At 48.8% G+C, this 115,297-nt stretch overlaps 5 protein-coding genes across 12 annotated transcripts; 1 reads left to right on the top strand and 4 right to left on the bottom strand.

Moving 5' to 3' along the window:
* Window positions 1-7,883: 7,883 nt before the first annotated feature.
* Window positions 7,884-12,067, bottom strand: FOXS1 (forkhead box S1). The gene has a single exon (XM_061437212.1). It carries the CDS (start codon window positions 9,135-9,137, stop codon window positions 8,145-8,147), a length of 993 nt encoding a protein of 330 aa, XP_061293196.1. The 5' UTR covers window positions 9,138-12,067; the 3' UTR covers window positions 7,884-8,144.
* On the bottom strand, window positions 7,884-21,967 carry LOC133259566 (interferon regulatory factor 4-like). 4 transcript variants are annotated; one of them, XM_061437210.1, is made up of 8 exons: window positions 21,464-21,959; window positions 15,634-15,823; window positions 15,238-15,338; window positions 14,314-14,410; window positions 14,129-14,194; window positions 12,998-13,369; window positions 12,416-12,534; window positions 7,884-12,182 (listed from the first exon to the last, which is right to left on the bottom strand). In XM_061437210.1, exons 1-8 carry the CDS (start codon window positions 21,890-21,892, stop codon window positions 12,072-12,074), a joined length of 1,485 nt encoding a protein of 494 aa, XP_061293194.1. In that variant the 5' UTR covers window positions 21,893-21,959; the 3' UTR covers window positions 7,884-12,071. The 4 variants fall into 4 exon arrangements, with proteins under 4 accessions (XP_061293194.1, XP_061293193.1, XP_061293191.1 ...); XM_061437209.1 differs by having other exon boundaries at window positions 12,071-12,534; window positions 21,491-21,967; XM_061437207.1 differs by having other exon boundaries at window positions 12,071-12,534; window positions 21,464-21,965.
* Window positions 21,968-25,060: 3,093 nt separating this feature from the next.
* LOC133259568 (dual specificity protein phosphatase 15) lies at window positions 25,061-33,881 on the bottom strand. Its single transcript, XM_061437213.1, has 7 exons — window positions 33,683-33,881; window positions 32,926-32,959; window positions 31,251-31,333; window positions 29,068-29,117; window positions 28,010-28,084; window positions 26,715-26,886; window positions 25,061-25,694 (listed from the first exon to the last, which is right to left on the bottom strand). The coding sequence occupies exons 1-7, from the start codon at window positions 33,701-33,703 to the stop codon at window positions 25,422-25,424; spliced, it is 708 nt and encodes a 235-aa protein (XP_061293197.1). The 5' UTR covers window positions 33,704-33,881; the 3' UTR covers window positions 25,061-25,421.
* An 8,505-nt stretch (window positions 33,882-42,386) lies between these two features.
* Window positions 42,387-92,925, top strand: TTLL9 (tubulin tyrosine ligase like 9). 2 transcript variants are annotated; one of them, XM_061437214.1, is made up of 17 exons: window positions 42,455-42,486; window positions 45,830-45,873; window positions 52,815-52,928; window positions 54,995-55,087; window positions 59,844-59,923; window positions 60,578-60,689; window positions 61,382-61,567; window positions 70,430-70,498; window positions 71,151-71,225; window positions 72,356-72,446; window positions 73,493-73,533; window positions 74,366-74,453; window positions 83,918-83,976; window positions 84,733-84,929; window positions 86,813-86,926; window positions 88,111-88,235; window positions 92,569-92,925. In XM_061437214.1, exons 3-17 carry the CDS (start codon window positions 52,920-52,922, stop codon window positions 92,643-92,645), a joined length of 1,416 nt encoding a protein of 471 aa, XP_061293198.1. In that variant the 5' UTR covers window positions 42,455-42,486; window positions 45,830-45,873; window positions 52,815-52,919; the 3' UTR covers window positions 92,646-92,925. The 2 variants fall into 2 exon arrangements, with proteins under 2 accessions (XP_061293199.1, XP_061293198.1); XM_061437215.1 differs by lacking the exons at window positions 52,815-52,928; window positions 59,844-59,923 and having other exon boundaries at window positions 42,387-42,486.
* PDRG1 (p53 and DNA damage regulated 1) lies at window positions 74,989-101,331 on the bottom strand. Of its 4 annotated transcripts, none has more exons than XR_009740451.1 (6): window positions 101,016-101,331; window positions 99,426-99,501; window positions 98,292-98,366; window positions 96,114-96,194; window positions 84,769-84,840; window positions 74,989-78,281 (listed from the first exon to the last, which is right to left on the bottom strand). XR_009740451.1 is itself a non-coding variant. In XM_061437218.1 (5 exons), exons 1-5 carry the CDS (start codon window positions 101,100-101,102, stop codon window positions 84,833-84,835), a joined length of 327 nt encoding a protein of 108 aa, XP_061293202.1. In that variant the 5' UTR covers window positions 101,103-101,331; the 3' UTR covers window positions 84,768-84,832. The 4 variants fall into 4 exon arrangements, 2 of the variants coding, with proteins under 2 accessions (XP_061293202.1, XP_061293200.1); XR_009740450.1 differs by lacking the exon at window positions 74,989-78,281 and adding an exon at window positions 82,386-83,128; XM_061437218.1 differs by lacking the exon at window positions 74,989-78,281 and having other exon boundaries at window positions 84,768-84,840.
* Window positions 101,332-115,297: the final 13,966 nt, after the last annotated feature.

The following is a 115,297-nucleotide window of genomic DNA, read 5'->3' on the forward strand; positions in this document are numbered from 1 at the left end:
CAGCGACCCCGCATGGTGGGCAGCTGTATTATGTTCATTTCTCTTGATGGAGCAGCCAAGCCTCAGGGAGGCAATGCCAGTTGCTCAGGGTCACACGGCTAGCCCATGGCAGAGCCAGGGTTTGTACCCAGACAGTCTGGGACCAGAGCCCCCACTCTGAACCACTGCACTATCTGCCTCTGCAAAATCTTGGATGGAGACCTTGACCGCTCAGCCTTCCAGCCCCTGTTTCCATGAATGCTGGCCAGGAGGGCAAGGCCAGGTCTTCACCCGACCCTGCCCTGTTCCAGCAGATGGGTGTGGAGTTCCCCTGCCGCAGGTGCCACGTGGGACAGGATCGGGGGGCTCTGGGCTCTGAGCCTGCTGGGCTTGCACTCAGGGCTCGGGGGGGGCACCTGGGGGAACCTGGCTTAGGCTCTTGGTGGGAGATGTGTAATGGGCAGGGACCCTAGGGCTGTGGATCCCTTGCCTGCCTGTCTGCCCGCCACCTGCTAGCTGGGCCAGGCCTGTGGTTTCCTCCGCGTTCTCTCAGCCGTGCTGGCCCCCACCCAGGCTGAGCCTCGGCCACACAGCATGATGATGAGGAATGAGTCACCGCCATAGTGGAGGGGTAAGGAAATGAGGTCCAGCCAGCACTGAGATCCAGGGCTGGGATCCAGCTGGGGAAACCAAGGCCAAAATAGCAGGCTGCTCAGCAGGGACAGGAGAAGCTGGGACTAGAACCCAGGACCCCAACTCCCAGCACAGGCCTCATTTCCCCCTCTATGAAACAAAGGACAAAGGACAAAGTTTCAGAGGACAGCCTCAGCACCACTGTCCTCTGCCACCCCAAGGGCCATGGTGACAATCGAGAGATGGGACAGGGGGGCTCAGTCACCATATTTCACAGGTGAGGAAACAGGTTCAGAGAAACTGATCTGCCTGAGGCCACACAGCGAATGAATGTGTCCTGAGAAGGAAGCCCACCCAGAGCCGTGGAACATGGCTGATCACTGCCTCTCCTGTCTCTATTCCCTCCAGGGAGCACGCCTTACAAAGCTCTTTCTGATTCATCGGGTGCCTCCTTTAGGTTTCCCCTGGTCCCTGGAGGTAAAGGATATGGACTCGACAATATGGAAACAATGAAGGGGGGTGGTTCAGAGAGCTTTTGCTCCCCCAGGGCCACGGAGCACACCCAGGAGAAGGCTGGGGTGGCAGTCCTTGGTGTGGGACTGAATCTCTGCCCGTCTGAGGCTGGGATCCAGCCCCGTGGCCTTCACTAGCGCTCCCATCCCCAGCAGCCTCAGAGCTGCCCTAATGGAGGGAGTGGAGCCAGAGCCAGGCCCAAAGCTCGGGGCTGGGGCTGGGGTTCTGCAAGTCCCGGCAGCAGACCCTGCCCCTTGCTTGGCGTTCCCTGCCCACCCCACTGCCTGTGCTGTGGGCTCCCCCTGCACAGTGACCATCATGATGCTGATGCTATAATCTTCTCTGCAAGGAGCTCTGTTGCCCCATGGGGCCAGGGCCACCAGTTGCTCCTGCACACCATCGTAGGCAAACCCCTCCCCCTACCGTGGACTCTGAAGGGTTAACACCCTCAACAGGACAGCTCCTCCCGACTGGTCCCAGCTCTCTGGTCCCAGAGAGCGGAGCGGAGAGCAGCGTTCTCCAAGACTATTTCCTGCCTCTGGGCCTCGGCCAGGCCCACAGTGACCACCCCCATGGGTCTGAGGCCACATCTGGTTTGGATTACTCCAGGGCTGGTGACGCTGCCTTTTCCTGTCGGCATCCAGTGGCCTTGAATTCCACCAGCCACCTTGGACCCAGCAGGGCAGCTGTGGGAAAAGATTCAGCCAGTGACAGGGTTGCCCCGAGGGTGTGGAGCGGCCAGGGCTGTCCTAAGGGATGTGCCCACCTGGACCAAGCATCCATTCGTGCAGCTGCCCCCGCACCTGTTCCTTCCTTCACTCTAATGGGTGTTATTTACTGAGCACCAGGCACCGTACCAAGTGATTCCCACGTGTGCAGTCACTTCATCCCACCCCGTGAGTGTGTATTCACTTCATCCCACCCTGTGAGTGTGTATTTCAGCAGTTCAAGGATGAGGAAACTGAGGCACAAGGAGCTGACGGACAAGTGCATGGGTTCCCAGCCAGTACATAGTAGGGTGAGGATGCACAGCAGGTGGCCTGACTTCAGACACATCCTATCGCTTCACTGCTATTTCTTGAGACCCTTTTCTGGGCCTGGCCTTAAGCCAGAGCCTGGAGAAGAATTAGTCATGGCCTTGGTCTTTGGGGAGTTCACAGTCTCTGGAACCTGTGGGGTGGGAGGTTGGGGATTGTAGTGAAGCTAGAAGGGCGTGGAAGAAGACACTTGCTTCCAATCTCTCCTCTCCAGTGGGAGTGACAGCCAAGCTGAGAGCAAACACGGAGCAGGCCTTTTCCAGACAGAGTGAGGCGGGTTGTTCCGGGCAGCTCCAAAGACTTGGAACTGAGAACAAGCTAGTCTTGAAGCATCCCAAGGGGCTTTTGCAGACGAGGAAGCAAGAAATAAGTCTGGAGAAGTTAGCAGGAGCCTCAAATGCCAGGCTGAACCCCAGCCATAGGGAACCATGGAAGGGTTTCAAATGAAAGAGAGACAAGATCAGATCTGTGATTTAGAAGGATCGCTGCAGTCCGGGACATCACTGAGTGGGAGAGAGAGACTGGAGGCAGGGAAAGGCCAGAGGGAGGTTGGGGTATGACTGCTTGAGGGGGCTGTAAGGACTGTGGGGATAGGAAGAGGGAGCTGCAGACAGGCAGAATGGGGTTCACGTGGACCTGTGCACCCTCTCTGAGCCTCAGTTTCCTGTCTGTAAAATGGGATGATAGTACCTGCCTCCCAGGGTCAAAGCAAAAGTGACCTGAGATGTACAGATCAAGCACCTGGCCAGGCTGCTGAGTTGACGTGTGTTCCACAACGCTCTCCAGTCCCTACTCTGTTCCGGACACTATTCCAGGTGTAGAGGACAAGCATCCAATAGACAAAAACTCCTGGCCTCATGGAACTTCCTTCTTGGGGGATAGACACTGGGCAGCAATAACGAACTTAAAATGAGTTGGTGGGGTGGATGGGGGACGTGGTGGTCAGGGAGTGAGTCCTGTGGGTGTTCGTGGAAGACTGGGCCAGGCAGAAGGACGAGCAAGTGCAAAGCCTGTTTGGAGTGAGGGTGGGAGAGAGTGCAAGAGGAACCAAAGCCAGATCATACAGGCCTTTGAGAGCTTGGCCTCTGGGTCTGACCAGGAGCCCCTGGAGGATTCTCTGAGATTTAATCCACGGCAAATGGACTTATCCATATATCCCCTCAGCACACGTTTATTGAGGGCCTGTTACATGCCAGTCAGTGGAGAAGTGGATAAAGTGGATAAAGCAGACCCAACCCCTGGCCCCAGAGGCTTATGACATTAAGGCAGAGATGTAGGAAAGAGTGAATACACACAGAGATGCATAATTCCACATTACAATAGGCGCCAGGTGGAGGAAACACATGGGATGCAGAGATGGGGGGAAAAAATCTAGAGACATCCATTCAAATCAAGCGGTGAGGGGAGCCTTCTCCCAGGAAGTGATATTCAACTTGGGCTCTGGCTGCTAAGAAGTCAGCCATGGGGAGTGAGCTCTTCAGGCGGAGGGAACAGCGAGTGCAAAGGCTTAGAGGAGTCAGCTGCCTTAACTCGCTCGGGACAGTCAGCCTCCTCTTGGTCTCCCAGAGAGATCAGGGCACCCTGAGGACTGTGGTCTGGAGGAGGCAGCCTTTCCGGGGGTCAAAGGCAGGGTTCTGGCTTTGGGAACTTTGACTGTGGGACTAAATGAGCCTCTGGTCTGTTTTTAGCCCAGAACCACTTCCTTTAGCCCCACCAGCTACCTCCCTGAGTCACCACCCAGTTACCAGCAGGGTGGGAACGGGGGATTAGGCACCTCAGGGTCTGGACCTTCAGGGACAGTCTTGCCAGTGAAAGGGGCGGAGAGGCCTGGGCCGAGGGTACAGGGCCCTTCGGCGGGGCTCTTTCGTGTTCTGCTAGTTGACGGGCCATGTAATGTGAGTTTCAGGTGTCCAGTTTCATTCATGTTGACTGAATTGTACGCATATTGTGCAAGATGAGATTTTCCCATATACAAGTCCTTGAGAATTGAAATCTTGCTCCATTTTACAGATGAAGAAACTAGTACTCAGAGAGGTGACTCTACTTACTTGTTCAAGGTCACACAGCAAGGAAGTGAAGACGCCAGGAACTGACTCCAAAGCTTCATCTTGTAACCATCTCTCCTCTCCCTACACCTCCCGCCCCCGCCTCCACAGGAGCTAGAGCCTCCCCTGGGGGGTAAACCAGGTTAAGAAGACAAGCCCCAGAACCCACGTATTTATTTTGCTTAAACACATACAATGCTGTTTCCATGGGCCAGACCCTGTTCAAAGCACTTTGCAAATATTAATTCATGTAATCCTAGCAAGAATCCCATGGAGGTTGGCACTGTTAGAATCCACATTTTTCAGATGAGGGAAACCCAGAGAGGGGAAGCAACTTGCTCAAGATCACACAGCTGGGAAAGGAAAACTGGGACCTGAAGCCAGACAGCTGGGGTCCAGAGCCCTTGCTCTTAGCTGCCATGCCTACTGCCTCTGGCTGCCTGGCCTCTTAGGAGTGATGGGAGGGGATGTTTTGGCTGGGGCTTGGATTCTTGGGTTTGTACACTCCCAGTAGGCGGACATGCCAGGCTAGCCGACACAGCCTCCCCCGTCCTCCTCATCACTGTGGTGGTCCCCAGAGGGCCCACGCTCTAAGGGAGAGGGTCTCCCCACCCTGGCCCAGGCGCTGTCTGGGGTGTGGGAAGGAGCCTGGAACTCTGGGCAGTGGAATGCTGTAAACCAGGGAAGGAAGCGGGTGGGTGGAGAGGCGAGGGGGAGATAAGATGTGGAGGGTGGAGAAGCAGCTGAGGAAGGCCCAGCCCTGTGGGTGGGGGCAGCCTCCCTGGAGGCAGAGAGAGCAGAGACCAAAGGACCAGCAGGTGAAGAACTTCCTGACAGCCCTTCAGAGCTGCCAAACTTGGGTGGGAAGAGGCCAGCTCTGAAGTCACCCCACGTGATACGCACTGCCTGGTGTGGAGGGGATTCAGAAATGGGGCGGGAGACGCCCTTTCAGCTCTGATAGTCCAAGAATCTGAGTCTGGAATATTCTGAAGTACCACTGGTTCTACCGTTTTAGATTTGATTTAGCCTGACTCTACAAGGCCACTCAGCACCCTTTTGCACTCTGACCTGCTGAGGAGAAGGAGTGGAGGTTGGGAGCCCCTCCTGGACACAGACCAGCCTCCAGTGTGGAGAATCAGGAGAGGCTCCTGTCCCCCTAAGAGCTATACAGTTAAGGCAGCAGAGGGGTACTCCTGCCCTGCTGTGTGGCCTTGGGCACATCACTTACCTTCTCTGGCCTTGGTCTCTCCATCTGTGCTGAGGTTCTTTCTCTGGGTCGGCCCAGCTTAGGCATTCCAAGTCTCTGCCAAGCATGGTCCTTCCCGTCAGGTGGGGGTGGCTAGACAGGAGCCAGAGGGTGTCTGTTGGTCACGGAAAGTATGTGAGGGCAGGAGGCCCAGTGGGTGGGGTCCCCGGGCTGGGCAGCAGGCAGGCAGAGGGTAACACGAGACCATGGTGTCTGGTCTTCCTGGTCCAGCGCCTCTGGGAGGGCATCCCTTCCAGTTTGTCCCCCAGGTCAGCCCCACCCTGGGATTTGGGTTCAAAGAGTCAGGCTGTGCCTTGCTGACTGCAACCCCCTCACCGGGCAAGAGGAATGAAATCAGGGCCCAGAGAGATGGGCACCGGTCCAGGCTCACATGGCAAGTCCAAGGCAGGCTCTGAGCCCAGGGTCCTGCTTAGGCACTGGGGCTGAGGGGCCCATCTTCACTTCTGGACTCTTTGAGGGGACCTGAGAGGGACATGGAGGGGACTTGCCCAGCTCTGGGTGTGGCTGACCCCTTTGCCTGTTCCCCTACCACAAATTGGGGGCAGGGGTGCAGTTTCTTCTCCCCAAGCCCCCACCCCAGTTAGATGCTAAACCTCCTCCAGGGGTGGGTGGAGCAGGATGCCGAGGCTTGGGCTCTCCTCCCATTGGGCCGGCCTCCCCATCCTCCTACTAGCTCCAGGACACAGGCTGGGAAGGGACTGGGGTCACCAGGTCTCCACAGGAATGCACCACAGGGAACAGCGCCCGGCAGCGGCCTCTTTCTCTGATCCAGCTGAGATAGGACCCCCGCGCCCTGAATCTGTCCCTGTCTCTGAGCATCTCTCTGTCTCCTCTCTCTCACACATACACCCTGAGTCATACTGACCCACACAGGCACACCCCGCGGTGTGAACCTCTTCTCGCCCTGCCCTGCACTCGTGGGGCTCCATCCTGTCCCCTTTCAGCCACAAGGCCGCCCGAACGGGACAGGACGTCCCCCTGCTGCTCCATGGGTTCCAGGCTGGGGCCCAGCACACACGGTGGGGAGGGTCCTCATACTGGCCAGGCATTTTTCCACCCACTTGTGGCCCCACAGAGCCCCCTACCCTGCAGGTCCCCCCTCCACCCCAGCTCTGGAGTCTGTGGGAACCAGACAGCTGGGGCCGTCCAGCCGGGCTCGCTTCCTCCCAGGCCTCAGGGGACTGGCCGAGGGAGGAGGGAGCCACAGAGACTGAAGCCAGCGTGGCCGCCTGCCCGAGAGGGGGGTTTCTGGAGGGAACTGGGCTGCCTGCCTGATGAAGGGGTCTCTAGCCTCTTGGGTATCATTTTGTGGGACCCAAGAGCCTCCAGCAAAGAATCCTTGGCTCCTGTCTTCTCTCCCTACACCCATGATCCAGACGGGGGACTGAGGTCCCGGAAGAAAGGCATCTGCTTCAGCAAGCCTGGTGTTGGAGGGTGTGGGAACAGAGGTTTCAGGTCCTTAAGTCTGTTCCTCTGATGGGGGACATGAATATACCCACTTCTTCTGCTTCCACCCAAGGGGGCAGCTGAAGAAGGTCAAAGGTCAGGGCTCAGTCTTTTCTGAGCTGTACCCTGGATAGCCACCCCCTCCCACCAAGAGGGAAATATTTTCTTAAAGAGACACCAGGAGACTTCAGAGAGCTGTTGGCTCAGGGAGGTCTCCCAGTCACATGGGAAATCCAGACAAGGGAAGTGTGCCTGCCTTTTGAGCCTTGGGCTCCCTGTCTGTGTTAGGGGTGAGGGGTGGCTTTTTAGACCTGGCACGCCAGGCTTCAAAAAATGCCCCCCTCCCCCTGAGGGGGTCACCCTATGTGCCACCCTGCAGCCTCACTCAAACTACAAGTTAGGATTGGTTGTGGGGGGGCGGGGCAGGTAGAACCACACAGACCTGGTTTGGATTTCTTCTCTGCCACTCATTTTCCATTTGGAGCCAGAGCTAGTGAGCCCCGAATTCTTTAAGCCTCAAGTTTCCACCACTGTAAAATGGGGATAACATTCTGTACCACACAGATATATATATATATATATATATATATATGAGAAGATATATATGAGCCCAGGACAGGATAAAGACCACAAATGGTCACAGGTATTGTGGCTGCTCATCATGAGGGAGCCAAGTCACAGACTTTGGGGCTGGAGGGTCAGCCACTCAGTGCCGCCCAGCCCCAACCCTGCTGGGCATCTCTCCTGATTACATCCCTCCTCTCTCTCTCTCCCACTCCCTGCTCCCCTTTCCTCTGCCTTCCTGGGAAACCCCCTGAGAAAGTCCCCAGCAGTAGAGAGCCTCATGTGGGACATTTATATCCGGGGTCCCCTGCCCCTGCCATTCAACCCCACAACCACACCCACTCTACATGGAACCAGGCGTCCTGGTATTCAGCTGCCAACCATCCAGCAGACTGACCCTCATCATCACACTGGCTTTATTGGCCCTGAGAGCCACAGAGTAAATCCCCAGGGGGCCCTGCTTCCCCTCACCCCCAAGTCTGTCCAGAGGCCCTAGGGCTGGCTGAGTGTTCACCGCTGCAATCTTGGCTTCCTGTCCCAGCTGTCGTGAGCTTGCCAGGCCCGCATCCTTTGAGAGCTCCCCAGATCCCAGAGTCAGGCTCAACCTGGAGGGCGTAGTTGGCAGGGGCTATGCAGGGACGGCCTGAGGCCGGCTGGCCTTCACTCAAAGAAGAACATTCCTGGCGTCCGGTACAGGCAGGGGGTCAGCCCCAGTGGGTAGCTGGAGCTTCCCTGGACAGGGAAGCTGCCTGCAACCCAGGGTTCCTTGGGGTCAGCTGGCAGGGGCAGCGGGGCCCGGAGGGAGGCTGGAGGGGTGGATGGTGCAGGGGAGGGGGCTGCTGAGGCCAAGAGGTGCTCCAGTCCTGGGTCAGTCCCCATGCAGAAATTCAGCGCCTGCAGCCGGCACTGGTAGCTGCTCCCGATGGTGGCCTCCGGGGTCAAGATGGGTGCAGGGGCCTTGCTAAACCCCTCAGCCTCAGAGAAGCTGGTGGGAAAGCCAAAAGCAGGGCACGAGGAAGACGAGGTGGCCACAGGGAGCTCCCCTGGGCCTGCAGCCTTGGGAGTGGGCATCTCCTTGGCCTCTGAGGGTGTCTGAGGCCTGGCATCGGTGGTGGCCGGGCACATGCTGGCTGGCAAGGCCCCCACCAGACCCCCATAGCTTAGGCCCTTGGGTTCCAGTGGCTCCGGCGGGAATGGGCACTGTCTGCTAGCTGCGACGTCAGGGGCTCCTGGGTCCTGGCTGGTGGCTCGGAGGGGTCCACGGCGCGCTTTGGTGGGGCCCTTGGTGCCCTCAGCACCTGCCCGTCGGGTGAAGCGCCGGCGGCGGCGCAGAAAGCTGCCATGCTCAAACATGTCATGGCAGTCGGGGTCCAGCGTCCAGTAGCTGCCCTTGCCCGGCTTGCGGTCATCGCGGGGCACCTTGACAAAGCATTCGTTGAGTGACAGGTTGTGGCGGATACTGTTCTGCCATCCCGGCCGGTTGTGGCGGTAGAAGGCGAAGCGGCCCATGATGTAGCGGTAGATGCCGCTGAGTGTGGCCCGCTGCCCTGGAGAGTTCTGGATGGCCATGGCGATCAGGGCGATGTAGCTGTAAGGAGGCTTGGTTGGCTCGGCCGCAGGGGCCAGGGGCCCGGGTGGGGGTGGCTGCTGCATGCTGGCCGGGCTGGCCGGGCTGCCGGAACCACAGAGGCCAGGCACGGTGTCCAGGGCTGGTGTCCGGCACAGCCTGCCCAGGCTGGTTAAAAGGCCCACTGGCCCAGCCTCCCAGCCTGGAAAGGCAAAAAGGGGTGGGCCCGCCAGGCTGCCCTCCCTTCCTCCCGCGTTCCCCTCCCCCCAGGCCCAAGAGGGGCGGGCAGGAGAGGCCAGGATTGGGAAGCTGTGAGCAGCTGCCCAGGGTGAGGAGACATGGGAGGGAAGGGACTGAGACCCTCAGCCCACATGTGCTGCCTGGTGGTGGTGGTTGAGGACGGATGGGATGTGCAACTGGGCGAGACAGAGACAAACAAAAAGAGATCAAGGCAGAGATAGAGAGAATGAAGAAAGGAAGGACAGAGACGAAGAGAGGTGGGGACATAATAGGGAGACAGGAACACACAGGAGACAGAGGCAGAGACAAGAGACAGCAAGTAGACAGCAAAAGGGGAGACACAGAGCCAGCCCCATACACGTGCGCACGTGCACAGAGCACAGAAAAAGAATCACTGAACAAGAGAAAGAAAGAAATCCACAAAGATAGGACGAGGGAGACACACACACACACACACACACTCTCAGGAGAGAGGAGAGGTAGGATCTGTGAGCTCAAGCACAGGGAGCTTTGTGAGAAGAGCCTCAGGGCCTCTTGAATCCCCACCTCTGGTTTCCTCTTTCTCCTTTCCTCCTCTTCCCAGGCCCGTGATTCTCTTTCTCCTCCCCGAAGTGCAGAGCACTCGGGGTCACACTGTTCCCTGCCCTTCTAGCACTGGGGTCTGCAAGACGTGGGCACCTGGGGTGGTCATGAGAGCCAGCCCAAACTCGGCTTGCTGGGCGCTGGCGCCCTCTAGTGACTAGAATGGGGAGGACAGACCTCAGGCCAGAGACATCCCCCTTCCAAGAGGCTCTCAACCAATTCTCTGGCAGAGCCTCAGTTTCCCATCTCTAAAATGGAGCTGATGACTCTGCAGTTGTCCAGGCGGTGGCAAAGCTTACACAGAATCCAGTGCTCTTTTAGAGCCTGGCACCGAGTAAGGGTTTGGGCATGACAAGGACTGTCACCTTGAGCTGAGTTTCTCTGATAGCTGCAGCCTTAGGCTGGGGGTACAGTGAAGCCCAGGACAGTCAAGGCTTGTGAAGGATGAAGCAACCTCCACCGTGCTCTCCCAGCCCCAAGCAACCAAGTCAGCCGGCACCTCCTGTGCGCCACTGACATGCCAGGCCAGCTCCCCTCCCCTCTCGACAATTACTTCTCAGACCAACTCTGCTCCAGAGGCCCTCATAGGTTCTTTTGAGTAGATGAGGAATCTGAGGCTCAGAGAAGTTAAGTGACTTGCCTGACACCTAGTGAGAGACCAAAGCTGTGATTTCAACTCAGAAGTCTGGAACTCCTTAATATACTACTCCTTCTGTGAGGGGCAGGGGTAGAGGACAGTTACCAGGCCACCACTGGAAAACAGGTTTGTGACCCCCAAGGGAATAGGGACCATGGTTTGCTCTATCCCCAGTGTGCAGCATTTGCCTGAAATGGAGTAGGTGCTCAATAAACATTTGTTGAATGAATTTTAAAAACAGTGATTTGACTGACTTCTGTCCTTTGCGGAGTCACACAGTTTCTCCTCTGTAAAAGTGGCTTATTTATATATCACTGAAAAATTTATTACATTGCCATCTGTAGGAGAACTCCTATAAATAAAGTCAGAAATCAGAAAAGGTAAAAGGTCTGATATCTGGGGTAGAAAACAGTGACTTTACTGACAAGGCAGGGTCACTGCCTTCATGGTGGAGGGGGTTCCCTCCCTCCACCATTCTCAAGGACTCCCTACAACTCACATTTTGCAAAAATTGGTGGGGCTTGGGGATGGGATGGACTCCTGGGACCCACTTAGGTTCCTATCCTAGGCCTGCCTCGGTTTCTCCAAAGTCAGTATCTACAGGTGGCGGTCTAGTGGTTAGCATTCAAAGCCCCAGGTTCAGGTCAAGTCCTCTGTTTTGGGAGCCCCGACCCCCACTACTTCTTACCCCCTCCAAAGAAGAGAGACTTGTGGCAGGTGGAAGGAGGGTCTGGAAACTCAGAACCCCTCAGAAGTGGGACAGTTCCGTTACTGGTTGGGCTTCAGTCTAAACCATACCGAGGGTCTAATTATTAGTAAACTCAGCCCCTGCTCCTTTTTTTTGGCCAGGCTGTGGGGCTTGCAAGATCTTAGTTCCCCCACAAGGGATCCCTCCAACCTGGGCCCCCAGCAGTGGAAGTGCAGAGTTCTAACCACTGGAGCACCAGGGAACTCCCAGTAAACTCAGCTTTAAGCAAACTTTATAATGGATCAAGTGCAGTTAGAGTCCACTTTAGGTACTTCCCTGGTGGCTCAGATGGTAAAGCGTCTGCTTACAATGCAGGAGACCCGGGTTCAATCCCTAGGTTGGGAAGATCTCCTGGAGAAGGAAATGGCAACCCACTCCAGTATTCTTGCCTGGAAAATCCCATGGACAGAGGAGCCTGGTAGGCAACAGTCCATGGGGTCCCAAAGAGTTGGACACGACTGAGCGACTTCACTTTCACTTTTCACTTTTAGGTAAACCAGTGTAGGCATGTCCGACTCTTAACAAAAAGATCAAGCCTTGTTTCTGTCCTAATTGTTATTTCTGGAGCCTCAAGATTGAGTTTGATTTCCAAGCCTGATGCCTCAGGTCCAGCTGTCTATCTCTGCGCCTGATTCCCAGGCTCCAGCTTGGTGGCTGAGTGGTTGAAGGTGGTGACCGGCTCCCATTGTCCCAACCTATCTTAAATCCCCTGGCTCAGTTGGTGCAGGACTAGGGTGGGATCTATACCCTGTGGGGAGTTGCTTTAGTGGGTATGGTAGGAGGAAGAAGCCGCTTAGGGCTGACTCAGCTGTGTCAGCAGGTGATTGATGCTGTCAGGGATGCTAGGCTGGGAACCTGCCACCCGGGCACCTGGCCGTGGATCTTCGAGTGCAGGAGGAGCTCCCTGGCGAAGACTGGCTCCACCTGCGGGGTGGGAGTGAGGTGGAGGAATGAGCCAAACTTCTCCTTACCCACCCACTTTGTTGAGGGGCGGGGAGTGACAACCCATTTCCACGTGCATTTTCACACAGGAGGTCTTCCAGATCAGAGGTCATATGGCAGGTCAGGGGTAGAGCTGGGACTGGAGGGAGCAGTGAGAGGCTATTTAGAGGGGCTGGGTGGGGGGTGGTTCTCCGATGGAGCGGAAAGTGACTCACATGGGCCATAATGAGCCGCTCCTCGGGCTGGTCCGGGGGCCCCGGGTACTCCTCACCAAAGCACAGCCGGATCTGGTATTCGGGCTCCGGGCAACCATCTTGTAGGTGGGCTCGCAGTTCTATGGGCACCAAGATGGTGGGGTCTGGGGTCGGGGGATCCCATCTGGTGCCCACTTTGTGCTCATATCCCCTGACCATGTCCTGTAAATCCACATCCCCCACGTGCCCAGGCCCACTTCCACATCCCTATGCCTGTCTCATGTCTCACTTCTAATTCTCAGGCCCTGTGCCTTGTGCCCTAGGCTCACTATCATGCCCACTGCCACTCACCTACGCCTATCTTGTGCCCAGTGCCCCAATGCCCACCTTATGCTTAATGCCCTAAGACAACACGTGCCCAAGTCCTAGGCTTCTGTCCCACACCCAGCGTCCCAAGCCCGCCACAAGCCTACACCTCCACCTCCTACAGGCTCATGTCCGTATTCGTTCCCACTCCCGGTGTTTCTGGGTCATGTCCTTTGTTTCCAGGCCCATCCCAGGCCCAGAATTCTCAAACCCATGGCCCGGTTGTCGCGCTCTTACCCGCGAGGAAGCGGCGCGTGTCGAGCAGCTGGCAGGTGCGCTCGCGCTCCAGTTTGTTGGGCTGCGCGCGGTGCGGGGCAAGCGGGCCGCGCCAGTACACGCGGCCCTGGCAGAGGCGCTTGGCGAAGACGCCCTCGGGCGCCACCCACAGCAGCACGCCGCGCTCCAGGTGGGGCAGCAGGCGCCGCAGCACGTGGGCGCTGGCCGGCGGCTCCGGGAAGCGAACCTGCGCGACCCTCGGCGGCGGCCCCAGGAGTCGCTCGGCGGCCGCGGTGGCCGCGCGCGGGCTCAGGCTGCAGCCCTCAGCCGCCAGCGCTGTGGCTTCGCGCACCAGCTCCGCGCGGTAGAAGAGGCGCACGTGCAGCCAGCAATCTGCGGGAAAGGGAGCGGGCGCTGGCTCCCTCTCCATCCACACAACCGGGCAGGGGACCCAGCGGTCCTCCCGGCCCCCACCTCAGGAATTTTTGACACTCTCTCCCGTTAAGTGATAATAATTCTAGCAGTAGTGGTGGTGGTAGTATATAATTACAGCTTCCAGTATAACTACTTTCAACGGATACATACTTGGAACTACCAGGATGGAACTGGTAGTTGAGCTTCAAAATCAGAGTTTGGAGCCATCAGTACAATGGGGGCATGATACTGCTGCCCTCCTAGCCCCAGTTTTTGGAATTCTAGGAGCTTCTTCCCAGCAAGGATTTTAGTGCTGGAAGAAATAATAATAATAGCAACAACAACAAAACAGCAGGCTCCAGTTAGCAGTATGCTCAGTGGTTAGGGCTGTGGGCTCTGCAGCCAGGCCCTTGGATTCTAATCTCTCACTGCCACTTAGGAACTGTGGCCTCTTAGTAACTTTCCCAAGGTTACTGTGTGGCCTTGGGCAGGGTTCTTAATCTCTGTGTCTGGCTTCTGCATCTGTAAAATGCCAGGAATGGCAGTATCTATCTTACAGGGCTGTGGGGAGACTTAGAAGGATGCCTGGCATAAGCTAAGCCCTCAACAAATGTTCGCTCTTGTTATCTGGAGTCTGCATGGGTGTTTTGGGTGGGAGACAGAGGCTATTTGGCTTCAATCCTAGGCCCTCCTCAGTTCTGCACAGTGGTCAGAGGAGAGGGCCTTCCAGTTCCTTACCAGGGTTGCTGAAATCCTCAGACGGCAAAGGGCTCCAGGGGTGGACGGGATTCTGTGCCTGGTAGCCTGGGGAAGGAGAGGAAGCAATAAGGCATTGTCTCACCCTGGGTGCCTTTACCCCTATATCAAGGTCACAGAAGAGGCCAGGGAGGGGGCAGGGTTGGGTGAGGAGACCCAGTCCTTACTGTGGTCAGCCAAAGGGCTTGGGAGCAGGAAGTCCTGCTGGGCTAGCCTGGAGGGCTGCTCCTTGTCTTTATCCTCTGTGACTAATCCGGATCCATCCTGAGCATTGGGAGGAAGGGTGGTAAGGGTAGGAGATGAGACCTGTGGGCCACAGGAGTTCCCAGACAGTCTGCACTGGGGCAGATGGAGGTCTGGGCAGAATGGAGGGCAGCTGGGGTTAATAGGGGCTTTGAGGTTTCAGAGCTGAAGACTCTTTTTCCCCACAGAGGTAAAGAGAGTTGATGAGGTTTTTGGAGATAATGGGGTCAGAGATGAAATTCATTGTGGTAGGGAGAGAAGTGCTAGGACTGAATTAGGAGATGGAGTGACAGAGATGGGGGGCACAGAGCGATGGATGGAATGGGGCATTGGGGACAGTGGGATGAACCAGGCTAATGGGGTGATGGGATGGAGCAATGGACCATAAGTGAAGGAGGAGATGTGTCGGGTGGAGTAAGACTGATGCAGACAGTGATGGAGACAGAGATGATGGGAGATGATAGAGAGCTAGAAGTGATGAAGGTGAAGGGAATACAAGGGAACTAGATTTGGTGGCATGAGTGGGGACATACTGATAGACCCAGTGATAACAGGGGAGAGGCGGTGAAATGGGAGAAAATAGGATTGATGCACATGAGGGATGGAGGTGAAGGTGATGGAGACAATGGGACAGAGATGGTGGAGTTAAGGAGAATAGAAGGAAGGAACTGAAAGTGATAGCAGAGATGGAGTAGAGGCAGGAAGCAGAGCTGATCGAGGGATGGGGACAACGATGGCCAAGACCTGATGGAGAGGATGAGGTGATGCACTGGAGATTGTAGCGGGGGTGGCACGGGTGCGAGGTGACTGGGTCGGCAAGGCTGCAGGGGCTAGAAGGACACACTGACCTGCTCTTTGGTCCTGCAGGCTGGCTCTGTCACTCCTCCAGGGGGCTTCTGCTGGCTCTGAAGAATGCCCTCCTCTTTACCGGGAGCACAAGCCCTGGTAACTGGATGGCACAAGAAATAGTCTGTGGTTTCCTGGGCCCCAAGGTGAATCCCTTCAACCTTGTCTGAGATGATCCCAGCTCACTGCATGATCTCAGGCAAGGCCCGCCTCTCTCTGGGCCTCAGTTTCCTCCTTTTGGAATGGGGAGGTAAACTGTAAGCATCCTTCTGTGTTTACCAGCCCATGATTTTGAGCTCAGTAAGTTCACTCTTTCCCATTTTACAGATGGGCAAGGTGGAGTCCTTATTGCCTAGAGAGCCATTCTAAGCTTCTACCTCCAGGGGGCAGTATGGTACCTGGGTCGTGGGCACCATCAGACAGGAGCCGGTAGACCTTGTAGGGGTTGGAGATGTCCAGCTGGCTGCGCTCAGGTACTTCACAGAAGTCAGCACTCTTGTTGAGGGCACAGCGGAGCCGTGTCTTCCAGGTAGAGGGATCCTCCTTGTCAATGCCCTCTAGGTACTTGCCCTTGTATATGGCCCAGGCCTGAGGATAAGCAGGGGAATAGGGGAGGAATGACCTGGGAGACAGGGCTGGTGCCATGCAAAGGGATGAGGACTGCCTTGGTCCACCCTTCTGTCTCTTTCTCTGCCCCTAGGCTCCTCTGTTCCTCCCTCCCTCCATCCAACACTTATTTCTTGAGCTCCTGCTCCTTGAGCAAGCTCAAATTATAGACTGAAGGGGGAGCAAGACAGACATCCCTGTTCTCAAGGAATGCAAGTCTAATGGGAGAAGGCAGCTGCAAACAGCTGAAAAGAAATAATTATATTCCAAATTATGGATTGTGAGAAATAAAAAAATAATACAATGAGACAAAAAATGATGGCAGTGATCTGCTAGCTGCTGCTGCTGCTGCTAAGTCGCTTCAGTTGTGTCTGACTCTCTGCCACCCCATAGATGGCTGCCCACCAGGCTCCCCCGTCTCTGGGATTCTCCAGGCAAGAACACTGGAGTGGGTTGCCATTTCCTTCTCCAATGCATGAAAGTGAAAAGTGAAAGTGAAGTTGCTCAGTCGTGTCCGACTCTTAGCGACCCCATGGACTGCAGCCCACCAGGCTCCTCCGTCCATGGGATTTTCCAGGCAAGAGTGCTGGAGTGGGGTGCCATCGCCTTCTCTGGACCTGCTACCTGGAGAGCCATAAATAAAATCTGCACCTACTGCACCATACAAAGTGGACTCCAGATGACCAAAAAAACAAAAGTAAGGTGAAACCATAAACCTAATAGGAGATTATGTAGGAAGAAATCTTCTAGGGGGCAGATAATGTTTCATAAACAAAATTTTGAGGGCATGAACCATAAGGCAAAAAATTTGCAAAGTCTGAATCAGCAGCAAGGGGATAAGATCTAGAACATATGGGAACTCCTGCAAATCAAGAAGAAACAGAGAACAACCCCAAAAGAAAAAAAAATCTTATCAAAGAACACCAATGAGTGGTTTATAGAAGAGGAAACCAGTAGCCCACGAGCATAGGAGAAGATGTTGTGACTCATTAGTGCCACAGAAGTGCAGATAAAAGTATGAGATATCACCTGTAAGCTTACAAAATTTAGCCAGTTGGCTAAGCCAGGAGTTGGTTGGGATGTGGACACTGTTAGTGGAATGGGGGCAGAGTTTCTGGAGGGTACTCAGGTATGCCTAGTCCAGTTAAGTAAAAGCATAGCCTGTGACCAGAAATTTCAATTCTCAAGGAATTCTCACAGAAGCTCATGAGGGGACCAGATTCACTGCAGAGTTATTTGTGGTTCAGAAAGCAAATTTGTGTCCATCCCTGGGGAAGTAGATGGGTGTGTGTGTGTGTGTGTGTGTGTAATAGATACCCACTGTAGAGTCTGTACAACATTTAGGAACAAATTAGATGGACAGAGAACAAGAATGGATCTTCAGAGCTGACCCAAAGCTGACCCAAAGTACTTGAAATCAAAGTAAGATACAGAATGAGACCTACAACACAAGATGATGTACATAAGGACACACACCAAACAGCAATGCCCACTTTGCAAGAACACATATAAATCAAAGATACTCATTAAACACATTAGAATGACTGTTATGGTTGTTGTTTGCTGTTCAGTGGCTCAGTCATGTCTGACTCTTGCGACCCCATGCACTGTAGCCCACCAGGCTCCTCTGTCTATGAGACTCCCCAGGCAAGAATACTAGAGTGGATTGCCATTTCCTTCTCCAGAGGATCTTCCTGACTCAGGGACTGAACCTCTGTCTCCAACTTGGCACTTGGGAAGCCTGGCTGTTATGGTAGAGGGACTAAATAAATAAAAAATAGGAGGGACTGCTTTAGAGAGGGTTATCAGAAAAGGCCTCTTGGAGGAAGCAGCATTTGGGCTGAAGCCTGATTGAAAAGAAGGAAGGAGTCTGACAAAGAACTAGGGGAAGGCTGTTCTAGGTAGAAAGAACAGCGAGGGCAGAGGTCATGGGGGTGAGCTGGATTTCAAGGAAGGCCAGTGTGGAGCAGAGAAGTCAAAGGGGAAGACAAGAGATGTCTTGCTCGAATTGATCACATTCAGGAATCAGTGGTGGACGGGGGTGGGGGGTGATTTAACCGATAAATCGCACTCAGTCATTGCTCTTGGAGATCCCAGGCTTAGTGGGACACCAGACAAAAGCCACACTTCCCATGTTGGTGTCTCTTGCCAGTGGTGAGACCTTTAAGGCTTGATTTTGCGGTCCGTAAACTGTGCTAATAATACCTAATCTCACGTGGTTGTGGCAGGTGTAAGCTGAGTGGTCTGGGTAAGACGCTTAGCACAGCAGCTGGCACACAGTCTGCGCTTGTTTACTGCAGAATGTGTTCATTATATTCATGATGCTCTAACTCAAAGGTAACCTGGGCTGGAGGCTCGGGGAGCTATCACCAAGCTGAGAGAGGGATCTTTGGGAACATTGCTGTGCCCCCCCAAGCACACAGAGTGGTGCTTGGCACACAAGAGATGCTCAGTAAATATTTGTGGGATGGACTGAATTTGGCCTTAAAGGATGAGTAGGAAATTGCCAGGTGAAGTGATATTCCTGGCAGGGTAACAGCTTGAGCAAAAGCGTGGCATGAAGCACGCAAGGGACAGTGAGCAGCCTGGTATGACGAGCTGATGTGTGTATGTGAGGGTGTGTATACAGTTGATTCTCATTACTCATGGTACTTGTGTTTCCTAAAATTTACAGAAACACTGAGTAAGGGAACACTGAACTATCGCTCCTAAAGGAAATACAAGGCTAAGTCCTTGTCCGCCTCTGGTACATCAACTGGTCAATACATCCTGTTTATCAACTAGTCAATACATAACCTTGTTTTATGTGTATTTCTGTTGAAAGACACCTTATTGAATATAAACTGTTGATTCATTAACAGTGAACTTATGGCCAACACCACTATAACTCACATCTGAAAGGAACTTACTTTATACAGGTATTTTCTCCAAAAGGCATATCACAGCCTTCCTGTGCTCAGGAGTCCTAACAAAGCTTCAGCACTGTGTGGGCTTGGGGGTCATTTTAGACAGTGAAATCACCAACAGAAAGCACAAAAAGTATCAAAAATGTGGTACTAAAGATTGTCTGTGAAAGGATACCTGTGAAAGGACAGTAGAAGAGCTGAAACTAGGATTGTCACCTTGTTCAGCTTCTGCTGGAAATGTGCATACTGGTGACCCAGTTTTTTGTTTTTTGTTTTTTTTTCATTCTGTGAATGACTGCAAAAGTACCTTGAATATCAATCGGGGGATTATACATAATTTCAGCAAGTAAGAGAATTTGTCAATATGCTATCTGTGAAGAAAGAGGATCTACTGCATGTGTTGGGGGAAAGAGAAAGAGGAATTAAGGAAGAAGACAGACTGAAGCTGGATTATGAAGGCCAAGCATTATCCTGTGGGCTTTGAGGTACTGGGAGGGCGTGAAGCCAGGGGGTCACATGTGTGTGTCACTAGTGGGTTGAAGGATAGATCAAAGCACCCCCAAAGAGGGACAGGAAGGGCTAGTCCACAGAATCTCCCACTTCTGAACAGCACACAGCTTTAAGGTACAGGCCAGGTAACCACCTGTTCGACACTTAATGAGTTCCTTCTGTGAGCCGGGCACTGCGCTCAGGGTCACAACCCATGGGCAGCTGGAGGAGGCAGAGTCATACAAGGCACTTGTAATTCATAGGGAAAGTTGTTCAATGGAGGAAACAGAAGGGATCAGGGCTGACTTGGGATCAGAGCTTCCTCAAGGCTTTAAACAAATGAATACATCAGGGGAGGCTTGTCTTCAGTAGGGGATGTTTATGCTGAGCATGATGGGAGTTGGCCGGTAAAGGTGGAGAGGGTGTTCCAGGCAGGGGGAACGGAATGTACAAAGGTCTCCCAGTGAGAGACACAGGAACCATTTGGAAAGTGAAAGAACTATCTGGCTGGGTCTGAAGTTGGGGAGGGAGTGGGGAGAGATGGACAGAGGCCAGAGAGGAGCAGTTCGTGCAGGGCTTTGAGGTCCTGGTAAGGAGTTGGGACTTAATTACAGGAGCAACAGGGAGCCATGGAAGGAATCTGAGGAGGGGAGTGCAGAGGCAACATTTACATTTAGAGTGATCCCTCTGGAGGACAGAGGGGAGAGCCAAGGGACGGGAAAGCAGGGCACTCAGTTAGTGTCCTGGTGAGAGATGGTGGGAATGGATCCAAGTAGATGGCTGAAAGAGCGGTTCTGCAGGAAGAGCCAAACACCTTGGTGATGGGTTAGAATGAGATTGGAAGAGAGGGGAGCAGCCAGGGTTCAGGTGCCTGGCTCTGCAGTCTGGGTGGCGGGTGATGCTATCTCCCATTTTGAAAAGCAATTTTGCAGCGGGGAGCTGACAAGTGTGGTACCGAGGAGGTGCTGAGTTTGAGAGATCTGGGAGTGCTAGACTAGCAGGCTTGGGGCTTGGAGGGGAGGCTGGGAAACACTGGGCTCCATCCTGAGGCTGTGTAAGGAGAGTGGGACACCAGGAGGGAGGCCCAGGAGGGAGTGCTGCGAACACCGAAAGAGCAGGAGAGGGGATGGAGGCTGAGAAGCAGGGGCCCGGAAGGCAGGAGGAGAACAGGTCAGGGTTGGAGTGGAGTGGGCACACAGAGATTCTGGGAACCAAGGGAGACTGTTTCAAGGAGGAGAAGGGGGCCACTAGATGCAGACCAACTGAGGCAGGGGAGGGGGTGTCTAAGAAGATGACAGCAATGGCATTCTTAGAGACAATTAGAGACATCAGCAGGAGAAAGAGAAGCCAGACTGTGGGGAGAAGAGGAGCTGAGGGGTTATGAGTGAGGGCGTTGATAATCAGAAGGCCCTTTCTAGATGCTTTACACTCTGTGAAAGTAGAGGGGAGACCAGAGAAGCAGGAGCTGGAGGTAGCTGTGGTGTTTGGGATGGTGGCAGTGGTCTGGGATGTGGCTGTTTGCTTATTGCTCATGGAAGAGATTCGAGTTAAAACCTTGATGGGAAAGAGACAGTTTGGAGGAAGTTAATGGTGACTGAAGAAAGATAAGGCATTCCTGGAGGAGGTCCCTGAGAAGGGCTGGGCTTGGGAAGCACAGAAAATGTCCCGAAGTTGCTGGGGTTAACAGTTTAGGGGTGGGAAGTGGAGGGAATTTCCACCCATGGCAGTGGTATCTAATTTCCCCAGGAAGAGGGTGAAGTACCCTAGCGGGTGAGGATGGTGCAAGTCATGCAGCGCTTGGCTAATGCTCTTTTAAGAGGGTGGGCTTCCCAGGTGGTGCTAGTGGTAGAGAACCCTCCTGTCAATGCAGGAGACATAAGAGACTCCTGCATTGATCCCTGGGTCTGGGAAGATCCCCTGGAGGACGGCATGACAACCCACTCCAGTATTCTTGCCTGGAGAATCCCATGGACAGAGGGGCCTGGTGGGCTACAGTCCATGGGGTGACAACACTGAAGAGCTGGACACACTGAAGCGACATAGCAGGCACCCAGGGGAGGGTCTCCCATATGTAGAAAACATTATCATCAACCTAGAGACAGCCGAGGTTAAGGGCTGAACGAGTGGCCGGAGGTGGCAGCGCATCAGGTCGCTCCAGGCGCTGGGACCGTGTGCATACAGAGCCCTCCGGGAACCAAACCTGGGACCCCCGCCCCCACTCCCTTACCCTGAAGAGCGCAGCGTCCTGCCGCACCTGGTAACCCTGCTTGGCTGCGTGCTTCCAGGGGATGCGGAAGAGGGTCTTGCCTGCGTCCTCCCAGCGCAGCCCCGCATAGCGCCCGCTCTCGATCTGCGCCACCAGCCATTCTCGGAGGCGCAGGGGACCCCCGGCCCCCGCCATGGGTCGCCGGCTGTCGGAGACCTTCCCTTCGTCCCTCCGCCAGGGGTCGCCGGCCATAGGGGAACGCAGTGCTCCGGGGACCAGGTCTGGGGCGTGCGGGTGACCGAATCCCAGGGCGACAGGGGATCGCGCTCCGGGGCCACCTGGACAGCGCGGAGGCGGCGAAAGCGAAAGTCTGTGTGGGAAGTTTCGCTTTCCTTTCTGCTCCCTGGAGGCCCTTTCGCCCCACCCTGTGTCGCCTGGCCTGGAGGGCATCAGTCCTTACACAGCGGGCAGCCTGAAGTACCGTGGGAAGCCAAGACCCACTGGAGGGTAGAGGGTGGAGTAGCCCCGGGTTCTACCGGTCCCTGGAGCCGGACGGGGGCGGGGGGGCTGGAGGGGGGGGTGGGCCGCGGGCACCCAGGGTGTCCCTTGCTCCATCTCTGCACCTGTTTTCCTTTCTTCACAGCCTCCGGGAAACTTAGTCTCTTTCCAGGACCAGGACTGAAGAGGTGGGAAAAGCATAGTGCCTACCAAACTAACTCCTGGCAAAACTGGGAGGCAGAGACTGGTTTAAAATGCACACTTCCAGCCTCCAACCTAGACCTGCAGAATTAGATTTCCTGGGCAAGAAGTCAGGGAACGTGAATTTTAAACAAGTCCCCCATGGGATTCTGATCCAGGTGATCCATGAGCCACCCTTGGAGAAATATTTCCTTAAATACTGGGAGTCCCCTTCTTCTGACCACTCCCCGATATGCTTGCTTGGTCTGGCTTTCCTGCAGTGTCTCAATTGCTCACATGTCTCAACAGCATGTGAGATGTGTAAAATTACTGATTTTGTCATTAGAAGACTGAGGTCACCCAGTTAGTGCCTGGGGGAGCCAGTATCTGAATCCGGGACTCTCTGCCCCCAGAGTCCAGGAGCCTAAACAGTGTCCCACACGGCCTCCCAACAGCTGTACCTGGAGTTTATATAGATTCCTGGTGGGGTCTGTGATACCAACCGCCCACCCCACCCCACCCCCACCAGAAGTATATGCAATTTTTTCATCTCTATATTTTTTCTGGGTGGCGCTAGTAGTAAAGAATTCACCTGCCAGTGCAGGAGATGTAAGAGACAAGGGTTCAATCCCTGGGTCAGGAAGATCCCCTGGAGGAGGGCACAGCAACCCACTCAGTATTCTTGCTTGTAGAATCCCATGGACAGAGCAGCTTGGCAGGCTACAGCCCACAGGGTCACCGAGTCAGACATGACCGAAGTGACTTAGCACGCACGTATCTTTCATTAAACTGTCAAAGGGGGATTGTGATATGAAAAAGGTCAAGGAGCTCAGACTGCTCCACGCTGGCTGTGTACCTGGGTAAACTGAGGCTCTGAGAGGGAGAAACCAGCCCTCCCTGCAGCCAGCACTGAGCAAGATGGGGGCCAGCACTGACCAGAGGCTGGGCACTGTCCCTCGTGTGTACCTGCCAGGGAGCTTTCCTCATGCTCCCCACTCTCTGTCCTCATATGGCAGCAGCCACCCAGTTCTGACCTTTCTACAGTCACAGCCAGGATTCAAACTCGGAACTGCAGGGCTCCAAAGCGGCACAGAGAATTTCAAATGGTTAAATACAAGAGTAATACTTGCATCTAAACAGGAGTCTCGATTGTGTCAGGCAATCTCTTCATTTTTTTCAGGGCAGGGGGCAGAGTCATAGTAACGAGGAGGATGGGGTCCACAGCCTGGATTCCAATCCCAGCCCCCCACCCCCAACTTGCTAGCTGACTATCTTGGGCACCAAGATGGTCAGTTTCTTCATCTGTCAAATAGCAAAGCCTACTTCATAGGGCCACTTGCAGATTCCATGAGATGCAGGTCCAGTGTCCAGCACATTGCCTGACCCACAGAGAGTGCTCAATAAATGAGTGATAATATTATTGAGGTTGTTGAGCCAGAGTGTGGTGAAGGTAATGAGGGGGGTGGGGAGCATCATGAAGGACCTGGAATATCCTATCAAGGGGTTTTGTTTTCTCCTAGAGATGGCAGAGATAATTGTGTGTGCTCAGTTGTTTCAGTGTGTCTGACTCTTTGTGACCCCAAGGACTGCAGCCCACCTGGTTCTTCCTAGCAAGAATTTCCTAGCAAGAATATTGGAGTGGGTTGCCATGCCATCCTCCAGGGGATGTTCCCAACCCAGAGGTCCAACCTGCATCGCCACCCCTGAGCCACCAGGGAACCCCAGAGGGCGATGGGGGCTTTTAAATAGGGTGCGACACCAACAGAATCACGAAGATGTTTTGAACCTGCGGGTGGTGGCACCACTAACCAGCCAGGAGGACCACAGGCTCCCTGCACTCTGGTGAGTCCTACCACCCCGCTCTCCATACACCCTCCTACCTCAGGTCTCTTCAGGTACTGTACCCTCTGCCTGAAATGCTTCCACCAACACAGCAAAGCAGCTGTTTATTTGTTTATCCAGGGTCTTTCCCATCAGAATGTCAGCAACATGAGTGCAGAGGCTTGCTCGCTGCTGTGTCTTCAGTGCCCAGCTCATGGCCTGGCACACAGTAGGTACTCAATGAACTGTTGTTGCATGAATGCCGAGGAGGTGGGGCAGCAAGTGAAGGTTATTTCATCCATCTCCCACACTCAATCCTGGAATCTAGGCCTCCCCCATCACCCCCAGGTCTCGGAGCATCCTAAGAACCCCTGTACAGGTGATTATTAGATTACAGAAATTTCAGATCCCTCTTAACTCTAAGTTAATTTTAGTTTAGGAAAAATAAGCTCAGGTGACCATTGTTCATCCTCAGCCAGTCTGCCACTATCTTGGGCTGCCCTGAGGCCCTCCCTTCTCAGTGCTCCCCTGGCCTTTAAACTCTAAGTGGGAAGGGTCATTCCCAGTAGGCGGGGGTGGATCCTCCTGGCCAGTAACCTTCAAGACCAGAAGGAGTTGCTTTTTAACAACGTCATGGGACACAGACTGTCCAGCGTCACATCCAGCTTCCCCTACTCTGGCTGTCTGTCCTTGGACAAGCTGCCCGACTTCTCTGAACTTGTTTCCTCCCTGAGGATTAAGTGAGCTCATTCAAGTAAAAAATCAGGCATGAGGGAGGTACTACTTCTATACCTTTACTAGCTAGGATTTGTGGATAGGGAAAGGAAGGGAGCTGGGGAGGAAGAGGTGGGGTTCAGGGAGGACAGGGGCTCAGCCAGGGGTCAGGGGCTTCAAAGAGAAAGAGGAATTGGGGGCCTTTTCAGGAGACCAGGGCTCCAGGGAGAGAGAGCTGTGAGGATAAAGGAAGCGGAATTCAGCCCAGCCCACTGCAGTGCTGGGAAGATGGCAGGCTCCTCAGGCCGTAGGGGATGCAAACTTCCTCCCATTCTTGTTTCCTGCAGGCGTCAGGAACAGCGCCCCCTCACCTTAGCTCAAGGACTGAATGACTGGGAGACGAGATCAGACCGGCAGCTTCTGCGTCTCTTTAATATCCTCCAGGCCCATCCAGCCCTCCCCCTCACCCATTCCCACTCCCGCCGCCTTCAATGGGGCGGGGCGGGGGGGAGGCGCCCTCCCCCAGCCCAAGGACTAAGGCACCAGGTGGCTGCAGCAGGCCGGCCCAGACACAGAGCCACACACACAGATGGAGGACACACGGACTGCGGACGCAGACAAGCCAGGAGGGCAGAGGGGCAGGGATCAGGCCGCCGCGCGGCTCCCACGGGCGCTGGGCCCCTCCTGAAGGCCGTGAGAAGCCCGGACGATCCCAGAAGGGGGACCAGTCGGGAGGACGAGGGGCGCCACGGCGGGGGCGGGATCCTCACTTGCTGCCTTTGCGGGACAGACACCGCGGGAGGCAGGAGAAAGTCTGCTTGACGCGCGCCAACAGCGGCAGCGGCCGGTGGGCCTCCCGGGGCGAGCGCGGCACCAGGCGCTGCAAGGTCCCCTCCGAGGCCGTGGAGTTGGGCGCCGGGGAAGCGGCCGCGGTCGCCGAGCCCTGCCGGCAGCGCTTGCACAGCGGCAGCAGCGCGCGCACCTCCTCCTCGTCGCGGAAAGGGCTCTCGCCGAAGCGCTCCTCCAGCTGCCGGCGAAGCTGGGGCGGGAAGAGGGGCGGGGTCGGTCCCCGGCCCCGGGTCCCCTCTCCATCCTTGGACCTTCCGCTCTTTTACTAGCTCCCCACACCTTGCTAAGCCCCTCCCCTTCCTGAGTGTCCTCTTAGCTTCCCTTGGGGTCTCCATCCCCCTCAGTGAGCCCCCTCTCCCTCCGAGTCCCTTCCCTCTCCCTGAATCCCCTTCTTCCCCTTTGACACTCCAACTTCCAGACCTACTGAAGTGACCCCTCCACCTGCACAGTGGGGACCACACTAAGCCCTCCCCAGCCTGCACAACTCGCCTCTTTCCTAATACAGCCTTGCAGACAAGTTTGGGAACCAGCCTGGCTTCCTACACTGGCTGCTTCTCTCTCTCCCTTTCTCATCTCTTGTTCCGGGGAGAGGGGAGGGTTGGCTCAGTCCCTGACATCTCCACGTGTCATCTGCCCAGTGGGCACAGGAGAAGGTATTGCTTTGGCCTCCTCAAGGACCCAGGGGTGGAGTAGGGACTGGACAGGTCTCTCCAAAGGAGCCAGAGGCTCAAATGCCTTCAGGTTCCAGGCAGGCAGAGTGGGCATTGCTGGCACCTGGCCAAATTGAAGGGTCCATAATCTGGCCCGCGGGTATACACATCCTAAGTTAAAAAGGAGAAGGAAACCTCTGGCTGTCCAAACAAAATACACCTAGGGGCTAAGTTAGCTCAAGAGCCACAAGTTCAAGACCTCAGAAAAATCTGCCAGGTCTGAAGCACAGGCAAAATTCTTTCCAGTCAGTGCTCAGCTCAAGTAAGAAGTCTCGCACCCCTGCCCCAGCCCCTGCCCCTGTTGTTGTTCAGTTGCTCAGCTGTGTCAACTCTTTGGAACCCCATGTGTAGCCCGCCGGGCTCCTCTGTCCTTGGGGTTTCCCAGGCAAGAATACTGGAGTGGGTTGCCATATCCTCCTCCAGGGTATATTCCCAGCCCAGGGATTGAAACTGCGTCCCCTGCATTGGCGGATTCTTTACCACAGAGCCGCAGCCCCTACCTTCCGGGAACTGCCCCAGCCAAACTCCTCAAGCTGCTGCCTAAAGCCTGGGTTGGGGTTGGCAATGGGCCGGGTGGCCTTGATGGCTTCAAGCACGTCCCTCCAGCTTAGCCCCGTCACAGTCATCACATACGCCGTCACGATGGTGGTGCTTCGGGAGATGCCTGCAAAGCTGGGACACCATACCCCCAAGACTTCAGGTTAGGCCCAGTCTCCTCTGTGTCCCCCAGGCACCGAATCCACACTCAGCTCTCCCACCTTTGCCTCCTGAGCTCCAACTACAAGGAACCTGCCAAAACCTGTCTTCTCACATCCAAGCCTTTGCCTTTGCTGTACCCTCTGCCTGGCACTCACCAGGCATTCACAACAAAGGCCTGAGTGAAACATCACTTCCCTCAATCATTCAACACATGTTTCCTGATCATCTGTGATTTTTCAGGTACTGGGGATATAGTTGGGAATAAAACAGACATAGTCTCTGCCAGCCTGGGGCTTATAAGACGGTTAGGAGAGACAGACACTAACCAGGGAGACAATTTCAGGTGGTGATAATTGCTTTGAAGATGAGTCCAGGGGCTAGGAAATGGTATAGGAAGAGGGATTCATCTAGTGGAAGGGATATGGAGGATTAGGGAAGGGGTTCCCAAAGAAGTGACAACAAGCTGAATTCTGAAAAATGGGTAAGGATTGTTAAGAATATTCCGGCAGTGTACAAAGACCATGTGAGTGGGATCCAGATGGACTTGAAGAATGGAGAGATGACCAGTGAAGCTGAAGCAAGGAAAGGAGAGAGGGGGAGAGACAGGCTAGAGGAGGTGTCCCTATGGCTCAGGCAGACCTTCCCTGAAGCAAGCGTGGTGAGAAGTCATGGGATGAATGACATCTACAGGGCCAGGAGGTCCTGGGAAAACTCAAAAGGTCCCATCTCCCAGCCTGGGCCTCCTCACTGCCCTATACTATAGCCTCCAAGGCTGGAGGGGAGGAGAAAGAGCCGGAACTACTGGAGGATGCTGAACTACCTGCATGACTTCACCTATTCCTCCCAATAGCCCATCAGGTCAACAGTCTGTCCCCCATTTTACAGATGAGAAAATTGAGTCTCAGGGAGAAACAGCTATCTGGCCACAGCTGGGGAGAGTGTCATCCATCAGGCTGTCAGATGAATGGTGGACTGTCAGGCATGGTGACAGGCTGCAGAAGCCCCATCACAGGCTGCACTCCCCGAAGGATGAGGGTGTGTTCAGGATGGAGGACACTCACTCACTTCCCCTCCCCCCACGCCCTTCCTAACTCACCAGTGTACAAGGCAGTTTCCCCCATTGAGGCGGCAACAGTGGATGAAGTTGATACATTCCTTGAAGTGCTTTTTGCTAGAGAAGAAAGCAAGAAAGTACTGAGTGTTGGGGTCCGGGGGCACAGGTCTCCAAGAAGCTGTCCCCCCCACCCTCCATTTCTGGGATGGCAAGAGACAGACAAAGAGCCTTGGGCCCTCAGGTCAGCTGACACATGAGGTGACTAGGGGCTGATGCTGCAGTTCAGGTGGAGAAGTGTGTGTGCAATAATGGTGGCATTTCAGATGGTGAGAGAAGCCTTAGATGAAATCCCACCACAGAGGCAGGAGCACCTCCTCAACGGGTCCTGTGGATCCTGTTTTCATGGAGGATTCATCTTGATCTTTCAAGGAAATGGGCGGGAGGAGTCCCACCCCTCTGGGGTCTACAATCAAAGCACCTGGGGACAACAGCCAGCAGTGGGGTTGGGAGCAAGATTCCCAAGGGGCAGGAGTGTCTGTCTGGGTCCCCCGCAGGCTGGGGGCCCCTACTACTAATAACACAAACAATCTTTGCTTTTTGAGCCCCCATTACACACCAGGCCCTGTCCTAGAGCCTCAACCTGTACCATCTGATCCTTGAAAGTCTCCTTGATGATGATAGATCCCCACACCCCACACATCCATTTTTCTCTCTCAGAGAGGGGAAGTGATTTGTCCAAGGTCACACAGCAAGTAAACGGCAAAGCCTGGCCTGAACCCAGATTCCTAACTCCAAGGCCAGGAACAGGCTGAGCCTGACCCTTTCCAACCCATGAGGGCATCTGAGCCTGAGGGACAGGGTGCTCTCTCCATTCATAGGTGAGGACACTGAGCTCTTCTGGGAGGTTAAGGCTTGGCCAGCGGCATAGGCAAGGACATGGCTGAGAATCAAAGCAGTCTGGGAGACCACCTGTGCTGGGGTCCCCAGGACAGCTCTGGGGCCTGAGTCTTCTCTGTCTTCTCTCAGGCCACCTCCCACCTCCCCTCCTCCCACCACAGGAGGCAGCTGTCCTGTTTGTCAGCCCGTCCAGAGGAACTTACATGGGTACCTCAGGGGCGTCGGCCACTGAGATGCGAAGGTAGGTTATGTCCTGCAAGCACAAAACACACATGGGCAGTGGGCAGCCCTTGCCTGCACCCCCTGACCCCAGCCTGGGCCTCCCAAGCACCTCGCGACCCTAGGCCAGTTCCTGCTCCTCTCTGGGCCACTGTTGTCTCTGCCCAGAGGATAGACACCTTCTCTGAGAGCCTCTCAGGTCTGACCACCTATGGTTCCAGAACCTTCTGAGGAGATAGTATCTTAACCCCATGGGTGGCTTGGGCATCTGCCAAAAATGGGCCCAGGGACTTTTTATTTAACAGCTGGGAAAGGGTCACTTAAAGTGACTCCCCTCCATGTGAGGATTACAAAATTACACAGTAAGAAGGGCAAAGTAGATTTTATTATCTTGAAAAGAAACAAAAACTATGAAGATAAGCTTTTAGTTCATGAACTGTGGTTATAAACTCTGTGCATGCTAAGTCACTTTAGTTGTGTCCGACTCTTTGTGACCCCATAGACTGTAGCCTACCAGGCTCCTCTGTCTATGGGATTCTCCAGGCAAGAATCCTGGAGTAGTTTGCCATGCCCTCCTCCAGGGCATCTTCCCAATTCTGTACTAATTATTAAAATAATCAAGTATGAATTGTCAGTAATTTCTCCAACAAACGTGCTCTGATATCATACCCAACCTTCACACAAGATCTTAAAGATGAGTTCTGCCCACATTCCAAGAGGCACTTTTCTCAAGAACCTTTCTTCGTCCTTTGATATTCAAATGGCTCTTTTCAAGGGCCTGGCCCACCTCCAGCCAGTGACTAAGGGACCCCCTGGCCAGGTCCTCATCTGTTAGTGGCTTGTGTGAAATTCCAGCCCTTCTCTATAACTCATCTTCCCCAAGGTCACTAGAGCCTGCATCTTTTGCAAGGTTTGCAATTTCAGTTTGCAACACAATTGGCCTTGAACTTCCTGGGCATTATCAAACCCTGACTGGTAAATTTTGTGATGGATGGAGAGGGAGATGCTGGTGAGGAGAGGGGAGGGCTGTGGGAGCAAGGACTCATTTTGCCAGCTATCATTTCATTAGTAAATATAGTCATGCCTAGACAGCTTCCCCAGGCACTGTAGTGACTGCATTCTCCAAATACTCCAAAACAAGCCTCTCCTATAAAGCAAAAGCAGACTCCACTGACCTGGAAATTTCTTCTTCAAATGACACTGAGAACCAAAGATTATCAGAGGTTGCTCTTAGAGACCATCAAATCTGACACAAGGGGAAACTCAGGCCCAGAGACGGGGAGGACCCTGCCCAAGGTCACAGAGCAAATCTGTGACAGAAGCTGGTCTGGATCTCAGGTCTCCAGGGCCCCTTTCCACCCAGTGTTCCTTCCCTTCAGTGGGTGACCCAGACGCTAACAGATAAGAAGGAAGGGGCTCTGTTGATAGGTTGAGAATATGATTAACTTTGTTATTATATCAGCTAAAATTTATTGAGTACTTATTATGTGGCTCTCAACAACCCAGTGGGGGTAGGAACTGTTATAAAATCCCCCTTTTTCAGACAACTGAGGTCTGGAGAGGTGAAGTCCTGGGCCCAAGGTTCCAGAGAGAATGTGGTAAAGATATGAATTCAGACCGCTGGACTCCAGCACATGTGGCCTGGATTTCTGCCTTTCCTACTCTAGGTCATAACCCTTACCCTGTTTTTTCCAGGACTTGATAATACCAGCACCAGCCCTCCCAGTGGAGGCCAGTGTGCAAAACATCTTCACCATCTCGCAGCTCCCTGGGGACAGACAGGGCTGAGGGATCAGAGACCCAGATGGGTAAAATCATAGCCCCAGGTCACAAGTGAGATGCAGAGCCTGGAATCATCTATTCAGCTGGACAATGGGAAGCCCCTGTGAGAACTCAGCTCCTTAGCCAAGGAGCTAAGCTTCCTGGATGTGTGGCCTTTGGCAGGTTACTTTACCACTCTGGTTCTCAGTTGCCAAAGAGGGAGCAAGTAGGGATGCTAGTGGAAAACAGATCAGTTTTTAACCAAATGAGTTAGCATGGCTCAGGAAGGCCCATGTGCCAGAATAGGACCTGGCACGTAGTTGGTACTTGATAAATGGGTGCTGTGGGGGTGTAAAGCACCCCTCCCCCGCTATGCACACAGCCCTGGGGTGGGGGTAAGGCATACCTGCAACAGAGGCTGGGGTGACTCGTGAATGGAGATGATGTGTGTGATCTTATTCCGGCCTAGCTGATCTGTGTCTTTGGCATCTGAAAGAAACAGGATGTCTGAGCCAATCTGGCAGGTGTGATTTATATGTTCCCGATGGTCAAGTGAGGCAGGAGCTCACCGCCCTGCTCTCCTCCTGGTCCCTCCCTCTCCACCTTTGCCCACCCTCCGCCAGCACCCTGCTCCTTCGCCACCTCTTGCCCCTAGCATGACAGGGGCATACCCCTGTCATACCCCTAGGCTTCAGTCTTACCACTGGGGTACCCACAGGTAACAGCTCAGCACCTCCCCAGCCTTGTCCCCCCATTCTTCCCATCGCAAACACCCTTTCCTGGCATATTCTTGACCAGGCAATTCTACTTTTAGGAATCTTGACTACAGAAGAATGAACTCACACGGAAAACTGTGTGGGAGAAGACCATGTTCTCTTCTTATGACCGTGAACACATCAGAAATAGTTAAAAATGGGAACAACCCAAAAAGGGACTGGATAAATAATGGTATATTCATACTTGAATACTCTGCAGCCACTAAATGGATCTCTACGTGCTGACGTGCAAGGAAGTCCACAAAATATTAAATGCAAAACACAGGCTTCAGAATAGCATGCAGAATAGACTTCCATTTTTTGTTTTAAATAGTGTATCTGTATTTATAAAGTTAAATGAAACATGACCCAGGGAGATGCTCCCCACAGCTCTCAGTGACCATCACTAGGGGCTGGATTCCCAGCGTATGAAGATCTTTTATCATCAAAGTAAATAACACTCTATCTCCGCTCCATGCCCACTTCATCATCCACCACATTGACTGTTGACTATGTGCACACTTGGCTGAGCGTGGCACTGTGGGGTCAAGTTCATGACCCCTGCCCTCATCAGCCTACATACTTAAAGAGGATTCAGACCTTACTTACCAAATATTCAGAAGTCGATGTGGTGTGAACTGCTGAGGAAGCTCCCAGGGAGGAAGGGACTAGGATTTAGGAGAGGGGGAGCCCCTAAGCCCAGGGGGGACAGGAGTAGGTGGAGAAAGCTCTGCCCCAGGCAGATGTCCCTCCCTCCCCGAAGCTTTCTCTGACTCCACTGATGGAAGTGACTTCTCCTGCCTTGGGTCTCACCAGCTCCAGACCAGCCTATGTCTTAGCACAGGTCTGGGACAGGCAGAGTGCCGTGGCCTTGGGACAGAGCGGGCAGTGCTCACCAGTGAAGTTTCTGAGGTAGACTCCAGTCTCTAGAGACCTCTCCTCTGAGGAGGAGGTTGTGCAGGGAAGTGTTCCCAGCTTCCCAGCTAGAAGCAACACCTCTAAACAGACCTCAGCCCAGAACCTCAAGACCCAAAAAACCCTTAGAGGCGGGGGTAGGCCTTGTGCTGAGGCAGACGCTGAGGCTCCCAGCAGGTGCAGGCCTGCCCAGCGTCCAGTGTTCTGAGCCCTTTGCACTGGAGCCGCTCCTCCACCCTCGTCCCCCTTAGACCTCATGAGTTCTTCCCTGCTCCCAGCCTGGCATCACTTCCCTGCCCCCAGCCCCATTCCTGAGCATGTCCAGGGTGCGTGGGCCAGAGCATAAATGGTGGACACAGGCCTGGGACAGGGAGCATGCCAGGGCCTTGGGACAGAGTGGGCAGTGCTCACCAATGAAGTTTCCGAGGTAGAGTCCAGGAAGTACCTACAGGAGAGACAGGCAGGGCGTCAAACGGGTAGGGGTGCATGACAGCTCCCCTTAGACTCGTGAAAAGTGTCTGACCCTCAGGACTCAAGGAGCAGAGTCCTCTCTCTTGTGGGCCTGGACTCTCTGTGAGAGGGGTCTAGGGAGGGCGGCAGAGGCAGGCCACCAAGGGATGCCAGCTTGGGTAGGGGGAGAGGAAGAAGGAGCAGGGCACAAAGACCTAGGGAAAGAGAGTGGGAGGAGCACGGGGGAGGGGCGAATGGAGAGGTGGACTTGGCCGGTAGCAGGTAGGTGATGGAGAATTCTGAGGAGGCGGTGGGAAGTAGGGACAGGTGGGGAGTCAGGCAGAGGCATGGGGGTGTGGGAGTCGGGGTGGGGAAGGATGGAGAAACAGCACTAGAGAGTCCAGGGGGACAGAGACAAGGCAGACAGAGACACATGGAGACAGAGAAAGGGACTCAGGGAGAGATAGAGCCTAGGGTTGACAGAGAGCCACAGAAAGACACAGCAAGAAATACAGAGTCACAGAGACACGGAGACACAGTCAGAGAGAGAGAGAGAGAGATACAGCCCCAGAGAGACAGACATTGAAGTCTGCTCGTAGAGACCCGGGGAGACGGAGAAACACACACACACAGCCAGCCAGAGCCAGAAGGTCAGAGGCAGGCGCCCGGCCGGAACTGGGGGCGGCCAGGGGCGGGCTGCGCCATCTCGGCCCCCTACCTTGGTCATACCATTCCCCATGATCCCAGGCACGGGGTTCCGGGAGCACCCCAGCTCGCCACCCGCTGAACGCAAGGGTAACAGCTGCCCTGACGGCCCGGGCCCGGCGCCTGCAGCCTGGCGGGGATCGGGGGGCCCGGCGTCCGCAGCTCGGCCCAGCTCTGCCCAGCCGCCGCCGCCGCCGCCGCCCCCCCCGGCCAGGGAGGGAAATGCTGGAGCCGCCTCGGCCGCCACAGGCTCCTCCTACCCGCTCGGTCACGTGGGCCGCACCCCCCCAACCCGTGGGTCGCGGTGGGGGGCTGGACAAAGCCCCAGTGTGCCGGGCCCGGGGCCCGCGGGACAACGACAGCTTGTTGGGGCCGCGTGGGGCCTCCACCTCCGGAGGTGGGGGGTGGGGGCGCTCCCCCAACCCTGGCACCGTCAGGCTCGGGGAGGGGACGGCGGCGGATGGGGGCGGAGAGAGCCCCCCAGCCGCGGGGCCCAGAGACTCGGATCCCAGTTCCGGCTCGGCCCGGCCCTCCCTGTGGGGCCCTGGGGCAAAACGCCGGGCTTCTTCGGCTTTGTCGGTTTTCTGGTAGAAACGTGACGGGGGCTGGATTTGGATCGCTGCTGCTGCTGCTGCTGCTGAGTCGCTTCAGTCGTGTCCGACTCTGTGCGACCCCATAGACGGCAGCCCACCAGGCTCCCCATCCCTGGGATTCTCCAGGCAAGAACACTGGAGGGGTTGCTATTTCCTTCTAGGGGTCCTCTGATCTTCAGATTCTGTGTGAGGCAAGAAAAGTGGGTAATTCCTTCCTTTTGTACACCCTCCTGCCCCGCCCCCATGCAGGCATCCTACCCGCCAGTCATCCTCCTCCCCGTCTCCTGCAGCTGGTCCGTCCTCCCCTCCTGCACTCCATCCATTCACTGGTCCGTCTGTCCATTCATCCAGTCATCCTCCCGTCTCTTCCTCTCATACACTTGGGCCTCTGAGGAGGGTACCATCTGGGTCAGCTTTCCTGGGACCAGGCATAAGTCTACTTAGGAGCTCCCATAAATCAGAGGTACATGTGAGGAGGGAGATGAGTGAGCCTTATGGTCATCTGGGTCCTTTGAAGTAAAGGAGACTGCAACAGGGTGTAGTTAGAGGCAGGAGTCTGGAAAGGTGGGTATGGAGACCAAGGTTCCAGGCCCTATTCATTCACCTATGACCTGTGCAATGACCCTGGGCAAATCCCCTTGGGCTCCCAGCTACTAACTGTATGTCTCAGTGTGTTACTAAAGCTGGAGAATGCGAAATAATTGAGAGCACACACTTCCTAGGGGACTGAAATAGTAACCGCTAAACCAGCTCTGCTCCTCCAGCAGTCACCTGCCCTTCTCTACCTACAGTAGTAGGTGACTGCAGCAGGAAGGTGGGGACCGAGTCCACGGAACCTGTTTGAAATACAGTGACTGGAGGAAAATAAAAGTGTTTCTTTGGTATTTCTTTCTTCCTCAAATTCGCAGTGTACATAGAACTGCCTGTCTCAGCTGTGTGTCCAGGGTTCTCATAAAAACTAAATTATCCAACAGATAGTTAGTACCGTCTATATTGGAGAAGGCAATGGCAACCCACTCCAGTACTCTTGCCTGGAAAATCCCATGGACGGAGGAGCCTGGTAGGCTGCAGTCCATGGGGTCTCGAAGAGTCGGACATGACTGAGTGACTTCACTTTCACTTTTCACTTTCGTGCACTGGAGAAGGAAATGGCAACCCACTCCAGTGTTCTTGTCTGGAGAATCCCAGGGACAGTGGAGCCTGGTGGGCTGCCATCTATGGGGTCGCACAGAGTCGGACACGACTGAAGCGACTTAGCAGCAGCAGCAGCAACCCTCTATATGGTAGTGACACAGAGGTAGATAAGGTGGTGGTGGTTCCTACCTTTTTAGCTAATGGCCTAGACTGGCATTGCCCAGTATGAATACAATGCAAGCCACATGGGTTATCATAAATTCTCTAGTAGCCACATTAAAAATGTAGAAAGAAGCAGGTTGTTATTAATGGTTTTATTTGACCCAGGATAGCAAAAATATAATAATTTCGATGTGTAGTTAATAGTTAAACATTATTAATGACATGTTTTACATTCTTTTAATTGTATTCAGTCTTCAAAACCCAGTGTGTATTTTAAACTTGGAGCACATCTCAGTTCAGATTAGCCACATGTCAAGTGCTTAATGCCATATGTGGTTGGTAGCTGCATATTGGACATCAGGGCTAAGAAGGAAGGCAAACAAAATAAGCAAATAGACAAACCATTTGCAAACAATGGAAATTTGCTGTGGAAGAAACAAAATGGGGGACAGGAAGAACTCTAAACAGGTGACATTTGAGATAAGACCTGACGTGTAAGAAGGACATGGATGTTTAAAGAGTGGTTTCCAGCAGAAGGAACAGCATAAGCAAAGGCTCTTTGGTGGGAAAGCTTGGCCTTTGGGAAGAGTCAGTAGGACTGGAGGGGAGGAGGCCAGAGGGAGGTGGTAAGTATGAGGCTAAGGAGGAGAGAGTGAAAGAACACGTGTGGCCATGATTGGGTGTTTATAGTTTCCTTCTCAGCATGATGGAAAGCCTGACAGTAAAATTTTAACCTGAGAGGCCATGTCATCTGATTTACATGGATCATCCTGGCCCCTAACTGGAGTGTAGATTAGAGAGGCAAAGAAGGGAGGTTTTCAGGAGAGATGTTGAGAGATACAGTACCCTGGGAGAAGTGGGAGCTGAGAATCTGGAAAGTGTTGAGGCAGTCAAAGAGCAATTTGGAAAAGAATTTTCAGACACAGGGCATTTCAGAATGGAGTGAGTTTATTAAGAACAAACAGCAGAGATAAAATGGACACTGCGAGCTCAGGGGGGCGACCTCCTGACAGACCAGGGAAAGTTGACAGTTTTCATGGGTTAATAGCCAATTTTTATAGTCTCAAGACAAAGAAAATTCCTGCTGGATGGTTGGTGTTAGGTGATTGATTGAGGTGCAATAGGGTGTTTACTGGAATGGGCATCTTTGCTTAATTGGGAGTCAGGAAGCTTGTTAGTGACTATCAGGGGGCTTTGGGCAAGGTTACAAAGGAGTTCAGTCAGCTTCGGAGGTGATCTTGATTCTGGACTCTTTCTGTGGCCTTGGGGCAGGACTCAACAGAAAGAAGGGGACAGATGCAGCACATATGAGTATTTTGGAAGCATAGCTGACTTGCATGTAGACTAGATATGGGGAACAGGAAGGAATTCTAGGATGACCCCTAGTTTTCCTGCCTTGAAAATCACTATCTGTGCCTCAGAAGTAAAAGCATGGCTATTTATCCATTCAACAAATATTATTTATTGGGCCCTAGGTTACACATGTGGAGAAGGCAATGGCACCCCACTCCAGAACTCTTGCCTGGAAAACCCCATGGACAGAGGAGCCTGGTAGGCTGCAGTCCACGGGGTCACTAAGAGTCTGACACGACTGAGCGACTTCACTTTCACTTTTCACTTTCATGTATTGGAGAAGGAAATGGCAACCCACTCCAGTGCTTTTGCCTGGAGAATCCCAGGGACAAGGGAGCCTGGTGGGCTGCTGTCTATGGGGTCATACAGAGTCAGACACGACTGAAATGACTTAGCAACAGTAGCAGTAGCAGGTTACACGTGAAATATTGTGCCAAAGATGTATGATTTGAGTTTCCCAGAATGTCCCACCCCACAGATAGCTTAAAGGAATGCCTAAAAGGGGGCCTGAAGTCCAGTTCCTCTTCATGACCCTGGCCTTAACAGCTGTGTGAACCTGGTCAGGTGACCAAATGCCCCAGAGTCTGTTTTCTCATTCATATGGGATCAATTACCCCATAGCCCTCTGTTCCTCTATTTGAGTTTTTCAAAGCACATGTAGGAAAGAACTCTATCACATTAAAAACCCTGGGAAAATGTAGTTATTAGAGTTAACACATTTAATATCTATGTACTATTCAGCCTTTGAAAGTGTTAGTTGTTACAAAGCCTAATTTGCCTTAAATGAGTCACTAAGTGACAGTTTTCTAAAACCAATAATAATGTGAAAATGCTAAAATGCAGTTCTAACCTTGTCTTTCCTTGCTTAGAACCATTCGGTGGTTCACCATGGTAGGCAAATTAATGGACAAAAATGTCCATTCTCTAATTCCTGAAAATTGGGAACGTGTTATGTTATGAGGGAATTAAGGCTGATGATGGAATTGAATTTGCTATCAGCTGACTGTGAGATGGGGAGATTAGCCTGGATTGTTTGGGTGGGTCCAATGGAGCCACCTTGGATTCACATAAGTGAATCCTTGTAAGTGAAAGAGGGAGGCAGGAGTGTAAGAGTCAGAGGGGTGTGATGACAGTAGCAGAGGTCACAGTGGTATGATTTCTGGCTTCAAATATGGAAGGGGGCCATGAGCCAAGGAAGACAAAACAAAGAAACAGACTCTCTCCTAGAGCTTCCAGAAGGAACTCAAGCCTGCCAACACCTTCATTTTAGCTTAGACTCATTTTAGACTTCTGACCTCAAGAACTATATGCTAATACATTTGTATTGTTTTAAGTCACTCAGTTTACGGTAATTACAGCAGCAGTAGGAACCTAATACACTCAATGTCCTTGGGGAAAAGTCCAACCTGCTTAGCATGGCACACAAAGCCTTGTGGGATCAGGCTTCTGCCACTGTGACTTGGAGCAAATTTCTTAACTTGTACAGGCCTCAGATTTACTGTCTATAAAACAAGGAAGGGGGGGTACTCTTTCTGCCCCCTTCTGATGCCTATGTCAGAAGCTTTCTCTATCTCCTTTATACTTTAATAAAACTTTATTACACAAAAGCTCTGAGCAATCAAGCCTCGTCTCTGGCCCCAGATTGAATTCTTCTCCTCCAGGGGCCAAGAATCCCGGTGTCTTCGCGTGATTCAACAACAACCTTTCAATTCTACATACACCATTCTGGAGCTTGCCTTTCATTATTGTTGTTCTGGCTATACCTCATAGCACTGTGGGATCTTAGTTCTCTGGACCAGAGATTGAACCATGTCCTCTGCATTGGAAGCACAGATTCTTAACCACTGGACCATCAGGAAGTCCGTGATTATCTATTTTATTTAGAGTAGTGTGTATCTGTCAATCCTGAACTCCTAATTTATCCCTCTGCCCCTGCTAACCCCTTTGGTAATCATCAGCCTGTTTTCAGTATCTGAGCCTATTTTTGTTCTGTAAGTAAGTTCATTTGTACCATTATTTTAGATTTTGCATACAAGTGACATCAAACATTTGACTTAATATGACATCATATGTCTGACTTAATATAATAATCTCTAGGTCCATAAAAAAAAAATAAAACAAGGAGGGAAAAAGCCCCTCTAGGTGTGTAGCAAGATTAAAAACGAGGACATATTTAAAGTATCTACTAGAGAGACTGCACACAGCACATCACCATTATTATCATCATTATTGTTGTTATTATTATTATCACAGAACAATTGACAGGGTGTTAGGAGGCCTGGGTTCTACAGCCCTCACTAGGGCTCTGTTTCCACATCTGTGAAAAAGGAAACAAACAAAAACATACAGGTTTGGCCGTCTCATCATCCCTCTCTTTGCTCTTTTCTGGTCACTGATCGGCATTCACTTCCTCAAACGTGTTTTCACTCTCTTCTGATTTTGTACATGCTGTTCCCTTTTCCTGGAATGCCCTTCCCATTTTCTTTACCAGATGAACTCCCATTTCCTCTTGAAAGTCTCTACTGACTCCAGTAGAGTTGGTTAGACCCCACCATTGTGCATTCCCAAAGTATCCTAAATGTCATCTCTCATAGTACTGATTTTCTGTTATTGCTATGGCTTATTTTTCACTTAGAAAAAAAACCTGAAAAACAAATTCAGATAAGAATATTTTGACATATTTGCTTCAACTGGGTTATTAAAAAAATTCCAAATAAACTTGACATAGTTGAAATTTCTTCTTCTCTTTCCTCATCTTTAATTCTTTCCCCACAGACAATACTGTCATGAATTGGGTATACATCTTTCATCTGTGTTTTTAAATTTGTAATACCTATATACTTGTAGTATATAGAGTATACTTTTGTATGTGTTTATATTTAACACAAATCATAGCCTTTAAAAATATTTATCCTTCTACAACTTTCTTTTATTGACTCAAAAATAAGTTTGGGGGATATTTTTATATTGATATAGAGCTGAGTCATTAATTTTTATCACTATATAGTATCTTATTATTAAACTATATCACATTTTATTCATCCATCACCATACTAGTGGATATTTAAATCATTTCTAATATTTCCACTAATACAAAGAACAGCTTATATTATATGCAAAGAACATATTTATCCATACAACCCTTGCACAAGTGTAAGAACTTCTTTAGGGAAGGTTGTCACCTTGCACATTAGCTGCAAAATGAAAGGTAGTTCATAGGTCTTGCAGCTGTATTCAAAGAGCGTATGTTCAGTAGTTGAACTGATGGGTTGTGAAGTGTGTGCCTGTTCAATGTATAAAATATTGCCAAGTTGCCTTCCAAAGTGTGAATGTACCAGCAGCATATAAAGATTCCTGTTTCCCAACATGCTCACAAACATTTCGCATTGATAAATGTTTTAATATTTTTCTGGTTGATGTAGTTAAAACCATATCTCATAATTATTTTTATGTATATATCTCAATTACTTATTAGTGATTTCAGTTTCTTCTACTGCAAATCCCCATTTGTGTATTTTATCCACTTTTCTTTTGCAGATTGTGGGAGAGAGTCTTTTTCTTAACAGTTTGCAAGAGTTCTTTGAATACTATCCCTTTGTTATACAGGTTGAAGATTTTTACTCCTAATCTGTAGCTTGTCTTTTGGTCTGGTTTATAATGTCTTGTGTTATATGTCGGAGAAGGCAATACTCCAGTACTCTAGTACTCTTGCCTGGAAAACCCCACGTACGGAGGAGCCTGGTAGGCTGCAGTCCATGGGGTCACTAAGAGACGGACACGACTGAGCGACTTCACTATCACTTTTCACTTTCCTGCATTGGAGAAGGAAATGGCAACCCACTCCAGTGTTCTTGCCTGGAGAGTCCCAGGGACGGGGAAGCCTGGTGGGCTCTCGTCTATGGGGTCGCACAGAGTCAGAACAACTGAAGCGACTTAGCAGCAACAGCAGTGTTATATGGCAGTTTAAATTTTGAGAAAGTCACAGATCAGTTTTTCCCTTATGAGTTGTGGTTTATTGAAAAAATCATACTCCACAGTTGATCTTTGAATAATATGAATTTGAACTGGGCATGTCCACTTGTTTGCAGATATTTTTCAATAAAAGCATAATACAGTACTATACAATCAGATATTGGTTGAATCCAAGGTTGTGGAACTGTCTACAAGAAGGGCCAAGTGTCATGTTATAGGTGGTTTTTCAATTGCTTAGGGGTTGGTGCCCCTAACTTCTGCATCATTCAAGGGTCAGCTGTAGTCTGAAATATTTGCTTGCCATATTTATTCTTTAATCTACTTGAATCAGGCATCAATTTTTTACTCCTATGGAAAGCCAGTTTCTCAGTGCCATTTATTGAGTTCTCCACCATTTCCCTATGGATTTATGATTCTACCTCTATTGTACATCAGTACAGAAAAACCTGTGTCTGTTTCTAGGATCCCTACTGTATTCCATTAATATTTGCCTCTTTGCACCATATGTGACTTGATAAGCAGAGAAATATCTCCCTTCCCCAACACATAAACTTTGTTGTTTGGGTTTGACAATCGCTCTCAAAAATTCTGATTAGATTTGGGAAAATATATGTCTTTATGATATTGAGTCTTCCCATCCATGTACATGGTATATCCCTCCACGTATTCAGGCCTTCTTTAATGTCCTTCAATAATGTTTTGTAAATTTCTCTATGAGAATTTTGTCTTTATTAGTTTTGTTCACTGTTGTATCCTCAGAGTCAAGAATGAGCCAGGACATAACAGTAGATGTTTAATAAAAATTTGTTGTTTGATGAAATGTCTTTCATATATTTTGTTAGATATATTCCTACATATTTTTAGTGCTATAAAATAACAACAACAAAAATTTGAAAATAGTTTCTAATCAGCTATATAGATATAGGTATATAGATCCCCGGGCAGTGGGAAGTAAGGCAGGGAAGGACATGGAGCCAGTACAGGATGCAGTGAGGAATAAATGGCCCGGTTATAGGCAGGGGAGAGACAAGATCAGGCTTGTGTTTTAAAGAGCTCTTTGCCATCAGTGCAAAGAATGAACTGGAATGGATAGGGCAAAGTGGGCAATCCTAGAGGGTCAGGAGGTTCCTGCAGACGTTGAGGTGAGTCCTGGCATTGAGTTGGTGCCTAAGAATTAGAGTGACTGACTGGCCACGTGAGCAACTGACCAGGTGACTGTGAGGGACCGAGTAAGGAAACTTAGAACCATCTCATTGACCAAAAGCTGACAACTTTTCAGATGCAGGTCTATTAGGTCAACCGAAGTGCAGCCGGAGGAGACACGAGGCGTGAGTGCCCTCGGCTGGCAGCCAGTCTCCGGCTAGGTCGCGGAGGCATAGGGCTGGGGGAGAAAATTTTAGGGACTAGAGGGGTCTGGGCCGCCTTGGCACGCAACGGCTTCTGAGCTGGGGTCTGTGAGTTGCGCGGAAAGGAGTTTCCTAACCTCATCCAATCAGAACGGCAGAGCCCTCCCTCCGTCGCCTTGGCAACGGGACGCTAAGGCTCTAGCCAAAGTGGCGGTGTGGATCGCGCCCTGGGGAATCCTATCATGTCACGACCGAAGGTAGGCATGCCCCTCGATCCAGATGGTTCATCGTCCCTAGAGAGGGAGAGAAATCGCAGAGGGGTGCAGAAGTTGAGGAGTCCTCGTGGAGGGATTCCCGTTAGCAAGGAAGAAAATGACGCGTTCAGAGAAAAAACTACAGGTCCCGGCATCCTGCGCAACGCCGGAGTTTCAGCGCGAGTAAGAAACCTGGTTTGCCAGCCAGAAATTTATGAAACTCTAGGATTCTAAACTATAGTCAGCGATTTCTGTGACTCCGTGGAAAGCTCAGAATTACGGATTTCCTGATCTGGAAAAGCTGTTTAGAGATCTATTTACCCCGTCGGCTGCTTGCAACTCTCTCATCTATCCATCCCACAAACGCTCATTACTGTTTTTTCCGAGGCCAGCCCAATACTGGTCAGTGGAGAGGTGAAACGGACAAGCCCCTGCCCTCTAGGAGTGCACAGACCAACGCCCCCATTTCAAAAGTGGTAGAGATTTCTAATCTGGGAAAGATTAGACCCAGAGAAAAGAATGAACTCAAGAATCCAGCGGTCCCACCCCGGCCTGCTTCTTACCCCGTGTTCCATCTCCGAAGAATGGCACTTCCATTTCTTCCCAGGGTTGGGAAGATGCCCTGGAGAAGGAAATGGCTACCTACGGACTGGAGAATTCCATGGACTGTAAGAGTCGGAAACGATTGAGTGACTTTCACTTTCAGAGCAAAAAAATAAGTGATTATCTTGGGCCCACCCAAATAATCCAGGATAATGTCTCTATTTTCAAGTCAGTGATTCCAAACCTTAATTCCACCTGAAACCTTAATTTCCCTTTGCCATGCAATCCCAAGTGGCACAGTGGTAAAGAATCCCACCTGCCAATGCAGGAGACGTTGGTGATATGGGTTCCATCCTTGGGTCAGGAAGATTCCCTGGAGTAGGACATGGCTACCCACTCCGGTATTCTTGCCTGGGAAGCTCTGTAGACAGAGGAGCCTTGGGTGGCTACCATCCCTGGGGTCCCAAAGAATTGGTCATCACTGAACACACAGGCACCTAACATATTTACAAGTTCTGGGGATTAGGACATGGACATATTTTGAGGGAGCTTTATTCTGTTTACCATCAAATAATTGGAAAGTGAAAATTTACAATGCATCATAAAATCAAATGTCTAAAAATAAATGTAATTAAACATGTTCAAGACTTCTATACTTAAAACTAGAAAACAGTGGAAAGAAGTTGAAAACTTAGATTAATAGAGATAGATCATATTCATGAAATAATGCACTCAATCATTTATGATGTCACTTCTTCCCAAAATGATCTGTACGTTCATTATAATCCCAATAAAAATACCAATATACTCTTTTGATAGAAGTTAGCAAGCGGATCCTAAAATTAATATTGAAGTCCAGAGGACCTTAACTTGTAAAGACAATCTTGAAAAAATTGGACTTACTCTACTTGATTTCAAGATTTACTAGAAAACTATGGTAATTAAGGCAGTGTGGTAGGGACATAAGAGTAGACAAATAAGTCAATAGAATAAAATAGAGTCTAGAGATAGACCCACATATACATAGCCAATTGAATTTTGACAGAAGAGGCAAGACAATTCAGTGAGAAATGGGAAATTTTTTTCAAGCAAAGACTCTGGAGCAACTGTGTAAACATACATAAATGTGAGGATATAAAAGATATTATGAAAAAAAGATTAGAACACTTGACTAGGGAAATTAGAGGGGCTTGATTGAAACAGGATAAAATTACCCTTACTTTTGTGGGGGGCTTACTTCTGCAGGTTTTGTAAAACAGTAACCTCCAGCCCTTTCTACTGTCTTTTTGAGGGGTAGCATTGTGTAGTAGGGGCTTCCCTGATAGCTTAGCTGGTAAAGAATTCACCTTCAATGGAGGAGACCCAGTTCGATTCCTGGGTCAGGAAGATGCCCTGGAGAAGGGATAAGCTACCCACTCTAGTATTCTTGGGTTTCTCTGGTGGCTCAGATGGTAAACAATCTGCCTGGAATGCAGGAGACCTGGGTTCGATCCCTGAGTTGGAAAGATCCCCTGGAGGAGGGCATGGCAACTCACTCCAGTATTCTTTCCTGAAGAATCTCCCATGGACAGAGGAGCCTGGTGGGCTACAGGCCATGGGGTCACAAAGAGTCGGACACAACTGAGCAACTTAGCACAGCACAGCACAGCACAGCACAGCACAGCATTGTGTGGTAGGCAGAATTCTAAGATGGCCCCCAAGATTCTTGGGTGTACACACTTGGTATAATGCCCTCCCCTTAAGTGTCCATGGAGCCTGTGGCTTTACCATGTTATATAAGCCTCCATCATAGCCAACTTGGAGTGGAAGAAGGGTTGGAATCAGAGGGATATGCTTTTGTTGGCCTGGAAGAAAGTAAGCATCCATGTCTTGAACTGCCTGAGGGGGCCACTTCAAAAGGAACTGCAAGCAGCCTCTAGGAGCTGAGAGGAGTCCCAACCAATGACTAGCAAATAAACAGGGACCTCAGTTGTACAGCCCCAAATAACAATTCTGCCAACAATCTGGATGATCTTGGAACAGGACCCCAAGCCCTAGAGGAGAAACATAACCACAGCCATCACCTTGATGGTAGCCTTGTAAGAACTGAGCAAAAGATCCAGCTAAGATGTGCCCAGACTGACTCCTGGTCCAAGGAAGCTGTGGGACATAGATCTGCACTGCTTTAAGCTACTATATTTGTGGTAATTTGTTATGAAGCAATAGAAGACTAATACAGATGGCACTTCTGTCCAAGGTGCATAGGTCATCTTGCATAAGACCAATTTCTGATTCTCCTTTCACATCTGCCTTAAGGATCAGTCATACCAGGACTGAGGATCAAACTGTTTTGGACATAGTTGTAGGAGAATAATACCCCAAATACCCTTTGAAGATTTGGAAAGTCCATTTTGAGTCAAAGCAATTAACATTGCTCTGAGTCATTAACCCAGCTCCTCCTGAATCATGGGTCTAATCAAACATTCAATGTTACAGAAGGTCCAGATCCTACTGAGTTCAGCCCTCATACTGGGGATCATGGTTGGACATTTGAAACACTTAAAACTGGGTATTCACTATATGGTCATATCTGGAGTAAGCCTAGAGTGACGTGGACCCTTGGATCCTTGGGGGTTCATTCTAAGGACCAAGTTTCTGGGTACATGCTAACCAGTGAGAACTTTGCCAGGCTAAACCTTCTTGTCATAGCATCTGTGCAGTGCTGTGTCTGATAGTTTGAACATTTTAATATCTGCAGTAAGTTGAGCTGGAAAAACAGAATGGAAATGCATAAAATTATAACAGTTTCATTTTCTCATTGCAGAATCAAAATTACAAGGGCCATGGACTGCCAAAAGGAAAAGAACGGTGAGTGGTCCCACCCAGTCCAATAAACCCAGAACTAATCACTGCCTTCCTTCCTTCCTTCCCTTTGTCCATCTCTCCCTTCCCCCTTCTTTACTTTGATAATGATAAGGATTATGATAATAAACAATTAGCAAGCACTTGCCAGGCCCTGGGCTTGTTGCTTCACTTGCTTATCTCAATGAATCCTGACCACAATTCTTTGAAGTAGATACTACTGTTCTGTCCATTTTACAGGTGGGGAGACTGAAACTCAGAGAAGCTGTTACTTGCTCAAGACTGTAGGATCTGTTAGTGGCAGAGCTTGTTGGACTCCACAGACCATGTTGTATCTGTGTTCCCTTGCCTCGTTCAACAACCATGTGAAGTGGACTTGATAACTCAAATGACAAATCCATTCTAAACTTCTGCACCACTCTGCAACAGTAACCTGGGTGCAGAACTCAGCACCTTTTTGGATTTCTTAAACAGAATCCACATGCACAAAGCAGGAGTAAGCAATGCAGACTTTACTGAAGATTTTTGTGGGGAGTTAAGGAGGTAGTTACATTGCACACACCATGGCAATTCTTTTAGAATTTTCTTATTTCATTTAGATATTTCTATTTTTTCTAAAGTCCTTCCTGACTACACCATTACTGGGCAGGGCATGCATGGTCTCTGACCTTTATCTCATGCAGCGCCCATCTTCTTTGCTTTCTGTCTATATGTACTGACTCCTTTCCACCAATTTTAAACCTTTCACTCTTGCACACAGATTGATTCCACTATATTCCAGATCCTGGCCCGAAACTTACATGTCTGCTCCCACCTTAACATAACAAAGAGCACTTCTGATAACAGAACCCATCCATCTGTTTTATTCAGTTCAGTCACTCAGTCGTGTCTGACTCTTTCTGACCCCATGGGCTGCAGCATGCCAGGCTTCCCTGTCCATCACCAACTCCCATTGGTGATGTATGTTGCCATGGATTTCACGTATGTTACATTGTTTGATATTGTCCCGTAAGGCCCTGAGATCTGTTTTTCTAAATTTTTTCTTTCTCTAACTCAGATTGAATAATTTCTATTGTTCTGTCTTCAAATTTACTATCTTTCAATTGTTTTCTAGCTTTACTGAGATGTAATTGGCATATAGTATTGTGTAAATTGGGAGAAGGCAATGGCCCCCCACTCCAGTACTCTTGCCTGGAAAATCCCATGGACGGAGGAGCCTGGTAGGCTGCAGTCCATGGGGTCATGAAGAGTCAGACACGACTGAGTGTCTTTACTTTCACTTTTCACTTTCATGCATTGGAGAAGGAAATGGCAACCTACTCCAGTGTTCTTGCCTGGAGAATCCCAGGGACGGGGGAGCCTGGTGGGCTGCCGTCTATGGGGTCTCACAGAGTCGGACACGACTGAAGCGACTTAGCAGCAGCAGCAGCAGCATTGTGTAAATTTAAAGTGTATAATGTGATGATTTGATACACATATATATTGTAAAATGTTTACCACAATAAGGTTAATCAACACATCCTTCACCTCACATAATTACCATTTTGTTGTTGTTGTTATGGTGAGAAGGCTTAAGATCTACTGTTAACAACTTTCCAGCATATCATACAGTAGAGTTACCATGCTATACACTAGATCCTCAGAACTCATTTCTCTTATAACTGGAAATTTGTACCCTTTGACTAACATTACTGTCCTTTCTTCGATAATGTCCAATCGCCTGTTAAATTTATCCTATGAATTTTTAATTTCAGATACTGTAATTTTCAGTTTTAGATTTTTCCATCTTGGTTCCTTTTTAGACTCTCAATATCTTTTCTGCAATAACTCATATATTTACTTATTATATCCATCTTTTCAGATAAATTCTTCAACATATTTATAGTATCTGTGTAAAGTCTTAATCTTATAACTCCAATAATTGGGTCATTTATGAGTTTATCTCAATTGGCTGTTTTTCCTCTTGATTATGCATTACATTTTTCTGCTTTATTATTGCATGTCTTATATTTTTTATATTCCCTTCTGCATATTGTGTGTAAAAAACAGTGAAGACCAAAAAAATTACGCACACCCACTTCCACACCCACATATATTTGTGTACATGTATTTGTGTACAAGCATACATCCTTTTATTATACTTTGCTTTGTTGCACTTTACAGATACTATGTTTTTTTTTTTTTTTTACAAATTGAAGGTTTGTGGCAACCCTACATTGACCAAGTCTAATTGTGCCGTTTTCCAGCAGAGTTTTCTGCTCTTGTTTGTGTCACACTTTGGTAATTCTCAACATTTCAAATTTTTTCATTATTATTATATTTATGATGAGAATCTATGATCAGTGATTTTGATGTTACTACTACACCACACTGAAGACTCAAATGACAGCATTTTTTTAAAAAAATTAAGTTATTTAAAAATTTTTTTATTTACATATTTATTCATTTTATTTTTTGTTGTGCTAGGTCTTCATTGCTGCACATGGGCTTTCTCTAGTTGTGGCCAGTGGGGACTACTCTTCGTTGTGGTGCTCGGGCTTCTCTTGCTGCTGAGCACAGGCTCTAGGCACGTGCGCCTCAGTAGTCGTGGATCAAGGGCTTAGCTGCTCCAAGGCGTGTGGGATCTCCTGAGACCAGGGGTCGAAATCGTGTACTCTGCATTGGTAGGCAGATTCTTAACCACTGGACCACCAGGGAAGTCCCAGAAATAAAATGGGACAATAAATATTTTAAATTAAGATATGTCCATTTTTAAAGAGACACAATGCTATTGCACACTTAACTCCAGTACTTTGGCCACCTCATGCGAAGGGTTGACTCATTGGAAAAGACTCTGATGCTGGGAGGGATTGGGGGCAGGAGGAGAAGGGGACCACAGAGGATGAGATGGCTGGATGGCATCACTGACTCCATGGACGTGAGTCTGGGCGAACTCTGGGAGTTGGTGATGGACAGGGAGGCCTGGCATGCTGCCATTCATGGGGTCGCAAAGAGTCGGACACGACTGAGTGACTGAACTGAACTGAACTGAACAGACTACAGTATAAACATAACTTGTTACATGCACTGGGAGCGTGGGTTGGATCAAAGCTGTAATACACTGACTTCGTCTCGAGCCTGCCTCCTGTGCTGCCATTTTGAGCTTGTTAGTGTCTGACCTGGGAGGAGGTTGGACTGCAGGTGTTTGTTTGATGGTTTTTGTTTACTTTGGGATTCAACTCTGGCAGGGCTGCTAGAATGCAAGCACCATGTGCGGAAGTCTGGGTTTTCTCTCAGCTTTACTGTTTTCTACAGTTAGTGCTCCTTTCTTAAGCAAATTTGCCAGAATCCGGCTTTATTTCATCTGGTTTTGGAAAGGACTCTTCCAGATTTGTATCCACCCTACATGTTGTCTGTGCTGTGCTGTGCTTAGTCACTCAGGCTGACTCTACGTGACCCCCATGGACTGTAGCCTGCCAGTCTCCTCTGTCCATGGGGATTCTCTAGGTAAGAATACTGGAGTGGGTTGTCATGCCCTCCTCCAGGGGATCTTCCTGACCCAGGGATGGAACCCAGGTCTCCTGCATTGCATGTGGATTCTTTACTGTCTGAGCCACCAGGGAAACCCAAGAATACTGGAGTGGGTAGCCTATCTCTTCTCCAGGGGATTTTCTCAACCCAGGAATCGAACTAGGGTCTCCTGCATTGCAGGTGGATTCTTTACCAGCTGAGCTACCACGGAAGCCCACATGTTGTCAAAGCTCAGCCAATTTCTCCTGGCACCGCAAAGTCTATTTTCCACTGCTGGCATCGCTCCCTCACTTGTCCAACCCAGACCCCGAACTGGAATCTGCTGCATCTTCTCTGCTCCTCCATGAAGGCCTTTTTCTCTCTGGAATGAGTTTGTCAAGTTTTCTTTTGTTTATTGCTCTCCATCATGAACAGGGACATCTATTCTATGCATTGTTTTCTCATTGTTACTATAGTATTGAAACTCTTTCACATCCTTTTATATCATAACTAAAAGCAGAAGTCCTTTTATCATAATTTGCATTTCTTGGTTATTGATAAGGTTGAGTATGTTTTAACATGCTTGTTGGTCATTTAAGTTTCCTGTGCTATTAATTTGGGCTTCCCTGGTGGCTCAGCAGTAGAGAATCCATCTGCAATGCAGGAGATGCAGGTGCTATCCCTGGGTCAGGAAACTCCTTTGGAGAAGGAAATGGCAACCCACTTCTGTATTTTTGCCTGGGAAATCCCATGGACAGAGGAACCTAGGGGGACTATAGTTAAGTTTTATATAAACTATGAAGTCTAAGGGATTTCTCTGGTGATCCAGTGGTTAAGAATTTGCCTGCCAATGCAGAGGACACAGGTTCGATCCCTGGTCTAGAAAGATCCTGTATGCCAAGGAGCAACTAAGTCAAAGCTCTACAACAAGAGAAGCCTCTGCAAGGAGAAACCTGTGCTCCACAATATAGAGTAGCCTGCACACAGCAACGAAGACCTAGCACAGCCAAAAATAAATAAATAAATTAATTAATTAAATAAAATTAATTTTTAAAACTAGTTCACCCAATAAAGTATGAGGCTTAAGTCTAGGTTCATATTTTGCTTATGCATATTAAATCGCTCCAGTACCATTTATTGAAAAGGCTATTCTTCCTCCATTGAATTAATTTTGTTCATTTGTCAAAATTTATTTGGGCATATTTGTGTGGGTCTATTTCCTTGTTCTTTTTTCTCTTCTCTAGGTCTCTGTATCTCTTTTTCTACGAATACCACAGTCTTGATTATTATAGCTACATAATGTTTTGAAATTTATTAGACTGATTTACCCCACAGATTGATTATATTCTTTGCAGCCGAAGATGGAGAAGCTCTATACAGTCAGCAAAAACAAGACCAGGAGCTGACTGTGGCTCAGATCATGAACTCCTTATTGCAAAATTCAGACTTAAATTGAAGAAAGTAGGAAAACCACTAGGTCATTCAGGTATGACCTAAATCAAATCCCTTATGATTATACAGTGGAAGTGACAAATATATTCAAGGGATTAGATTTGATAGAGTGCCTGAAGAACTATGGACGGAGGTTTGTGACATTGTTCAGGAGGCAGTGATCAAGACCAAGAAAAAGAATTGCAAAAAGGCAAAATGGTTGCCTTTCATTACTACAAACAAATCTAGTGGAGGTGATGGAATTCCAGCTGAGTTATTTCAAATCCTAAAAATATGATGTTGTTAAAGTGCTGCACTCAATATGCCACAAATTTGGAAATCTCAGCAGTGGCCACAGGATTGGAAAAGGTCAGTTTTCATTCCCATCCCAAAGAAAGGCAATGCCAAAGAATATTCCAATTACCGCACAATTGTACTCATCTCACACGCTAGCAAAACAATGCTCAAAATTCTCCAAGTGGGGCTTCAACAGTACGTGCACCGAGAACTTCCAGATGTTCAAGCTGGATTTAGAAAAGGCAGAGGAACCAACGATCAAATTGCCAACATCCGTTGGATCATCAAAAAAGCAAGAGAGTTCCAGAAAACCATCTACTTCTGCTTTATTGACTATGCCAGAGTCTTTGACTGTGTGGATCACAACAAACCATGAAAAATTCTTAAAGTGATGGGAGTACCAGACCATATTACCTGCCTCCTGAGAAATCTGTATGCAGGTCAAGAAGCAACAGTTAGAACCAGACATGGAACAACAGACAGTTCCAAATCGGGAAAGGAGTTCATCAAGGCTGTATATTATCACTCTCCTTATTTAACTTCTATGCAGAATACATCATGTGAAATGCTGGGCTGGATGAAGCACAAGCTGGAATCAAGATTGCCAGGAGAAATATCAATAACCTCAGATACACAGATGACACCACCCTTATGGGGGAAAGTGAATTAGAGCTAAAAAGCCTCTTGATGAAAGTGAAAGAGGAGAGTGAAAAAGCTGGCTTAAAACTCAACATTCAAAAACTAAGATCATGGCATCCGGTCCCATCACTTCATGGCAAATAGATGGGGAAACAATGGAAAAAGTGACAAGCTTTATTTTCTTGGGTTCCAAAATCACTGTAAATGATGACTGCAGCCATGAAATTAAAAGACGCTTGCTCCTTAGAAGAAAAGCTATGACCAACCTAGACAGCATATTGAAAAGCAGAGACATTACTTTGCTGACAAAGGTCTGTCTAGTCAAGGCTATGGTTTTTCCAGTAGTCATGTATGGATGTGAGAGTTGGACTATAAAGAAAGCTGAGTGCCAAAGAAATGATGCTTTTGAACTGTGATGTTGGTGAAGACTCTTGAGAGTCCCGTGGACTACAAGGAGATCAAACCAGTTCATCCTAAAGGAAATCAGTCCTGAATATTCATTGGAAGGACTGATGCTGGAGCTGAAGTTCCAATACTTTGGCCACCTGATGAGAAGAACTGACTCACTGGAAAAGACCCTGATTCTGGAAAGATTGAAGGCATGAGGAGAAGGGGACAACAGAGAATGAGATGGTTGGAAGGCATCACCAACTCGATGGACATGAGTTTGAGCAGGTTCCAGGACTTGGTGACGGACAGGGAAGCCTGGCGTGCTGCAGTCCATGGAGTCTCAAAGAGTTGGACACGACTGAGCAACTGAACTGAACTGAAATGACCCCACTTTATTCTTCTTTTCAAATTTGTTTTAGATATTCTAGTTCTAATATCTTTGTGTGTTTGTGTGTGCTCAGTTGCTTAGTCATGTCTGACTCTCTGCAACCCCATGGACTGTAGCCTGCCAGGCCGCTCTGTCCATGGAATTTTTCAGACAGGAACACTGGAGTGGGTTGCCATTTCTTTCTCCAAGGGTCTTCCTGACCTAGGGATTGAACCTGCATCTCTTGTGTCTCCTGCATTGGCAGGCGAATTCCTTACCATTGAACCACCAGGGAAGCCCTTCTAATATCTTTGCCTTTCCACATATATTTTAGAATTATCCTGCAAAAAAATCTCACTAGGATTCTGCTCCCAGGAATCATATTAAATCTGCACACCAATTTGGGAAGAATTGACACGTCTACTGAGTCTTCCAATCCATGTACATGGTACGGTTCTCCATTTATTTAGATCTTTGAATTTTTGCTTTTGTAGTTTTCAGTACATAAGTTCTGCACATGTTTTGTTAGATTTGCACCTAAATATGCCTTTTTAAAAAGAACTTGTAAATTGTATTTTTAATTTCAGTGTTCATATGCTCATTGATAATATATAGAAATATAACTAATTTTTGAATATTCATTTTATATCCTGTGAGCTCACTGATCTCACCTATTAGTTCATGAATTGTTTCTTAGATTCCTTGGGAAGTTTTACATAGTCATCTGCAAAAAGGGACAATTTTCTTTCTTCCTTCCTGATCTACATCACTTTTCTTGCCTTCTTGAATTGTCTAGAACTTCTGGCGCTATGTTGAATAAGAGTAGTGAAAGTGCACATCTTTGATTTTTTTCCTGGGTTCCTCATATGTTCTTCAAATGTGTCCTTAGTCACTCACTGAAACATTTTTATGATGCTTGCTTTAGAAAATTTGTCACATAATTCTAACACATCTGCCATTTTGGCATGGGTATTAGCCACATTGAGATTTTCCTGATTCTTGGTGTGACAAGTGATTTCCAATTGAATCTTGAACATTTGGGATATTAAGCTGTAGAACTCTGGATCTTGTTTAAACCTATTTTAGGTGACATTTTCTCACCCTGCTCTGGCCAGGGAAGGGGGTATGGTACCATCTCATTATTGTCATAATAGGGTAGTCTGGTTTCCCCACTTGGCTTCCACTGACACTTGAGGGTAGAGGGGCTCCTTCTTACTGCTGGGTAGAGTGGGAGTTCTGGCTCCACTAGGCCTCTGCTGATCTCACCCTGGCTGGAAGTGCCTTGTTCCTGCTCCCCACCTGACCTACTCAAACACCACTGGAGGTGCAGCCTCATCACCACTGGGTGGTAGTGAAAGTCCTGCTTCTTTACCAGGCCTCTGTTGACAGTCAACCCAAGGGAGAGGGGTGCCTCCTTACTGCCAGGTGGGGATGGAAGTCCAGGTACATGGTCTCCGCTGTCACAGCAGGTGTGGGCGTCTTCCTACCACCTGCTAGTGATGAAAGTCCCGGCTCCATCTTTGACCTTCTCTGACACCAACCTACCCAGGTTGTTGGGGGGGATGTTGGATGCCTTGTTACAACCTGGCGGGAAGTCTAGATTCCCCGTTCAGCCTTTGCTAAGCCACAGAGTTGGCCAGAGTACAGAAGTTATTGTCTAAATCTTCCTTTCCTGGTTGGAGAGAGGGGCTTTTATTGGAGCTTTTTTGTCTGTGCCCATTGGTGTTTCAGACTTGCCAGCTTCTTCCTCTCCACATCTGGGACCTATGAGGCAAAAAGATAACCCAGGGAATTTACCACATGCAATTCTTTGGGTCCTGAGATCCTTAGCCAGTCAGTCTGCCTTCTTCCGTCCACCTTTCAGTGTCTTCTTATGTTTGTTTTATATCTAATGTCCTGGGGTCGTAGTTTTCCTGGTAGGAGGAAGAGGGAAAAGTATACCCATTCCATCTTCTCAGATGAGTAACAGAAAGGGAGATTTGCAAATACTTATCACTTAATATGCTTCCCAGGTGGCACAGTGGCAAAGAATCTGCCTGCCAATGCAAAAGACATAGGAGGCATGGTTCAGTCCCTGCGTTGGGAAGATCCTTTGGAGAAGGAAACAGCCACCCACTCCAGTATTCTTGCCTGGAGAATTCCATGGACAGAGGAGCCTGACGGGCTACAATCAATGGGTCTCGAAGAGTCAGACGTGACTGAGCAACTAAGCACACATATAGCAAACACCATTCGATATAAGAGTTGGCAGTGGCACATGTAAAGCCACCAAACCACAGAAAGCACTGAAGCAAGAGACTGCTATGATTTTTCAATGATTCAAAGATTCTGTAATTCTTAAATTCATTTTTTTAAGTGTTTCATGCTATGATGCTAAATTCTGAAATTTGGTAATTCTGTTTTGGCATTTCCAGGTATGGAATTAACATTTCTTCCTTTTCCTTTTTTCCTATCCCTGGCCCATCTTAGGGAAATAGTTGATTCTGAGCAAATGTTCCTTGCCTTTTCTTGCAGAGAGCAGAGAGCCTCAATCCGGTTCAAGACCACTCTTATGAATACTCTCATGGACGTCCTTCGCCACAGGCCAGGATGGGTGGAAGTAAAGGAGTAAGATCTCCCCCTCCACCAGCCTCATCTCTCCTTCCCTTTGTCTCTCAGGACCTTGTCTCCCTTTGTTTTTCTCCCAGTTCCCCTGGGTGGCCTCTGGGATTTGTTCCAATTTGGCTATGACAGGGGCCAATATTCATTTAGCATCCACAGTGTGTCAAGGGCATTACTGATGCCATCTCTGTCTTATTTAAGCCTCATAACTATCCATAAAGAAGTGATTATGTTCAGAGATATTACGCTAGTCGATTAAGGTCACACAGAAAGTGTCAGTGTGGGGTTCAAACCCAGTGCAATTAGACTATTCCACAGCCAGTGTCCTATTGATCTCTATGCATCCATCACAGACCCACAGGGTGAATTCTCCCATGATAGCAGGTCCTGGCCTCTTACTAATTCTGTGACCCCTAAACCTACATTTCTTCTTCTACATGGAGCCCTCTGGATACTGAGATGAATAAGCATACAACCCCTGGCACCTAGTAGGTGCTAATGTTAGTGAGGGTTAAGGTGTGGACGCATATAGCAGAGACACAAAGTAAAAGAGGCTTTGACTGACTAGAATTTATTTACCCCTCACCCTGAAGTCCAGATGTAGGAGGTTCAGAGACGGTATGGAAATGTGGGACCCATCTGCTTCCGTCTTTCCACTCTGCTATTCTTTGAATGAGGCCTTCAGCCTCATGATCTGAGGTGAGAGGCTCCTGCACATTCCAAGCAGCAGGAGGTAAGAAGGAGACAAGAAAAGGCATGTCCTACTCTTGAAGGATGCAACTCAGAAGCCTCTCACATTTTACTGGCCAGAACTTAGTCATGTGGCCACAACTAGCTGCAAGGGAATCTGGAAGATGCAAGCTTACATTTTCCCAGGTAAATGTTGAGAATCCTATGACTGTAGGAAAAGGAGAGAATACCTATGAGGGCTGAGGGCAACCAGCTGCCTTGCCAGGGTCCTCAATAAATATTTGTTGTATAACAGTAGCTAAGCCTGCTGGACACTCTTCAGCACTTAACATGCACGACCTCTTTAATAACCCCAGAAAATCTTCCAGTAGGTGCTATTATTATCCCTGTTTTCTTGAGGAGAAAAATTGGACAAAAAGAGTTGAAAAAAAAAACCAAACCATGAGGTCATTCATCTTGTAAGGTTTGCATCTAGTCTAACTGTCTGTAGAATCCCAGGCTCATCCTCCCTGTTCTAGCAGCCTCTCGGTAAATGAAGAAACAAATGAGTGAATAGGTGAATCTATGGTTCCTAATTCCTCGTGCTGGAGTCTAGTAGGGGAGACAGACTTTGACTAAATCACCCCACAAAAAATTTAGAAATTGGCTGTTGGTGGCAAGCTGTGGTGTGGGTAATCCAAGATGGCAGAGTCCTCTCTTTGGTGCTTTGGGTGAATATTACAGTGGTGATGATGGTGTCGTGATAGTGATAGTGGTGATGATAGTGATAGTGGTGATGATGGTGTCATGATAGTGATGGTGATGGTGGTGGTGATGGTGATGATGGTGATGATGGTGCTGATGGTGCTGATGGTGTCATGATAGTGATGGTGGTGATGATGGTGTCATGATAGTGATGGTGATGGTGGTGGTGATGGTGATGATAATGATGGTCGTGATGATGGTGATGATGGTGATGATAGTGATTGGTGGTGATGATGGTGATGATAGTGATGGTGGTGATGATGGTGATGACGGTGATGGTGGTGATGGTGGTGGTGATGGTGATGATGGTGATGATAGTGATAGTGGTGATGAGGATGATAATAGTGATGGTGGTGATGATGCTGGTGATGATAACGATGGTGGTGATGATGGTGATGGTGGTGATGGTGGTGGTGATGGTGGTGATGGTGATGGTGGTGATGGTGGTGATGATGGTGATGACGGTGATGATAGTGATAGTGGTGATGAGGATGATAATAGTGACGGTGGTGATGATGGTGGTGATGATAATGATGGTGGTGATGATGGTGATGGTGATGGTGGTGATGGTGATGATAGTGATAGTGGTGATGAGGATGATAATAGTGATGGTGGTGATGATGGTGGTGATGGTGATGATGGTGATGGTGGTGATGATGGTGATGATGGTGATGGTGGTGATGATGGTGATGGTGGTGATGATGGTGGTGATGGTGATGATGGTGATGGTGGTGATGATGGTGATGGTGGTGATGATGGTGGTGATGGTGATGATGGTGTCATGATAGTGATGGTGGTGATGATGGTGGTGATGGTGGTGATGGTGCTGATGGTGCTGATGGTGCTGATGGTGTCATGATAGTGATGGTGGTGATGGTGATGATGGTGATGATGGTGTCATGATAGTGATAGTGGTGATGGTGGTGATGATGGTGATGATGGTGATGATAGTGATTGGTGGTGATGATGGTGATGATAGTGATGGTGGTGATGATGGTGATGACGGTGATGGTGGTGACGGTGGTGGTGATGGTGATGATGGTGATGATAGTGATAGTGGTGATGAGGATGATAATAGTGATGGTGGTGATGATGGTGATGGTGGTGATGATGGTGATGGTGGTGATGATGGTGGTGATGGTGATGATGGTGATGGTGGTGATGGTGGTGATGATGCTGGTGATGGTGATGATGGTGCTGATGGTGTCATGACAGTGATGGTGGTGATGATGGTGGTGATGGTGATGATGGTGATGATGGTGTCATGATAGTGATAGTGGTGATGGTGGTGATGATAGTGATGGTGGTGATGATGGTGATGGTGGTGACGATGGTGGTGATGGTGATGATGGTGATGATAGTGATAGTGGTGATGAGGATGATAATTGTGATGGTGGTGATGATGGTGGTGATGATAATGATGGTGGTGATGGTGGTGATGATGGTGGTGATGGTGATGATGGTGATGGTGGTGATGATGGTGGTGATGGTGATGATGGTGATGGTGGTGATGATGGTGGTGATGGTGATGATAGTGATGGTGATGATGGTGATGATAGTGATGGTTATGATGGTGATAATAGTGATGGTGGTGATGATGGTGCTGATGATGGCAGCTACAGGGATTTTCCAGCTGTGGATTTTCCTTCTTGGTTCTCTCATGTAGCACACTTACCTTGGAATGAACTTTCCTTCCCTGGATTCTGAAGGACTGGGTGCAGTGGAGAATGAGGCAAGGGAAGTGTATAAGAAAAGGCACTGTCCTGACCTTCCACGTGACCTCAGGCTGCCCCCGTCCCTCCTCAGCCTTGTTCCATGGTCAAGTGGGAAAAGGTCTGAGGGTTTGTCTGGTGCTGATGCTATCTATACGAGCCCATGAAACGGGCTGTTTCCTGGCTGATCCCAAATAGCCTCAAGAGTCCTCAAATCAAGGGCCAGAGGCCAGGGTGTTTACACCAGACACGGCTCAGTGAATGTGAGGCCTTGTCCTTAGGACCTAAGCTGGAGTCTGGTATTTCTGGACAGAATGAGGCCCCAGTTCAGACCACAAGGCTGTTAGGTCAGAGTTTGGAACAAACGTGGCCAGAGCTGTCCCTTCCCTTGCTTCCCACAAAGAAAGTGGCCATGATGCCTGGAATAGCAGCAACCATCTTGTGACCCTGAGAGGATGAGCATGAAGACATGTTGAGGATGGTAGAATGGGAAGGTAGGAGGAACCTCAATCCCTCTTGGCCTTGTTGAGCAGTTTAATGACTTCCCGGGGAGTTGAAGAACAACTTGATTATGATAAACATGAAGATGGTATACAAATGAACAAACTTTTAGGATTAGAAAAGAATCTAAAATCCACACCAAGGTATACAAGGCCCTGCTTGTTAGGCCCTATTCCACTTACAGTGTCATCCCTGACCTTTGTCCCTCCACTCTGGCTTTTCTTCATATCCTTGAATGAGCCCTTTCAACATCAGGACCTCAGTTCCTGCTCTTCTATATCCTGGAACCCTCTCCCCACTGCCCTTAATCTGGCTGTCCCTCCTTACTCTTCAGATATAAGTTGACATATCAGCTCCACAGGGTGGCCTCCACCTAACATACGTTCCTCAACTGCCCTGCCTCATGGCCTCCAACTGGATTACTCATGGCATGTTTCATAATTCCTCATTAGAGAGTTGCATATTTGTCTCCTTATTTATTTATCTTCCCTACCACCTGGCCAGGTGTTTTTGTTCCCCCTATATCCTCGCACCCAACATTGTCTCTGACACCAAGACAACCTCAACACTTGTCTGTTACCTGAATGAATGAATAATGCATTATTTATTCATTCATCCATTATTCATTCACCCAAAACAAACGATTGGTAAGAAAAAAAGGGAAGCACGTTGTCAAAGGAAATAGACAAGAGTGGTTCTATCCACAGAGTTTGGACTCTGGAGCATGATGGCCTGAGTTCCAATCCTGCTCTGCCACTTAATAGATTAGTTTCTTAACCTCTCTGTGCCTCAGTTTCTTCATCTTTAAAATGGACATAATAACAGAACCTAATATGTATATATACATTTACTGTGTATATTTGTGTATTCATACATGGCATGTGCCAACAATGCCATGTGCCATGTATGAATACACACATATATCCATAGTAAAACTATAAAGACACTCATAGATATGATTCCAAGTTCGGGCTAATGGCTTCTTTTGAGACAAGAGAATAAGAGGTACAATCAAGCAGGGATATACATGGGGCTCTGGTTATATCTAATTTTTTTACTAAAAAACTTGAAAATAACCATGGTGTTTTATTTCTTGTCACTTATGCCTTTTTCAGGCATCTCCTCTGTGTACCCTGCTCTGCTATGTGAATTCGGTAGCTCCGTCTAGATTCCTGTCCCCCTCTCTGGCATGGTGGTGAGAAATGGGTCAGAATTTGGAGGCAGGCAGGCTTGGGTGTGAGTCCCGAGGCTGCCGTGTCCTTAGTGAGCAAGGCTGTCCCCATCTTAGGGCTCCAGGCATGATCACAGCACTTTGTGGACTGCTTTGAGGAGTCAGTGAAAGGACAGCTTTTTGAACTGGGAAGGGCTTACACATGTGATCTAATTCCACTGCTTGGTAATGTGGATTCAGAGGTGGCTATGTGGATGCTTCTAGGACCCCAGCAGTTAGCACGAGCAGGTGAGGTTGGCAGGTTGTCGTGGACCATGTAGCATAGTGGGGACTGTGATCTGGAGAGGGTGTGCCCTGTCTATGGTGATGAGTGCTGGGGGACAGAGGCATCTGGGATCAGTATGGCCAGATCTGAGATCTGCTGATTGTTCAAAGGAAGCCGGCAGCCTGGATTTTTGTAGGAACATTTCTGTAGTTTTCACTCTCACAGGCCTGTAGTTTTCTCAGGCCTCACCAAGTACATGGTGGGCAGTGGCGGCCCAAAACCTCCTTGAGACTCCCGAAGGGCACACAGCTGCTCACTCCTCAGCTGCACCTCCCCGGGCCCCAGATCCCACCCCAGACCCCCTGCAGTGCTGAGGTCCTCAGTCCTAACTTCTGTCCCACCCCCACCTCCAGCGAAGGGGAGTGGGATTTTTACTGGTGTGATGTCAGCTGGCTTCGGGAGAACTTTGACCATACCTACATGGGCGAGCACGTGCGGATCAGTCACTTCCGGAACCACTACGAGGTGAGCCGGGTGGGCTTGGAGACTGGGCATGGCAGTGAGCAGCGGCTGGCTAGGAACACAGGGACGAGAATGGAGAAGTATAAGGGAATTTGGAGCTGCATGCCAGGTGTGGGGTATGTGCACTAGATCCATGATGAGCTAGTGTGAGGCAGCAGGGATCTCAGACCTGAGGAACAGACTGCCCTGGGGAGGGGCTTGAGGTCATGGGCTAGCTGGCCTCTGGTGCAAAGGAGGAGCAAGCAGGATGCTTGAGGGATTGTGTGATTTCAGGATGAGGCAAGTTGATCTGTTTGGAGTCTAGAGATGGGAAGGAAGAAATGGGAGGAACCAGACCATAAAGATGGGACGGGCAGGAGCTGGGGAACAAAGGTGGGAGATTTGAAAAGGTTAGTTTAGCTTAGCAGTTAGAACAAGAACTTTGGAGTCAGACAGGCCCAGATCAAACCCCGCCTGTGCTGCCTGTTATCTGGATAGCTCTGGGCAACTGACAACCTTTCTGAGCCTCAGTTTCTCTGGCTGCCTAGTTAGGATCATTATAGACTGGCAGACTCTCAAAGTTGCTCTTACTGTTATTCTTACCTTGCAAAGAATGGGTCTGCTGAGGGCCGCAGCTGGTGGGATGCTGGGGTTGGGAGGTGGACAGGGCAGTGAGCACAAGCACCAGTGACCTGCTTGCCAATCTTGCCGCCCAGCTCACCCGCAAGAACTACATGGTGAAGAACCTGAAGCGGTTCCGGAAACAACTGGAGCGTGAGGCAGGAAAGCTGGAGGCAGCCAAGTGCGACTTCTTCCCCAAAACCTTTGAGATGCCCTGCGAGTATCACCTGTTTGTGGAGGAGTTTCGCAAAAACCCAGGCATCACCTGGATCATGAAGCCTGTGAGTGCCAGTGCTGAGGCCTGGGGGTCGGGGCATCCTAGGCACTGGAGCAGGACTCCTTCACTGGCACATGTCTGGACAGGACTCTGCCTGGGAATTCAGCCTTAGATGCACCATCTGATTTTCCCTAAAGGGCTGACAACATCTCCTCTCTGCAGTGTGTGGACTCAGCACCTGTGACTGCTGGTACACAGTATATGCTCAGTAAATGTATAGTAGATGCTCAACAGATGTTCACTAGATAAACAAGTGAGCCTTAGGACCCCAAGGCAGGGAACCCAGAGAAATCGCTTACTGATTTGAATGAAAACAATGGCCAGGCCGTGAGAAGGGCTTTGCTTGCGTTGTCCAGGTTCTCATGATGGCCTTTGGGAGGAGGTATTATCTGCCCTGTTTTAAAGATGAGGAGCCTGAGACCTATTTATTCAGGCATCCCACACATGCTCTTTGAGCACCTGCTATGTGCCAGGCACAGAACTGGATGGTGGGGAGATAGCTCTCAGGTAGAGGACACATGTGTGGTTACAGCTGTGGCAAGTGTTGATCAGGAGAATGGTGCCAGCAGAGGAAACAGCAGGAGGACTTCCTCCAGTCCTTCAGCAGGCTTCTCTGAAGAAGTGAGAGATTGGGCTCTGAGGCCAAACCCTTTGGTTCAAATATTAGCTGTGCCACCTGCTAGCTGTGTGACTTCAGGCAGATTACTTAACTTCTCTGAGTCCTGGTTTCCCCATCTGGAAAGTGAGAATTACTATAGCACCTATTGATTGCATAATGTTGTTGTGTCACTAAATGGGTTAACAAAAGTACAGCACATCTTAGGTCCTCACTGAATGATAGTTGTTGTCGTTGTAAGAATTAGTATTCAAAAATGAAAGGAAACAAATTTAAAAGAAAAAGAATTGAGCTTTAATCTGAAGGATACAGAGGAGTCAGCCTGGAGAAGGGCGGAGGTCGGAGCAGTCCGAGAGGAGGGAACTGCAAGCACAAAGGCCTTGCATCTGGAGGGAGTCCTTGGGGGGATCAAGAAAAAAGAGGAGGGCAAGGGTGCCAGAGCTCCTGTCAGCCCCTCAGCCCTTCCTCATACCAGGGCTGGACTCTCAAAACGATGCCACCATAACCTTGAATGGCATTATCAGAGCTCCCCAATATTTTCTGGATTTGGGAACATGCTGTGCCCCAGAAAGGGAGCTGGGGGTGGGGTAGGGAGGGGGCAGTCTTTCTTGTGGCTGAGGACAGGCTAGTGTTGGCTGATACAGATTTAGCTAATATCACAGGTACACGGCACTAGTGGTAAAGAACCTGCCTGCCAGTGCCGGAGACACAGGTTCAGTCCCTGGGTTGGGAAGATCCCCTGGAGGAGGGCATGGCAACTCACTCCAGTACTCTTGCCTGGAGAATCCCATGGACAGAGGAGCCTGGAGGCTACAGTCCATGGGGTCACAAAGAGCCGGACACGACTGAAGCGACATAGGCACACGCACATGAATGGAGGGGAAACTGACAAAAAACAATGGATGCTCCCAAAGGGGACTGAGCCAGGATTTACTCAGGCCTCTTGATGTGTGGCTGGAAGGCTCATCCCCCTCCCTGGGAGAAGGGAAGGCCAGCGAGAAAGGCTTGGAAGGGTGTTAAGCAGAGAAACACTGCAACCCACTGGGGCGGATCCCAGTTCCCAATATTATCTTCTCAGACACATGGTAATTTGTGCTAATTGGGAACAAGCAACTGCACATTAAGTTGATTCCTTTCCCAGCCCCCGGCCTTTGTTAGCAGCAGACACAACGACAGCTGTAATTAAGAGGAGGAATCTTGGCTTCATGTTTGTGTGTGTGTGTCTCCTCTCTCCTGAATCGCTGAGGCTCCCTGTCTAGGGTGTGGGGCGTGGAGAGTGGGTGCTTCTAGTCAGAAGCCTGGGTTCTAATTCTGAGCCACCACTTATGAGCTGTGTGGCCCTGAGCAGGTGACTCAACCCCCCTAAGTCCATTTCTTCATCTGTAAAATGGCCTTAATGGACATACCTGCCTTACAGGGTCATGAGATAATTGAAGTTACATGGGTTGTATACATGAATTGTATAAGCTGTATAAAGTGCTTCGCACTTAGGTGCCCAATAATTGACCATTTTATTGTTATTTCACAGAGTCCAGGCAACACCATTTCTTCCCCCTGCCCCTGAGGAGCACTGGGTCCATGCTTCCCAAATTTGGATGTGCTCACAAATCCTTGGGGATCTGGTTAAAGTGTAGAACCCCTCTCAGCAGGTCTGGATGAGAGTTCAGAATCTGCATTGTTAACCACTCACGGTGATGCCACTGGGGCTGGTTCACAGACAACACTTTGAGTAATGAGACTGTAGAGAAGTAATTCTCACACGTGAGTATCCTCTGGAGAGTTGATTGAAGCACCCACTCTACTGGATTCAGTTAGGCCTGGTGTGGGGCCTGAGAATCTGCATTCCTAACAAATTCCCAAATGGGGCAGTTAGGACTCGCCAAGGAAATAGAACCATTAGGGTGTGTGTGTGTGTGTGTGTGTGTGTGTGTGTGTGTATGTAAGGAATTAGTTCATGAGATATTGTGGGGGCTGGTAAATCTAAACTGTGGTGACGGAAAGCTCAGGCAGGATTTCTGTTACAGTCCTGCAGCAAAATTGTTCTTTTTCCAGAACCCTCGGGTTTTGCTCTTAAGTTCTCATCTAAATGAGTGAAGCTCACCCACATCATCCAGAATGATATTCTGTACTTAAAGTCTACTGATTGTAGATATTAATCACATCTAAAAAATGTCTTCTTAGCAGCATCTAGACAAACGTTTGACCGAACGACTGGGCAGCGTTGCCCAGCCAAGCTGACACATGAAATTAACCATCGCACTGGGTTATAAGGGTACTACTGGTCTGGGTGCCACACTCTGAGAACCAGTGGGCCAGATCATTAGTTCTGGGATCCTGTTGTTTGGATCCCTTTGGTGTTGAGAAATGTTAAAAAATAGGACATTGCCCTAAATTTGGAAATTAGAGGGAGAAAGCCCCTCGAATCCCTCTGTTCTCACAAGGCCTGCCTTTGTGACCCAGCCAGTTGTCATCCACTCATATACCAGGTTTTTCACATCGTTGCTGTGGCCAGGCCAGGTCGGGCAGCGACCAGCCTGCCTTTCCTTCCAGTGTCTCCTGTGCACGGTTCCCTGGGGCCTGCGAGCCTTCATCTTCCTTTTCAGTGGGGGCAGCGCAGGCTTGGAAGGAGAAGGTTGAACTGAGTCAAAAGGGAGCAGACATCCCCCTCGTGTCACCCTACTACATCCACCTGCCAATGCAGGAGACACAGGAGATATGGGTTCGATCCCTGGGTTGGGAAGATCCCCTGGAGGAGGGCATGGCAACCCACTCCAGTATTCTTACATGGAGAATCCCATGGACAGAGGAGGCTGGTGGGATACAGTCCATGAGGTTGCAAAGAACTGGACACGATTTAGTGCACACTTACAGGGATCTGTCTTCCCATCCCATCAGTCTAGTGTATAAATCACCTCAATCCAAACTTTTTTCCACCTAGGCACTCTCTCTCTCCTACCAGCCCAGGCCCTCTGCATTAACAAGGAAATGAACAGGACCCAGCTCATGGGGACCATGCTTGCTCCTCCAGCCTCCCTTGTGTGGCTGGGAGGGCAGATGCTAGCACTCAGGGCCCTGTCTGTCAGTCTCTCTGTGTGTCCACAAAGAGACTTAGTGGTCTGACACTTTACTAAGGGCTGTGAGCATCTGGGGCGACCACTGGGCTGTTCTGGGCTTTGGGGGCCTCTGTCCAAACTATAGGATGGTAAAAATCGAGTTTTAACATTTTCTTATGTGGGTTTACCCCAACCAGGGCTTCTCACCGTTTTCACTGAACTCTCCCAAGAGTTGGGGTGTTTGGGATGGCAGGTAACAGAAAGCCCCAACTCACAGCAGCTCAGACAAGGAGGCACAGGTTCTGAACTGTTCTCATGCCTCGTGTCTCTTTAGCATCTGGTGAAGTGTGTGGACCCCATCACAGGACAGGGTTTTTAGAAGCCTGGCATAGAGGGTGTCTGACTGTAAAAGAAAGCAACTATGCTGTAAAACAGTCACCAACTGTGTTAGTCTGGGTCCTCTGAAAAATAGACGCCAAGACAAGATTCAACAGGCCAGAGTGTGGCCTGTGGGACAAGGGGGAGGGAGCCGGGAGAGGCTAGGGGTGCTGATACCCCACCACGTCTGACCCCAGTGAGGGAGAGAGTGAAGGAAGGGTGGCTGAGGGGAGCTCAGCGAGGCCTCAAGCCCAATTTGTTGTCAGAAGTCCCTTGTGTCCCAGGAGTGGGCCAGCCTTCGTGTCCCTGCATCCTCATCACTGGCCTGGCCAACAGGGCTGGGCTTCACTGCAGTCCTGCAGTCAGAGTCCTGTGGGCACTTCTCACCGGGCAGCCACAAACTATTAACACATTCCTTATGCTGCAGGAGTATATGTGCTGTCCATTAACAATTAAAGAGAGTCTAGCAGCAGGCCCGATTGTTACCATAATTTCGAGGTTGTAACGAGTATAAACAGTATTTGGAGACAGTTGTAATGCGATATGAAAATAACTGTGATTTCTTTTGAGACCCAAATCACAGGCCTGGCTAACACTGTTAGGATTTCATGCCTGCATTTATAATGGAAGGAAACATGAAAATCTAGTCATGGGTTAATGAAAATAAAGATGAAAAATTTTCCTCATTCAAATTTACAGACCCCAGGGAATTTCTTTTGATGATGGAAGGTCGAATCCAGGGTTGGTTCGTTAGGCTGTTCTACATTATCATCTACTCCCAGTTCAGTGGGCTGACTGCTCCTCTCAGTCACAACAAGGCTGCTGCAGCCCTAACCCACCCCCTCACATCTCCACCTGCCACGGGAATAAGGGAATACCCTGGTTTTGTGGCCTTTAGAAGAAGACACAAATTCCCAGAAGTCACCACGGCAGACTTCCTTCCCCTGGCATCTTGCCAGCTCACACCTGAACCAATCATGTGGCAGAGGCATGGAACCACTCTGAGAGCTCAGACCTCCCCAGAGGGCAGGGCCACAGGGAAGAGGAGACCCAAATGAGGTTCCATTGGCAAGGAAAGAGAATGGTTGCTGGGGAGACCACCAACCACATCTGCAACACCCACTGAATATGACCCCTGATGAATGGCCCCCAGGGGCATAGCAGGGGGAGGAAGGGGGTGAAGGGCTGTGAGCGGCTGCAGATCAGATCAGATCAGATCAGTCGCTCAGTCATGTCTGACTCTTTGCAACCCCATGAATCGCAGCATGCCAGGCCTCCCTGTCCATCACCAACTCCCGGAGTTCACTCAGACTCATGTCCATCGAGTCAGTGATGCCATCCAGCCATCTCATCCTCTGTCGTCCCCTTTTCCTCTTGCCCCCAATCCCTCCCAGCATCACAGTCTTTTCCAGTGAGTCAACTCTTCGCATGAGGTGGCCAAAGTACTGGAGTTTCAGCTTTATCATCATTCCTTCCAAAGAAATCCCAGGGCTGATCTCCTTCAGAATGGACTGGTTGGATCTCCTTGCAGTCCAAGGGACTCTCAAGAGTCTTCTCCAACACCACAGTTCAAAAGCATCAATTCTTCGGCGTTCAGCCTTCTTCACAGTCCAACTCTCACATCCATACATGACCACAGGAAAAACCATAGCCTTGGCTAGACGAACCCTTGTTGGCAAAGTAATGTCTCTGCTTTTGAATATGCTATCTAGGTTGGTCATAACTTTCCTTCCAAGGAGTAAGCGTCTTTTAATTTCATGGCTGCAGTAACCATCTGCAGTGATTTTGGAGCCCAGAAAAATAAAGTCTGACACTGTTTCCACCGTTCCCCATCTATTTCCCATGAAGTGATGGGGCCAGATGCCATGATCTTCGTTTTCTGAATGTTGAGCTTTAAGCCAACTTTTTCACTCTCCACTTTCACCTTCATCAAGAGGCTTTTTAGTTCCTCTTCACTTTCTGCCATAAGGGTGGTGTCATCTGCATATCTTAGGTTATTGATTTTTCTCCCGGCAATCTTGATTCCAGCTTGTGTTTCTTCCAGTCCAGCGTTTCTCATGATGTACTCTGCATATAAGTTAAATAAGCAGGGTGACAATATACAGCCTTGACGTACTCCTTTTCCTATTTGGAACCAGTCTGTTGTTCCGTGTCCAGTTCTAACTGTTGCTTCCTGACCTGCATACAGATTTCTCAAGAGGCAGATCAGGTGGTCTGGTATTCCCATCTCTTTCAGAATTTTCCACAGTTGATTGTGATCCACACAGTCAAAGGCTTTGGCATAATCAATAAAGCAGAAATAGATGTTTTTCTGGAACTCTCTTGCTTTTTCTATGATCCAGCGGATGTTGGCAATTTGATCTCTGGCTCCTCTGCCTTTTCTAAAACCAGCTTGAACATCAGGAAGTTCACGGTTCACATATTGCTGAAGCCTGGCTTGGAGAATTTTGAGCATTACTTTACTAGCGTGTGAGATGAGTGCAATTGTGCAGTAGTTTGAGTATTCTTTGGCATTGCCTTTCTTTGGGATTGGAATGAAAACTGACCTTTTCCAGTCTGTGAGTGGCTACAGGTGATACAAAATCAAACGGGTTCATTTTAGTAATCCACTTGTATTGTTTTCCAATCAAAAACATGAAAGTGAAAGTGAAAGTCATTCAGTCGTGTCCAACTCTTTGTGATCCCCATGGACTGTAGAGTTCATGGAATTCTTCAGGCCAGAATACTGGAGTGGGTAGCCTTTCCCTTCTCCAGGGGATCTTCCCAACCTAGGGATTGAACCCAGGTCTCCCACATTGCAGGTGGATTTTTTACCAACTGAGCCACAAGGGAAGCCCAATCAATAGCATATCTTTAAATAAAAATACCATAAAAATATCTTCTTCCCGATTCATCAGGTAACACTGATGCTCCCAGAAGTGACACCATGTTTATCACCTAATTCTGCATACTCCCTCACATTTTGCAGGAGCTGAGTGAGCACTAGGCTTGTGAAACAGATTTAACAAGCCTGGATTTGTCACCTACAAGCTAGGTAACTTTGAGCAGAGGGCTTGACCTCTCTGTCCCTTGGTTTCCTTGGCTGCAAAATGGGGATATTAATGCCTACATACAAGTTTTTTGAAACGCTTTAATGAGGACTTGAGTGTGAAACCTGTGTGCCTGGTTCATCGCTGAGACATATTAGCTGCTAACATCATTGTTAGGAACTGTTCCCCTAAATTTTGGTTTCTGTTGCTTCATTCCAAAACTCAGAGGCTTGAAACAACAGTCATCTCTGATGTAGCTCACAAGCCTCCAAGCTGGGCTTGTGGCTGCTCCAGCATTTTTCAAGGCAGCTTTACCGAGGGCTGGAGAATTTACTGCCAAGCTGGCTCACTAGCTCAGCTGGCAAGTTGGTACTGGCTGCTGGCCGGGAGCTCAGCCAGGGTTGAGGGCTAGAAGACTCAGTTGCCCTTCACATGGGCCTCTCCATGTGCCCTGAACTTCCTCACAGCATGGTGGCTGGGTTCCCAGGGTGACCATCCTCCAAGAGAAAGCATGTGGAAGCTGTGCTGCGTTTTATGACCTAGTATTGAAACTCACACAGGATCGCTTCTGCTGTACATAAAAATAGCTGAGACAGTCCTATAGGCTCACATAGATTCAAGGAGAAGGGACAGCTATTTCTGCTCTTGATGGAAGGTGCAGGGTAATAAGGTTGTGGAAGACATATGGGACTGGGAATATCATGATTGTTTTTGGAAATAACAGTCTGGCAGGCTAGATATTAGATGATTTCCAGTCTCAACCACCCTGATAAATCACCATGCAGGAAGTTTATTCTCCACTCTTTAGGATTCTTCCCTTAGGAGGATATCTTCTGGAATAGGCATGTCAGTGACAGCTCTGTCCATCTCACACTGTATAAAGAGCTTCTCTTTAACCAGCTGGGCCATGCTCCAAGAAGATGAGAACGAAATGAGAATTTGCACAGGCTGGGTGCATTTATGCTGGAGAAAAACGACTCTGGATCACCTGTTCAATGGCTGCAAATAATTAAAAAGGGCTGTTCTGGGGTCTAGAAGTCAGATTTGTTCTAGGAGGCCCTTGAGGCCAGTACCAGGCAGATAGATTTTAGCCCAACACAGATTAAGCTGTGAAAGTCCATGAGGTCTAGGTTATTGCTATAGCATAAAGCCAAGCATACCTATTACGTACCTGTTGGATGACTGCCTAATACAGCTATCCTGCCATGGAATGGGCTATCTAGGGGCGGGGGAGGGTAGTGAGCTCCCTGGCTTTGTGAATGTGCAAGGTCAGGCAGGTGACCTGTAGAGGGATGTTGCAGAGTGGGCAATGTCTTTGGTGCCTCCTGCTCTGCATGATGTTAAAGATACTCCCAACCCTGAGACTCTGAAGCTTTGAATTATCTATACTGGAATTCAGTAAAGGCAGACTGACTTCAGTATTAGCTGAAGCAAAATCTAATTAGGAAGGCAAATTGATTTCCAAAAAAAGAATTGGATGATATGTTCCCAGGACTGTTAGAAATGGCTTTTTAATTGTCTGCTCCTTTGTATTATTCATGCAATTGTGTGCCTTTGTGAACCAAGTCTCTCACTTTCTTCCCTACTTCCCTCCCTCCCACCCGCCAGACTTAACACCTTCTCTGTCCCAACCCCTTCAAGGCTGCACTGGGCCAATCCTTGGGGACAGCTGCGAGGCCCACAAAGGAGTTGGAGTCAGAGAAATGCTGGGGAAGGGCCCCAGGTCCAGGGGCCCATAGGGAACCACATGGAGCTAAGAGCCAATCTTTCTGCCCTCACCCCCACCTCAGGTAGCCCGGTCACAGGGGAAGGGCATCTTCCTCTTCCGGAGGCTGAAGGACATCATGGACTGGAAGAAGGTGAGCTTACCTCTCCCCCTTCCTCCCCACACCCTCCTTTGCCCCCTTGCAAGGATCAGGGGCCCCTCCTCCTCACACTCAATGCTCGGAGGGCTGGCAAAGGAGCTCTGCCCACAGGCCTGCCCATGGGTGCAGGGTCTCTGGAGCCAAATTGCCTGGGTTCAAATCCTGACCTTACTACTTCTTAGCTGTGTGAGCTTGGGCAAGTTATTTCACTTTTTGGTGCTCCCAGTAAATCAGGATAGTAAAGTACCCGTTGAAGATAGGATGAGTTAGTGTGTCTAAGAGAACAGTATGCTCTTTTCCTGGGCCTCTGACTCATCTGGCTGGGGGAGTTTGACTAATTGTTCCTCCGGCTCCTGGACTAAGCCTGAAGCAGCCCTCTCCCTGCCCCCCAACCCAAGCCTGTCTTGGCGCAGGAATCTGTATAATAGAAATGCTGGCCCACCCTGTCTCCACCGTTCAGCAGCTCTGTGGTCTTGGGGAAAGCGCCGAACCCCTCTGAACCTGAAAGATGGTAATGGTGCAGGCTGCGTGACAGGAGCAGGCTGTCACCACCCGTGCCTATGTGCCAGTGGGCTCGCAGCAGGGGCACAATAAATGAATTGCCCCTCCTCACTGTGTGTCCCTGTTCCTCCCATGAAACTGTCAGGGCACCGCTGGGAAGAAGCTCACCAGCCTGGAGGCCCAGCCGGCCCGAAACACTGTCAACCCCTCTGGAAGCCATGTGAGTATAGGTGTGGGTGGCCCTGGACCCCAGAAAGAGAAGAACTGGCAGTTTTGATGGAGAAGCAAATCTTCAGGGTGGGGGTGATGGTAGATGTAGAAAATTCTGCCCTTGGGCCCAGATGACCTCACCAAGCATGTGACATTTGCCCTGGGGCCTCACAAGGTTACCGTGAAGGGGACAATGGGTGGGAAAGGGCTTTGCAGATGGTGAGGTGAAAAGGCCTGAATTGGGCTGGCTGCAAAGAATCCGCAGGAAGAGAAGGGAGAGGAATGTCCTTGGAGGCCCGGGTGGTACTCCAGCAGCACCATCAATGGGACTTTCTCCAGTGGGGGGAATGGCACACGCTCGTGCTCTCTAATGTCCTGACCACTAGTGACATGTTAATATCCAGACAATGGAAATGAGGCTAGGGCAACTTGAAAGGCTGGACTTTTAATTTATTTCCTCTTTGACTATGATAAAATATACATAAAATTTTTCAGTTTAGCCTTATTTAAGTGTGCAATTCAATGGCATTAAGTACATTCATAGTTTTGTGCAAACTGTGTTCCATTTCTGGAACTTTTTCATCTTCCCCAGCTGAACCTTGTACCCATTAAACACTAACTCCTGCCCCGCTGCCCCCAACCCCTGACAGCCGCCTTCCTACCTTCTGTCTCAGAATTTCACTACTCTCACCTCGTGGAAGTGGAATCAGACAAGATTTGTCCGTTTAGGTCTGGCTTATTTCACTTAGCATGATGCCTCCGAATTTCATCCTTACTGTCACATGTAATATCATTTCCTTTTAATCAATTTAAAATATAAATGTACATAGCCACATGTGACTGGTAGCTGCCTTATTGGACAGCACAGATTTGGATGTTAAATGCCCAGGCTCTGGGCCCAGCCTGTGTGAGACAACTTCCCAGCTGTACCACCCATCAGCTGTGTGACCTTGGGCAAGTCACTCCCCCTCTCTGTGCTTCAGTTTCTCATCTATAAAATGGTGATAACATTAGTACTTTCCTGACAGGGTTGATCTGAGGATCAGATCATATACCCAAAGTAGAGTGCCTAACACAGTGCCTCTTACACAGGAAATGCTCCCCCCCCAAAATGTTAATAACAATTATTGTTACAACTAGGACACAAGAAGTTCTGATGACCAGAAAGATGAAATTCCCGTGGAGAACTATGTAGCTCAGCGTTACATCGAAAATCCCTACTTGATAGGAGGTGAGATGTGCGTCTCTGCTCCCTGCGCTTCTACAGGATGGTTGGTTGGTTAGTCAGTCAACAAGCCTGGATCAGCAGCCAGTCATGGGCTCAGCCTGCTGCCAGGCATGATTGGATGCAAAGATGGAACCCTGTCCTGCAGGGTCTTGACCAAGAGGGGCCAGTGCTCTGAAGGGGCCCCATGGAATAGCATTAATATCACTTGCCCCCTCTCACTTCCTCAGGCATTGTCCTTCCTTGGGGACTTCCGTGGGTCTCTCCTCCGCCCCTCCCTCCCCCAGTGACCCCCATCCTCTTCATGACTTTAATCACCACCCAGATCCCGTGACTCCCAGATTTCTGTCTCCGGCTAAGACCTTGCTCCACACCACAGACCCTGATGTCCCACAGTCTGTGACATGCCCTTGCGAGCATCTCTCTGCAGATCAAACCCAACAAGACTAAAATCCAGCCTTGTCCTCCCCTTACCATCTGGCTTACCCCTCAGCCTCCCTACCTGGGGACAGAACTGTCCTCCCCTCACCAAGCCAGAAGGTGGAGACTATTCTGGAAACGTCCCTCTCTTCTCCTCCCACATATGGTTCTTCATCAAGGCTCCACGCAGCTCTTGAACCTGGCTGGCCGGCTCCATACCCAGTTCTGGCCACTGACCTCTCCTTCCTCGCTGACGCCCATGGCTCTGGTCCCCTTTGCTCTATTCCACACACAGTCGCCAGGGGGGTCAGACACCCCTCAGTGGCTTCCCATGGTTGCTGGAACAAGACCCCAAAACTGCTCAGAAACCGGCCCCTGCTGACCTCACTGACCTTGTCTCCTTGCACTCTGCCCTTGGACCAAGCCCCCTTTGTCCCCTCTGAAACTCTGTTCAGGCAGCGCCTCCCCCCTGAAGGCCCCACCTACTCTGGGCTAGGCAGGCACGTGGCACCTCCTGTGGTTTTATTGGGATTCACATTGGCCTGTCCACTGCCATCTCCCACAAACCTAGCTCGGCACTGGACACACCATCGGTATTTGTTATGCCAATTCATTCTCCCCTTGCTTGACAGGCCGCAAGTTTGACCTGCGTGTCTACGTGCTGGTGATGTCTGTGAGTGACCAAGACAGGTGCTCTCTCCTAGGGGCGGGGGCGGGGCAGCTGGCCCAGGGGACAGGACAGCCATTCTGGGGGCACCCGTGTGAGCTGTCTGGTTTTACCTGCCTGGGAGACCCCAGGGGGTGGTCAACCGATCCAAGCTTCGCCATCTCAGAGGCCGCAGTATCTGGATCATCTCTGCCTTCCTTCTCCGTTCAGTCATCCGTGGTAACCACAGCCAACATTTATTGAGCACCTACTAAGTACCAGGCCCAGTATTTAGCAGATTTTCTTTCTTTCAGTCCTTCTAATTAACCAGGGAGGTAGGTTCTTTTGTTTGCTTCATTTTACAGATAAGGAGATAGATCAGACAGGTTGAGCAACTTGCTCGAGGTCACACAGCTGTGAGTGGCAGAGCAGGGATTCGGATCCTGACAACGGACTCTCTTAACCAAACAGCTGCTGTACTCCCTCCACCCATGCATTCAACACTTAAACCTTCATGGTACAATATGCTGGGCACAGGACATCGGAGCGTCTAAGACAGGCTCGGCCCCTGCCCTCCTGGAGCTCACCGTCTGGCGGGTGTCACTTGTGGTGGTGGAGCAGAGGAAAGGCCCGTTAATTTTGTTCCCTTCTGCATCTCTCCATACCCACTCCTACCCGCTGGAAAGAGGGGGTCGAATCAGAAGGCTGATATTTGGGCAGATTCTTGCAGGATGATGTGGGAAAGAAGGCAGAGCATTTCAGATGGAGGAAACAGCAGGTGCAAAAGCCAGGAGGTGTGAAAGTGCTGGAATTGATCCTCCTTCCCTTTTCTCTCTCTCCATTCCCACCTCCCCCATAGTACATCCCACTGCGGGCCTGGCTGTACCGGGATGGCTTCGCCCGATTCTCCAACACCCGCTTCACACTGAACAGCATCGATGACCAGTGTATCCTAGGATTCCCCCACCCGCCCCCAGCATCTTCCAGGCACCCTGCCCTTCCCGTCCTCTGGCTGGTCCTGAAATAACTTATTCATTCCATAGATGTCAAACTCCCATCAGGGCATAGGAGATACAGCAGTGAAAAAAACAGCCCTGGTCCCTTCCCTCAGGGAACTTACAGTCTTGAGGGGGTGGGAGATCCCCCAGTGACCTGAGGGAAACAGTCCTGCTATGCTCATAGCAACTCACCCCAAGCATCCTTGCTTGATCGTCATTTCACATTGATTTGATTCATAGGATTGGACTTGTTGAGCCCCTTTGGAAAATGTTCACATCCCTTTATGTGCCTAGTCACTGACTCACTCATTCACTCGAATACAGTGCCTTTTCTACCAAATTGGCAGATACGAAACTTTTGATAACATGCTGTATTGGCAAGGCTAGGGGAGTATATACATTGCTGGTGAAGTGTCAACTGTACAACTGCTTAGGCGGCAATCTGGCAAATTTCTATCAAAAAACAAATGCACAGACACAGCAATTCCTTTCTGGGAATTTATCCTCCAGGTACACTCACAATATAGGATAGGAAAAGAGAGATTTAAACATTATCCACTGCATAGCCTTGTTATGAGAGAAAAAAATAATAATGGGAAATAACCGAATGAATGGTTCATTTATACAACAGAATACTATCCAGCTGGTAAAAAGGAACCAGGGGAGGTGACTTATGTATTGATGAAATAATCTCCAAGATGTATTGTTCATTGGAAAAAAACTAAGTGTAGAACTCTGTGGAAAGGACGCTTGCATTCATGTTAAAACGTATGTCTCTGTATATACATTTATCTGTGCATAGACATCTCTGGAAGGATAGACAAGAAACTAGAAACAGAATTTGACTTGGAGGAGAAATGAATGGGAGGGGACAGGGTTGGGGTTAGGGGAAGGAGATATTCCTTATATACATTTTTATACTTTTGACTTTTGAACTATGTGAGTCTATTATCTGGTCAAAATAAAAAGAGCAAACGTTGTTTTTAAGACTTTTAGACATGAGCATCAGAGGAAAAGGGGTAAATGATCTAGAAATAAATATTTAGGAGATAAACCAGCAGGACTAGGTTACCTTCATATGGGAGAGGTGGAAGTAGCAAGTGATGCTGCCAAGCTTCTGGCTTGGGCAATCCAGCTAATGCTTTTAGCCAATTCACATCGCTCTGCCTTAATCTCATCATTCAATTAAGTGTCTGTCCAAGGTAATACATTTGCATTCCCTGAATGTCAGAAGGGCTTAGGCCTTCCTGAGTATTTTCTACAATTTGTTTCCTTCTGTTTAGCCAACGTTAGCATTTCCAGTATATCTTATTTTGTGATTCTAACAAGAATTTGTCATAGGCAACTCATTGAATTTATTTTAGTTTCATTTTTTGCCACCTCATTTCTTATTAAGGTTAGATGAGGGACTTCCCTGGGTAGTCCAGTGGTCAAGACTCCATGCTTCCACTGTGGAGGGCGCGGGTTTGATTCCAGGGAACTAAGATCGCATATGCCATGTGGCCAAGGAAAAAACCTAAAAGTAAATAAAGTTAAACGATACATGTAAAGCATTTAGACAGTGCCTAACCCAGAGTGACTACTCAGTACACATTATTGGTCCTCCTGCCCTCATTTTAAAATGTTTGTTTGCCTCTAGGCACCATAGAGCCTTATTAAATTGAGGACTCTCCACGGCTAGTTTCTGTTTAACAAGGCTTTGCTGTTTTCACTGTGAGTGAATACACATAATTTTCATCCCTTTGTTTAATTGCTTTTAATTTTTAAATATTGAAATATTTAAATTATATAGAAAACTGCAGGAAAGGCTGTAACAGAAATCTATGCATTTACCATCCAGATTTAGCAGTTATTAATATTTTGCCTTATTCGCTTCAGATATTACACACCAACTTTTAAAATAATAAAGCAACTTTGGATTGCAAAATAATAATATTAATATATAAAATTATTTAGCTGACTTTAAATAAATATACATATTATATATATATATAACTTACAATTATTCAAATACATAAATCAGATACACATACTCAAAATGAAAAAATATTCACCTCAACACTAATAGTAAACAAGCAGAAACAGCTTAATCCACCATAGAGGGATGGTGAAATGAATGATAAAGCATTTCCGTGATCCTGTGTAGCTGTTGAATACAGTGAGGTGATTGAAATGTTATGGAAAGGTAACTACAGGAATTCCCTAGTGGTCCAGTGTTTAAGACTTAGTGCTTTCACTGCTGATGACCAGAGTTTGATCCCTGGTAGGGGAACTAATATCCCACAAGCATCCCACAAGCCATGCAGTGCGGCCAGGAGAAAAAAAAGGTGTCTGTGGTAGAATGTGAGGTGGAAACCACATGTGCGTGTAGAATCGGGCTGTGTTTACAATCCCATCTTTTGCTTTTACATTTCCGTTTAGAAGAAAATATGAAAGGAGGTTCACGAATCTATTAACTTTAAAAAATTTAGAAGATTAAAATCAGGTCTGCTGCTGCTGCTGCTGCTAAGTCACTTCAGTGGTGTCCGACTCTGTGTGACCCCATAGACAGCAGCCCACCAGGCTCCCCTGTCCCTGGGATTCAGGTCAAGAAACATTTATTTTTAACTTTAACATTTCTCTATATTATGAACTATTCTTGCAACCGATATGCATTACTTTAATAATAAAGATAATAAAACATTTAAAGGATATAGCCTTCATAATAAAAGTATAGCTCTTTGAAGACAAATCGGAAAATCCAGGAGAAATGTACAAAAAGGAGGAGGGAGGAAGAGAAACCTTTTCTAGTCACACTAGAAATAACCTTTCTGATGTATTTCCTCTGAAATTTTTGTTGTTGCCTACCCTTTTATATATGAGTGATCCTGTTAGGGGAAGCACACTGACTGAAACCGCCCACCCTGGCTAGGCACTATAGTAACCATCTGCATTTTATGACAGGAGGTCCTGGTAAGGAACACAGAACTTATAAGCCACCCCCAACCGGAAGAGTTCAGGAAAGGTCAAAAGGAGACCCCACATGTCCAACCACCTCCCCGAATCCTCACTGGCATCCCTCTTAGCTGAACAAGGTGTTCACCACCAGGAAGGACTCTGAGTCAGAATGATTGGCTAAAGACAACCCATCACCATAAAACCTGAGACTGGGAGCCATGTGGTAGAGCAGTTCTCCTGGGTTCCCTTACCCTACTGTTCTCTGCCCCGGTGCCCTTTCCCAATAAAATCTCTTGCCTTGTCAGCACGTGTCTCCTTGGACGATTCATTTCTGAGTGTTAGACAAGAGCTCAGTTTCAGGCCTTGGGAGGGGTCCCCCTTCCTGCAACAATCCCACTAAATAAGTATAACCTTTTTTTTCATTGAACATTAAATATTTTCCTTATAGACATTTTTTATTAGTTACCAAGTATTCCACTGAGTAAACTCACTGGTTTACTAATCCTATTGTACTTGCTGCAGACATTTGGGAAGTAGTCAGTTTTTTCTCAGAGAAGGCAATGGCAACCCACTCCAGTACTCTTGCCTGGAAAATCCCATGGACAGAGGAGCCTGGTAGGCTGCACTCCACGGGGTCATGAAGAGTCAGACACGACTGAGTGACTTCACTTTCACTTTTCACTTTCATGCATTGGAGAAGGAAATGGCAACCCACTCTAGTGTTCTTGCCTGGAGAGTCCCAGGGACGGGGGAGCCTGGTGGGCTGCCATCCATGGGGTCGCACAGAGTCGGACACGACTGAAGTGACTTAGCAGCAGCAGCAGCAGCAGCAGTTTTTTCCTATAATGACAGACAATGCTGTAAAAAAACATTTTTTTCATAAATCTTTTACTATATTAAAATTTTTTCCTTTATATGGCCTCACAGAGGTGTAACTATTGGGTCAAGGGAATCAGCCAAATTGTTTTCCAGATTTCCCCATATTTTTACCCTCCCACTGACAGGGCCCATTTAGCCCCAGCTCCCCAGCACTGGGGACAATAAAACTGATTACAAAACACGTTTCCTAAACAATTGTCACATCTAAGTGAAGCGTATATGGGCATCATTATACCATTCTTGTGAGTATTCTGTGGGTTTTGAGTTTTTCCAAATAAAAAGGTTTTTAAAAAAATGTAACTCATTTGCTGGGGAAGCAGATTTTTGCCTTAGAATTTGCATCTCTTCCAATTTGCATTTCCCTCCATTTACATTCCTTTAAAATTGTGTATCGTTTACTACTAGAAACTTTGTGCACTTTCCCAGATGGCCTTTTACCAGTTTTATTTTTTTTGCTTGTTTTAATATCCTTTATCTATTTATCTATGAAGGTCATAAAATTTTATTGTTAACAATTTATGTGTGATTTTCACACAGAAAAACATTAGCCTGTCATCTTTCTTACAAATCTTTTCTCTAGTCGTGTTTGCTTGTCATTTTTGGCTTTTCAGTCTGACTGATTTCCTTTTCACATAGTTGACTATATTCACTGACTTCCTCTGTGATTTCTACTGCTGTTTCTAAGCTAAGAAAAGATTTTCCCCTTGAAAGATTTCACAGCTACTCACTCAGCTCTGCTTCTTTATGGATTGCTTCAGTTGTTTGCTTGCTGTTCACCATTTAGCTCGTTGGTTCATTAGAACCTGGTTTCAGGTCCATCGCGGAGAGAGGAGGCTGGGAAATCAGCTGACCCACACTCCTCCTGTAGCCTCTGCTCCGAGAAACTAGGAAAGTCCCTGATTTCTCCTTCCTGAGGGTAGGAGCAGTATGCCGAGAAATGTGAGCACTTCTTCCAACAAAAGGGAGCAATTTCCCCCCCCCTTAAAACCAGTAACTCTCTTTGCCTGAACATCCTCTTTTTCCATTTTTTAAATAATAACTTACTGCGGTATGTTCACATACCACACAGTTCACCCGGTTAAATCATACAATTCAGTACTTCTTAGCATCTTCACACAAGCATCACCACCAACAGTTTTAGAACAGCTTCAGTTCAGTTCAGTTCAGTTCAGCCGCTCAGTCGTGTCCGACTCTTTGCGACCTCATGAATTGCAGCATTCCAGGCCTCCCTGTCCATCACCAACTCCCAGAGTTCACTCAAACTCACATCCATCGAGTCAGTGATGCCATCCAGCCATCTCATCCTCTGTCGTCCCCTTCTCCTCCTGCCCCCAATCCCTCCCAGCATCAGAGTCTTTTCCAATGAGTCAACTCTTCGCATGAGGTGGCCAAAGTACTGGAGTTTCAGCTTTAGCATCATTCCTTCCAAAGAACACCCAGGGCTGATCTCCTCTAGAATGGACTGGTTGGATCTCCTTGCAGTCCAAGGGACTCTCAAGAGTCTTCTCCAACACCACAGTTCAAAAGCATCAATTCTTCGGCGCTCAGCTTTCTTCACAGTCCAACTTTCACATCCATACATGACCACAGGAAAAACCATAGCCTTGACTAGGCAGACCTTTGTTGGCAAAGTAATGTCTCTGCTTTTGAATATGCTATCTAGGTTGGTCATTACTTTCCTTCCAAGGAGTAAGTGTCTTTTAATTTCATGGCTGCAGTCACCATCTACAGTGATATCAGAGCCCCCAAAAATAAAGTATGACACTGTTTCCATTGTTTCCCCATCTATTTCCCATGAAGTGATGGGACCAGATACCATGATCTTTGTTTTCTGAATGTTGAGCTTTAAGCCAACCTTTTCACTCTCCTCTTTGAACAGCTTCACCGTCCCCCAAATCAGCTTTTCTAGGGCTTCCCTGATAGCTCAGCTGATAAAGAATCTGCCTGCAATGAAGGAGACCCTGGTTTGATTCCTGGGTTGGAAAGATCCCTTAGAGAAGGGATAGGCTACCCACTCCAGTATTCTTGGGCTTCCCTTGTGGCTCAGCTGGTAAAGAATCTGCCTGCAATGCGGGAGGCCTGGGTTCAGTCCCTGGGTTGGGACGATCCCCTGGAGAATCGTCTACCCACTTCATTATTCTGTCCTGGAGAATTCCATGGACTGTATAGTCCATGGATCCCAAAGAGTTGGACACGACTGAGTGACTTTCACTCACTCCAAAAAAACCCAGTACTAATTATCTGTCATTTCCCACTTCCCTACAACCCCCTTTCCCAGCCCTATGCAACCACTTTCGTCTCTACACATTTGTCTTTTCCAGACATTTCATGTAAACAGATTCATAAAATATGTGGCCTTTTGTATCTTACTTTTTTTTTTTTTTTGGCTGTGTTGCATGACTTGTGAGATCGTACTTCCCTGACTAGGGATCGAACCGAGCCCCAGGCAGTGGAAGCACAGAGTCCTAACTGCTGGACCTCAATGGAAGTCCTCTTAACTTCTTGTATTAAAGCCTAATGTTTTCAAGGTTCATCATGTTGTACCATGTATCAGTAGTTTTTTTCGTCTTTTTTGTCTCCACATTTTGGCTATTAATAATACTTCTGTGAACATTTCTGCTCAAGTTTTTGTTTGGACATATGTTTTTATTTCTCTTGGGTATACACTAGGTGTTGAGTTGCTAGTCACATGGTAATTCTGTATTTAACCTTTTGAACAACTATTAGACTATTTTCCAAAGTATTGCACAATTTTACATTCCCACCAACATGGTAGGAGGGTTCCAATTGCTCCACATCCTCGCCAACACTTGTTATTATCTGTCCTTTTAAATTATAACCACCTTAGTGGATGTGAAGTGGTTTTGATGTGCATTTCTTTGATGACTAATAATGTTATTCATGAGCTTCTCATGTTATTCATGAGGCCATTTGGGAATCTTTGCAGAAATTTCTACTCAGTTTTGCGCAGTTTCTCATTGGATTGTCCCTGTTATTGTTGAGCTGTAAGTTTCTAGATGTATTTCCAATACTGCTTCCTTATCAGATACATGATTTACAAATATTTTATCCCATTCTGTGGGTTGTCATGTGTCTTTTAAGGACTATTTTTTTAGAGCAGTTTTAAGTTTCACAGCAAAATTGAGAGGAAGGTAGAGATTCCCCATAGACCTCCTGCCCCGACATGTGCACGGCCTCCCCCATTATCAACACCACTCACCAGAGTGCTACATTTGCTACAATTGATGACCCCATGTCCATAGTTTATATTAAAGTTGTACGTTCTGTGGGTTTGGACAAATGTATAATGGTGTGTGTCCATCATTATTGTATCATACAGAGTATTTTTACTACCCTAAAAGTCCTCTGTGCACTTCCTCTTCATTTTCTTTATAGTGTCCTTTGAAACATAAAATTTTCTAATTTTGATAAAGTCCAATTTATCTACTTTTTGTCATCTGTGTTTTTGCTGTCCCATCTAAGAAGCTCTGCCTAACCCAAAGTCACAGTGACTTATTCTTGAATTTTATTCTAAGAATTTTATAATTTTGGCTCTTATATTTAGGTCTGTGGTCTGTTTGGAGTTAATTTTTGCCTGTGATATGGTAACTTCATTCTTTCACACACTGATATCCAGGCATCCTCACCCCATTTGTTGGAAAGATGATGGTTGAAGTGAAATGAAGTGAAAGTTGCTCAGTTGTGTCTGACTCTTTGCAACCCATTGGACTATACAGTCCATGGAATCTTCCACGCCAGAATACTGAAGTGGGTAGCCTTTTCCTTCTCCAGGGGATCATCCCAACCCAGGGATCAAATCCAGGTCTCCCACATTGCAGGCAGATTCTTTACCAGCTGAGCCACAAGGGAAGCCCAAGGATACTGGAGTGGGTAGCCTATCCCTTCTCCAGGGGATCTTCCCAACCCAGGAATCGAACCGGGGTCTTCTGCAATGCAGGAGGATTCTTTACCAACTGAGCTACTAGGGAAACCCAAGATGATGCTTGCCCTCACTTAATTGCCTTGGCTCCCTTTTCGAAAATCAATAGACCAAAAACGTAAGGGTTCTCTTCTTATTTAGTGGTTTATTATGTGCTTATTCTCTTGAAATTAAGGCAGAAGAACTCTCAGACAAGTGTGACCAAAAAGTCTTTGAAGAGTTATAAAGAAGACATTCTAGGAAAATGGTGCTAGGGAGGATACCCACTTCCTCTGGAGAGGCTGCAATCCTGCCGGATGTGCCACAGACACGGAGAAACATAAGTGTTAGGGGAGTCAGACTTGGATCAGTGACCTAGAGGCTCTTACCTCCCCATCTGTGAACGATCCAATGTTTCCGGCCAGGGTTCTCGGCCACCTCAATCAATAGAAATTGATCAGAGGCAAGAAATACAGGAAGGTTTTATCGGGGTCCCTGCAGCAGCAGAGGGGAACAAGAACAAATAACAGGTTCCCTTGCTAGCTGGGCTCACCGAGGTGTGAGGAGTGGGTTATTTCTATGGGGTGAGGATAGGGGTGTGTCCAGGGTCAAGCTGGAAGTTTGGCTTAGGTGGTTTGCCCACCCCTTTGGTGGTGCTGTGTGCAGTGCTCTGCTTTTGCTCCTGACTTCCTGCTTTTGCTCCCTGCCCTTCAGAAGTGGAAATAGGGCTCTTTGGTCTCTTTGTATCTTGTTGTCCAAAATTTTCCCCAGTTGCACATGCACGCAGTTCTTTTTAGTCCCTTATAGTTCCTTTGTATTTTTGCTTGAGGAGGAGATGTTTGTCCAGGTGCAAGCACTGCAGCAAAGGGTCCTGGTCCTAGGACTCCGCCTGTTTTACCAAGTCCAGGAGAAAGTTATGTTTGCTTCTTCGTGAGGTTTTGGGTTCCATCCTACTTAGCTATGTAGGGGAGGGTGGGGTATGCCAAGTGGCTGTCTCCCTGAGCCTTTCTGTGAGATGGGAGAGATTTGGGGAAAAGAGATGATGTGTGTGAACATGCTCTATAAGCTTTGAAATGTTGCTGATGTTACCGGTGGTGATGATACCGGTGATGGTGATGATACCAAAAGGCAGACTCTCAGGTTTGGGACTTCAAAGGTGGCCATCTTGACCCCATCCCAATGCTGGGTCATTTCTCCAATATTCCTACAAAATAGCCACCCAGTCTGAGCCTCTCTAGTGACAGAGAGCTCAGAACGTCCTGAGAAGGCTGTTCTGTATTTGGTGTCTCTACTTGTTAGAAAGGGTTCTCTAGAGTGGGACAATCCTAACTAATCTAATAATATCAGCCATGCCAGGCACTGTAAGAGGTACTTCTACACAGCATCTTATCTGATCTTTCAGATAACCCCGGGAGATCAACATACTACTAGGCACCGGCATTTAATAAGGGGGGAAACAGGCTCAGAGAGGTTAAGTGACTTGCTCAGGAGCCCACAGCCAGTAAAGATAGATGCAGGCATGATTTGGACCCGAGTCCATCTGACTCCAAGACCCACACACCTGAGCTCTGGGCTGTTTGGTAGCCTTTCCTCAGAGATTCCCAAGCAAGGGTCTCCGTTTGGTCCCTGGGGGCTACCCTTCTTATCCACACTGGCCCTTGACCACTGACCTCTGCAGACGTTCACCTCACCAATGTCGCTGTGCAAAAGACGTCTCCCGACTACCACCCAAAGAAGGTGAGGAAGCTGGGCTCCTGCCCTCGGATATGGCCTCAGGGACTGGGCTGGGGTGGTGAGGAGGGAGAGCCCAGGAGAGTTCTCCAGAGAGGTCAGGTCACTGCCTGTTTTCAGGGCCCAGGGTAAGAGTATACATGGAGGCCCACAGATCACGTGTTTAAATGTTTAAGAGTTACAAATCAAACCAGTACGCCCTTTAACAATATGTGTTGTGTCGTCCTACCTGGACAGATATTATCTATCTATCTACTACCTACCTACCTAATAACCTTCCAGAAGACCAGGTTCATATTTAGCATACTCAGACTTCTCAGAGTTAAGAGCCAGAACAGAAGAGTACAGAAAGAACTGGTCCCCAGCTCTCCACCACCCTGTGGGGGCCTCCTGCAAACATGCACACACCCAAAACAGCAAGCTGTGGGTGACTCCCTGGGTCTTGGAGTACCCACATGGTCAGTGCAATCTGTCCTCAAAGGGCAGGCCCAGGGAAGAGGCCGGTGCAGGGCATTTGGGCAGAGACTTCTGGGGTGGCGGATAGCAGGTGGTGCTCTAGAAAGAGAGGCCCAGGCTCTGGGTAGGCCACACCTCCTTGGGAGTGCAGATTCTCTGCCCTGTAAGGGTTCTGCTCATCACAGGACTCAGGGCTGGGCTCCCCTTGTCCAAGACTAGGGTCTGTGCTGATGGCGAATGGCCGTCCTGGTTGGCCAGGTCTGGGCTGATTAAAGTTTCCTCTCTCAACCTGGTGGTGGGGCCCAGGGCTGCAAGTGGATGCTGCAGCGCTTCCGGCAGTACCTGGCGTCCAAGCACGGGCCCGAGGCAGTAGAGACGCTTTTCAGCGACATGGACAACATCTTCATCAGAAGCCTGCAGAGCGTGCAGAAGGTGATCATCAGCGACAAGCACTGCTTTGAGCTGTACGGCTATGACATCCTCATAGACCAGGACCTCAAGCCGTAAGTGGATGGGCTGGTGGCCCGGAGAGCACGGGGGTTGTGGGGGAGGGGGTATGTTTTATACCCTCTGCACCCAAACTGCCTGGCTTTAAGCTCAGCTCTGCAACTTCCTGGCTGGGCATGCTTCCCTTCTCTGAGCCTTGACTTGCCTGGCTGTAAAATGGTCACTGTGCAGAGAGGAATGTTATGAGGAAGAAATGAGCCCCATGCCCGACACTGGCTTTTCCCAAGCATCTGCTGAGTCAGCAATCCTCCCCTCCCATTAGGCAAGAAACTTCCCCTCTGTGAATCCTGGTGCTTTGAGGATGCAAAGGGCTGGGCAAGGGAGTATTGTTACCATGTCAATTCCCAGAATTTTGTGCCTTCCTGCAGTGCTCACGAGGAGGTTGAACACACCTGAGCTGTCAGGGAACACACTGATGGCCCTTGGGTGATACAACAGGGCACAGAAGCCCAGTGGGGCTGTCCAGGCAGCTTGAGATCATGCAGTAAGTCCAGGGCTGAGCTGGGCCCAGAGTCCACGTTCCTGGACTGAGTAGCTTCCACCAGCACTATGGGTCCTGGACCCAGCCCCCTCCCCAGGGTCACTGTATCGCTCTCGGGGGCCTTTCTGAGCCAGGAGTAGGAGCCCTAGAGCAAGACCTAAGTCAGGCCCAAGTTCAAGAGAAACCAGGGCCAGGCCCCAGCAGGTCTCTCTCCTTTGCCCTCTGGGATGCAAGCTGTGCTACAGGCATTAACGTGGACACTGACGGGGGAAATGAGCTTAGAAGGAGGCAGTAGATAGGAAAAGGGGGCCCCAGTCTCTCACTGACCTGCTGGGTGAGCCCTCCGCCCTCTGTGCCCCAGATTCCTGTCTGTCAACTAACAGAGCTGCAGAAAACCAGAGGTCACAGGCTGGAAGCCCTTGGGCTGCTTTTGGCCTGCAGACACTTTGAGTTTGACCTTTAGAATGTTTTTATTTCATTGGGTTGATTTTCATTGACCATTTCCCATAACTGGAAGATGTTTGCACAAACATCGGGATGTTTTGGAAGAGTCAGAGGGTCTTAGAATTCTGGGTTCATATGCTCACAGGGCAACACTCTGCTTGAGCTGCCACAGCCACCCCTTCAGAGGTAGAACGCTCTTCCCAGCCCACCACAGGCCTACCCCTCCCTGCCACTCCCCACCCCCCTGACTTGGCAGGCTGGTTACCATCTTTTAAAAACCATCTTTTATTTAATACTTTTATTGATATATTTGGCTGCAACTGCACTTCACTGCAGCATACGGGCTAGTTGCCCCCATGCATGTGGGATCTTGTTTTTTTAATTGGCCAGTAACGCTTTAACATATTTTTCAACATCAAGTTTTTACAGATAATACACATTTTTAAACTTTTAGTACTAGACAAAAATACCTAGTTCCAAAATTTGAAAAGTCCAAATATCAGTGTTTGAAAAAAGGTGTTAAGAATGCATGTGGGATCTTAATTCCCCCACTAGGGATTGAACCCACGCCCCTTGCATTAGAAGGTGGATTCTTAACCACTGGACCACGAGGGAAGTCCCCTGGTTACCATTTATAGACAAATGTTCACTAGGAAAGTTTCTCTCATACTCCAGCTCTTCTGAAAGAAGCCAAAGGAGTAATAAGCACAGGGCACAAAATTGTTCTTACCCTCACCAGCTTGCTTCATTTAAGTCACCACCTGGACCCTGTGGGGGTTTCAAGTGTGACAGTTGTTTTCAAAAGTTTTAGTCCCTGAAACCTTTCTTCAGATGGAAACGTAGAGACAGCAGTGCCGGTTGAATTGAGGGTGGGGCCCAGGCACCTCATCTAGTCTCTCGTGAAATTTCAGGGACCAGGCAACCTTAAGATTTTCCATTCCCTTCCCTCCCCAGGTGGCTCCTGGAGGTCAATGCGTCCCCATCACTGACAGCCAGCAGCCAGGAGGACTATGAGCTCAAGACCTGCCTCCTGGAAGACACCCTGCACATTGTGGACATGGAGGCCAGGTGAGAGAGGGCAGCCTCGCTCATACACCCCTGTACCTCCCCATCAGGGCTCCCGCTGAGGAGAGAGAACTTGGAACCCTGGAACTTGAGAGGACCTCAGAGATGTCTCTGGCCCCTCCACCCTCCCCCGCCCCACTGTTCCACAGGTGGGGAAACTGTGATGTTCACACAGGATCAGGTCCTGGCCCAAGGATTCGGCCCTGACCCAGCAGAGCAGGGCCAACTACAGCTTTCTGAGATTCAGTCCCGCAGAATTTCCTCAACCTTTCCTGACTGTGGGACCCTGACCCAGTCACTTCTCTCTGAACCTCAGTGTCCTCATCTGTAAAGTGGGAGATTTCATATCTAACTCTCAGGGTTGTTAGATTAATTTACAAAGGTAATTTATTTTAACATGTCTAACTCACAGTAAGTACTCAGTAAGAGGCTATTTATTGATATAATGATGTATATATAATAGGAAGATCCAGGGTTTGACTTCAGGAATGGCTCAGACAGTGTTGGCTGGTTTGTCTGTTCTCACTTTCCTCTTTCTCACCTCTTTCCTCTCTGTTAGTTTCTCCCCAGTTATTCCAGCAAAATTTTGAGGGCTGACTCTCATTGCTCCCTGGTGGGATTGAGTCACATGCCCATCCCTGAATCAATTACTGGGACTCTGATTGACCAAGCCTAGGTCTTGTGCCCTCTCCCAGGGGTTGGGGTCAGCCCCACTTGAACCATGAGAGTGAGAGAGTGAGGCTGGTTTTCAAAAAGGAAACCCCAGGTACCCAAAGGCTAAAAGAAGTGAAATGGATGCTGAGCAGGCAGAACCTCAGGTGTCCACCACCCTCATCCACCATCACTTATTCCTTCAGCAAACACTTGAGGCCCTCCTGTGTGCCAGGCCTGGTGCTAAACACTGGGGAACGGTAGATAAAGGACACGGCAGTCCTAGTCCCCGCCTTCGTGGAGTCTGATCTGGGAAGGACAGCAGACTTTAAACCAGAAAGCACGTTACTGGGGCCAAGTGTGGAAGCCTGGGGACAAATGGGGGATGACCCCCTCAGGTTATCCCCCACTTTGGATGGACAAAAGGTACTCGGACAGCGTGGGCACCAGTAGGGTGCTGGGAGCGTGCAGGGCCCTGGCCTGAGGGCCCCACCAGGTGAACCTTCATTAACCCTTTGTACCTCCTGCTTGTCCAGGCTCACAGGAAGGGAGAAGCGAGTAGGAGGCTTTGACCTCATGTGGAACGATGGCCCTGTCAGCAGAGAAGAGGGCGGTCCTGACCTATCGGGGATGGGGAACTTTGTGACCAACACACATCTCGGTATGTGGGGCTAGATGGGGAGTGGGTACATGGGAGGTGGCAAGTAGTCTGAGAGGCAACTTTTCATGGAGGTTAGAATGTTTTACTAGATTTCTATTGTTTGGTATTTTTCTCTGTGTACACTTTTATTGACTTAATGTGCTGTGCTGTGCTTAGTCACTCAGTGATGTCCAACCCTTTGTGATCCCATGAACTGTAGCCTGCCAGGCTCCTCTGTCCATGGGGATTCTCCAGGCAAGAATACTGGAGTGGGTTGCCATGCCCTCCTCCAGGGGATCTTCCCAACCCAGGGACTGAACCTAGGTCTCCCACATTGCAGGTGGATTCTTTACCATCTGAACCACCAGGGAAGCCCAGAATGTTTTAATTTGGTCTAAAATTTACCAGCTGTGTGACCTTGAGCAAGGGACTTAACCTGTTCCTCATCTGTAAAACAAAGATTCAATAGTTTCTATCTCAATATATGCCTAGAATACTGCACGGCATGTGGTGAAGGATATTATTAATCTGTTATGAGGCAGATTTCAAAAAGCTTAGGTGGCACATAAACAAAAAACACGATATGTTGCTAAAAGAAATTAAGGACTTCAGGGCTTGACCTTAATCTTGGCTTTTAAAAAGTGAAAAATTTCCCTGACTATAAAAATTATTCACACTCATTGTAGAATATTTGAAAACTAAAGAAAGAAATGAAAAAAATCATCCAAACATAACCATCTTTAACAATCTGGTGTATTTCCTTCCAATTTTATAAAAATGCATATATTCATATTTTTTTCTACAAAATTGGCATTGGGCTGAAGCTTTGAGTCTAACTTTTCCACATAGCATTTTCCAGCTCATTCAATAACATTAGTAAGAGCCTCTATTTTGGGCTTACTTGGTGGCTCAGCTGGTAAAAAATCCACCTGCAATGTGGGAGACCTGGGTTCGATCCCTGGGTTGGGAAGATCCCCTGGAGGAGGGAAAGGCTACCCACTCCAGTATCCTTGCCTGAAGACTCCATGGACTAAAGGCAGACAGGACTGAGCAACCTTCACTCACTCTCTTTTGGAAACACACTATGGCCAGGTCCAGACTACTTTACATACATTATCTCATTTCACTTTTAGGTAGCCTTGATTATTTTACAGACGTGGAAAGGGTCTCCAGATGTTAGATCACGCGCCAACGGTCTTGGTCATAAGTGGTGAGAGAGGCCTTGAACCCAATCTGTCCAACTTCAAAACCCGAAAGCTAGGCTGCTAGCACTTGTCCCTTGGCAAAATTAGAAACAAAATCACCATACAGCTGCAAAAACATCCCCAAATTTATGAAACCAATTTCACATAATTGAGCATTTGGCATGACTCCAGTTTTTCACTTTTATAAATAATGCTGTGAGGACATCCTCTCAAATAAAGTTCAACTGAAACTGGCTATTTTTTTTAGGACAGATTCCTAGGAATAGAACTACTGGGTTAAAAAAATGGACTTATTACAGTCAAATTGCTTTCTTAGAAAGATTACACAAATTTGCAAGCTCTGAATTTAAAATGACAGCAGCAGCAGCAACAAAAAAACCTTTGCCAACTTCATAGGTAAAAATATTTACTTGTTTTCTGTGCATTCCATTGATTATGTGTGAGGCTTCAGAGTTAAAATTTGCAGTTGTTCTTTTGTAAGCTGTCCATACTTATTTTTCCCCCCAGTGGGCTTCCATTTTTCTAAATTTGTAAAGGCCTTGGATATTAATATATTGAGGATATTTTCCCCCTGTCAAACTTACTGTAAATATTTTCCTTTTGTTTGAATATTTCCATTCAAACAAAATGAGTTTGTCATTTTCCTTTTTGTTTGTGGCATTTTTCTTCCTTCTTTTTTGATGAAAAGTTTTGAGTATCTTTTAGGCTTTGGTATGATTTAGGATTGGGTTTGGCTGCAAACAACTAACAAACTAATAGTTACCCAGAGAGGAACTGATTTGTCTTGAGTCACCAGAAGTCATTGGGGAGGCCGTAAGTGACAGATGCACAGTGCCACCAAGGACCCAGATCTTTCTTTACCACACTCAGCCTGTTAGCCCTGATGCTCATGCTTGTTGCCTCATGGCTGCTCCAACTCCAGACACTGTGTCCTTATCCCAGGCAGGCCCAAGGGCCAAAGGCTTTCCTTCAAGCTTTGACTGTTCCCAAAGGAAAGCAGGTAACTCTGCTGACATCTCACCCGCTAGAGCTGGGTCACATGGTGCCTCCGCTGCAAGGAGGCCCAGGAAGTCAAGTTCTAAGCAGTTTGCTTTGAGGAAGGCAGAGGAGAGGCGGTTTGTGAATGCTTCTCCCACGGCAGACCCCTAGGGCCTGCCACATGGCGTTGTTGGAGGATGGCTATACAATGCTTTCAAGCTGTACAATCACCTGGAAATCTTGTTAAAATGCTGTTCTGACTCAGTAGGTCTGGAAGAAGAGGGCTAAGAGTCTGCACACCTAAAAGCCCCCTAATAGTTAACTATTGTTGTGTAACAAATTCTCTTGAAGCTTTGCAGCTTGCAACGACTGTCTTACTTGCTTATGATTCTTTAGGTGTGGCTTGGGGTCTCTCACAGGGGCAGGCACTTAGCAGATGTGCTGAGACATGGTGGCCTAGGATAGTTTCATTCACATGTGCGGTGGTCAAGACGGGCTGTCAGCTGCCTTTTCTTCCAGGTGGCCACTCGTTCACACAGTAGTCTCAGGGTTCCAAGAAGGCGAGAGAAGACAGTGAAGCCTCTTGAGGCCTAGGCTCAGAAATTCCACGTGTCATTCTGCCACAGTCCGTTAGCCAAAGCCTGTCCAGCCCAGATTCAGGGGTCAAGGAAATAGACTCCATCTCTTGATGGGAGGAGAGGCAGTTACTTTGCAGATAGGTCCATAGAGGACTAAGAGGATTGTCACAGCCACCTTTGCTAACAACCCACCTCAGATATCAGTGCCAATGGTTCCTGCACCATATTTAAGCAGCAAAGACTCAGAACAGTGGTTCTCCAGTTGAGTATCTGGGTGGGTGATTTTGAATATAAGAGGAGCTGGCCGGGGGTGGGAAGAGTATTGATGAAATGAATTAGGGATGTGTTGGCAATCTGGTGAAAAGATCAACAGATAACCCAGAGATGAGCCTAGAACTCCAAGAGATTTGAATTGGACACGAAGGTTTGTGAATTATGAATGAATTATGAACCTTAGTTAAGGCTAAGGCTCCACGGAACTCACTTTGGAAAACCCCTGGGATTGGCATTTAGTGGACTTTCAGCCCAGGGAAGCCTTGATTGCTGTTGAGTGCCTAGGAGGCAGGGGTGGGGCTCTGGGGAGCTGAGAAACATGGCAGACACCTCCAGGTCAGTAGTTGTGCCCAGGGGGATTCAGTCATTCAACCACTGTTTGTGAGGTGCCATTAGTGCACCTGGCACAAGATTAAATGACCATGGAGTTGCCTCAAGGATCAGCTCTGAGCACAAAAGAAAGGAAACACTATGAATGCACTAGGAGAGGATGTGAAGTCAGCCTGAACTGCCTGGGACACCCTCCCACAAGAGTAGGAGCCACCTCTGGGGCCATCCACCTCTTAGCTGAATGTGCCTGACACACGAGATTTAGGTACCAGGCCCTGTGCCAGTTTTAAGTGCATTTTCACGGAGCAAAGCCAGAAGGCAGGGCAATATGGGGAGTGGTTAAGAGCTTGGCCTCCGGAGCTAGGCAGCCTGGGTTCAAGCCTCAGTCCTGCTACTAATTGTGCGATTTGGAGCAAACTACTTCACCTCTCCGAGCCTCCTCTTCTCTTGCATACATTATGTCTGTGAAAGCTCAAGTCAAATCTACATCCTCACCTGAAGTAGCCCCTGATTTGGGGTAGGCCCCCAGTGAATACTACCTGATCCTTGCATTTACCCCATAAAGCAGGTATCCTGATGTACAGATAAGAAAACTGATGCTCAAAGAGTTAAGTGACCTGTCTAAAGGTCATGGCGGTTGAGAGGGGATACGTGCTAGGTCGCATCAGTCATGCCCAACTCTGCAACCCTTATGGACTATAATACACCAGGCTCCTCTGTCCATGGGATTCCTCAGGCACGAATACTGGAGTGGGTTGCCTTCCCCTCCTCCAGGGGATTTCCTGACCCAGGGATCGAACCCACGTCTCTTCTATCTCCTGCACTGGCAGGTGGGTTCTTTACCACTAGCTCCACCTGGGAAACCATCCGTGGTTGCCCGGCTTCTGCTGGCCCCTCCTTCTGCAGGTAGGGGCACCGGCCCCTTCTACTCCCCTAAGACCCCTCGACCAAGGACAGCCCATCCCAGTCAACTCTCCACTTCCCTTCCAGGCTGCGTCAATGATCGGAAGGAACAGCTGAGGCAGCTGTTCCGCTCCCTTCAAGGCCAGAAGAAAACGCCCAACTAACCCCCAGCATGGAGAACCACTGGTACCACAACGGCCCTCTCTCTGCTCCCCGTTTTTCAGCACAGCAGCACTCAGAGCACTCAGTCACCCTCCCTTCCGGCCTGGCAGCTGCTTTGGCCCAGCACCCCACCCTACCCTGGATATCTTTGCACCAGAAGAGAACCAATCTCTGGGACTGGATAGATTTTAACCTTGATGGATTGGTTAGCTTGGTGAAGAGGAGAAATGCAGCAAGTTATACCTGAGGGAGATCACATCTAATAAAGCATTACAGCCCTTATTTGGAGAGTCTTTGGGCTCCAGGTTTGGCTCAGGGAATGCTGTTGCCGCAACCACATCTTCCTGGTTTTGACCCTTTGATGTCTCTCAGGGGATGTGTTGATAGGCTCCTCCAAGAGCAAGGGCTCAGTTCTTAAACTGTGTCCGCAAAGCAAGCAGTTGTTAAGACTGTGTGTTTACTGGGGGTCCGAGTAAGGGCTGAGCCTTAAAACATCCTGCCCTTCTTACAATACCCTGACTGCATGTCAGGGGACCCATGGAGCTCCCTGATCATCTGAAAACCAGTGGGCCAGAGCATCCCCATTTCTCAAGTAGAGAAGGCAAGGATCAGGCAGGCAGAGCTGCTTAGTGAGTCTCCATGAAGGTGCACTTATTAAGTCAGCTAGATGACCTAGGTGCCTCTCTGGGCCTTCCTATTTGAGGTTGGGAGCTGAGCTTTTTAGATTAGAAAGCCCTGGGCTGTCGGGCAGAGATGGCTTGGGGAGTTGGGCACATGTAAGAATGTCTGCATTTTCCACATTCCAACGCCTCTTGGTTGAAGAGGAGTTGAACCAAGAGTGGGCTGGTGGCTAACTGCTTCAGGACAACCTTTCAAGGGACCCCAGGCAGCTCCTCTATCACTCCGCCTGCTTCAGGACAGTTCTTTTAACTGAAAACAGCAGAATCTGACTGCAGGGGGAAGGGAAGGGCTTTTCAAAGAAAAATACTGGCAAATCTAAGTAGGTCAGCCAGCCTTGGGAAGGCCAGAAGCCAGGCCATTCTGGGGCTCCTGCTCCAGAATGTGGGGGCTTCTCTCATCCCTGTGACTGGGTAAAGCCCAGACAACCCTAGGAATGGGGTCCACGTCTCCAGGAGAAAGAATCTGATTGGCTCTTCTTTGGCCTAGCATCCACCTGGCCAGATAGGCAGGGTCAACATTCAGAGACAACTTTGAGCCAAGCAGTCATCCAGACAGTATCTACCAGTGAATGCCATAACTCCCCATTTTCTTACATTTTTATTTTAAAAAATACAACAGCAACATGTCCTTCCCTTGCACCCAACCATGTAGTTTCTATTCTGAGGGAACCACATAACTGTCTGCACACAAATTATGAGCTTATTAGACACCTGTCTTTGCTTCTCACTTTGATGTATCTTGGAAGCTTGTTCCAGATCAGTTTTCAGCTTCCTTATTCTTGATTACAGCTGTGTAATAGTCCACTATTTGGAGTTATCACATCCTTTCATCTACTCTGGACATTTAGTTTCCGATTCCACCTCCCTACTTCCTAGGGCCACCTTGGAAAAACCCCAGCAATTTCTACTAAAAAAAAAAAACTCAAAAGGATGCAAAACCAGAGGTTTGGGCCAAATGTGGCTTATATAAAGTGTTTTATTTGGCCAATATTCAAGCTTTTTACAATTTTCTGAATTAATCAGCAGTATTTAAAAAGCAAAGGATTCAACTTAAAAAATCTAAATTTCTAGGTTTTCGAAGAAAGCACAAGATCTGGCCATGGCAGCCTGTGTCCCCACATTTAACTATCGGCCAGAACCAAATGGAGTGCCCTCTCCACCCTGCCCTGACGTCATTTCAAGGAGGAACCACTGCCCCTTCATAGACAGTACTCCAAAGGGAGTGGCATACCTTCCATTAAGGACAAGTGAGGTAAAGACTAGAAGCTACTATTCGTTCATTTAGGTAACATGTATTGAGCCCTTGAGGCACACCGAAGACATCCCTCCCGGCACATTCACATTAGGGTTGCAGACCCTGAAGGCAGACGGGAGCTCTAAGCAGCGCTGCCCGGGTTCTGCTTTCAGAGCCCGTGGAGTCGCGTCCCGCCTAAGCACAACACAGCAGGATGGCCCTCATCCATTGCTGGCGCAGGGCTCTGCAAGGCCTTCCTGACTCCAGAGCAGCCGAGGTGCGATGACAAGCAGCACCCGCTCTGGACTCCATCCCGGGGGTGAGCAGGAAAATGGGCCCCAGTGGCAGCACGGGGGACTATGTGTCTGCCTGTGCTGAACCACAGAGCACTAACATTCTGTCCTTCATCCAGCACAGGAGCCTCCTGTAAGCCTCCTGCTTTATTCCAATTCTGCTACACACACTGCTTGAAAATACGTCTCTCTCTTTCTGAGAGGAATGCTGGAATGAGGCTCCCACTCTTCTCCCTCCAGGGCCCATTCCAACAGCAGGCCATTGTTGAGAAGTGCCTGCTGCAGTCCTTCTCGCACCCCCATTGGCGCTGCCCCCACCCACCTCCTGGTGGCTACCAGGGCCTGTCAATGGGCCTTGTGTCCATCCAGCCCCAGTGGTCAGGCCAGCAGATACTGGTGTAGACTGAGGGTTCCCTCCTGCTGTCAAAAAGTAGCCAAGTGCTACAGACAAAGAAGCTTCGTACATGGCTATGGCTGCATTTCTCACACCTGTCCCCTTGCAGGGTAGATCCTGTCCTTGCAGGTTTCAAGGCTGGAGAGTTCTGGGTCCTCCATGACCCAGGGGAGGATACTGGTCTTAGGTCCCCCACCTGGGTTCTTAGGTTTCATCCTTTCAAGATGACCTTGAGAGCTTTAAGCTCATCCTGGTTGAGGGGAGTCAGGTTAAAGCCCTTCAGCTCCGGTTTGCCTAGGGGAAGAATTCATCAGTGAGTCAGGGCTCCTGTTGTCCAACCTACTGGCCCTGGAGTCTAGCCTGGCAATGCAGCTTACACTGCATTCATGCTGCCAAAAACTTGGCCTTGAAATCTGACAGAGAAGGGCCTCAAATTCTGCAAAGCACAGAACGAGGAACATCAACACCTGTTCCTGAGTTACCAAGAACCTGCAGAGTCATGATGGCTGTGCAGAACCCTCCTAATTTGTGCCAGACTGACCAATTTGGAGTGGTTAGGTTTACCTAGAAATTCAGCTCTAACCTGGACCACCTGACTGAGGCCTTCTGACGCTTAGTCAGAGGTATCTTGGCCCCCACAGTCACACCCTGGCATAAAATGTGAGACACTCCATGCCATTCTTGTGCCTGAAAAGAACTTGTAACAGGAATAAGATCCCACCAACTTCCTGTCCATTCCATCTCTGGTCAGCTCAAGACAACCCTGCCCACTTCCCACTCACCAGCTGCCCACCCCAGCCTGCCAAGTCTGAGCTCATACTGTCTCCCCTCCTGGTTTCCAGCCCCACGCTTAGTCCCCAGGCCAATACCTTGGGCCTCAAAGAGGCGATTGACCTTCACTTTAAGTTGTTTCCGGAGTCTTTCTATTTCTTTATCCAGATGTTCCTGATCTGAAAAAATGAGACAAGCAAACAAGATGAGGTTACACTACAGACACCCAAGGATACCAGCCTCTGCCCAGCCCCACTGAAGGCAGGGGTCTGAGCATGCGGGGGTGAAAATGGGACTTGGGAGACCAGTTGAGGAAGAAACTAAAGGCTAAAGAAGGGACATGGCCTACCCCGACCACTGAGTGAGCCCAGAACAGGGCTGAGCACACTAGTTTCCCAACTTGCAGTTTATCAGCCTGTTTTCATTATGCAAAGTACCCTGGGCAGTGGATGGGGAAGGCAATACCAGGACTTTAGGTCACCCTCTCACAATGAAATTATGGAAAATTCAGATTTAAGAATAAAAAGACACAGCCTATTCGAAGATGGATGGAAAATAGGTGGTTGACGAAGTTTACAAACCCACATCCATCCAGGTGAGGAGTTTTCACAACAGCAGGATTGTGGTAACTGTGACCTGAACAGTCAACATTCTGTCTCATGCTCACACTTAACCAATTCATGGCAGGGAAGAGAAGGCTGTCTTACAGAATGGACTGTGCCCAAAGGCAGATGCATCGTGAGAAGTGCAACCAACTGATGACACCCAACCAACTCCATCTGCTGTTTTCACCCACTCATGAGTGACATTTTTGCCTCTCCTACAGACCTTCATTCTTTCTGATGGTGATAAGCCCTGACCAGCTAAGCATTCTGACCTGGGCAGTCGCTCGGGTTCTCGTTGTAAATGAGTAACCACCATCTTGCATGATCTTTGTTTAGCCTGTGTCCATCCCTGAGAAAGAGATGCTACCCTGGAACCCTTCTAGGTCAGTGACAAGACCACACTCATGGGCCAAGAGAGCTGGGGACCTGACCCTCAACCCAGGCAGGCAAGGCCCTCTGGAAGCTTACTCTAAGCAGCCTCCAGTCCCTCTGCAAGTACAATGACAATTCAATTTTATAACCATGATTTTAGTGTATGTTTTCTTCTTTTTTTTTTTTTTAAATGTGTATTTATTTAACTGTGTTGGGTCTTAGCTGCAATGCATAAGCTTAGCTGTCCTATGGCATGTGGGACCTTAGGTCCCCACCAGGGACCCAACCCGAGTCCCCTGCACTGGAATGTGGACTTTCAACCACCGGACCACCAAGGAAGTCTCTAGTGAATGTTTTTCAACAGAAGTTTCTCCTCCAAGCTGATCTACTTTCCTTTGACAGAATTTCAGTTTCAGCAGGGATAGAGTTACCCTGTTTTCAGCGGCAGTGGCAACTGTGCTGCTGGTTCTCTTGGCCCACATGTTTTCAGGGGTGAGGAAGAGAAAACGTGTAACCTGCCCTTATCCCAGCCAAGGACCCATCTGCAGCCTGACCTTTTGCTTTCACGACTTTTCTCCAAAGAGCCTCTAGGATCATGGTTGTGAGATCTGTTGTGTACCCTAGTGTGGCAAACTCAAGAGCTTCATGCTCCTCAAACCTCCATCTTCAAGCCTGATGCTACTCCGGGGATGTGAAAATATGAGCACGTGCCTTAGATCTGACCAATGAGGTATCAGCAGAAGTCCCTGAGGAGGACGGTCTTATTTCCAAACTAGAGAGCAAGGCCATATATGGAGAAAACCCTCCTGCCTCTCCTCTAGCCTGGCTCTCAGACACGAGGCCTGCAATCATGACACAACAACCAAGAGAATACATCGACTCTGCTGAGCAGCTGTGCCAGTCCTGGACTGCCCATCTCTGGACAACTTCGTACATGAGATGAACAGAACTGTATTTCCTTAAGTCCTACTAACTGCTAGAGTTCTGTTATTTGCAGTCCAACTCATTCCTCAATGACAAACACGCACTATGCTGCTGCTGCTGCGTCACTTCAGTTGTGTCCGACTGTGCGACCCCATAGCTAGGTACATATATTATTTTATCTCAACTTTTACAACAACTGTGCTATGTAGACGTATCCCCCTTCAGAGATGAAGAAACAACTCAGTGGCACAGCAAAGATTAAAATGCACACAGCCACCAGCCACCTCGCATCAAGCTGCCAGAAGCCGGGGTGGGGGTGGAGAGGGTGTGGCATGGGGGGTGGTGCTGTTCCTGACCCCTGCCCAGGAGGCTTACCTTTCTCAATCATTTCCTTTGTCTCAGGGTGAGGCATCCTGATAAACATGTTCCCAAAGCAAACCATCACGTCTTCTGAAATGGCAAACAGTCATTCCTTCAACAAATATTTTGATGTCAGGCATTGCTTTAGATGCTGAAAACACAGCAAAACAGGACGAAATTCCTGCCTTCCTAGCTTATGTTAGAGTGGAGAAGAGAGACTATACAACAACGTCAAGACAATACAGATATGATTCATCAGACCCTGAAAGGTATCTTAGAGAAAACTAAAGCAGGGAAAGAGAGATGGGGAATTCCAAAAGGAGGAGCTTGTCATTTATACCAGGCAGTCTGGGAAGGTCTTACAGATTATGTGCCATTCCGGCAGAGACCTGAAGAAAATGAGGAGTGTAAGCCCTGCAGACACACATCTAGGGAAAGAGCGAGCCAGGCAGAGGAACCAGGAACAGCAAGGATCAGTAATGTGCCGGTGTGTCAGAACAGCAAGGACAGCAGTGAGGGTGCAGCTGATGAGCGAGCATTGAGGGCAGAGGAGACAAGGGGGGAGAGTTCAAGGAAATCAGTTAACACAGAGTCCTGTAGGACTCTGGAATTTTACTCTGGTGAGACAAGAAACTGGAAGGTTTCAGGCTTTCCAGTGCACTTTAAGTGCTTGGTTCCTGAGGCCCTTCATCATGGCCTGGCCTCTGCCCATCTCTCCAGCATGATCACATGCCCCTCCCCTATTGCTTCCTCTATCGCTACCACTTAGCCTCACCTAAAGAGCTGCCATCCCATTACCCAAGATCAACCCTGTGTTCACTTCCTTCTTCGGCTTTCTTACAATTTTCAGTTCTGTATTTATGCTGTTGACTTACCTGTAGAGCACAAGGGCAGGAACTTCACTGTTTTTACACCCCCAGCACTTTCCCAGTGTCAACTGATAAGCTAGCAGCTAACAACCTATCACCGAGGTAAGAAACTGAAACCCTGAGCCACAGTCTACGTCAGACCTGCAATACTGTCTCTCCCATCTCCAGGGCTGTGCCACACACCTGTGGCCTCCTGCCTGGTCTCTAACAGGAATAAGTCAAAGGCATTAGAAGGTAAACTGAACAGGCCTCTGGGCTGCAGCAATGAAGCTAGGCTTACCAGTGAGGCTGAGATCCTTCTGCAGGGCCCTCAGGCCCTCCCGGTTCCGATTCCTTTTGGTATCCAGGTCCACAATCTGAAAAGCACAGGGGCAGGAGGGAACTCAGTTACCTCCTACCTGGATCTGTACTCCCAACAGACCAGGGATGTTAAAACCTAACAAAGACGACAAAGCATCGTTCCTCGGTTAATTCTAATGTCCTGCCTAAGTGGACAGATGTGTGAAGGTGCTTCTTCCCCTACTTAGCTTCCAGCTCCTTAAAGACAATGCTTCATCCAGGTGTCTTCCCCTCCCAGAGGAGGTGCTGGGGAAATGTCTAATGACTAAATGGGTAAGTTTTTATTATCATCCACGGGAGCACCAGTTCTCAAGCTTCAAGGCATTTCAGAATCACCAGGGGAGTGGAAACCACTTCCTGAACAAGCTCCTCCAGCTGATTCTGACCGAGTATCCTGAGAAAAACGACAATATTGTATCAGAAAGGCACGGGTATTGGCACTGAGACGGTGGTCACAGCAAAACGGCTACTAAGAAAGTGAGGTGGCAGTGCAGTACTACTGCCGGGCAGTGGAGGCTCTGGGGCGGAACACCCAGGTTTGAATCCTGCAGCTTGCTACGAGCTGTGTGACTTCACCTCTCTGAAAAACAGGGACAGGAAGAGGACCCATAACCTAGGTTATTAACCTAGGAACTAAGTGGCACAGTACTTGATACACAGTAACTACTCATTCAACTTTAACTGCTATTTGGCAGCCAGCACACCTTGATGCAGTGTTTACTAGGCTCTCCCTTAATACCCAACTGACCAAGCATCCAATCATTCTAACTGGAGATGAGGAGTCTGAATCATTCTTGATCCCTCCTACTCCCTCACCCCTATACTTCAGCATCATGGAGGCCATCTCCAAATGGAGATGACCCATCACCACCACCTAGGCCCAAACCCATTCCTTACTGGCCCCTCATTTACCCCTTGCCCCCTTATAGTCTGTGCTCTACAGAGCAGCCAGAGGGATCTTTCAAAGCCTCAATCCATTATATCACACTCTCTTCCCACCACAAGCTCCCTTAAACTCCCTGTGCAGGTCTCCACGGCCCTCCGGTGGCCTGGGCCCCACACTTCTCCCACGTCCCGACTCCTGCGCGATTACTAGACCATCTGGACTTCTTTCCTGTTCCTCTTCTGGCTTGGACTGGAGCGGTGCAGCCCAGGTCGGTGTGATGGCCCAGAAACTGCATTTTCAAAAAGCGGTTCAGGTAAACCAAAGGCCCAAAGAGGTAATGGGTCGGGATCCGGAAAGCTGGGCAAAGGGCAGAGGAAGAATGGCAAGAGAGGAAAGGCCTGGCACAGAAGGGCTTAATATGTGCCAAATACAGGAGTCAAGGGCGGCGCTGTGCCACGCATTCGACATTTGGCCAACATGACCTCACAACCGCCCGGTCTGTCGTCACAGCCCTTGGCCCACAAGACTAGGTCAATTCACAGCGAGCCCAAGCTGGAGCCGGATTCCGGACCCTGGGCGCTGCTCCAGGAGCTCGCAGGCCCAACCGCAAAACCCGAGCCCCAACCCCGCGGACAGGCCTCCTACCTGCCGTTTGTCCGCCAGCACCTCCTCGGCGAGCTCCTCCACCTCCACCAGGTACCGCAGCACCCGTTCCGCCTCGGGCGACAGCATGATGCCTGCCAGTCACGACTCCGCTACGCCGCTACCCTACCGAGCTCACCTCCAGCTCTGCTGCACTGCAGCTCCGTCCGCGCACGCGCCGCTCTCACAGGGCTTCCGGCACGCATGCGCAGTTAAAAGAAGAACGGAGGCTCGCAGGCTCCAAAGCTCGCGCGAAAGCGGACGCGAGAGGCGGGGCCTAGCTTGGGGGCGGGGCTGGAGCGCCCCCTGCAGGTCCAAACCTCTTAACCTCGCCCTCCCTTAATTCTTTTTTTTTTTCCTCCCTTAGTTCTTAACCTTGCCCTCGCCTTAGTTCTTATGCGCTGAGGATGCGGAAGTGAACAAAACGAAGTCCCTGCCCCTCGCGCAACTTCATCTAGTGGGTAACATAAACAATTGATCACAAAACAAATAATTATATACCATGGCAGGCAGTGATAGGGCTTTGGAGAAATCAAATCATTCTTCCCCTGCCTGAGGAGCACCAAGGAAGCAAGTGTAGCAGTTTCTGATTTATAAAATGAGAGTGAATAAAAATGCTTCTCATTGTGTTTCCGCAGGATTGGAAGGAGGCAGGAGTCTTAAAATTGTTTGACTTCTACTTTCGTTGAGCCCCTGTGTTGGACCCAATGTCAAAAATAGCTGACCTAGACCCAAGGAAGGACGGTGAGTGATGAAGTGCCAGCTCAGAAGAGTTGTATGAATGCTGGAAAGTGAATCATTGTGGGCTGTAGGAGCTGGGAAGATTTCCAAGAAGAAGTAGGCAGGTGGAAAGTGTCTGCCCTTCTGAATCAGAAGATTCCCTAGAGATCTTCACACCCAAACCCTTCACTGTACAGCTGGAAAAGCCAAGGTTCAGAGGGTGGTGAGGGTTTTAAAAAGTCAACAGCAGACCCAGTACTAGAGCTCTGACCTCTTGTCTCCCTGAGTCCAGCTTGTATTTCTCTCCTTTTGGCCACTGTAACCAAGCCCTTTCACACCCCTTGCCTTCCTTGAATTTCACAACCATCTTTGTATGGGTGGGTTATTACACATCTCGCAGCTGCACACTGAGGCTTGCTCCTTGTCCCACAGCAAGTCAGGAGCAAACATGGTCCAGGAGTGCTCAAACTTCCAAACCACAGCTGTTTCTGGATCCTGAAAAAAAGAAAAGGCCCTCCACCAAGTTGTGGCCCCCAAAGTCCTCGAAGCACCTTGTCTTTTCCTGGCCTTTGGCTTCCTTCAACTGATGAGGCAGTTAGTTTTCCCTGCAGCCACCTGGCATGGGGAAAGAAGGAGATTCGTTAAGGATTCCTCATTAAGGGTGAATCTGTCGCCAAACCCGGGATGTTTTGTGTAAATACCTTCTGGTTCAGAAACACAGACACAGGCCCTGTGAAGGAAGGAGGAACATTTGCCAAAGGAGAAACAGGGCTCACCAGGCATCCCTGAGGCCTGGACCCTAGGATTATCTCCCCTCCACCTTGGGGCTTAAAGGGGCTTGGGCCAGGCTGACCCCTGACCCCTGCCAGATGGGCCTGGATGGGAAAGGGTTGAAGGAGGCTCCAAAATTGGCAGCTTCTTGGCTGTGACTGGCCCTCAGAGGGCACCCCTGGCCACTGGCATTGTATGGGAGGGACATAAGCCTTTGAGACAGTCATACCTGGAAGGACTCCTATTTTAGAACCGCTTATGTTTCAGAACCATCAATTTCACAAATATTTATTGACTGCCTTGGCCCTGTTATAAGAACTCGCCATGAGCAAAACCAGATTTGGTCCTTGCCCAAAGCTTTCAGTCTGGTGGGAGAGACACATAATAAATGCATGAACAATAAAATACATCTTACGTCAGGTGATGGGTGGTAAGCACTATGGAAAAAAGAACAAGGCAAGGTTGTTTTATAGTTGCTAAACTGTGTCTGACTCTGCAACCCTGTGCCGTGCCATGGGCTGCAGTACATCAGACTTTACTGTCCTTCACTGTCTCCTGGAGTTTGCTCATACTCATGTCCATGTCAAGGTAGAGATGGAACGAATGAGGGGTGATGTGAGATAAAGTGGTCGGGGGCGGGGGGTGGCTTCTCTGAAAAGGTGTCATTTATGCAGAGATGTGGAGGAGATGAGAGGCTGAGCCATGTGGATATCTAGGGGACAAGCATTCTACCCAGGGGGAACAAAGGCCTGGAGATGAGCCTTCATTTTGGTGAGTTGCAAGGCCAGTGTAGATGGAACAGAATGAGCAAGGAGGGAAAAACAGGAAGTGAGGACGATAGAGGGAAGGAGGCATTGAAACTATGGAGCTATCGGAGGGGCTATAGGTGCCCTGCTCACACGGCAAGGCCCTCCCTTGAGGTGGCCAGCAGGTACTGCAGCAGGGGCCTGTGGCTTCCAGTTTCTCTCTGCTCATGGATACAGATTGAGCGTGGAATGTGGGTGAGTTAATGCACATAGGAGTGGCCCTCAGCCAAGAAGAGAAAAGAGCTAGTGGCTGCGTACCCCAGCTTCTTTGTCTTTCTGTGGGAGACCCATGAAGAGGCTATTACAGTCATGCACGTAGGAGCGGATAGTTGCTGGACAGAGGGTAGCCACAGTGATAGCACTGGTAGGATCCTCAGGGCCTTTGCACACACCCTTCTATCAACCTGGATTCATTTTCTCCCACACCTCTAAATGTATAACTACTACACAACCCCCACTTATCAGCTTGGCGACTCCTCCCAAAATCAAGAGTCCTCCCTCCCTGAGCCCCCAGAGCTTCCTGGGGTACCCTCTCTCTACTTACCACACTATCTTTTTCTCTAATTATCTCCCTCTCCAACTGAGAGCTCCTCGTGGCAGGGATCTTGTCTCTCTTGTTTACTGCTGGGTTCCAGAACGCAGGATATTGCCTGGCATACAGTATGCACTCAGTCATGGACTCAACATGAGGCAGAACTTTCTAAAACCCAAAGTATCCAAAGGTGAACAGAACTAACCCAACTGTAACTAGCTTCCCATGCCAAAAGGTGTATCAGGCTGGGCTGCCGTATGGTCAGGATATTATAGACCATGAATCCCTCTGCAATTCATGTAGGAGTGATCCCTAAGTCTTTCTTAACCAGAAAAGTCTACCTGGTCACACTGGGGTGTGCCTCATCTTTAGCAAGCCCTTCCTTCCAGGCCAAAAAGACTGTAACGACTGGGCTTTGGTGTTTGGAGGCAGTAAGAACGACGCTACACCCCTTCCCCATGGAGACCCTTTTCTGCTTCTGTGTGCTCTTCTTGGCTAAGGGTTCAGTGACCAGCACCCACTTCTCTCCTGAGGTAGGACCACTCTCAGGCTGCTGGGGCCTCCTGGGAGGGTCTTACCTTTCCTTTAAGCTGTGGCTCATCATTTCAGGAGTATGGAAACCCACCTTCCTTGCATGGAATGCTGACAGGAGTGGGGATGGATAATTCTGAGGTATAGCTTAACGCTCCGGAGTTCTCCCTTAGGATCAGGCTGAAGCAGCCACCCACATGATGTCCACAAGCCCTCCTGGGCTTCCTCTTCTTCTCTGTCCTGCCTCCCCTGCCCCCACTCCTTTACGGTCAGAACCCTTCAGCACTGCATCTCACCAGTAAAAGCTAAACTTCTCCCTGAGGCCCACCAGGCCCTCCCTGATCTGCCTTACCCCTCTGAGCATCTCCCATCTCTCTCCCCACCTCCTGGCTGCTCCTGAAACCAGCCACGTGCGGTCCCACCTCAGGTATTGTGGATTGGCTGCTCCCTCTGCACTTTCCCTCTGAGTCCTCTTGTCTCCCTCCCTCAGGTCCTATAAGTCTTCGCTTAAATTTCACCTTCTTAACAAGACCTATCCTAAACATTCTATTTAAAAATGCCCCCTCCCCCAGTACTCTTGATCAACTTCCTCTGCTCGGTGTTTTTTCCCCCATGGCATTTGTCACTTTCCAGCATGCTATTGAATGTACTTATGTTTACTGTTAATCTCTCTCTGTTAGAAAGGAAGTTCTGTGAGGGCAGGAATCTTTGTCTCATTTGCTACTGATGGATCCCCAGTATCTAGAACATTACCTGGCCCACAGTAGGTGCTCAACAAACGTTTCTGAATGAATGAATGAGGAAAAGAGCCAGAATTCTAAGCAAGGCGGATTCTCACTGAGGCCAGGCTCTTAACCCCTATGCTGGAGGTGGTGGAATGGGAGCGGCTGGTCATTCCAGGCCTGTCACTAAGGCAAGGGGATTGGCTTTTGTTCTCAGGTCAGCATGAAGCTACTGGAGGGTTTTGAGCAAGCATGGGACATGATTGGGTTTCCTTTGTGAAACCTCTCTGGCTGTAGCGATAGGATGGGATTAAAATGGTGAGTATGGTGTGGTCCTGTGTGTGTGTGTGTGTGTGTGTGTGTGTGTGTTGGGGATGGAAGAATAATGATGGGGCTTGGAGAGGTGACAGGGCTGTGACTGTACCGGTGTTAGGAGCAGCAGGAAGCTGGCTCAATATCCCAATTTTTCAGGCAGCCTGGGTGGTTGGCCCACAGGCTCTGGTCTGTAAGTGGTCCAGGCCCAGCCTCCCAGCTGCTGACAATGTGCCCCTGTCCCACAGATACGTTGTTTGCTCTTCAGGGTGGTCCCCAACTCCTCCCTCCACTTCCTTTGTGCCTTGTGGGCTTGGCAGGTGGAGGGGAGGCCGCCACTCCCTCTCCTCTGACCCAGAGAATAATCCCTTATATTCATGTGATTCTCCTCCTGCCCTCTCTCCATCCTCCCGTGTCCCCAGGGAATGAAGAAATCTGACTCCCATTGGGCAGTTAAGGACACTGAGGCCCGAAAAGGGCATGGGACCCTCCCAAGGTCATGCAGCCAGATGGGGACGCCAGGTGGGGACCTGCGTCCTAAATCCACACGCCCTGATTTCATCAGGCAACAGATGGTCCCAAGGCTTGACTTGAAAAATCTTAAATGACCTCAAAGAGAATACAAGCCCAGAACATTCCAGGCCTCCCTGAGCTGGTCTTTACTACTACCTTTAATACGAAATCCATTCATTTAAAATTCCATGAATAGATTCTTTTTATTGAAAATGAAAACACGAAAGAGAAAACTAAAGTTCGGTTTTGACATCCCCTGGCCCCGACACCTCAGTTCCCTCTGAAGTCCCAGTTTGGGTGTGTGATGATGTTCATTTAAAGACATAGTTAGGAACCCAGAGAACATATGTAAGACTATCACATGCGTGGCAGGGTAGGAAGACGGGAAGGAGGGCGTCGCACGCAAATGATCACTCTGCAGCCCGTGTGCTCTTGGACATCTTTGATGGGTATATTTAGATCTCTCCTATTCCCTGACAGCTGCAGAGTATTCTACAGTGTATAAGCACCAGAGTTCATTTGTTTATCTAGTTTTCTAAATTAAAATTTTACATTTACTTTTCACACACTAAAGCACAGATGGTTGACTTAATCTCACCGCTCAGCTCTTAGCACATGGTCATGAGTTAGTCTTCAAAGACCCTCTCTTAAACGTTTATATGATTTTCTCTTTTTCTCCCCACCCCCACTCAATTCTGAGCCCACCCTCTCTACTACTACTACTACTACTACTAAGTCACTTCAGTCATGTCTGACTCTGTGCGACCCCATAGGCGGCAGCCCACCAGGCTCCCTCGTCCCTGGGATTCTCCAGGCAAGAACACGGGAGTGAGTTGCCATTTCCTTCTCCAATGCATGAAAGTGAAAAGTGAAAGTGAAAGTTGCTCAGTTGTGTCCGACTCTTAGCGACCCCATGGACTGCAGCCTACCAGACTCCCCTGTCCATGGGATTTTCCAGGCAAGAGTACTGGAGTGGGGTGCCATTGCCTTCTCTACTGTGTGTGATATATGACCTAAAATATTTGTGGTTTCTTGAAAAATACACAGTAGTTTTGTTAAATGTTTATGTGTTTTAAAAATTCTTATTAAGGTATAACACATACAGGAGCACACAAATCTTAAGTATTTTATAGTTTATGAATGTTCAAAAACTGAACACACTGTTGTATCCAGCACTCAGATCAAGCAACAGAACATCAGCAGCCCCCTCCTAGGGAAATCCTCCAAGCCCTCCCATCCACCACCAAAGATAACCGCCACCTTGACTTCTAACACTGCACATCGGTTTTGCTGGGTTTTGGACTTTATACAAATGGAATCACACTGGGTGTGCTCTTTTGTGCCTGGATTTATCTCTGTCGTTGGGTGTAGTTGTGTATGGTGTACACGCAATGCTGTAGCATATTCCACCAGAGGACTACATTGCAATTAAACCAGTCTGCTTTTGGACCTGCAGTGGTGTGCAGCGTGGGGCTGTTACAGAGTGCAGATATGAACAGTCGTGTGTGTGCCTTTGGGTACATACACATACCTATCATTCTTGTGGCATGAATACCAAGGATTGGGTTGCTGGGTATGTTTAGTTTCAGTAGGTAGTAGACACAGATAATCCACATAATATCATTGTGCTGTTGTGTTAATTTTCCACTTTTTTTTTCTCATCTCAATGTTCCTTCCATCTGTCCACATCCTCTGTGTATCTCTCGTTCCTGAGAACCCCAGACTTCTTCCATGACATTTCATATGTCTTCCCCCTTGGCTGTGGGTGCTTGAGTTCCCTTTTTCTCTGCACCAGCCACACAGTGCCACAAGAAACACCCTCGTGTGCTGTTGCCTTGACGGAGAGCGTGCACACACTTCTTTTTCCTAAACAATGCCACATTCTCTTCCAGAATGGCTGTGCCCATTTACACTCTTACCAGTGATGCACACCCTTCCCAACATTAGAGACTAAATAACTTCCTAAGGCTTGCTAGCGTGGCGGTCGTAAGTATCACGTTTACTGACCCTTTCTTTTCTGGATAAACACAGTTGTTTTCCATCTTTGGGGTTTAGAAGAAGTGCTGCACTGTTGCTGGGAATGTAAATTGATACAGCCACTGTGGAGAACAGGATGGAGACTCCTTAAAAAAAACTAGGAATAAAACTACCACATGACCCAGCAATCCTACTACTGGGCATATACCCTGAGGAGGCCATAACTGGCAAAGACACATGTACCCCACTATTCGGGCTTCCCTGGTGGCTCAGCAGTAAAGAATCTGCCTGCAATGCAGGAGATGCAGGAGAAACTGATTCGATCCTTCAGTTGGGAAGATCCCCTGGAGGAGGACATGGCAACCACTCCAGTATTCTTGCCTGGAGAATCCTGTGGACAGAGGAATCTGGTGGGCTATAGTCCCTGGGATCACAAAGAGTTGGACACGACTGAAGTGACTTAGCACATGCACACACCCCAGTGTTCACTGCAGCACAATTTTACAATAGCTAAGATATGGAACCATTCATCAACAAATGAATGGATAAAGAAGTGTGGTACATATATACAATAGAATATTAGCCATAAAAAGGAACACATTTGAGTCACTTCTAGTGAGGTGGATGAACCTAGAGCTTATTATACAGTGAAGTAAGTCAGAAAGAGAAAAACAAAACACCATATATTAACACATATATGTGGAATCTAGAAAAATGGTACTGATGCATCTATTTGCAGGGCAGTAATAGAGACACAGACATAGAGAACAGACTTTGGGCACAGTGGGTGCAGGAGAGGGTGGGCCAAATTGAGAGTAGCGTTGAAACGTGTACATTACCGTATGTAAAATGGGAAGTTGCTCTGTAACAGAGGAAGCTGAACATGGTCCTCTGTGACAACCTAGAGGGGAGGGATGGGGCTGGAGGTGGGAGGGAGGTTCAAGAGGAAGGGGACATATGTATACTTAAGGCTGATTCATGTTGTTGTATGGCAGAAGCCAACACAATACTGTAAAGCAATTAACCTTCAACTGAAAAATAGAAACTGTAGAAAAAAACATAAAAACTAAAGACATTTTCAAATTAAAAAAAAGAAGTGCTGCAATGACCCTTCAGAGACACATCTCCTGGTACTTGTCTGTGAGTTCAATTTCTGTCTCATCTTCCTCTACTCTCCTTGAACCCAAGTTCCCAAATACTCCCTGACTTGCCCACAGCCTTTACTCAGGCTGTGCTTTCTGCCTGGAATATCCTTTGCTTTCTTTCTCCACTTGTTGAGGCTTACTGTTCTCTTCAGGCCCCTCTTCCTAGAAGACCCCATCCCATCCCTGACCTGATGCCTCAGGAGGGTGGCTCTCCCTCAGGTCTTCTAGAAGGACTCTGGTCCTCCTCTTCTTACTGAGGTTAGGGGCTCTGTGGGCTTCGCCTGCCCAGGATCCTCAGAGGATGCCTCAGGAAAGGTCTGCTGAATGAGTGAGACCATGATTTAATCACGCTTTGCAGGTAATTAAGGGTCCAATCTCTCTCTTCTTTACCAACCAGAACCTTATGAAAGTTGCTCTTTCCACTGGAAAGAGAGTGGAACTTGGAATCCAGACTTCCCTTGTCTTGCATGGGGATGCGTGGCTCAACCCCTCTGTAAAATAGATGTTGGCACTCACTCTTTCCCTCAAGTTCATGGTTTTTGAGTGCCTACACTGTGCAAGGCCCTATGGATCCAACTCTTAAGAGGACAGGCCTAGTCGTGAGTCTCATGGACTTTCAGTCACAAAGATAAGATTGACATTCATGCAGGTACCATTCCTAATTGTGATGAGACTCAAATGAAAATCTCAGAGTCCAGTAAGATTGTATAGAGAGTCTCTCAACCTAAATCAGGGAATAGAGGTAGAGGAAGCTTTCTTAAAAAAGTGACATTTGACCTGGGCCTAAGGATGAGTAGAAATAAACTAAGCAAATAGAGAGATTGTGGTGGGGGGGCAGGATAGATCAACTGAAGCAGGGGAAACAGCGAGTGCAAAGGCACTGTGGCAGGAGGGAACCTGCAGGAGGCAATGTGGATGGAGCCCAAGGATGAGGGGAGAAAGGGATAGGGAATGAGTCTGAATAGATAGGCAGGAGCTAGGTCATAATACAGGGCCTAGTGGGCAAAGCAAAGTTGGAAATTGGACTTATTCACTTAATTAATAATTATTTGGTCAGCTTCCATTTGCCAGGGCTGTGCTCTAACAGCGAACAAAACAGACAAGGCCCTTGTTCCCACAGAGCTCGCAGACTAGGGACAGATAGCATCCAGCAGTGGAGGAATGCTAACCTTCAGAGGGGCCCTACTATGTGCCAAGAGCTGTGCTAAGGACTTCCCCTGCACTACCTCATTGATCTTCACCACCACATTTTATCGATGAGGAAACAGGCTTAGCAAGTCTGAACAATTTATCCATCTGCAAGGTGTCTTGAGGACTTACTGAAGTCCATTTTAAAAGGCCTTTTATGAGCACTTTTACTCAATGCTGATGTGTGTGGGATAAATTAGTATAGTCCCTACAGGGGGCATCTATCAAAATTACAAACACACCTACTGCTCAATCAGCAAGGCCATTTATTCTACAGATATCCAAAATGGTGTGTCCACAAAGTCATTCACTGACGTACTGCTACAAGCTGCTGCCAACCTAATTGCCCACCACGTGGGGGATTGGTGAAGTGGATTACGGTACATCAAAGCAATGGAAGACTGGGATGCCACAAAAAAGAACAGGAGTGCTCTCTATGCACTGAAGTAAACCAGCCTCCCAAATCACTGTCGTGAAAAAAAGGCACAATACAAAACTGTGTATAATTAAGCTATGATTTGCTTCAAAATGGTGAAGGACAATATAAAGATAAACAAAGTTGGGGGGGGGGGTTGGAATAAGGAAAGAAGGAAGGAAGGGGAAACTTGCGTGCATCCAGGAAGAACCTTGGAGCACAAGATAGGCGAGAGACATGTGTTCCTTTGTACCTTTGGATGTCAAGTCATGTGAATGTATTAACTATTTGATAAATAAATAAACACAATTACATTTGTTTAAAGGACTTCCAGGTTCCTTTGGAGAAGAAAGTGATGTTGGGACAGATTGTTGAAGTGACGATGTCTTTTAGTGACTGAATGAGGAAACTGAGGCCCAGAGAAGCGCGGTGAGTTCCTTAAGGTCACGAAGCAGGTAATGGCAGAACCAGGATGGGCTGTCACCTGAATTGTTAGACTGTGCCCTTTCATGTCACAGCTGGTTCAGGATCACTAAGCATTTATGTGCCAAACTCTGCTAAGTGCTGAGGATACAGAGGTGAACAATATGGGTGTGACTGCTGCCTCCACAGGTCTTATACTCTAGATAAGAAACAAATACATGTTGTGTAGTGATAAATGCTGTGAATGAAAAGTAAGGCAGGCGAGGGGACAGAGTGTTAGGGGAAATGATGAGGAAAACCCCTCTGAAGAGGCAGCATTTTAGAAAAGAGAGAGAGAGAGACTTGTGAACACCTAGGGGAGCAGCAGGAACAAAAGCTGGGTGGGAACGAGAGGGTGGATGTTAAAGGAATACCAAAGAGTGTGGCTGGAACTGAATGTGAGAGGGAAGGAAAGAGGTGAGGTCAGGGAGGCGGGCCTGAAGACTGTAGGCAGGGCTGAAGACTCAGGCGCAAAGCGAGGTAGGAAGTAGTCAGAAAGTTCTAAGCAGAATGGGGTCTGATGAAATTTCCCTTTTCTAAAGCCCCCTTCCCCCACCCCCTACCGGAGACTTTCCTGATGGTCAAGTGGTTAGGATTCCACCCTCTCAATGCAAGGGGCTAGAGTTTGATCCCTGGTCAGGGAACTAGATCCTGCTTACCACAACTAAGACCCAGCGCAGTCAAATAAATAAATTAAAAAAAAAAATATATATATATATATATATACACACATGTATACATCTGTTAAAAAATAAAACAAAAAGGCCCCTCTGGCTAATGGTGAAAATTGATCAATAGGTGGAGGAAGAAGGGCTGTGGGGTACCCAGTGAAGGCTGGTGTGGTCCAGGTATCCAGGAGAGAGGTGACAAGGCTAAAAAGTCTGGGGTGGGGTGTTGGGGACCAAAAGGCAGTCTTTGCAGCTGCACGAGCGGGTTGGATGAGATAGTCTCCTTAGGGCCTTTCCGGCGCTGACATCTTGTAATTTGGTCAAATTACCTCAGCATACACTGACTAGGTGCAGGGAAGCTCCTGTTTTTCTTTTCTTGCAATCTCTTAGAAGCTGAGTCTAGACAGAGCCCCGTGATCTGAGGCTCAGAGCAGAGACTTCTGCCCGCCCCCATCACTGCCAGTCCCACTCCTATCCCCACCTCCCAGGGACAGATGGGTGGGCAGCAGGAGGCAGCTGGGCCTCGATGCCTGCAGGGCCCCAGGGGAGGGATTTATCTGAGCGTTCATAACCCCTCTCTGCCTTCCAGATCTTGAGTTAAAAGCCCCAAATGTCACAGCCCCAAGGGACAAAGATTGGAGGGTGCCAGAAAAGGGGAAGGACAAGACGCTTTCCTGTTTCTGTCTGTAGTTACCCACATGGGGGCAGGGACCTCAGGTGCTGAGAACTCCCAGCTCTGGGAGCCGGAAGCCATTTGAGCTGAGGCTGAAAACTGGTGGCTTTCAGGCCGTGTCTGACCCACTGACCTATTTATTTGGCCTGAAAAGTGTTTGAGAAAAAAATGGAGCCAAGGTTTAAAAATCAAGAGATTTCACAATAAAATCTGGATTTCTGGCTTCTCTTGAATAATTGGAAAATGTGACCATACTGGGCGCCTATTCCCATATGACAGCACTCAGCAGTAGCTGACTAGCAGCTGTCCCCATTATTATTTCATTTTATTAATAGGTAAATACATTCACATGATTCAAGAAATTATAAATAGTTATATAATAAAGTCTCCCTCCCATCCTTGTTTCCCTTCTGCCCAGTGCTCCCCAGTAATCTCATTTCCGTAGACTTCCGAAGTTTCCTTATGCATATGCAAACAATTACAAATATAAATTATTAGTCCCACTTTTCACCTGTTCTGTCCATTGCTTTTCCTTATGAACATCTCTCTATATTAGGAGACAGAGTGCTTAAAAAGGCCCTTTACTGCCATATGCCATTCTGTTGTCAGGAAGTTCACAATTTATTTAGTCAGCCACCTACTGATGGGCAAGTGGGTCATTCCCAATTTTTCTTGTTATAAACAATGCTGTGTCAATTATCTCATGCATAATTTGCACAGGAACTAAGGAATGGTATTAGAAACTGGTCCAAGCAGAGGGTGTGGTTGGCACGAACTGAGCTCTTGGCTAATTGAGGAAATGTGATAAAAGCCGTTCCCAAGAGTGATTCCCACCAAACCCAGAGTCTATGTCCTTGGGCACAAAGAAAAAGTTCTCATATTTGCTTCTGCCACTTGTTATGTGTACTTCTCTCTCTGTTTACAGTGTCCCTGTAAAATGAAAGAACTTAGGGAACTGGATGAGATGTCAAAGGACCTACCTACTTCTGACCAGCTCTGGTCCACCTTCTGCTTCCACATCAGCCAGGCCCAGCCTCACTGTAGCCCTTGAATGAGCCTGGCTCAGTCCCATTGGAGAGCCTTTGCCTAAGCTGTTCTGCCTCAGCCCCCAGTGGAACACCACCCCTGTACTTCCTTATTGGTCTCAGTCTGAATCCCTGATCTCTGATCTCAGGCCACTCAGAACACACCAGTCCAAACTCATTCAGGGCAGCGTCCCCACTATAGCGCCACCGACAGGTGAGTCTCTTCCATCTGACCCACACTCTAGGCACCCCACCTGTTCCCTATGCCACTCCAGGTACCTGAACTAGAGTTCTTGAATGCCAACTCTGCTACTTCCTAATTAATGGTCTTGGGTAAATGACAGGACCTCCCTGAGTCCCAGTTTCCTCACCCCCTCCAAAATGGATGGTCTGAAGATAACATGTGGTAATTTCGGTAGATTTCTTAACACAGCTTCTGACATACAGAAAGGTTTATAGTCACACAGGTCACTGCCCTTTTCTGAATCAGTTACTTTGTTTATAAAATACAGAGAATAGCAGAACCTATTTCACAGGGCTGATCATTCATACTTTCATTCAATGATTTTTACAGAATATCTGTTGAATGCCAGGAACAGTGATTTGTTAGTGAAGAAAATAGATGAATTATTCCAACTCTGGTGGGACTCCCAGGCAATTCCAAACAGGCAGACATAAAAAGATAAATTTCCAGTGCACTGATGTTAAGAAGGAAAAGACTAAAGTGTCATGGAAGCTCTTAACAAGGGAGGGTCAGGGATATTTCTCTGAGGGATAGGGACCAGGGCACAGCTGGGTGGGAGATTCAGGAGGGCTTCCAGAGGGAGGCAACACCCCAACTAATGATGAGCATTAATTATCTTCACCACAGCCCTAGGAGGAAGGCATTGGTTATCCCCCATGTCTATCATGTTACTTTCTTTTCTGAAGCTAAGAGAAATTGAGTGACTTTCCCAAGGTCACAGAACCAGGAAGGAGTGAGAAGGTTTGGAACCAAGGTTTCCTGACTCTAGAGTCTCAGATGCAAAAGTGTGTCTTCTAATGCCTGTTTTAACAGGCTGATCCTGGGATGTGGAGAAGCATGGGAGGTAGAGGGCCTGTCTTCTTTGGGTGGGGCCAAGAACCTGACTTTGTCAGGCCCTATCAGACACATGTAGAACTGGCCCAGGGCCACAGTTGGGTCTGGGGTCAGATCTTCCCTCTGCTCTTGGTTCTGTGCGCCCCATGAATCTCCCTACCTAGGGTCGTAGAGGAGAAAGGAAGAGACACTGCTCTTGTTTAATCACATTGGGATTCTGACTCCCCTCCAGCCCAACCCATCAAAACTCCTACCAGTCTACACAGGCCCATGGGGAGTTTGTCAGCTTTGTATCCAGCTTGAAAAACTCCCTTAATCCCTAACTCTTCCTCCTCCACATTCAGCGTTGGACAACAGCTGCCACTCCAACCTCCTGAACATTGCTGGGACCAAAACAGTCCCTAGATGTGAAAGGGATGCTGGGCTGAAGGGCTGCAGATGGCTGGGGCTTCCCAGCCCAAGGCAGCTGTCTTCCCTTCATCTTCCCTTTCTTGCCACTCTGAAGCAGGGCAATTGTCAAACCTTTCCTCCCCTCCTCTCTCCTCCCTTTCTCACCTAATTCTTATCCTCCCCTTGGAAGGTAGAAAGGTTCTTATTCTGGAACTGGATGATGGCTTTGAATTTGACTTGGTGTTTACTAACTGTAAGCACTTTGTGTGACTCCACACACACAAATAACTTTCTCTGTGAGTCAGTTTCTTCATCTGTAAAATGGGAGGAAAACAAACACTGTCTCACAAATTGTAA

The sequence above is a fragment of the Bos javanicus genome, chromosome 13, assembly GCF_032452875.1.
Source record: "Bos javanicus breed banteng chromosome 13, ARS-OSU_banteng_1.0, whole genome shotgun sequence".
NCBI lineage: Eukaryota > Metazoa > Chordata > Mammalia > Artiodactyla > Bovidae > Bos > Bos javanicus.

Excerpts from the sequence above, each read along its gene's own strand:
- PDRG1 (XM_061437216.1), bottom strand. The coding sequence starts at position 101,102 with ATGCTGTCGCCCGAGGCGGAACGGGTGCTGCGGTACCTGGTGGAGGTG. Across the intron at positions 99,502-101,015 it reads TGCTGGCGGACAAACGGCAG|ATTGTGGACCTGGATACCAA; the intron begins GTAGGAGGCCTG and ends TGTGCTTTTCAG. Across the intron at positions 95,539-96,113 it reads TCGCCTCTTTGAGGCCCAAG|GCAAACCGGAGCTGAAGGGC; the intron begins GTATTGGCCTGG and ends TTCTTCCCCTAG.
- LOC133259568 (XM_061437213.1), bottom strand. The coding sequence starts at position 33,703 with ATGGGGAATGGTATGACCAAG. Across the intron at positions 26,887-28,009 it reads GGAAACTGCCTTGTACACTG|CTTTGCAGGCATCTCCCGAA; the intron begins GTGAGTTAGGAA and ends ATGGTGTCCCAG. Across the intron at positions 25,695-26,714 it reads GCTGGGGCAGTTCCCGGAAG|CTTCGCCGGCAGCTGGAGGA; the intron begins GTAGGGGCTGCG and ends TTCCCGCCCCAG.
- FOXS1 (XM_061437212.1), bottom strand. The coding sequence starts at position 9,137 with ATGCAGCAGCCACCCCCACCCGGGCCCCTGGCCCCTGCGGCCGAGCCA.
- TTLL9 (XM_061437214.1), top strand. Across the intron at positions 55,088-59,843 it reads GGATGGGTGGAAGTAAAGGA|GCATCTCCTCTGTGTACCCT; the intron begins GTAAGATCTCCC and ends TGCCTTTTTCAG. Across the intron at positions 61,568-70,429 it reads TCACCTGGATCATGAAGCCT|GTAGCCCGGTCACAGGGGAA; the intron begins GTGAGTGCCAGT and ends CCCCCACCTCAG.
- LOC133259566 (XM_061437207.1), bottom strand. The coding sequence starts at position 21,892 with ATGCCCTCCAGGCCAGGCGACACAGGGTGGGGCGAAAGGGCCTCCAGG. Across the intron at positions 14,411-15,237 it reads CCTGCAGGACCAAAGAGCAG|GATGGATCCGGATTAGTCAC; the intron begins GTCAGTGTGTCC and ends CCCAATGCTCAG. Across the intron at positions 14,195-14,313 it reads AAGCCCTTTGGCTGACCACA|GCTACCAGGCACAGAATCCC; the intron begins GTAAGGACTGGG and ends CTCCTTCCCCAG.